This window comes from Dromiciops gliroides, chromosome 3, assembly GCF_019393635.1.
Source record: "Dromiciops gliroides isolate mDroGli1 chromosome 3, mDroGli1.pri, whole genome shotgun sequence".
Taxonomy (NCBI): Eukaryota; Metazoa; Chordata; class Mammalia; order Microbiotheria; family Microbiotheriidae; genus Dromiciops; species Dromiciops gliroides.
Window position 1 is genome coordinate 544,246,477 of NC_057863.1, and position 141,583 is coordinate 544,388,059.

The 141,583-nt window shown below is 39.3% G+C and overlaps 1 protein-coding gene and 1 pseudogene across 4 annotated transcripts; one reads left to right on the forward strand and one right to left on the reverse strand.

Moving 5' to 3' along the window:
- Positions 1-15,565: 15,565 nt before the first annotated feature.
- On the reverse strand, positions 15,566-97,791 carry RAB6A (RAB6A, member RAS oncogene family). Of its 4 annotated transcripts, none has more exons than XM_043992094.1 (8): positions 97,714-97,791; positions 52,402-52,460; positions 44,538-44,591; positions 43,080-43,185; positions 40,707-40,818; positions 38,426-38,519; positions 19,122-19,188; positions 15,566-17,731 (listed from the first exon to the last, which is right to left on the reverse strand). In XM_043992094.1, exons 2-8 carry the CDS (start codon positions 52,429-52,431, stop codon positions 17,667-17,669), a joined length of 528 nt encoding a protein of 175 aa, XP_043848029.1. In that variant the 5' UTR covers positions 52,432-52,460; positions 97,714-97,791; the 3' UTR covers positions 15,566-17,666. The 4 variants fall into 4 exon arrangements, with proteins under 4 accessions (XP_043848029.1, XP_043848028.1, XP_043848027.1 ...); XM_043992093.1 differs by lacking the exon at positions 43,080-43,185 and adding an exon at positions 42,908-43,013 and having other exon boundaries at positions 97,714-97,772; XM_043992092.1 differs by lacking the exon at positions 97,714-97,791 and adding an exon at positions 97,126-97,677.
- LOC122746184 lies at positions 80,587-90,565 on the forward strand (annotated as a pseudogene).
- Positions 97,792-141,583: the final 43,792 nt, after the last annotated feature.

The following is a 141,583-nucleotide window of genomic DNA, read 5'->3' on the forward strand; positions in this document are numbered from 1 at the left end:
TGAACCCAGGTCCTGAGGCCACTCTTTTCATGGTAATACCATGCCTCCCCTTGGCTCTTCTGAGCTAAAGTTGGACAGCACCCTGGTTACCACCCATCAGCAGATCTAAGGAGGGCCCCAAGCACGTCTTTTCCCTCTCCATAGACAAATCAATACTCCTTTCCCTATGCCTCAGTTTGCCCACCCAGTCTGTCCAGATAGAAAATATAACTGATATTTCTATACTGTGTTTTTCTAGATTTATATATACACATTTCTTTATTTAAAATGTTAACTTTTTTTTAAAAAATCTTGAATTCCAAATTTTCTCTCTTCCTCCAGGCCCTCTCCCACCTATTGAGTAGGTGAGCAATATGATACCCATTATACATATGGTCATACAAGAATCATGTTGGAAAAAAACAAGAAAAATTAGAAAATGAAAAGCAATATGCTTCAATCTGCACTCAAGAGTTAATTAGTGGGGCAGCTAGGTGGTGCAGTGGATAAAGCACTGGTCCTAGATTCAGGAGGATCTGAGTTCAAATCTGGCCTCAGACAGTTGACACTTACTAGTTGTGTGACCCTGGGCAAGTCACTTAACCCTCATTGCCCCACAAAAAAAAAAAAAAGTTAATTAGTTTTCCCTCTGGTGGTAGATAACATTTTTCATCATGAGTCCTTTAGAATTGTTTTAGATCATTCTATTGATCAGAATAGCTAAGTCTTTCACTGTTGATCACACATGTCACATAATTGCTACAATATTGTTACTATGTAAGATGTTCTTCTGGTTTTGTTCATTTCGCATCAGTTCATAGAAATCTACCCAAGTTTTTCTTGTCATTTCTTTTCTTTCTTTTTTTTTTTTTAGTGAGGCAATTGGGGTTAAGTGACTTGCCCAGGGTCACACAGCTAGTAAGTGTTGTGTCTGAGACCAGGTTTGAACTCAGGTACTCCTGACTCCAGGGCCGGTGCTCTATCCACTGCACCACCTAGCTGCCCCATCCACTGCGCCACCTAGCTGCCCCTCCTTCTTTCTTTCTTTTTTTTTTTTTTTTTTGGCAGGGCAATGAGGGTTAAGTGACTTGCCCAGGGTCACACAGCTAGTTAAGTGTCAAGTATCTGAGGCTGGATTTGAACTCAGGTCCTCCTGAATCCAAGGCCAGTGCTTTATCCACTGTGCCACCTAGCTGCCCCCCTCCTCATTTCTTATAACACAACAGTATTCCATCACAATCATTCTGTAGTACCCTAAGACTTACTGAGTGTTTTTCTCATGACAGCCCTGTGAGTAATGTACTGAAAGGATTACAGGTGAGATAACTGAGGTTCAGAGATTGTGATTTATTCCAGGTTACATGGCTAGCAAGAGTTAGCAGGATAATTTGAACCCAAGTCTCTCATAACCTCAAGCCTAGCATTCTTCCCATTATACCCATCGTTTATCTGTTTATTCAACAAGAACTTATGCTGTATATGTCAGGCTCTGTGCAGTTGCTGGGGATATGAAGGCAAAACCAAACTAACTCCCACCCTCAAGTTATTATATTTTATGTACAGTTAGTGATAATACATTTTAATTGTTTCCATAGAAACAGTGTGCTATAAACATGTGTATTTACAACAAAATTTCACTTTGCCTGGGCTTTTCTCCTTTTTTCCTCTATAGACTCATATTTCCTACTCCTTCCAGAATTTCTACATCTGTATGCAAATTTTAAAAAGGATTACATAAGCAAACGTTGAACCTCTGTGACATACAATTTTTCTGAGTGTCTATTAAATGTAACAAGGTAGTAACAGAATCACCCAGTTTGTGTCCTCTTCCAAGCTTCTTTGTGGATCTGTAGTTACAGGAAGGCTCTGAATGTAATCACAAGGTGTTAATGAGGTGTTGAGCCAACTTGTCAAGGCTACATCTAGCAGCCTTTAGGAGGAACAAGTGTCCCCTCTCAGAGGGTCAAGATTGGCTCAGAAAAGTAACTCATGCCTCAGGCTGATGGATTGAAATAGCTAAACCCTGAAGAGGTCAGGGGTGCCTGGTAACTTTGAAAGGGAGTCACTAGACCAATAGGAGACACCACATCCAGCAAGGAGCAGAGAGTCACACAGTGCAGGCACATACACACACAGAGATTTTAGGGAGGGAGAGACAACCATGATAGGCAGGAAGCCGCTACAAGGAGCAGGATCTCCAGCAATCTAGAGTCAAGATGAGGAAACAAGCAGACCCTGGGAACCCAGAGTGAGAATGCTGCAAGTAGAAAAAAGACATCAGGGTTCTGATGTCAATCAATTAGTCAATCAACAAGTTTTCATTAAGCACTTATGTGCCAGGCATTGTGCCAAACAGGGAAGCTGTTGTTTTGTCATCCTTGTTGTTTGTCCTTCCTTCTCAAAGAGGACCATAACATCAGAGAGGTGAGGGAAGGCTGTACAAAGTCATCAGCCTCACTCTTTCCTCCAGAGCCATCTGGGTCCAGTGGCAAGATATATATCAGGATGACTGGAGATGGCCTCGGATGTTTGAAGCAATTGGGGTCAAGTGACTTGCCCAAGGTCACACAGCTAGTAAGTGTCTGAGGATGGATCTGAACTCACCAGGGTCAGTGCTCCATCCCCTGTGCCACCTAGCTGCCCCCAAACTGGAGAAGCAAAGAAAAGCCAAATAAAGTTGATTCTTAAGAAGTTCATAATCTGAAGGGAGAAACAGCATGAAAACAACATGTACAAACAAAATTTATACAGACTAAATTGAAGATAATCAAGAAAAGGAATACACTACCACGTTGAGGGAGGGGAGGGGTAGCGGGGGTGTCAGGAAAAGCTTCTCGTGGAAGACTTGAAGAAAGTCAGAGAAGTTAGGAGGGGAGGATGAAGGAGAGTACTCCCCATCATGCAGGCTTATTTGCTGTTCTTCGCACATGCTGCTCTCTCTTGTCTCTTTGCCTTTGCACAGTCTGTTCTCAATGCCCTCTCTCTTCTCTCTGATTCTTAGAACCCTTGGCTTCCTTTCAGATTGCCATCCTTTGCCTGATCTCCACTTCTAGTGCCTTCTCCACTAACATTATTGGGGAACAGTCAGTCAGTCAATCGGTCAATAAATATTTTTTAAGCTGCCTACTATGTGCTAGCCACTGTGCTAAGTGCTGGCGATACAAATACAAAAAAAGAAAATATTCCCTGACCCCAAGGACGTTACAATCTAATGGGAGAAGAAAACACACAAAAGAAAGCTAAAAAATGGAGGGGGAAGAAGGTACCTGGTAACAAGGGCTTGATGATGAAGCTCCCTCAGAGCTAAGAGTATGAGCCCAGGACTGGGGACCATTTAGTGGCAGAGGGAGATTGCCCCCCCACTCCCCACCCCTGATGCAGAGGAAGGATGTTATTGAATCAATGAAAAAAAGCAAAAGAAAATTCAGAAAAGCTAACACATCAACCAAGACTAATAGTATATAATACAATGTTCCATACCCATAGTCCCCCACTTCTGTAGGACCATAACATTCCTTTTTCTTTTGTGGCTGTTCTTTTGATGTAGTCATTGTGTACGTTGCTTTTCTGGTTCTTCTTTAACTTTCAACAGCTCATATGTCTTTTCATGGTTCTTAGTATTCTTCATATCCACCATTTCTTATGCACAGTAACATTTCACAATATCCATGAAACTTATCTAGTTATTCCCCCAGTGATGGGAATCTTATTTTGAATTCTTTGCTGTTCAGTGTTCTTTTCATTTTAACTGGGATATCTCTCAAAACAGAATAGTCTTCTTCATTTGTTCCACACAAAATCACTAAGCACCTACTGTATGCAGAGTTCAGGATTGAGGAAGGTGCACAATTTAAAAGGTTCTTGCCCTCATGGAGCTCATAATCTAGTACGGAGAATGAGTTGAATTAACATAAAACAATGTAATTATATGTAATTATCAGCAGTCCTTTTCATCTCTGCACATCTGGGAAATCTACCAGCATTTAAGTTTTGGGTTTTTTTGGAAGGGCAATGAGGGTTAAGTGACTTGCCCAGGGTCACACAGCTAGTAAGTGTCAAGTGTCTGAGTCCTTCTGAAGGCCATTGCTCTATCCACTGTGCCACCTAGCTGCCCCCTAGCATTTAAGTTTTTACTGTGTGCCAGGCACTAGGTCAAGTGCTGAGGATACAAAAAGATAAAGTAAAAATAGCCCTTGCTCTCAAGGAGCTTACATTTGAATGGGGGAGACAACACAGACATTTATAGGCACAAGATACGTACACCATCAACAGTGTTAGAGGAGAAGGCACTAGGGAAGGGAAGATCAGGAACAGTGTCCTGTGAAAGATGGCATTGAAGCCAAGTTTTAAAGGAAGCCAAGGATTCTAAGAGTCAGAGATGAGAAGTGAGGGCATTCAGAGCATGGGGAACAGACAGATGGTGCAATGGCAAAGAGAGAGAAGATGGAGCAGCATGTGTGAAGAACTGCAAATATGCCAGCATGACTGGCCTGTAGAGCTGGGAATAGAGAATTGGGCAAGAACACCAGAAAAATAACAAGCAGCCAAGTTATAAAGCACTTTATGTGACCAACAGGACTTTAGATTTGATCTAGAAGCAGTAGGAAGCCACTGGAGTATGTGGAGTGGGAGGTAACATGGTCAGAACTACACTTTAGCAAAATCATTTTGACAGCCAAGTGAAAGATGAAGAGATGAAAGATGAAGAGACAAGGCCGAGAGATCACGACTGCAGTAGTTCTGATGTGGGGTGCTAAGACCAGGTAGCTGAGTGAATAGAGATAAGGGAATATGTACTGGGGATAAGATTTGGCAAATGACTGGATGTGTTGGGTAACAAAGTTAGGAGTAAAGGATAATGTTGATGTTACCTTGGGTGAATTGAAGGATAGTGGTGCCAATGACAGTAAGAGGAAGAGGGATGGGTTTTGGGGAAAAGATAATGAGGGGCAGCTAGGTGGTGCAGTGGATAGAGCACCGGCCCTGAAGTCAGGAGTACCTGAGTTCAAATCTGGCCTCAGACACTTAACACTTACTAGCTGTGTGACCCTGGGCAAGTCACTTAACCCCAATTGCCTCGCTTAAAAAAAAAAAAAAGATAATGAGCTCTGTTTTGGGTAAGTTGGATTTTAAATGCTTACAGGACATCCAGTTTCATAGGGAGCTGATGATGTAAGGCTGGAGTTCAGAAGACAGATTAGTATTAGATAACTAGCTCTGGGAATCATTTGTAAATAGAGAGGATGATTGAAGCCATAGGCGGTTATGAGAACACCAAGTAAGAGATTATAGAGAGAAAAGAGAAGAGGGTCTAAGACACCCACAGTTGGCAGATGGGACCTGGAAGAAGATCCCATGAAGGAGATGGAGAAGTCAGATGAGACAAGTCAAAAGAGAGCAGTGTCATGAAAATCCAGAGAGGAGACCACTGAGGAGGTGGCTTACTGTATCAAATGACTGAGGAAAGAGAAAAGACCATGACATTATATTTGGCACTTAAGATCATTGGTAACATTGGAGAGAGCAGTTTCAACTGGATGATGAGGCTAAAGCTGTCTGTCTCGCTCCTGAAAAGGACCAGAGATCTAACTGAGCTCTTCTTGAGCCCTCTCTTCTCATATCTATGCCTACTACTCCTGACTTACTGCTTGCCAGGCCTCAACACATCCTGTCTGCTTAGGCACTATATTTCAGGGCTCCTCCATTGTTCTTGCTCTCTTAGGATCAGAGAGCTGTTGCCCACACTCTCTTCTTGGCTTTCCCATCTCTAAATCAGAGGCCCCAGGTCCTGTCTAAAATCTTTAGGGGAGGAGAAAATACTCCCAGTTATTCTTAGCATCTTGCCCACCTCTTCATCCTCCATTAATTGGCCAGACCTGTTCAGACACAACAGAACCCAATGAGGTTTGGAGCAAGGCACATGGCCTCTGTGTACATAAGCTTCAAGCCATTCTGCTTTTTCAGCACCAGGGGCTCCCATCCATCTCACACACACATCGACCCTTTAGGAATTGCTCTGTGTATTAAAAGCAAAGGAAGATGATCTAAGCCCTGCTCAAGTCATTAAAACCCAGGGTGAAGCAACAGAAAGTGAGCTAAGGTATTGAAATGGAAAATAAATAGGTCAGTGGTTTCCCCTCCCCCTAAGAAGGCTGCTAATGGCCATGCTCAGACAGTAGAAGGCCACTGGGCTACCAGACAGGTATTTATTGGATTTGACTCTTATGACATATAAGGATGACCTCTCAAACCAAAGTCTTTCAGAATAGGGTCTGCATTTGGACCTGCTGCCTCTGTATCCTCAGCTTCCCAGTACAAGGCCCTGCATACTCAATCAGCCTAATGGAATTATAGGGTATTGGCCACTGGGTGGAAGCAATTGATGGACAATGAACTGGCGATTGTCTGGGTGAAGTATTAAAATCAAGAATTCACTCTGCACTCTTCACCTTTTCTCTTGCCCCTATTTGAGAGTGAATCAAGTGGGAGAATTTCCTTTACCTCCCATTACTGAGTCTGTACTGGCAATGTAGCAGAAGCACATGGCTACAGAACTTCCATGAAGGAAGAGGAATTCAGGGACATTACTTCCTGAACCCAAACCTTCAGACTGAAGGCATGGGAGCTCTGAATTCCATCTCTAAACCTAACCCTCTGGGAAGGAAGAGAGATTTCTGCAACACTGGAGCAGTATTCATTGAAGCAACATCCAGAAGCAACCAATGAAGCTGCTTTTGGTGGACACCATGAGTCCAAGGTAAACTGTCAACTGGAGAAACATAAAGTCATCTTCTGCAAGTGTCAAGAGAATTGCCCCTTTGTTCCTACATGCGCTTCTCCATTTCTAACTTCTCTGTATGGCCTTTTTCCATTGATGTTGGGTATATTTATGGGACAGTAAGTCCCACGTTTAAGAAAAAAGATGTTTTGTTGCTACTTTTATTTTTTACTATACCATTTCAGTAAATGCTTTTTGCGTTGAATTGTGTTCTCCAGATTACTAGTGAACAATAAGTAAGTTGAGGTTTGTGAGCTACAGTTTTAGGATTGTGGACCAACAGAGCACCTTGAACTGGGGTCAGTTGTCTTAAGCATAGGTAAGAAGAGAGGAAAGCAGAGAAAAGCCAGAGAAGCAACAGCCCTGGGAGAAAATTAAATTCAATTTTGGACAGATTGATTTTGAGGTACCAATAGGATATAAAAGGTGGAAATGTTCTGAAAGTGGTTGGAGATATGAATGTGGATATCACAAAGAAGTCCAAGACTAGGGCTAAGATTTGGAAACCATATGGATAAAGTCAGTAATTGAAGTTTTGAGGGAATGAGATTGGTAAGGAAGAAAAGGGAGGGGGGGGGAAGCCAAAAACCAAAACAAAAATCCCCACATTAAACAGTCGGGAGGGCAGCAAAGTAGACAAAGACTCAGCAGTTATAGAGGTAAGGGAAACACCATCTCTGAAGACAAGGAAGAAAGTAGTATCCAAAAATGGTCAGAAGCATATCAAGTCAAAGAGAGGAGAAAAAAAAAACCCTCCCTCCCTCCAAAAAAAGGCATTGAATTTGGCAATTAGAACATCACTATTGATGTGAGATAGCCGTAACATTAGAGTGTTGGGGAGTTGGATACTTTTTTGCAAGGCAGTTGAGAAATGGAGGCATTACATGACTTCCATGTATAATAAAAATCATATTGCTGGGGCAGCTAGGTGGTGCAGTAGATAAAGCACCAGTCCTGGATTCAGGAGGACCTGAGTTCAAATTTGGCCTCAGACATTTGACACTTACTATGTGACCCTGGGCAAGTCACTTAACCCTTATTGCCTGCCCCACCCCCAAAATCATATTCCTTGCTTTCCCAAAGGGTGGGGGAGGGGCAGGATAGAGGGAATTTAGAACTCAAAAAATTTTTAAATTAAGTTTTACATGCAATTGGGAAATATTTAATGGAATAAAACTATTTTTTACAGTGGAGACATTTAGCATAGACAACTTTTTTTTTTTTTAAGTGAGGCAATTTGGGTTAAGTGACTTGCCCAGGGTCACACAGCTAGTAAGTGTCAAGTGTCTGAGGCCCGATTTGAACTCAGGTACTCCTGACTCCAGGGCCAGTGCTCTATCCACTGCGCCACCTAGCTGCCCCTCATAGACAACTTTTACAAGAAATTTAGTACCAGAGGGGAGGAGAGGAGACAGGTGGAAGGTCAATAGAAATATTTTTATTATTAGTGAGACCTATGCGTGTTTGGAGGTAAAGAGTGGTGAAGGAAGGAAATAAGAATTTTTAAGCACCTACATTTTCATTTGATCCTCACAACAACCCTGGGTAGCAGGTGCTATTATTATCCCCATCATTTTTTCTTGAAAAAACAGAGGTAGACAGAGGTTAAGTGACTGTGATTTGCCTAGGATCACCCAGCTAGCAAGTATCTGAGGCAGTTATCTGAACTCAGGGTTTCTTGATTCCAGACTGAGAAGGGCTCTATCAACTGTGCCACCAAGCTGCAGAAAAATGTGGAATTTACCAAATAGGAGAGATAGTGGATAGAGCGTTAGGCAACAAGACCACCTGAGTTCAAATCCAGCAGCTGGGTGACCCCGGACAATTCAAAGTCACTTAACCTGTCTACCTCAGTTTTCTCATCTGTAAAGTGAGCTGGAGAACGAAATGGCAAACCACTCCAGTATCTTTGCTAAGAAAACCCCAAATGGGAGTCATAGATGAATGGTGTAACTAGATCCTGGAGGTGGGAGGGAATGAGATGAAGGGTCTAAGTGAGGAGGTGAATAGTAGAGATAGGCATCTTTTTTTTTTTTTTAAGTGAGGCAATTGGGGTTAAGTGACTTGCCCAGGGTCACACAGCTGGTAAGTGTTAAGTGTCTGAGGCCAGATTTGAACTCAGGTACTCCTGATTCCAGGGCCAGTGCTCTATCCACTGTGCCACCTAGCTGCCCTGATAGGCATCTCTTTAATGAATGGAGGGAAAGAGATGTGTTGTGCTGAGGGCTGTGGAAGATTGTAATGGCTTCAATCTCAGCAAGGGGGCAGGCTGGGTTTATATGGTGTGTGTGTGTGTGTGTGTGTGTGTGTGTGTGTGTGTGTGTGTGTGTGTGTGTGTGTGTGTGGGCGCGCATGCATGCACTTGTGCACTGGGTGGGGGGAGACTCAGGAGAGGAAAAAATATTTGAAATAGTCTTTGTAGGAAATGAAAAAATTAGTTGATAACTAAGTCAGATTATTGAGCAGTGACAAAGATCCAGTTGAACTAATATATTACAAGTTTGTAACAGGTGAAATCAGCTCAATTTTGTGATTTTTCTCTGCTGACGAGTGGCAGGAGCAGAAACATCAGATAATGAGGATTATCCAAGGATAACAATTCCAATGGTCAAGAGAGGCAAGAGGGGAAGAGGTAGAAAAGGAAGGAACTCAAGGAGAGTGAGACATTAATGTGGCATTGGATCACAGCTGGATATGATGGCAAGCTATGGCTAAAGTGTGTGTGTGAGGTTGACTGAGAGAATATGGAAGCCAAATAAGGGTAACCAGCAGGTTTTGTATGAGCGAAATAGGTTAAGATAGAAAGTTGTAATCAGAATGGAGTTCTAAATTTCTAGATCTTGGAGGTAGCTCAACTCCAAAAGCAGGTAACTGTAAGTGGAAATGGGTGATAAATTGAGAAAAGTATAAAATGTGCAGAACCAGAAGAACAATTTAACACTGTAAACACAACTTTAAGAACTGTAAGAACTATGATCAATATATTTGTAATGATCATTCATGAATCCAAAGAGTCAATGATGAAACATGCTATTATAGAGACACCAGAGTTAGGTAACAGAATGAGACCTATACAGTTTTGTTTACAGTCACTGAGGGAATTTTGTTTTGCTTGACTATGAAAATTTGTTAAAAGATATTTTTTTTAGTGGAATGGCTGCAAGAGGGAGAGAGAAAATAGATTTGTTTAAAAAAAAAAAGTGGGGAGTGCTACAGCCAGGAAGTGTTGCAAGCATGTATTGTGATTTACTTAATCTGTAAATGAATGTAATATGAAAACAAAACATCAATAAAACCTAAAAAGAAAATGGGTGATAATATTAGATTTGAGGAATGGAAGTCAGATTTCGATAGGGAGTCACCAAAGAATAATGAAGGATGATGGCCAGGTGATTCGGTGATCTCCCTCTTCAATTAGTCTCAAGAGCATATTGGATCTCACCATCCTTTCCCTTTAATTTGGATCCTCCTTCCCTCCCCCAAAGAAAAGTAATCTCTGGGAAGACAAAGATAATTTTGTTATAGTTTTATCCTAAGGGCCTAACACTGTGCCTCCAGAGGGCAAGCCCTTAAATGGTAGCTTAAATGAGAATAAGACCATGAGTTAGGTGTTAAATTCAATTAAAAAGGTTCTATAAATTAAAGCTTCTTAAACTGTGGGCCACAACCCAATATGGGGTTGCATAACTTAATGTGGGGGTCATGAAAAATTTGGCAACAGTAAAAGGTTATGTATACCTATTTTATATACTTATATACCTGGGATCACGTAAAAATTTCTCAGGAGAAAAGGAGTCTAGAGTGGAGAAAGTTTAAGAAGCCCTGCTGTAGCTAACTGCAACAGGGTTGGGAAAGTGGAGTTAATGAAACATGTGGTATAAACTATTAACAGTCTTTAAAAGAAGAAATAATTGATGGATGGTGGCAGAGAGATGATTTAGAAGCATTGTGAGAGCATGCCTTGTCTTCTGGCCCTGAGAGTCAAGGGAAGAAGAGCCTTCTGGAGAGTAGGTTGTAAGGAATGCTGTAACCCCAAGTTTCTTTCTGTTAAAAGAGTTGATGGAAAGAAAATCGGTTGAATTCAAGGATATATTAATTGGTAAATGAATGGGGAAAAAAGCATTAAGTACTTAAACACAAAAAACAAAAACAAAACCAAAACCCCAAATACAAACTATAGAACACACACCCACACACCCACATACACACACATCCCTCCCCTCAAGGTGTTTATATTCTTACCTAGGAGAGACAAAACATATAAGGAAATAGTGACCAAAGGAAGGAAATTTTGGTTTGGGAAGTGAGAGGGATGGTGAGTGGAGGGATAGGGGAGTGGACTGACACATGCTTTCCTGGAATAATTTTTTTTTATTCTGAATAGAATTTTATTTTCCAAAATATATGTAAAAACAAAATTTTAACATCAATTTTTAAAAAACTTTGTGTTCCAACTTCTCTTCCCCCCTCCATTCCCACCCCCCACCTACAAGAACTCAATCAATTCAAAATAAGTTATGAGTAGTCATGAAAAAATTCCCATATTAGCTAGTTGTGAGAGAAAACAGTCAAAAAACCCAAAACTTCAGATCAAGGAATTGTCAAAGAGGAAATGAAAAAAAAAATTTAAAACGTGTTTCCATCTGTTTTCAGATACTATCAGTTCTTTCTCTGCAGATGGGCTGCAATCTTCCTAAGTTCCTCAGGGTTACATTGGATCATTGCCTTGCTGAAAACAACCACATGCTTCCCAGCAGATCATCCCCCACTATTGCTGTTATTTTGTATACAGTACATTTCACTCTGCTTGAACTCATGTAGGTCTCTCCAGGTTTTCCCGACAGCATCCTGTTCATCACAACCTCTATATAGTACCTTAAGCTTGACAGAGAATCTTCTTCACAAAAGCCCAGCAAAGTAGGTACCATACATTTTGCCATTATAATCAATCATCATAACTATTTCCCTCCATCCCACTCCCTTCCCATGACATTTACTCTATCTTCTTTTTACCTATTCCTCCTCAGAGGTGCCTTACTTCTAACTATCCTCTCCCTCTCTCTGCACTCCCTTTTTTCACCCTTCCTTCCTTCTCCTCTTCCCCTCCTATTTTCCTGCAGGGTTAAATAGATTGCTCCTCCCAATTGGATATGAAAGCTATTCCCTCCATGAGCCCACTCCAATGAGATCAGGGTCCCTGAGCTAATTCTGTGTTCTAAATTTTTCTTCCTCCCTCCCTCCTCAACCCTCCCTATGAGATCAAGCAATTCAATATGTCATACTGGTGCAGTAATGCAGAACATCTTCATCTTCCTTGAAAGTGTTTTGCTTTTTACTGCTCTCTCCCCCAATCTGCCCTTTCCTCCTTCCCTTCTCCCCCCCCCTCATTTTCTCCCTCCCCCTCCCAGGGCAAAAGTATATTACTATACCTACTTGAGTATGTATGTTAGTCCTTCTTTGAGCAAATTCTGATATCAAGGTTCACTCACTCCCCAAATCCTTCCCCCTCTTCTACTCTCCTCCATAAGCTTTCTTCGTTTCCTTCATGTGAAATACCTCTCCCCAGACCATCTCTCCCCTTCTCCCTCCCCCAGTTTTTTCCTCCTACACCTCAACTCTATTTTAATGATGTCATCATGGATGAGCTAGGTGGCACAGTGGACAAAGCACCAGCCCTGGACCCAGGAGGCCCCCCAAGCCCAAATCCAGCCCCAGACATAAGACACCCCTCCCCGTCTGCCCTACAAAGAACAAAACATAAATGCTTTACAGATATCATCCCTTCATATTCAGTTCAGCCCCGTCTTCGGTGAATTTCTTGTGAAGAATTTTTGTTTTGTTTTGTTTTTTGGTGAGGCAACCAGGGCCAAGCGACTTACCCAGGGACACACAGCCATCAATTGTCAAGTGTCCGAGGTCACACCTGAACCCAGGTTCTCCTGAGTCCAGGACTGGTGCTCCATCCACTCCACCCAGCTGCCCCTGAATCTCTTACTGAGATAATTCTTATGATTTCAAAGTATTATCTTCTCATGTAGGAATGTAAACAGTTTGATCTTTTAATATCCCTCATGAAGTCTTTTTCCTGTTTACCTTTTTATGCTTCTCTCGGGTCTTCTATTTGAAAGTCAAATTTTCTATTCAGTTCAGGTCTTTTCATCACAAATGCTTGAAAGACCTCTTTCTCATTGAAATCCCATTTTTGCCTCTGAAAAATTATACCCCCCCAAAACCAACCAAACAAAAAACTCCTCAGAATGTTTGGAAATGCATAAAATGAAATAAAGGGTTATAAAAGAAACAAATACTTAAAGTTATCCAGTTGAAGTTCGCAGACCCCAGCTTAAGCTCCCCTTAGAACCTTGGCGATGTGACTTGTCTCCCGATACCTTGGCTGTGCTGACTACCTGATCCGGGGATTGTGAAACCTGGGCAGGGGAGGTATGAAGGCTTGTCGAATAGATGCCAGACCCTCTCCCTCAAGGTTCCTTCAGATGGATCTCAAATGACGGTGGTGTCTTTCCAGCTTTATTCAGAAGGTTATCACGAATCTTTCTGCTTCTGAGGTACTGGAGGACTGGGTGTTCCTATGATCCCCCAGGGCTTTCCCACATGCAAAGCCTAGGACAGAAAGTTTTCTGTCCAAGGCACTTTGAGCCAAAAGTGTTTTTTGAACCATAATATACCTATCATCTTCCATAATGGGACAGTTAAGACAACTGAACACCTTTTAAGGTTGTCTTCGGCTGAAGGCTGAGAATGAAAGATGGAAGACAGTGACAGGAACCAGCAAATGCAGATACCTGCTGAGAATGGTTAGAACTGCCAAAATAGTAATTGTCACATAAGAGCTTTATTCTTTGGTTTGGTCATATCTGACTCTGTGACCCCATCTAGGGTTTTCTTGGCAAAGATGCTGGAGTGGTTGCCATTTCCCTCTAGCTCATTTTACAGATGAGGAAACTGAGGCAAACAGGGTTCAGTGACTTGCCCAGGGTCACAGAGCAAATGTGTGTCTCAGGCCAGATTTGAACTCAGGTCTTCCTGACTCCAGGCCAGAGTTCTTTATCTACTGTTTCACCTAGCTGCAAAAAATAAAGATAAGGAGGGTTGTTTCCTGGTGGGAATTGTTATTTTCTATTAGCTCAAAAATGAGCCCCAATCCCATGACTTGTAAATGAAACTGCTCACAAGGACTGAAATGTGAAGTACTACTTTTACAAGGTAATGGAAATGGCAAGTTCATGCTTCCCATAGACTTCCTAGTCTATTTGGCAAGCAATTTTGTTTTGTTTTGGTTTTTGTTGTTGTTGTTTTGTGGGGCAATGAGGGTTAAGTGACTTGCCCAGGGTCACAGAGCTAGTGTCAAGTGTCCACAGCTGAATTTGAACTCAGGTCCTCCAGAATCCAGGGCCAGTGCTTTATCCACTGCACCACCTAGCTGCCCTGAAACTTGGTTCTTTGAGTTGAAATCTTGAAACTACCTCACAGGTAAAATAACAGTCAAACATTCTGCCCTAGGCGATGTTTTGTCCTTTGACATCAAAACTTGGGGGGGAGGGAACACAGCTAGGTGGCATACTGGATAAAGCACCGGCCCTGGATTCAGGAGTACCTGAGTTCAAATCCAGCCTCAGACACTTGACACTTACTAGCTGTGTAACCCTGGGTAAGTCACTTAAACCCCCATTGCCCCGCAAAAAAATAAAAAAACAAAAACAAAACAAAAAAAAACTTGGGGGCCGGGGGGGGAATAGCCCCTCACCAGGAACATGATGGATACATCTGTTCTTTATGTTCAATACTTACTGATGGTGATGAATAAGAAACAAAAAGTAGGAAGCCTAGTGTAGTGGAAAACAAGATTCTCTAAAAACCAGGCCTTGGGTCTAGTCCAAACTCTGGCACAAAGAACTTGTGGGCTTCAGCAAGTTTTACTCTGGACTTCAATGACCTGACTTGTAAAATGAAGGCATTAGGCCAGATAATCCCAGAAGCCTATTCCATTAAAAAAAATTTTTTTTAAAAAAGGAAAAAGCCTATATATATTTTTAAAAGTTGTGAGTTCACTGTGTTTCACCTAGGAAAGCTAGATCTGATGGGAAAGAATACTACATTTGTATGGCTACTCACTGCACTCATGAGATGGCAGGCAACTCTCCCACCTCAGAAGACTGTTTCCGGAGTTGCTACCCAATCTCATCACCTACCTGTTTAAGGGCCTTCTACAAGGCTGAGTCTTGGAAGGTAAACATAAGCACATCACTGAGCCTACATCTATAGTCTTGCCAAAGCTCATGCTTTATTGGGAGCTTTAGTGCAAGTATGATGATGATCGTATGATCACCAAGTTACATTTATATAATACTGTATAATGCTCAAAACGCTTTTCTCATAAAGTACCAGAATGAATCTCTCTGTCTTATAGATGAGGCAGCTAAGTCAGTCTCAAGTGAACTGTCAGTATTCTGCTACTCTAAAGAATCAGGATCTCTAGGTGGGAGCAGGGGTGGAAATGAGAAAAAGGGGGTGAGGGAGAGAGAATATTTGTAAAGTTTTTCTTCTGTGTTATACTCGTATTTTATTGGTAGAAAATAATGTTGTTTAAAAAAACTTGCAACATGAATATACATCTCTACTTCAGTTTAAAATCCCTAAGGCATCCCTCTACCCATGCTTAGATCTATATAAAAAGCTGTAAACTAGTTATCTTCCTTAAGAAATATATAAAGAATCCAATGTTTCCATGAAAGCAAAGAAAGTCCCATTCCCTGTCCCGCCAGAACCCTAAAAAAAGAGTAATTCATGTCATATTTAATTGATATTTATTTCAGGACATGCCATGTCAAAAAACCTTGCCTTTAACAACAATATTGCATTATAAAAGCACTTTCCATCCCAATTTGCCTTTTTTTTTTTTTAAACATAAGTTATTGGTATGAATCCTAATGCTAGTCCTGAAACCCAGGTTGATAGATTCTTCCATTTAGTTCCACAATCCAAGTGCTTGGGGCATACTTCTTGGTGACAAAGAGGGTCTGGGGGAGGAAAGGAAGTGGGTGGGGATTTTCCCAGTTTGTTAGTTCTGAAGGGCAAAGGACAGAGGGGGGCTGATGTTCCATTGAAATTTCATCTTTATTATATTACGTTAGTAATGTTTACAACAGATTCTGGAATGGCCATCTTGCACTATAACTCGCAATTCTCTTTCTGCAAACAATGTATTTACAAATGTGTTTACTGACTTACACAGCAACCTCACAATAACTAGTAAAGGAGAAAAGGGTGCACTCCTAGTGTATTGTTTGCAGTGTTGTTTTTTTTTCCAGGGGGGTGGGGGGTGGGCAGGGGTAAATGGTGGTTTGAGGGTTGGGGGAAGGAGCTACATATCGCCACACTGACCAAGCTCTAGACAGATTCCTTGACACAACAGCCAAAAAGATAGGAAGTAATTTTTTTTTAAAGGAACAAAGGCAAGGAAATAAATATCACCGAAGGAAAAATTGTTAATTGTATAATTGTTGTAGCTTAGTTAAATATAAAACTAAATTCCTGGTTAATTAACCAAACTATACAGATCTAATGGAAAAAACCAAACCGACTTGGAAGACCCAACCTAAAAAGGCCAGAAATTAATGGCATAAGCCTGCATAATCTTGCATTTCACTTCTTCTCCCTCCTTGTCCACAAAGGCTTTGAGGGCTTACAAGTAAACTGCTACCCTCTCCAACTTGACCTCAAATGTCCTGAGCAAAGTATGTGCTATTCTTCTGAGGATTTTTGTCTTTTTGTCCACAACCTTTTCTGCCAGTTACACCAGCGCCAAACCTGAAATCCTTCCACTCTTTCTTTGGGGAGTTATATTTACACAGTGCCTTGTCTGTACTGCATTAAAGACAGAGAAAGAGGGGGAAAAGATCTGTTGCTTTAAAAAAGTTTCTCAGTAACGTAATCACTCCCACTTCACAATCTTAAAACCTTGATGGGGGAGTGTCCATAAGGTCTTTCCAATTTTACCACGAGGAGTGGGTACAGTTATTTTTAAAAATGCAACATGGAAGGAAATACCTGGTTGTTTGCTGCTTGCAGTGTTTGGGTAAGCACATATGAAGGGAGTCATTTCTCTTTGTCAGAGAGACTGTCAGTCACTATCAGCTGGCTCCCTTCAGTGTGTTCAAGATGACTCATTAAAAAGAATCATTCCCTAAGCCTATCCCCCATCAGAACACTGTCCTTCCATAATGCCAGTTGGCTTTGTCTCAAGGGAATTCCATGAGTGAGCTAGAAGAAGGTTCACGGTATCAATCTTTGCCCAAGGACAGGGGCTTGGGTTATCCCTAATGTTGAAGGCTGACTCCAAATCTGCCTTCCTTGACTGCTAATGGGCTACTTCTAATTTGTTTTGTGAGGCAGGGGTAAAGGTATCATGGGCAGGCTGGTTTGGGGGATAGTGGAGGAGAGAGAGGGAAAGATCAGGTAGAGAGGTGAGTGCTATTCTGAACATATTGCTCCTTAACCAAGTCAAACTCAGACCTTTGAGATTTCCATAATTTCAAAGTGCACTATCATAACATATTTTAAAAAAGGAACAAATGTTAAGAAAATGTACCTAAGTTTTTAAAGTTATCACTGGAATATGCTGAATATTTTGGCTTTTTAATATAAATAATGAAGACACTGACATATTTTGTGTGTGTGTGTGTGTGTGTGTGTGTGTGTGTGTGTGTGTGTGTGTATGTGTGTGAGAAAAGCTAATAGATCATCTCCACGAGACAGCCAGCAATGATGAATCGCAATACGTTATTACTGAAGGGGGAAGGTTCAAGCCAATATTCACACTGCAGTCAATGAAGAGTAAGGGGGCAAAAGCAGTGAGGTTCTGGGGAAGGATTCAAGGAACCACATGGTATTAGCAGGAACAGCCTCCTTCGTTAACTGGTGGCTCCTGAGGCTTTTCCAGTTTTATGTCAATCACTGAAGGAAAATCAAGTTAAGGAAGAATGAATGGGAAGATAGCATTCTTTTTTTTTTTTTTTAAGTGAGGCAATTGGGGTTAAGTGACTTGCCCAGGGTCACACAGCTAGTAAGTGTTAAGTGTCTGAGGCCGGATTTGAACTCAGGTACTCCTGATTCCAGGGCCGGTGCTCTATCCACTGCGCCACCTAGCTGCCCGGAAGATAGCATTCTATACTCAGGTCCCTCAGACTCCTGCAGTGATGAAGCCACCACCTAACTGCACACCCTCACACCTGCCCTCTTCAATAAAGTCAATACATGACACCTGGGATGGAATAGGGAGAACAAAAACAAAACCCTTTATTGGGATCTAAAAGCACTCAAACTCTCCCCTTGTCCGGCACCTGTTCAAACGTCTTTAAGCATGGACCCCATGTAAGAGTCCCTGGCAGCAGTGATGGTGGGTGTACAGTTTACAAGGCACACTCCTCATAGACATGTAGGATAAGGTGGTGCATAGATGTAGAAGCTAAGGCTCTGAGATGAACGGATATGCTCAAGGCCAAAGAACAAGAAGGCTGGGAGCTCGGACTGGCTCTCCTAGTCCAGCCTTCTTTTCACTACTCTAGGTTACTTTTACAAGAAGAAGACACTATTCTTTGCCCTCAAAGGGCATTTTGCTGGGGGATTTATTAAACGTACACAGGCAAACACAAATACCTAATGGGAGTAGAAAGTGACACAAGAACAAGTTAAGAAGGGGACACTAAGGGTAGCAAGAAGTGGAAGTCTAGCTGCCAGGCAATGCCCTGAGAGAGCCCTTTCCCTTGAGAGGTAAACATGTGTGGTTCAGAACCCGTCACATCTCCAGCAACACCCAACATAGCTTTGTCTATCCAGCTGGCATCTCTATAAAACTGTTTGTCCTTTTAAAAACATGTCTATAAGCATGGGCTGGTTGGTGTCAACTTAAGAGCCCGTGCGCGCACACACGCACACACACCATTCTTAAACTAATCAAACTTATACCAACATGGAATAAATGGCATTAAAATCTTGTCCTGTGTGATAACAGAGAATACAAAGGCAGCCTGTTCCACTATTCCATACCAGCATGACACAGGAAACTGAAAGGAAAGAAGGAGTAAAGAAATGACTATGGCAGCACTGCTGGAAAGGGCCCCAAGTCACTAGGCTATACCAGGCAGGAAAGAAGACTTGGGAACTCAACAACTTCCTGCCCATTGATTCATGGGCACCAGCAGTATACTGCGGTAATGTGTCTTGATTAAGCAGAGCTCTGGACCCCATATTAAAGGCAGCACCAACCTCCCCCCACCTGCCCTAACAATGTCGGTGCTAAAAATAAAACTCTCTGAAGTCCCAGTGATGGAAACATGAAGGATACTGTCTTCTCTGCTTTTGTCCTGTGTGCTCTCCATCCCAGGCAAGGCCGCTGCCACTCGTCGGAAAAGCTGGGGTGGGGGAAGAAGAGAAAAGTTTTAAATAGAGACAGGATTTAGCAAACATCATCAGTATAAATCAAGACAGAAACTTGGTATTTACCTGGAAAAATCTCTTTATACCCATTTCTAGAGCCCTCTTTTTTTAATGGACTACTGCAATAGCCACAGAAGCCTTCCTGCCTTGACTCTCTGCCTACCTCTAAATTAATCCCCAATAGGCTTCCCAACTTCAATCTTCTTTAAGCACAGAACCAGTCACATCATTTCTCTGCTCAAAACCCTTCTGTGACTATTGCCTGGTTAGTAAAGTTAGAAGGGCAGCTGGATGGCACAGTGGATAGAGTGTTGGGCTTGAAGTTAGCAGTTCAAATCTGGCCTCAAAAACTAGCTGTGTGACCCTGGGCATGTCACTTAACCCTGTTTGTCTCAGTTTTCTCATCTGTAAAATGAGCTGGAGAAGGAAGTGGAAAACTATTCCAGTATCTTTGCCAAGAAAACCCCAAATGGGGTCACAGAGAGTTAGACACAACTGAAATGAGTGAACCATGGTAAAGGTAAGACAATTGAGCTTAGAACCCTGTCTTTCCTTAGATGTTTCCCTTGTCTGAAATCCATCATTCCCAGATCCCATCTGTTGGATCTGGATTTCTACTATACATCCTTTAGAGCAGTGGTGTCAAAACCAAATACAAAGGGGCCACTAAACCCTGATCCCTGAGGGTCACTTATTGGCGACCTGCCTGTGGTCATACTGCACTAGATGGACTCTAAGGGCTCTAACAGTGAGCTCTTAGGGGAGATTATGGAAGGGATATGTTGGAGTTGCTGCCCATCGAGAATCTGGAAAAGCAGGTTAAGGGCCAAATCATGTAGGGCCTTGAATGACAAGCTGAGGAGGGTGAAATTTTTTGTGTAGCCAATGGGAAGTCATGGAAGATTCCTGAGGGATGTGATCTAAATTGGGCTTTAGGAAAATGAATCTGGCAGTACATGTGAGGAAAAAAACTCAGGTAACAAATATTTATTAAGTAAGCACCAGGAACTGTGCCAAGCCCTAAGGACACAAAGAAAGGTAAAAATAGGTCCCTGGCCTCAAGGACCCCATATTCTACTAGGGGAGACAACATGCAAACAACTATGAGAGTAGAACGATTACCTAGCAGCAGTGAGGACCTAGTCAAGGTTATGTAACATAAATTTGTTGTGGACGCAGACAGTTTTATAATTTTCTCCACCATTGTTGAGCAGCAATATCAGTATCTACTACCTAGGGCTGTTGCAAAACAGCCATGAAAATGTATGTGAAGCATTTTGTCAACTCTATACTATATACGAGTGGGGTCAAACACACCACTCTCTAGTGATCGAAGCTGGATTAAAATGTTTTTTCACTTTTTTGTGCGGCAATTGGGGTTGTGACTTGCCCAGGGTCACACAGCTAGCAAGTGTTAAGTGTCTGAGGTCTTATTTGAGCTCAGATCCTCCTGAATCCAGGGCTGGTGTTCTATCCACTGGGCCACCTAGCTGCCCCTAAAATGTAACCAAAAGAATTTAGAGGTCTTAAGGCAGAGGAAAAGATAAGATTATGATGAGCTGAAGGAATTTCAGAGTTCATGGTAGCCAAACATTTGTAAGTGATGGCAAGATAAAGTGTATGACTGTGTAGATGAGGTGAAATGAAAGAGTAGGACATGGGAAATTACTAAATTGAGAAAATGGGAAGTCAGGGTGTTTGGGAGAGTATCAATGTGTATATGCTGAAGTACACTAATGAGAGGAGTTGAGGAGGAGAGAATAAATGTGAGAACCAGGAACTAAACTCAATAATGAAGAGAGTGTCCTAGGTTGGTAGTTAACAACTACCAGATTCTTTATCACCCAGAATCTAGGTGATACAAACTGAAGGAATCTCAAAGGAGGAAAGATTATTGGGTGATGGTGGTAGAGGGAAAGTTTGGAAATGGCAACACAAAGAAGAGCAGTCTGCATTCTCACCCTGAGAGTTGGGGAAGAGGCAGCTTATGAAAGTGTAACCAAACTGAAAGGTTAGGCTGTTGTAATAGTTGAGGCCCCAAGGTGGCAAGAGAAAGAACAAGGTGGGGGCTGTGGGAGAGGAATGTAAGGGATGAAGACTTACACTTGCCCGATTGTTAATTTAAGGTTTGAATCTCTAAAATCTTTTAGCAGTGACATTTTCTGAGAACACAAGTTAATTCTGTTATCTGAGCTCTATAGGATGCTTTTTGTTATGACCCCAGGCTTGACCTTGAGGAAGGAAAACTGCCCCAGGGTCTAAGGCATTCGCCTACATACAGGTACACAGCTACAGGCAAAGTCTCTCCTTTTTTCTTAATTCATTTCCTGAAAGGGAATTTGTGAAGCTTTGCTGGGCATGAAAGCAGTGTGGTGGAAAAAGCACTGATTTGGGAGTTAGAGAAGCCACACTCACATCCCAGTTCTCCTCCTTGTACATGTTATTTCACCTCTTGTAGACTAAGTTCCCTCATCAGCAAAATAAGGATGTTGGATGAGATGATCTCTAAGTCCCTTCCAGATCTCAGTCCTATGACCTCAGATAATTACAACTCATCTACTGGGAATCCGAAGGGAACGAACTATTTATTGAATGAATTGAGGCAATAAGATTTTGCTCCAGGAAACTTGTGAGAACTTACTTCTCTGCCTTAGAAAAAGGTGACACCGATGTAATTTAACTGTTTTTTCCAATGACTCAGGGCCATAATTGTGTTGTCATAGATAATACTGCAAGAATCTTAAATCCAACATATACCCCAAAGAGAACTCATTCTCTTTCCCTCAAACCCACCAACCCCTCTATGGAACTTCTCAGTTTCTGTCAAGGGCACCAATACCTTTCCAGGTTTGTTATCTTGCAGTCAACCTCAAATCCTCACTCTTCCCCACCCCACATATCCTATCAATTGCCAAATCTTGTCAATTCCACAACATCCTCGAGTCTATCCTTTTTCTTGTCTCACATAGACCCATCTAGTTCAGGCCCTTTTTATCATTTGCAAGACTGCTGCCATATAGCCTGACTTCTCTGCTTCATGTTTCTTCCTTCTCCATGTTCCACACAGATGCTAAAGTGTAGATCTAACCATGTCACTCTCTTACTCAAACTCCAATGGCTCCCAATTGCCTTTTAGAATCAATAAAATCTTCTGTTTAGTATATAAAGCCCTTTACAATCCAGCCCCATCTTACCTTTCTATTCCTATCACTTCCATCACACAACCATTCTGGACTTCTTGCTGTCCCCCACAAGAAAGTCATATTATGAGATGAACGTTTTGGGGGCAAGGCGGGACAGGGCAATGACGGTTAAGTGACCTGCCCAGGGTCACACAGCTAGTAAGTGTCAAGTGTCTGAGGCCAGATTTGAACTCAGGTCCTCCTGAATCCAGGACCAGTGCTTTTACCACGAAACTCATATTTTGAATCTGTGCCTTTAAACTGGCTGCCTCTCATTCCTGAAATGTTCTACCACTTCACCACCTCCCTTGTTTCCTTCAAGTATCAGTTCAAAAGACCCAATTTCTATGTGATGCCTTCCTTGATTCCCCTAGCTACTAGTGTTCTCCTTCCCCACTAAATTATCTTCTTTATATTTTGTATGTATATGTTGCCTTTCCTGAAAAAAGTTAGCTCCTTCAGTTTTCTTATCTGTAAAAGAAAAAAACTGGACTAGATGGTCTCTCTCTCTCTTTTTTTTTTTTGTGAGGCAATTGGGGTTAAGTGACTTGCCCAGGGTCACACAGCTAGTAAGTGTTAAGTGCCTGAGGTCAGGTTTGAACTCAGGTCCTCCTGACTCCAGGGCCGTTGCTCTATCCACTGTGCCACCACCTAGCTGTCCCTAGATGGTCTCCTAAAGTCTTTTCTAATTTACTATGATCCTCAAGGGCAGGGAGTGCTTCATTTTTGTCATTTCATCCCTACTGCACCACACCTGGCACACTGTAGGAGCCAATAAGTGCTTGTTGATTACTTACTAGTTCAAAGTGACTTGCCTGGGAGTTACTACAAATTTTTTTCTGCCTCCTACCTCCTCTGGTGGATTTTGGTTATCTCATGAACTATAGCTGGATCCTGTACAAATTCCAGTTTACTCTCCATCTTTCTTTCCCAAAAGTGTTCTTTCCCTTGGTCTACTAATTGTCCCTAAACACCTGTACCAATCACCAAGGACAGGGTTCTGAAACTAAATTTTCTCTAAAGTTCAGTTCACTGCACACAGTAAAAACTTAATATTGATAGTGGTTAAGTGAATGAAATTCATTTCCAGAGAGATTAGCATATAACCTTAAAAAAAAAAATTAATCAGTACTAGTTTTAACAATCACCCCTCAAAGATACTTGTGACATTTAAATTTTCAGCTATTTATAGAAAGAGACAGTACTGAAGGTACTTTTTAGTGAACATTTTGGAGATTAGTGCCCCATAAATAAGAGTATATAGTATAAAAAAGGTTATCGATCAAATCTACAAGAAGTGACCTTTCGGTGGCACAGTGGATAGAGTACCGACCCTGGAGTCAGGGGTACCTGAGTTCAAATCCGGCCTCAGACACTTAACACACACTTACTAGCTGTGTGACCCTGGGCAAGTCACTTAACCCCAATTGCCTCACTAAAAAAAAAAAAAAAAAGTGACCTTTTGATAAAAAACAACTTAATTGAAGGTCTTGGTTAGAACAGAATTAAGAGGTTTAGAAGCAAGATTCAGATAAATGTTCAGTAGGGGGACATTATTAAAGAAAATATTAAGACATGATCACTGTCTTCAAATATCAAAAGAAAGAAAATTAGACTGACTTGTTCTGCCTGACCTCAGAACAGGAGCCACTGCTTCCTGAAAAAAGAAAGGATGCAGGGTATGGCTAAAGGTAAAGAAAAACGTCCTAATGGTTAGAGCTATTCAACCTGCAAGAGGATACAATGAGTTCTTTTTCACTGGGTGTCTGGGTGAAGGTGGGACTGATGATTTGTTAGGAATTCATGCTTTGTTTAGGTGACCCTGAAGGTCATTTCAAACATATAAGGAAAGTAAGTCTTAGAGAGGTTAAGTGACTTGCCCAGGGTGACAAAGCTAGTATGTGTCTGAGGCAGGATTTTTTTTTTAAGGGCAATGAGGGTTAAGTGACTTGCCCAGGGTCAAACAGCTAACGTCAAGTGTCTGAGGCTGGATTTGAACTCAGGTCCTCCTGAATCCAAGGCCAGTGCTTTATCCACTGCACCACCTAGCTGCCCCCAGGATTTTAAAAAAGTATTTAGAATTTTATTTTTCCCAAATTACAAGTATATATAAATTTTGAAATCATTTTTTTAAACTTTGTGTTCCAAATTCTCTGCCCCTCCAAGCAATTTAATATAAGCTATACATGAGCAGTCATGCAAAGCATTTCCACATTAGCCAGGTTGTGAAAGAAAACAGTCAAAAACAAAACTTCAGATAAAGTAACTAACAACAACAAAAAATAATTCAATCTGTATTCAGACACCATCAGTTCTCTCTCTGTAGATGGATTGCATTTTTCATAGGACCTTCAAAGTTGTCTTGGATCATTGCACTGCTGAAAATAACCAAGTCATTCACAGCAGATCATCTTGCAGTATTGCTGTTATTTTGTATACAGTGCATTTCACATTGCATCAGCTCATGTAGGTCTTTCTGGGTTTTTCTGATAGCATCCTGCTCTACATTTTTTTTAATAGTAAACAAGAGATTTCCTTACAATAAACCCATGAGGTTGATTCTTGCAACAGTAATAGATAACATTTATATGGTAACTTATACCTGACAAAGAATTTTCTTCACAATAGCCCAAAAAAGTTAAGTACCATACATTTTGTCATCATCATCAATCAATCCTCATCAATCCATCCATTATCATCTTACATCACTCACCTGCTTCGATTTTTTTCGGTTACTATTGTTAACTGTTTCCCTCCATCCTGTTCCCTCTTCTTTTACCCTATCCCTCCTCAGAAGTATTTTGCTTCTGACTGACCCCTCCCTGAATCTGCCCTCCCTTCTTTCACTCCTCCCTCCTTATCCCCTTTCCCTTCTACCTTCCTGCAGGTTTAGATAGATTACTCCACCCAATTGAGTGTGTGTGTGTGTGTGTTTTGTTCCCTCCTTGAGCCAACTCTGATGAAATTAAAATCTCTGAACCAATTCTGATGTGTAAGACTCATTCACTGCCCTGTTCCTCCCCCATCTCTCCCCCCCATTCCATAAGCCCTTTCCTGCTTCTTTCTTGTAGGATTTCACCCCATTCTACCTCTCCCCTTCCCCCTCCTCCTGTGCAATCGTCTCACCCCTCAATTTTACCTTAAAGATGTCATATGGGGCAGGTAGGTAACACAGTGGACAAAGCATCCACACTGGACCCAGGAGGACCCGAGCCCAAGTCCAGCTGAGTCAGGGTTTGAACTTAGATCCTCTTGATTTCAAGCCCAGCTCTCTATCCACTATGCCTCTAGGTTAAAACCAGGTACTGGCTTACCTCTTACTGCTACCTCTTACTTAGCTAAATCACGTTAGTGACAAAGGCAAACTTTCACTGGCCTACACATGACACAAATATTCCTAGATGCAGTTTCCCTGTTAATGCTGCCAGTGCTTTAATATATTGCAAAGAGATATTGGTGAATCGCTATTTTTTTCACACTAGGTGGCAAACTAGTGTTGGAGGTCATGAATTTGCAGAGCCTATTACTATGCCTCAGAAACTCCAAGATGAAAAAAACCTTATGAATTTGAGGTCATAGAATGTCTTCTGGAAGAAAATTCTGGAAGAATTTAAGTCGTTTACTTTAGTAATATAAAGGACTCATCTCTGTAGTAGTTGCCTTCCTTTGGCAGGACACATTTCCTAAACTGAATGGTAGCTTGGAGGTATAATCATCATTTTCTTTATGGCTCCTCAAAGTTGACAGAATCATTCTTAGTTACAGTTTGATAAATACATTGGATACACATGCTATTGATTTTTACTATGGCTTTGACAAGGCAGTCTGTTTTAAAATTTTTCTATACATTTTAAACTTATGACATATTCTGAGAACATCAATCCTCTTCATCTTTTGAGATGAGAAAGTTTTAAACTTTCTAAACGTGCCTAGGGATGATGAGCCAAAGGCACAATATTGTTTGGATCTATTCTAGATCCATCACTGTCTATTTTATTGTGTCATAAGTACATGTTGACTGGTCTTGTTTGTATAGGTGTTAATTGCTCTAAACATGTTCTTTCCATTAAGCTTTAACGTCAAAATGTCAGGCTCTTAACACACAAAGCTTCAGCCCTCTCCCTGATAGTCTTATAAGTCATGTACCTTGCTTAGAGATGACCAGAGTATTTCTAAGTATCATTTTATTTGACCTTATTGGACACTTAAGTGCACATTTCCTTAGGCTATATTACTATGAATTTGATCAAAGACTTGAGACTAACAGCAACTTATGACAAGATAAGCTATAACAAGAGCATAACGGAACTCAGGTATGAAAACAATTTCCATTTTCAACTAGCTTCTAGGAACAAATTAAAATCAAATGTGAATAATTCCATCAAGCCACCTCAAATATTAAGCATGAAAGGAAAAAAAAAGTATGAAAGAAATGTTAAGTATTTTTTTTCTTTTTTTTTTTAAAGTGACTTGCCCAGGGTCACACAGCTAGTAAGGGTCAAGTGTCTGAGGCTGGATTTGAACTTAGGTCCTCCTGAATCCACTGCTTTATCCACTGCACCACCTAGCTGCCCCAACTATTTATTCTTGATGATAGTCACTAGCCCTCAAATGCAAAGGGCTTCAATACTGGTTTTGCTGAAAGAAAAATAATCCAAGATGTACTAACTTTCTCTTTTGGCAGACAGGATTCTCTCTAAAGGGTCAGTGTAGGATAATTCCCCAAATAATTTGACTTCTCTGGGCTTTTACTTAGTATTGCCATTTCCTGCCACAGAGGACTGAACTAAGCTTTTTGATTCTTGCCAAAACCCCCTTTGTGACAATACAAGCTCACCTATCAAGCATAGGTCAACACCTGACCACACTTTTGCCATACATTGTTTTGTAATTCTTTCCCATGTGACTTTTGTCATCCCTTTCCCCAAAAGAACTACACAGAGGCAAGGATATATAAGAAAGAATGTTGGTATGTGAGTCAGGAGACATGGATTCTAGTCCTAATGTGTTACTGAAGTAGCTCCATGACTTGGGGACAAAAGTCTTTCTCTCTTCCTCTGTCAAATGAGGCAGTTAGGCTAGAGGACCTCTCAGTTCCCTTCCAGATCTACGAATTCCAGTTCTACAAATACTTTTTTCTTAAGCTTGGAAGTCAGAAGCATTTTTTATGCTTCTTTTGCATCTACCACAGTACTCAGTAGAGTATAAGCCACACAGTAAGTGTCTGAAAGCACATCAATACAGGATCTTCTTCCTTGACCAGAACCAGTAATCTCTCAGGGAAACAATCCAGCATCTTGAGGTTTCCATCTATTCCTACCTTTCTATGTACATTAGGTTTCCTACCTTTATGTTCTGGAAAGAATTGGGGGAAAATATATTCCCACTGCAATAGGAGAAGAACAAAGAGAAAGATATCTATCTGCCTGATAGATTAATATGACACCTACAAACTATAGATCTCTTTGTACGTGGAAAGTCTACAGGGAAACAAAAATGAGTTGAATCCCTTAGGGCCAAGAACTTTAACAGGAAAAATATTAATAGATCATTATGGTTAATTTTCAGGAATGAAATTTTAAATTCTGAATTTACCCTCTTCAAAAAACCAATGAAGTGACAGATTTTTAAAAAAAGTTTTTAATTATTAAAGTTAAAACCCACATTAACTTTTTCTTGCTTCAGATCCACTAAGTTAATTAACAGAGTGCCTTGGACAATGCTATCCTATTTATTAAGTCACTGACCTTCTCCTTTAGAATTTAAGGTATAGATACCAAAGGAGAAGCTTTACTATGTATTTCACAACTGTCACTCCAATCAGAAAAGGCAATTTTCCCCTTTGACAGAATCATATTCATGATGACCAACTGCTGCTAGTTAGGAGAGAATATATTTTAATGCCTTATTTAAATCAGACCCATTAATGCAGTTTGGGGATTTCAGTCCACCAACTGTATATCAGAGGATTTTTTTTTTCTTCTTCTATCTGAACTTTGTTTCAGGGATGGGACTTGAATCCAGATCTTCCTGGCCTTGAGACTGGCATTCAGTCTATCTACTCTACCGTGCTGCTGTGTGACCCAGGACAAGTCACAACCTCTTGGTGCTTTAGGCAACTATCTAAGACAGTGTGTTAGACTCAAAGAAAAACATCCTTGTGACCACATATTGACTCTGTTGTAATATATTTTTATTTACTTTATTAAAAATTTCCCAATTACATTTTAATCTGATTAAGGCCAATTCATGAACTCTATAGGCAGCTTGCATTACACTGGGGGTCGGATACTTCTGCTCTAACATTATAAATTACAGAGAAGATATTAAAAGGATCATTCTACTAACGAAATCACAGCGGCACTCCATATCTCTCTCTGAACGGTAAGAGCTCAGCTAGTCTAGTAGACAGAACATTAGGTCTAGAGTCAGTAGTATCTGGGTTTAAATCCTGCTTCTGACACTATTTGTGTGACCCTGGTTAATCACTTAGCCTCATGGTATTTCAGGCTACTGCCTAAATGTCTGTTGGGGGAGGGAGTGTCTTACACTGGTCCATATTTGTGTTTCTTAACCATGTATACTGATGAAACAAAACTGATGAATCATTTAAAAAAATATCCTAATATATATCTAAGTGTACATAGAGGTGAGCAAATGAGAACTTAAGATTAAAAAGAAAGCTACAGTATGCAGCTGACCCAATAGGCAAGTATGTTTCTGATGCTGGAAAAATCCAGCATGTATAACGTATATGTTTTCTATGAGGAAAAACTAAACGGATGATAATAACAGCCCCTATATTCAGGGCCAGGGTTTTAGCACAGGATTAACTCCAAAGGCTTAACTCTATATTTGATTTTTGAGAAAAGATGAATTTGGATCTATCTGGAGAACCTAAGTTCTGGCTTCAAATTCCAGTTCTGACACTTATGTGACCCTCAAAAAGTAACTTTACTTCAAATCTTAAATTTCCTCAGTTGTAAAATAAAGGTATTTGCCCTACCATCCAAAAGGAAAATTATGAGGAAAGTGCCCTGTAAGTATTCATGTTCTATGTAAAGGAGAACTTTTATTACTATTTTTGTTTCAGGTTTGTCAGTTATCTGGATTCTTCTAGCCAAATTCTTAAGTATTTTCTTGAACCCATTCACCTGATAGCCCAATTTAATCTCACTCAGTTATCTAGGTGAATAAATTACCACTAGACAGAGGAGGGAATGACAACACTCCAGCAGGAATAAGCTGCTGGTGCCTATGGTTCATTGGGAATTAAAGCAAGCTAAAACCAAGAGTAAAAAGAAAAGAAGCACCTTCACAGTAAGAAATAGAAACAAAACTTGAAAGTCTTCTCCAGGGCAATCAAGCAAAACTGGTTTGACTAACATTCCTAAGAAATTCTTACTGCCTATATGGTACCAATTATAATTATCTGCTTCCAACTTTTCCCTATTTTAGCAGGAAAACTAAATTTTAATGTACCTACTACATTTGGTATGTGATTATTGAAGTCCTGTCATAATGGTACAAATGCTGATTTAACTGACAACCAGTTATGTCCCTTGGCCTTCAATACCCACCCCTCAGGAAGTTATCCACTTCTTATGTGCTCCCAATTCTGCTGAATTACCAGCTAGTCTCACTGACTCCCATACTCATGTACCAAAACAAAACAAAACACATGCTTCTGAATCTCAGCTGGATCTCCATTGTTGCTTGCCAACTATTTTCATTGATTTTGTAGCTTTCCTATTATAATTCCCAGAGCAAATCTTTTCCATTTGCCAAGGTCTATTCTGTCCGTTGCCCAGTGTTCTCCATCTTAGCAGCTGTTTTCCTAAGAATGAAGCCAATATAACTTCTCTCCCTTTTATTCTCCACTCCAATATTTCTGCTTCTTAACTCATCTTTTCTTTCTGTCCAGTCTCAAAAGAATTAGCATGCCTCCTACTTTCAAAGGCTAAAAATTTCTACCTCTACTTTGATTATACTCTTATCACTTCCAAAAGGAATATGCTCTATCAATTATTCATGTTCTATTTTCTATTAATATCAATCTAATGGCTCTTCTACTTTAAAAAAAATCAGGTCTCTACTAATTAAAAGTACTCAACTCCAAGGATAAAGAAAAATTGAGTTTCTTTAAAGAGACAAATGAAGAGAACTGGGGGGGCAGCTAGGTGGAGCAGTGGATAATGCACTGGCCTTGGATTCAGGAGGACCCGAGTTCAAATCCAGCCTCAGACACTTGACACTTATTGGTTGTGTGACCCTGGGCAAGTCACTTAACCCTTATTGTCCTGCAAAAACAAACAAAAAACAAACAAAACCAAAAAAAAAGAGAACTGGGAAAGACTATGAAATGAAGGTTAAGTAAAAACAAAAGCTAGCCTATATAGATAGATAGATGACATCTTATGTCAAAAGGGACAGCCTAATTGTATAAGGCATCATAAATGACAGCCAGCTGCCACTGTGGGAAAGGTAAGAAATTTGGGATGTGTCTTTGTAAAAGAAAAATGTGTAACGTCTTTAAGTTCAACAACTTTTAAGCACATTGTAAGGAGCTGACTGGCAAACTGAGGTGAGCAAAATGTTTGCACAGGTAATTTTGGGGGGATAAAAAATTTTGGAGGTTCCATTTTGGTAGCATTTGCCAAATAAACATTTAATGGCCAAATATTTGCCTTTTTTTCAGTTCTTGAGTTTAGGACTTTACAAATGTTATTGTAATATACTGCGACTTATTTCAGGAATTTGGCTGGAGATGGTAAAACCAAACAGGTAAAATCATCAAAAAAAAAAAAAAAGAAAAGAAAAAGATCTGTGATCTCATCAATCTGGAAATTCCCTATACTAATCAATCAACCAACCAACCAACCAACCAACCAACCAACAAGCATTTATTAAGTGCTTGCTAAGTGTCATTCCCTGTACTACTTCCTGGGAGTATGAAGAAAAAAATGAAACAATTCCTGCCTCAAAGTATACATAAACAAACATAAACAGAATACATACAAAATAAATACAAGGTAATTTAGATAAGGAGGGTAATAGGAATAAGGAGGAATCCGTAAAGGTTTCATGTAGAAGATAGTGCTTGAGCTTAATATGGAAGGAAACAAAGGAGTCTATGGGTAAAAGGGTACAGCCATCACAAATGAATGAGATGAGAGATGAAATTTTTTGTTTAAGGAACAGTAAATAAGGCAAATCCAGCTGCACCACAGAGTGAAGGGTAGTAATATATATGATTAGAAATGCTGCTTGTGGTGCAGCTAGGTGGCACAGTGGATAAAGCACCGGCCCTAGATTCAGGAGGACCTGAGTTCAAATCTGGCCTCAGACACCTGACACATAGTAGTTGTGTGACCCTGACCAAGTCATTTAACCCTCATTGCCCCACCAAAAAAAAAAAAAAAAAGGAAGAAAGAAAGAAATGCTGCTTGCCCCAGTTGTGAAAGTCTTTATAAGCCAAAGAGGGATTTTAAGCTTTACTAGTTTGAAACTCCCCAAATTTTGTGGACATCCTGTATTTGATCTTAGAAGCATTAGAGGGAACCACTACCATATACTAAGGAAGAAATAAATTCAGACACACACACTATAAGAAATCACTTTGGCAGCTATAAAGAAGACGGAATAGAAAGGGGACAGACTCAAGGCAGGGAAACCAATTAAAAAGCTAACACAAAAATCCATGTGAGAGATTCTGAGATCCTGAATTAGGGTAGTAGCTATATATGTAGAGATAATGAGACAATTGTGAGAGTAGAAATTAAAAGACTAGGTGGTGCAGTGGATAGAGCACCAGCCCTGGAGTCAAGAGAACCTGAGTTCAAATCTGACTTCAGACAACTTACTGTGTGATACTGGGCCCTGATTGTCTCCTCCTCCTCCTCCTCCTCCACCTCCTCCTCCACCCTCCACCTCCTCCACCCTCCACCTCCACCTCCTCCACCCTCCACCACCTCCTCCTCCACCCTCCACCACCTCCTCCTCCACCCTCCACCTCCTCCTCCACCTCCTCCTCCACCTCCACCCTCCACCCTCCACCCTCCACCCTCCACCCTCCACCCTCCACCCTCCACCCTCCACCCTCCACCCTCCACCCTCCACCCTCCACCCTCCACCCTCCACCCTCCACCCTCCACCCTCCACCCTCCACCCTCCACCCTCCACCCTCTACCTCCACCTCCACCTCCACCTCCACCTCCACCCTCCACCTCCACCTCCACCTCCACCCTCTCTCCCAAAAAAGACTTGGCAACTGAATGGATATGTGGGATGAATGAGAGTGAAGAGTTAAGGATGACATCAGGACCGTTAAAACTGGGTGATGGAAGGAATACTGGCACCCTCAACAGGAATAATGAGTTTGAAAGGAAGGTGGGTTTGGAATAAAGTCAATGAGATATTTGATGCGAACTGCAACTATATCTGCCTGCTCATTCTATGAACTATGAAAAATGATGAGTCAGAGAGGTTACTCATCAGCCAATATACTGAGGTAACAGAGAAGGGTGAGTGTACACCTGGAGAAGGGGGTTTTCCCTATGTTACCTGCACAGCTATGGTGGGTTTCTGGGTCATAGTTAGATCAGAACTATCTTGAAGGGCTGACATGACACAGAAGACAAAAGGCTGGGAGATCACAAAGCAGAAAGGGTTGATAACAAGAAAGTAATACACCATAAAAATTAAAGGGCTTGAATAGGCTATGTCAGAAATAAGTATTGCCTTTGGAGAAATGTTGGAATGCAACCCACTTTCCTGCTGTAACAGTTAAAAATAAGGTAAACACACAAAAAATTCTAAGCATGATTGATTTATTGGTAAAGCATTACTCCACCAATAAAGAGGATCTGAGCTTGAGATCCCAAATGAAGGAGACAGTTTTCTTTTATGGGGTTTTGGGGAGTACAACGAACAGAGTAGTTGACATCATGGCATAACTGAGATGTCAGGGAATAATATGATTGGTTACAGATAAGTGATGGGATTGGTTATATGTTTGGTAATGGGGGATGACAATGACCAACCTCTTCCCTTCCAAGTGACTAAGAAGTGCTCACTCTTTGAGGTGAACTGCAAGTTACTGATAATTACCCAGGCTTTTAGACAACAAACCAGGCATCTTTAAAGGATAGCTTGGTGGTGCAAAGATACCAGGCCTGATTCCCTTGTGTTCACAGTCATCTCCCCAAGGTCAGTTAAGGTCAGTTAAATTTCTCAAGGCAAGAATAGATCAGTGAAGAGCAGGGAAGGGCTAAATTTTAAAATTTAACCCATTACAGGCCAACTGAATCTTTGAACTAAGTTCAGAGACAGAGAACCATGACTTAAGCAGTTACAAGACAAAAATCAATTAACTGTAAATAGGATCAATAAATGAATGATACAGAATCAACTAAATCTTCTCATTACCTTCTGACCAAATGAGTCTTGCACCCTCCCCCAATGTCAACTATGGCTTCCACATTGAAGACTACTAGATTGTTTTGCTTGTTTTTTCTAGGTTAAGGAGAATTATCTTTGCATTAGAAATAACAGACCAAAAATGGCTAAGGAGTTGATACTATGTCTGTACTTATCTTAGGTAAGGAAGCACCTAGTTGATGTTGATGAATTAAAGTCATGTGGCTCAGAAAATTTCTATGTATGTATGTATGCATGTATGTGTACATACACACATCCCCCCCATAGGTACTGAAAGAGTTAGTAGACATGACTGTTGAGCCACTTACATAGGTACCTCAAGACTGGAGAAGAGAGCCTGCAAAATAAAGGCCAGTTAGCTGACCTTTAGTTCCTGAAACAATTCAAGAAGAGATCATTAAAAAATGGTAAATGAACAACTACCAAAAGAAATGGTGATTAAAGAGTGCCATCCTGGCTCCGAGGACCAGCTGCACAAGCTAACAATCTAAGACTACTAAATTTGTGGTCAGGAGAATGCGGTAAATATAGTTTACCTATATTTGACAAAAAATCCCATACTATTCTCTTTTTTTTTTTTTTTTGCGGGGCAATGGGGGTTAAGTGACTTGCCCAGGGTCACACAGCTAGTAAGTGTCAAGTGTCTGAGGCTGGATTTGAACTCAGGTCCTCCTGAATCCAGGGCCAGTGCTCTATCCACTGCGCCACCTAGCCGCCCCCAATCCCATACTATTCTTGAAGGAAAAGATGGAAAGAGGAGTAACAGATGATGACACAATAAGATGGATTTGGAAATGGCTTCCTGGCCAGACTCAAAGATTGGCTCTTAATGGCTCAATGTCAGGATAGCAGGAGGTCTCTGATGGAACATCCTTAGGAATAGTTATAGCTGGGTTTTATAAAAACTTCTCATCATATCTAAGATGACATAAATCTGGGAGAGATAACTGACACATTAGGCAAGAGTTAGGACTAATGGGTTGCAAATAATAAGATGAAATTCAATAGGGATAAACCAAATCTTATTCTTGGTATAAAAATCAACTTTATAAGTATAGGACAAGGGGGCAGCTAGGTGGCACCAGCCCTGGATTCAGGAGTATCTGAGTTCAAATCCGGCTCCAGACACTTGACACTTGCTAGCTGTGTGACCATGGATATCACTTAACCCTCATTGCCCTACCCCACCCCCAATATATTTTATATATTGTGGTAAAAAGTGAAAGCTTTTAACTAAGATTTAAGAGTTAGTTAGCGATAACTGAAGGATGCCAGTTTTTGAAGGACTGCCCTTTCAGGGAGGAGACCGTGAGGAACAGCTGTGTGTCTGCTAAGCACTCCACCACTTCCAGGGTGCGAGCTTAAAAATGAGGAGAGAATGGAAGTGGTCTCTCTCACCCTACACACACACACACACACACACACACACACACACACACACACACACACACACATACATGCTGACTCAGGTTGGACAGCGTGGTCCTTGGTGATCGGCCTGGTCCTCCGTAATAGCACGTGCTTGACGCGGTTCTCAGCCTCAGAGGTGGCCTTGGAATTTGGTGAGTTCTATACGGAATATAGACTAAGCTTAGATCTAAGACTATTTATTTGTATTTCTACTTTCCTATTTCTCTAATCAGCATCACCTTGTTTGTTGGCTAATTAATTCCCAAACAATAAAAGCTAAGTAATCCATCTTTAACTAACGCTCAGAGGCTTCTTTCTCTTACTGGTCTGGGAGATATATAAGAGAAAGGTTAAAGGGGAGTTTAATGCTCTTATATCCTATTTTAAATCTCACTATAGATTAGATAGATAGATAGATAGATAGATAGATAGATAGATAGATAGATAGATAGATAGATAGATAGGAAAAGAAGACATGGTTAGGTAGCTATCTGAAAAATATCTGGAGGTTTTGGGGTAATGCAAGTTCAATGAGTTGGCAGCCAAAAAAGTTGATATAATCCAGGGCTGCATCGAGGGAGACTGAACTTCCAAGAAAAGTAGGTAACATTACTTATGTACTATTCCCTAGTGAGACCATACCTTAAGTATTGTGCTTAGTTTTTGAGAGCTCCAGTTGAAGTATATTTATCAGATGGAAAGCATTCAGAGTGAGGTTCAGCGCAGGGTCACTCAGTATTCATCAGAGGCTGCACTTGAACCCAGGTTGGCACTCTGTATCCTGTGGTAGACTGCCCATCCAAGAGAACATATGTCCTGATATAAGAGGACATTTGCTTTTGTAGAATATATACCAACCACTGAACATTCAACGGTCAGCCAGAATCCTGTGTTATTTTTTGGCACTATTGAGGGCTCCTAGGCTGTAACGTCTAGGTTAACTCCTAACGGCAATGTTATGTAGTGAAAAAAACACTGGACATGTAAGAATCCACAACCACCCATGCTCCCCACCACATAGATCCTTTTCAGTTTTCTTTTATGTATTGACCTCCTCCCCCATTTGATTATAAGCTCCTTGAAGATAGGGACTATCTTTTTTCACATATGTATCCCCAGTGTCTAGCACATAGTAGGTGCTTAATACTGACTCACAACCTGGTTCTGCCACTTACTGTTACCCTGGGCAAGTCAGTTCATTCATCTGAACCTTAGCTGCTTCATCTATAAAATATCATGCCATTTTGTACTGCTTTATTTCAAAGGATCACTTCCTGATGTAATGGACATACATGTCATCCTTATTATTCAACCAGACTGGTCAATCTCCTGCAAAGAGCTGGCTATAAAGAAACAGACAGCTCTCTCTGCCCCAACTCTACCCAGCTGACAGCACTAAGCTAAGGCCTCATGGCAAAGACTTTTACACCCCTCCATGAAAGTTTTGTCTTGCCTTATACTACCTGCCTGCTTGCCTCTTTGAAAAATGGTTGACAGATAACAGTATTTTACACATTTCTGGATCTGGACAAAAAAACCTGATATTTTAAGATGTTGCTAAGCAATGTGGAAATTTCTGACAATTTTACTGGAGCTGTGAAAGTAATTAAGCTTGTTCTTTCAAAAGAAACACAGTGTCATTCCTAACAAATAATGAAAGATTTTTTTCCATCCGTTCCCCCTACGAAACTTTAATCTCACCCATACACTCTAAAACACTGCAAGATCTACCTCTAACTCAGTAAATTCTTGCTGTTTTAAAAGTTTGTAAGGGGGGGGGGGCTAGATAGCACAGTGGATAAAGCACTGGCCTTGGATTCAGGAGGACCCGAGTTCAAATCCAGTCTCAGACACTTGACACTTACTAGCTGTGTGACCCTGGGCAAGTCACTTAACCCCCAACTGCCCCGCCAAAAAAAAAAAAAGAAAAAAAAGAACCTATTAAAAATTTGTAGGTTTTGGGGGGCAGCTTGGTGGTACAATGGATAGAGCACCGGCCCTGGAGTCAGGAGGACCTGAGTTCAAACCTGGCCTCAGACACTTGACACTTACTAGCTGTGTGACCCTGGGCAAGTCACTTAACTCCAATTGCTTCACAACAACAACAACAAAAGTTTGTAGGTTTTGGAATCTCTACCAGGAATTTATATTAATTTGTACACTATAGAACATGTGGTAATATCTCTTCTGCTTTTTCAGAAGTATAAGTTCAACAGCTTCCAGGAGATCTAAGTCATAAAACCACTTAGGCCTGCAATTTCTGTGTGAGGGGCCTATATGAATAAAATCAGTGATCCTTTGAAATATTGAAGTATGTATTACGCTGTAAGAAACAATGAGCAGGCAGATTTCAGAAAAACCTGGAAAGACTTACATGAATGAACTGATGCTGAGTGAAATGAGCAGAACCAGGAGAACATTGTACACAGTATCAATAACACTGCATAAGGACCAGCCGTGATAGACTTAATTCCTCTCAGTAATACAACGATCCAAGACAATACCAAAAGACTTATGGTGGAAAATGCTCTCCACATTCAGAAAAAGAACTGTGGAATCTGAATTCAGATTGAACCATACTGTTTCTACTTTTTTTTGTTTTTGTTTTTTCTTTTTTGAGGTTTTCCCCTTTTGTTCTGATTCTTCTTTTACAATATGACTAAGGCAGAAATATGCTTAATGTGACTAGATCTATAACCTATATCAGATTGCTTGCTGTCTTGGGGAGGTGGGAGGGAAGGAAGGTAGGGGGAAAAATTTGGAACTAGAAATTTTATAAAAACAAATGTTGGAAACTATCTCTACATGTGACTAGAAAATAATAAAATACTTTTATGATTAAAAAAAGAAATATTGAAGTATGAAGTGGATATACTGTAGCATGTAAGAAAGAACATTTCAGCAAAGTCCCTTCTCCCCTCCAGGCCTCAGTTTCGTTTAACTCTAGTTCTTATGAACTGCTGTACCAATTTTCCTTCCATTTTCAACAATGTGCTGAAAACAAGTAGAGACACTGAATGTAGAAAAGCAACAACAGGTGTCTAATACACTAACAATCTAAACAGGCATCTCAAGTGCCCCCTTAAAGAAAAAAAAATCTCTGCCTATTTGTGAAAGTCATAGCAACTTCATCCCCTAAGTTATCCCTACCTCCCAACCTTCACACACCTTGAACACTCACCTGTTTTACATTGTAGCCTGCTTTTGCACTTGTTTCAATAAACATAACATTAAGCTCTTTGGCTTTCCTCTCTCCCTCCTCAATAGACACTTGCCTGTAGAGAACAGGAACAGAAAAAGAAAAAGAGAGAGAATGTGAGACAGAACTATAGGAAGAGTTCATCCAGCAAGGAGATATGAGTATGAAATTTTCAAAATCCTGATAATAAATTCTCATTTCAGAAAACACCAGAAGCATTTCTAAAGTCTCACACCGAATTGGTGGGAAGATGAAGAACAGAGATGATTTAAACCCATTTTCTTGTACCCAATCTATAAAGATATCAGTTGGTATACAGACTACAGGGTCAAGGATACTCAGCAAGAATGGCTACTAGTCTTGAATATGATATACTAAATATATTTTCCATAAGGGAAATTAAGTACATGTGATTGAATGCCAGGTACCTATAAACTTGTAAAGTATTTCTGGAAATGCAAAAATAGTCTTGAGCATCTAAGAGCTCATAAATGAGATAGGTGTCAACATGTACAAAAACCTGCTTAGCGCTTCCTTTAACTTTTTTAAAGGTGAGCATTTAAAATGCAGGAATTTTTTGGTACATTACATAGTGCCTGGCACATTTTAAGTGTTGAATGCCTGCTGATTAATTGGGCATCTGAGGGCCTAAAGACTGGAAGCAATGATTAGGGGAGAAAAATCAAAAAGTGTTCAGGTATAGGTATGCTCAATACAAACTCAGTAACAACAACAGAGAAATTTCTAGCCCTCTCCTGGTTTGACTTTACTTTCAATAAATATAACATTCATCTAAGGACTGAAAACAGTCAAGTCATGGAATTTCAAGTTATTCCTCCCTTCCTGAGACTCAGTTTTCTCTGTACAATACTTACCTCAAAGGTGGTTGTAAGGAAATTGTCAAGTGCTACACAAACATTAGCTATTATCCTTATAACTCTCCAAATGACTAAGATTTAGCTTTGGGATGAATGTGTTAATAGCTTAATCCAAATCTCCATGAGACAAAGTAAAAGGCCATCTAAGGAAAACACTTAAAATCCCACCACAGCAATTCACTTTCAAGGGTTTCTTACTTATTTTTTAAAAAAAGGTCTAAAACAAATTTCAAAGCAAAAGATGTCCTTTTTATTGGATAATGAAACCAACACTTTCAACATAGTTGCTAACGGATCAAATGGCTTATACTCAGCCCATTCCCTGGCCAAGTATTTAATAAGGGCCAAAAATTCAAAACCTGAATGTTAAAACAAGCTATCATGCAATGCAACATACTGAAATAAGCAATTCTTAAAGGAGAGTGGTCAATATTTTTAACAGTCAAAAAATAACAGGCCAATTAAAGTTTTCACTGAAAACAATCATTCATTCAAATTAGGGGGATTCAAAATAATTAATACTAAAGCACTCTGCATTCTATATCCTGAAGACCATTTTGCTCATTTCATTAAGGTACCAAAACGAAGCCTTCCAGGTCAACTCAAAAGTCTTATTTATTTATAACCACAAATAATGAAGGGACACAAAACTACCAAACAAAATACCCCATTAAAATATGGTTAGTGGAATACTGCCAAGAAAAAAAAGTGATGGTGCTTTAATCCATAGATAAATAATTTTAAGATACAAATCATTTTTAAAGCATTTTTGCACAAGTTTCTTATGTGCAAAAATACTGCTTTGCTTATAAGTCTCCTGAAGTACAAGATTTTATATCCGTTTCCTTTATGAATTCTATTAAACTCACCTATTGTGAGTTTAAATAAATCAGGACTCACTTATTTTAATGACATCTTTTTTATGCCACATTTGTAAATATAAGGTAAAATGAGACCATCAAATACAGAAATGAAGGAAAACAGAATGAGTAATACCTAATAGCCAGTCCTCTACAACAAATTTGCAGAAAGACAGATGTGAATGCAAAGACATGGATGGTATGTTTTCTGTAACAATGAGGGTTAGCAAAATCAAAACAAAATAAAAAATCCACTAGCTATAACACAATATATGTGTAAGAAGCAAGCTACTTCTGTCATAAAGTGCTGGCCAAGAGAAAATACCAGCCAGTTAGCAATCTTACCAGTCCAGTACTGGGGTATCCAAAATGGAAGAAATCATAGATCCACCCAAGTTTCAAAATAAAATTTAAAATAGGTCCTAAGTTGGATGGCATTATCTCTCACAACAATATTTTCCAGGAGGCTTGGGGCAGGTAGCTCAAGGAAGAAATCAAGTGCCCTAGAAGAAAGTCACTCCATACCTCTTGTCAGCAAGATCTGTTTTATTTCCCACTAGCATAATGATGACATCACTTCCCCTTTCCGTTCTGACATCATCAATCCATTTTGTGGTTTGCTGGAATGAGTTTACATCTGGTGTGGAAGGGTGGACAAAAAGATGAGTGTTATTGTAGATACCTCCCCAGGTAATGGACAAGCATACCACCCTGGTGGGGGCTGGCACATTAAAACCCACCCTTTTAATGTGCCTGCGACATAACTCCATTTTATCTGATGACAGCTGTCACTGGTTTAACTATACAGAAGACAATTTATATGCTGGAAGATATTTTTGCATTCTGAGATTTATAAAATAAGTACAAGAGGTTAATTTATATATATATATATATATATATGCATGCAAGTAGTGACAGATGTGGCAGATAACATGGTTTTACATTGCCTCCCTGCTTTTCCATCACTTACATTTATTTCACAAAGTAAAGCATGTCAAAAAAAAAAAGTCAGCCATTAAGTCCCAACAAATCCACAGAATTGGTAAAAAGCTTTCAAGGAGCTTTTAAACATCACTGTTTGCATTGCTTAACCAGTTTGTGATCACTTTAACTAGGGAGGGGTTTAATGGTTTGGTATGCCAGAAGCACCTGTAATAAAATGTTGTTCTCCAACTGGCAAGAACTCTCCAGTATAGCATTGCAAAATACTTTTGGACAAGAAAGGAAAGCAGGTAATATGTTTAAACTCAAATATGTAGGCATTTTTCTAGGAAAATCCCCTTATCCCCACCCTGATTCCACCCATTTTAGTTAAAGTAAGCACAAAAACTTTTAAGCTGCAAAACTTGTCAATGCACAGTAACAGACATACATTTTTTTGGAAGAGTAGTATAAAAAGTGGTGAGAGAAGCTTGCATGTAGCAAAAGAATATGGATTACAGACTAATTTAAACTGTTACTATTTTACTGCCAGATAAATCCAGGAAGCCAGATACTTCCTTGCATACTTGGACTGAGTCAACGTAACAACAAACTACTTGGGCTCATAATGTAATAAATTGCGATTTTTAAAAAAGTTCAAAATAATCTGGACAATGCTTTCTCAATTTTCTGGTATGGATTTGTGATTTTTTGGGTGAAGGGAGGGAAAAACTCCAACGAAAATGAGATTTAAACTCAAGTCTTCCAGAAACAGAGGGTCCTCTATCCACTAATGGTATGCTCTCTCTATTCTAAAATTATATTAAGGTAAAAAGTGTTCTAGACTTTTTCTCTCTTTATCAAATGCTGTTTAGATAGCTTGGCTTACTGGAAAGAGTACTTAATTTAGACTCAGTTGACAGGGATTTGAATCCTGGCTCTGATGTTTCTTTGTTGTAAAAGGCAAGTCACTTAACTTCTCTCATTTCCTTCATCTGTAAAATAGGGACAGATGTCTGGAAGGGGCTTTGTAAACTTCAAAGCACTCTAGAAATCTGAGTTCTTTCACCCACTTCACACATTAATTTCATGTGGAGAATTTCAGTAATCTCTTCTTCAGGAACCAATTCTCCACAGAAAATACTAAGTAATTAAAAATGCAGTCTTTTCAAGAAGCGGTAAGAGAAGAGACCACTCATAGTTTAGTCTCTAAATTTTACATATTCTTAGTAAGAAATGACAGAGTAATTTGTTAGCACAAAAAAAAAAGTTTTAGTCATGAAACCTAGATTACATCAAATGAAAATGAATATTTAACAGAAAAATGCAATGTTGTGATTTCTCCACCTCCTCACTCTCTGCCCCTATTGGCATTATAAATTGGCTGTGAGGTGAAGGTAGAGAAAAGTCAAGCAGCAGAAACTCCCTAAGAGTCTTAAACCAAGCCTTGGAAAGCTAGAAGATTAAGTGAGATGCTTAAATTCATAACTGATTTCCAAAGAAATTTTAGAGCCAGTTAGAAGAAAGAGAGGCATTCCTCCAACCAAAGTCATGGCCAGGCCTAAAGGTGGTAGGTAGACTGCCATGATTGGGTAAGAGGAAGATCAAGTATAGTATAAGTACAAGCATGTTTATAAAAACCACCAGAGTATATGTTTCTGATCTGGCCTGTCTATTCTGAATTTTGCTATGATAAAGAAAATGTTTTACATGCCAGTATGAAAAAAATGAGCACATGGTGATAGAGCATGCAGCTAAGCTAGAGGCTGAGAGAGGATTAGAAATGCAGAATTCCCCCCACTCACTTGTGATATCATAAACAACAACTGCCACAGTGGAGTCACGAATGTAGCTAGGGATCAAGCTCCTGAACCGTTCTTGACCTGCTGTGTCCCATAATTGCAACCGTACCTGACAACAAAATCAGTCAAACAGGCAAGAAAAATAAGAAAAGTCAACCCACTGCAAAATACCTACTTGTGATATCGTAAACTACTACGGCTGCAGCGGAATCACGGATGTAACTGGGAATGAGGCTACGGAAACGTTCCTGACCCGCAGTATCCCACAGCTGCAGCCTGATCTGTGGGATGGGAGAAAATAAATAAAAAAAAAAAAAAGGCAAACTAATACCAAAAATTAAAAAAAAAAAGTAATAATGTTGTTTTAAAAGGAGGGGGGAAAAAACAAACTCATGCAGGAATTAAAAGTGATGACTGGCTACAGGAACAAAGTGCTTATTCCCTGTCCCATAAGGAAGCATCAAAGCTACTCAGGCTACTTCTATTGGAACCTAGTGGAAATGGTTACAGGACAGGAAACCTACAGCTTTCATTCTGCCAACCCTGTCCACTTTCATCCTATGAGATTCCAAACTGTTGGCCCTTCCACAAAGGTGGACTCACTTGCAGGTGTACAATTCATGATGATTGCAGGATAAAAATGGAGGCAGCAGTGAACAGGCTGCACAGATAAAAGAAGGAAGGACTTACAGTTGGCTGGGCTGCCACCAAGCTCAGATGTATCACTGTCACCCAGGGCCCAGGGGTAAAGACCACTGGGATAATTATTAATGTTTTTCCTGGTACTGCCTAACTCAACCAGAAAGAGACATTTTTTTTCATTCAACTGTAAATAAGTCAGGTAGTTCCACTTTCTCATACTCATATGGGAGAGGGAAAAGGGGAAAGGGAAGATAGGAATGGTATGTAGCAAGATATTTTCCTCCTACAATTAAAGAACTCACAAGATCTGGCTTAAAATACAAAACAATATTCATAACACTGTCTCTCTAGGCCAAGTTGATGACAACTTTTTTTGCACAATTGCTACCAATTATATGGTGCTTCTCTGATAAAGATATTAGTTTTTTTCTTTTTTCAAATTGTGGCTGCCGTCTTCATTTTCAATGCAAATATCTATCTCTGAAAGGTATCTACAAGTATATACATTATACTTACAGTGAATAAGCATTCAGAAATGAGAGGCAAGTGCTTGATAAAATAAGATTTCTCTTTTTCCTTTTACCATCTTGCAACAAGTATTATCCAGCAAAAATATTTTATCAGATCACAGACCCATTTATCCTCTAACCCAAATATCCCTCAATGCCTATACCTAGGAAAGAAGGGATAAAATATCCTTTTAATCCTTTTCCAAGCTTGTAGTTCTTTCCATTTCTCTTGCTCCTCTTGGGGTTCAAGGTAAAAAGGTTGTGTGAATGCTCATTATGTTCTAAGTGAGTCACTGGGGTGGAGAGTGGATTGGACACACCAATATCTGTGCAATAGCAAATTGACTGCATAAATTGCAAAATTTCTAAGAAAATTCCATTAAATTCTTACTCCTTTTGGTTCTAAATGCTGATCAAATTCTTGATCTTCATTTTCTAATACAGAATACTAAAGAAAATGGCACAACATAAATTCTACTTACTGTTCGATCTTCCAAATACATTGTTTTTGATAAAAAGTCAATGCCAATTGTTGCCTATAAAACAAAATACAAAAAGATGACTTTTAACATTATCCAAATAATAGCAGTTGTCCCATGGTTCAGATTGGAAGCTCTGGATTGTATAAGATATAATAACCACATGATTGTCTCAACAGGAAAAAGCCTTTGATAAAGCATATAATACTCATTTGTGCTAAAAACCCTTAAAAATATAGGGCATGGAAGAACCTTTCTTTTAATACCTTAAAAAGTATGTCTCTAAAACCAAAAGTAAGCATCATATGAAATGGGGATACACTAGAACCTTTCTCAATAAATATGGGAATAAAACAAGGACATCCACTCTCTCCACTATTATTTGATATAGCTCTGTAAATGCTATCAATAATAAGATGAGAGAAAGAAATTACAGACATAAAGACAGGTAAAGAGAAGTTAAAACTATCCCTATTTTTTTGGTTAACAGCTTACTTGGAAAATCCTAGGAATTAGCAAAGATCCTACGACAATAAGGTCAACAAAGCTGCATGCTACCACATAAACTCTCCAAAACCAACAAAAATCAGCTATGTTACTGTACAATAATTACAAAATCTAAGAGACAATAATAGAAAGGGAAATTCCATCCCAAATAACTACAAAATGCACCTGGAAATCAATCTACCAAAGCACACAAAAGATCCAGTAACAAAGGGATCTTTGAAGAAATAAAGAATAACAAATATTTGAATAGTTATGGGGATACTTTGTAGAAGTTGAGAAAATAACAAAATTCATTTGGAAAAACCAAAGATCTAGACTCTCAAAGGAAATTATGAAAAGAAGTGTTGATAAAGGGGAATAGTACTTCCAGACCCCAAACTATATTATAAAGCAGCAGTCAAAACCATCTGGTATGGGTTAAAAAATTGAGAGGCAGATCCAAGGGGAAAAAAACAGAAATAAGGCAAATCAATAACCCACTGTTCAATAAACCAGAAAGCATAAATTACATACAAAAGAATTCATTTAATAAAAAAAAACTGATGTGAAAACTGCAAAGTAGGCTGACAGAAATTTGGTTTAGCTCAATATCCTATAACATATTCTACATGTATACATACTAAATGGATACATGACCTTAATGTTAAAGATCATGCAACAACAAAAAAAATAGAAGAAAAGCAGATCATATACCTTTCATAGCTATGAGCAGATGTATCCTTAACCAAATAAGAGAAAGAAGCAATTACAAAAGATAAAAATAGATAAATTTGATTACATGTAACTGAAAAGCTTTTGCACAAAATTAATGTACCTAGGATAAGGAAATCAGTCAAGTGGAAGAAAAATCTTTTTATCAAATTTCTCAGGTATCCAAAATATGTAAAATAATTAGTATATGTATACACACATCTCAGACCAAGTCATTCTCCAATAAAGTGGTTGAAGGATATAAATAAACAGTTCTCAAAAGAGGAACTGAAAAGTATTAACAACCACATGAAAGAATTCTTCATATTATTAATAAGAGAAATGCAAATCAAAACAACCCTGAGGTTTTGCCTCATACCCTTAAAATCAGCAAAAAATGACAAAAGATGGAATAGCCACTATCAGAGGGTCATGGGAAGATAGTCTCACCAGTGCATTGTTTCCAGAGCTGTGAATCAGGACAACCATTTTGAAAAGCAATCTGGAACTATGCAAGTTAAGTCACACTAAAATGCCCAAATCCTTTGACCCAAAGATTTCATTACCAGGCTTATACCCCAAGGGTATCACTGATAAAGTCCCAAAATATATCAAATATCCCAAAAATAGCAAAGAATCAGAAAAAAAGTAGATGCCCATCAATTAGGGAATTAATTGTTAAACAAATAATGGCACATGAATGCAATGGTATAGTCCTATGTTATAAGAAATGATGAATGTGATAAAAACTAATTCAATTCATCTACATGAATTGATAGAGGGAAATAAGTAAAGCCAAGAAAACAATATACACAGTAATTACAACAATGTAAATAGAACAATCTATCCCCCACATATAAAATTGAATGTTGAAAAATTTCTAAATACAAACATGACTTAAAAGAAGGGATATGAGAGGTCCCCAAAGATATTGTACATTGTACCTATTTTCATACTTTTTAAATTTATTAATCAGTTGTGCTGATTATACTTCAGTCTTCTTTTGTCTTATGTTACTATTTTATCTTACTATATTTTCTGTTTTGGGGAAGGGACAGAGTTAATGTGGGTTTTAACTTTCATAATTAAAAACTTTTTTTAAAAATCTGTCACTTCATTGGTTTTTTGAAGAGGGTAAATTCAGAATTTAAAATTTCATTCCTGAAAATTAACCGTAATGATCTATTAATATTTTTCCTGTTAAAGTTCTTGGCCCTAAGGGGTTCAACTCATTTTTGTTTCCCTGTAGACTTTCCACGTACAAAGAGATCTATAGTTTGTAGGTGTCATATTAATCTATCAGGCAGATAGATATCTTTCTCTTTGTTCTTCTCCTATTGCAGTGGGAATATATTTTCCCCCAATTCTTTCCAGAACATAAAGGTAGGAAACCTAATGTACATAGAAAGGTAGGAATAGATGGAAACCTCAAGATGCTGGATTGTTTCCCTGAGAGATTATTTTTTAAAAGAATGATTTTTTAAAAATCCCAGCTCAAAAGGAAAGAAGAAATTAAAAGAATTATTTTAAGTTAAGAGCTGGACTTTCCCCTAGAGACCATCTAATTCAACCCACTCATTTTCACAGATGAGGAAAGTGAGGCTCCAGAAAGCTTAAGTTACTTGTTCCTGTTCACAAAAAACTGAACCAGGATTAGAATTCAAGTGTCTTCCCAGTGTATCAGAATTGATGAAATAAATGATATACTCTAATATCAACTTACTAGTATTTGGCAGGTAGTAGTGGAGATAATACACATCATAAATGAACTGTGAACAAAATTATTAGGTGACAAGCAGAAAGGACTCAGACTGATGGAAAGTCAAGGAGGCATTACTTGATCTGGGTCATAAAGGACAAATATAGGATTTTGACAAGTAGAAATGGAAGGGACATTCAAAGGAAGACAAACACCATAAGCCAAGGTGTCTAAGGAAACTATGAAAGAAGAAGAATGAAAACATGTATGTATTCATTAGTTTAATAAACATTAATTAAGCACCTACTATGTGTGAGAGCCCCTGCCAGATGCTAGAGATAAGAGGACAAAAATGCCTTCAAGGCAGAAGAAAACAGCGCATACACAGAAAACTAAACATAAGCTATAATACACAGCAGATACAAAGTAATTTCTCCTGGGAGGACACTAGCTAGCAACTGAGAGGATCAGACTAGGAAATAGACTTGAATTTAGCCTTCAAGAAAGCTAAGCAATTTTATTAGAGATGAGGAAGAAGTACTTTACAGGAATGGTGGTCTATGCAAAAGCACAGGGGTAGGAAATAAATGTAATGCATGAACAAATGGCTAGGTTGGTGCAATCAGGAAGTCCTGTGCTGAGTTCAAATCTAGCCTCAGACACTAGTTACTTGGGGAAGTCACTTAACCTGTTTCTCCAATGGTAAAAGGGAGATAACTCCACCAACCTCCCAAGATTCTTGGGAGGATAAAAGGAGATAATAGGGGCAGCTAGGTGGTGCAGTGGATAAAGCACTGGCCTTGGATTCAGGAGGACCTGAGTTCAAATCCAGCCTCAGACACTTGACACTTAACTAGCAGTGTGACCCTGGGCAAGTCACTTAACCCTCATTGCCCTGCCAAAAAAAAAAAAAAAAAAAGGAGATAATATTTGTGAAGTATTTAGAATGGTTCTTGACACCCAATAGTTGTTAAGTGCCTGCTTTCTTTCCTTCCTATTCCATCTAATCATCTACCCTGCCTGTACTGCCTCTCATTCCACTTTATCCTCAGGTATTTACCCTCCTTTAACCCACATTTCAATCAGCTACCAAATAATACCTTTTCATGCTTCCACAATATCTCTTGCATCCAAACCCTTCTCTCTACTCACACAGCTTAGTTCAAAGCCTTTATCAAATTATGACAAACTTCTAATCTGTTTCCCTACCTCAAATCTCTCCCTATTTGAATCTATCCTAAAAACTCCTGGTACAGTGGGATGGTAGAGTGGAAATAGATCACTGGTCCTGTAGTTGGAAGGACCCAAGTTCAAATCTGACCTCAGACACTTACTAGCTGTATGACCCTGGGCAAGTCATATCTTGCCACTGGACCCAGAGACTGGTGACTTTGCACAGCCCTTCCTAACTTGAGAATCCAATTCACTTCAAGTCATGACATCTGTCATGGTCCTCTTTGAGAATGAAAGACAAAAACCAATTCCTGCCAAACAGACCATTCTGTGAAGATGTCATTCTCCAACTCAATCGATTCCAGTGGGACAAAATATAAACTCTTCTATTTAATTTATAAGGGTCTTCACGATGTGACCACAGCCTATTTGAATACCCCCCCACAGCCCCACCCCCACACCTGACCACACTGGTCTCTCCTCTCTTCTTCAAAGGCTCCAGACTATGCTTTTGAATTGGCTGTCCTCCATATCTACAATGTCCTCCCCTCCTTACAAGGATCTCGCTGAAGCCCTCTCCTCTTTCAACATGCAGCTCAGTCACCACGATGAAGCTTCCAAACTGTAGTATCCTTCTTCTCAAGCCACTTTGTCACTCCTTTGTGGAGAATCATCAGTAGCTCTCTACTACCTTGTGTCAAGTTTAAACTCCTTGCCTGGCATTCAGCATCCTTGGCAACATGGCAATACATCCAGATGAAGCCTTTCCTGATGGCCCACTCACTATCACCCTTCCCCCTTTCAAATACACATAGCGCTGTGCTTTGCAGCACTCCAATGTACTCACTGTGTGTTGTCATGTGTTATAGTTAGTCGTTCTTCCTTGTGCTGTCCTCTTCCCTCTAGACAACAAGCTCCACAAGAATAAGAAAGAAGTCTGTCCTACCTAACCTTTGCACCCACCTCAACAATGAATACAGACTCTTACAAACACTAGGTGCTTAATTAATATTTGATTAAGTCCTACTTCTTTTCTAAATTCTCTTCACAAATTCCTACAGCACAACAAAGGTTATAGTCATTTGTGAGATGAAGAAAAATGTAAAACACTACCAACTACCATTTATAAGGTATGCAGGCCTGTTTTCCCCAGCCTGACCAATGCATTTTAGATCAGAAAAGAACAACAAACACCACCAACAAAGGACTCTGAATGAGGCCTCAACACTTAGAGAAGGCCTTCCAGAGCAGACACCATTTAAACCTTTGTCATACATGTTTAGTACAGGTGGCTGCCTGATTATTATGGTCTGTGTTCACTTTTACTCCCTGCTCATGGATACTGTGTGTATTTGTGGGAAGGAGTGAACCAGGTTTTGAGGAGAATCTTTTATATTAACTAGCTTTATCATGTTATCTGAGCAATTACCTTTGGTAAAAACTAACAGACTACTAGATGACCATCAATGGGGATTACTACATTTGGCACTTGGAAAGTAATAGTAGGTGCCCTCTGGGGCCCTTCCCTTCTCTCTTCTACCCCATCTTTCTCCTCCGTCTCCATGTCAGTCATCAATCGCCTCCTTTTCTTCTTCCTAATATTTCCCCTCTTCAATACTGCTCAAATCTAACAAAAGGTAAGAGACAGAAATGGGAGGTTAACTATGTCATTAGTCTTTCAATCAAATATTTATCAGGTATCTACTATGCGTGAGACATTAAACTAAGTGCAAGAAATCCAAAGACAAATAGTCCCTGCCCTCAAAGAATTTACATTCTAATGGGGGAATATAAGATGTACATATGTGTATATACACACATCCATGTATGTCTACATATAGAATATATACACACATACAAAGTAGGTATAAAGTAACCTTAGAAGGGAGTCTCCTGCTTCCTGGAAGACAAAATTTTGATACTAGAACTAGAATAAAATCATTCCTATTCTTCAATATGCTAAAGAAATAAATAATAAGTGATTGGAACTAATAGGTACAATAGTCAAAGGAAATCCAGTGGCAATATAATCACCCCTAAGGAGTTGACCTATTTTTAGAAATAAAATCACACTGAATTCCCTAGTGCTAAAAGAGAATTCACTGAATTTTTCCAGATGCACACATATACACTCATACTGTCTCTCTATCTGTCTCTGTCTCTCTCACACACACACATACTCACTCACCCTCTCTCTCTCAAAGTCAGAGGCAGGATTCCAATTCAGTGCTACTAGATCCATATCTAGAACATTACCTACATACTCTATATTTAATTCAACTTTAAAAATTTATACATATATATTTTCTTAAATTATTGCTATGTTTTGTTTCAACATCCCTCCCCTATTCAACAAGCCACCTCTTACAACCAAGTGTAAAAAAAAATGGGGGAGGGGAAGCAATTCAGTAAAACTCCAGGGAGATTCAAGAGCTGGGTTTGAAACCCACCTCTCCCACAAGTTGTAAGATGATGGGTAAGTCTCTCAGCCTCCATCCATTTCATTTTATGTAAACTAGACATAATAGGGTTTAGAGTAGCTATACTTCCTAGTGTAGTGGGAATAAAATAAGATAATCTATGTAAGGCACTTGGGAAAGTACTAGAATTTGTTATTATTCATACACATATGCATGCTAGCCAAGCTTTAAGTCTAGAGGCAGTGCGAGTAGGATAACAACTAGAAAGCTGGTCTCAAAGTCACAAAGGTCTACGTACATACAACTTCTGCCTCTGACAGATAACTGACTGTGTGATCCTGAGCACTTTTGTCTACAGAAATCTCTTAACACTAAATGTGGCATCACAGGTGCAAGCCTGCACCGGGAGAGGAAGTTTTACAGAAAGGAGAGAAGGAAAGGTTCAGGAAAGTTTCACAGAAGGGAAGGGAAAGGAGAAGGGAGCAGAGGGAAAAGGAAGGACAAAGCAGTGAAGGAGAATACAGGGCAGGGCAGAAAATTTAAGTATGCAATAAAAGAGAATGAAAGAGGAAAAAGAACAAATAAACTATCATTGTTCATTTATATTAAATTTTATCCCAAATGTAAAAATTTCTGATATTTTGGTTTTATCTGAGGCACAATTCTGTATTCTATATACATTTGTGAAGTGTTATTAGTTTCCAAGTCTACTTGGATCAATGGGAAAGAAAAATGTCTGACTAAAAATGAAATGGTAGCAGAATTATCTTCTATGGACATTGATAGTTTTCACTGTCTTTTTTTATTCTCTACTAAAAAGTAGCAAAATACCCAAAGGTACAAATAAGGATTTTATGACATTTTAGTGTAAATATGTAAAAGGTTCCACATAGTTGTATGTATTTATTTAAATAAAGGCCAGTTACTCTAGTACTAAAAGCAAGAGATACAATCAGACCATTCTAGAATGATTTGCTGTCTACTCTTTTAATATATGGTAGAATACGTGGAGGAAATTGTAGTTTTTAGTAAATGACAACCAAAACAACAGCAACAACAACTTTAAACTACACTTGTGATGTATACTAGATCTAAAGTTAAGAAATAGAGATGGAATTTTTAAAGTAAAAAAACTAAAGAGCATAAAGAAAATTTGGGAAATATTTTAGAGGGGGAAATCTAAGAGAAGAAGAAGTAGAAATATAGAGTATTTGGGATTTGAGGGGTGAACTTCACAGAAAGGAAAGCATATGCTACTGAGTGATTAATAAGGGGTAAGATATATCAAATATATTATCATATAGAGAAAACACATTACTTTTACATCCCACAAAATGTAATTATGTTTTGTTTCAATTAAAAATTAAGTAACACATACCTGGTAAGTATTATCAAAACTGTCATACATGAATCTGGTGATCAAAGATGTCTTTCCAACTGAAAGGAAAAAGGACAAGGTTACTCAATATTAACATTTCATGTGTCATAATTTAAGTCTTCCAATTCCCATTAAAAAAAATTTTAAGCAAGAGTTAAACACTATTAGGGAAAATAATCTGCAAATGAATCACCTAACATTTGTCAAAAAATAGATAACTATTAGGATGAAAGAAACCTGCAGTAGAGAGCAGGGACTGGGTTAGAATGAAATAAGGATAGAAAGGCAGAGTGGTTTGTAATTCCTTTGAAAACTTTCTTCATTTCCTTTGACCATTTATCCATTGGAGAATGGTTCTCACACTGTGTGCCTGCATGTATGTTAGTTCCCTTTATATCTTGGATATCAGGTACTTAATGAGAGATGATTTAATGCAAAGCTTTTCCTCCAACTGACTTTTTCCTTCTGCACAGATTCTGTTCATACAAAAATTTCTCTATTTCATACAGCCAAAATTATTTTATCTTTTATCATTGTATCAATTCTTTGTCTGGCTAAAAGCTCTAAGCCAGCTACAGCTATGACAGAAAGGTCTTGTGTATAAAAAAATATTCAGAACAGAGCAACACTTTATGAGATAGAAAAGAACTAGAAAAAAGTAAATGTTCACTGACTGATGAATAGCAAAACAAAATGTACAAGAATGAAAAGGACAATGAAAACACCCAATCCAGTTCCTGGTAACCACTACCTATCTACTCCTAAGACATTCTTCTTTCCTCAATGAGTTTAGTGCCCATCTGAGTCTCTCAACTTCCTCACAAAATGGAAGCTCAAAGAGGAAGCAAGCTGCCCAACTTCCACACATATATTTAAGCAAAACCTTGAAGCTAACACTAGACTAAAAAAGGATCAAGAAACTACAAGTGATTTCCCATCCCAAAGTGAACAAAAATAAGCCAGAGGCTCAATGGGAATAGGAACTCAAGAAATGAGAATTCCAGCACAACCAACCAGAGGGGACATTGGGAAGAGGGAGAAGAGCAGAGGGCTTCCCAGAAAAAGCCTCAAGGTAGGGACCTTGTAAGTCCCAAGGAACAGCTCAAGGTACCAGGGTGCTCAGATCCAGACAACCCAGGCCTAGAGGCTCTGAGGTCTTAAAACCCGGGTTCTGAGATTCCAAGGAGGGCTCAATACTATGAACCTCAATGACCTAGGAGGCTAAATTCTAGGACCCAGACAAAAACCCAAAGCAAATCCAAGTAGGGCCAACTATCCCACCCAAAACTATACAGCTAGGGTGGAGACAAGTCTTGGCACAAAGCTGCGATTCAGGAACTAAAGCTGGAAAGAGAAGTACATCAAAGAACAGAAAAGACAGGAAAAAAAAAGAACTTTAGAATCTAATTCCACAACTACAAGCAGACTCAAAGGGAAAAGCAGACTCAAAGGGAAAAAAGGTTTTTCTAACTAGATTACACGAATATCTAGATATAAATATAGCAAATTATTTTAAAACAAAACAAAATTAAAACTCTTGAGGAAAGCATAGAATAATTTAGAAGAGAAAATGTTACCTTAGCCAAGAAATTGACTCTGAAAACCAAGAGACTAAAACAGAAATCAATGACTCCTGGAGAAATATTACAGCGAAATGTCTACCACAATTCCTGACAGAATTAGGAAGCTAGTATGAGGCTGCTAGGTGGCAACATAGTTCACAGAGCACTGGGCCTAGAGTCAGGAAAACCTGACTTCAAATCTAGCCTCAGATACGTAAGTATCTTCTTCACCTCAGATGAGTCACGTAAGTGATTTTTCTCAATTTCCTCAGTTTCCTTAACTGTAAAACGGGGATAACATTTTAACAATCACCTACCTTGTGGAATTGTTGTGAGGATCAAATGAGGCAATATTTGTAAAGCATAGTGCCTGGCACAAGGTGGGCACTATATAAATGCTTACTTCTCTCTCCCCACCCCATAACTAGGGAATTTCAAGATACATATTGATACTCCTTCAACTACCCTACTTTCCAATTCTCCAAATAATCAATTCCCACGGTCTCCTTCGATACTCCACACCTCTACCCACAAAGATGGCAATACCCTTGATTCTTGCCATCATCCCCAAATATTCCAGTTCTATGAGCATGAGCTCTAAATTCAAAGAATTTTAATTCTGATTATAATCTATCTTTCTCTGTACCTTATAACTCTCAATTCTATTCTTTGTTCTCAGTGACCTTTGGAGCTCAAATTCCACCGCTCCTTTGTTTTTCTCCAGGCCATCTATCCCTACACTGGCTCTTCTGCCCTTCTCCACTATGTGGCTCTACTCTTCACAGTGGCTACATTTTTATCCCTCTTCAATCTTCCCATGACACCCCTTCCCAACAACTTCTCAGCTGGAGACCTGAGATCATTTGCTGAGCTTCTTTTCTCCCACCTCTTCATCACACAACTCAGACATCTCACCCTACTACTTTAACCCCCATCTCTCCCGAAGGTGGCCCTCCTCCTTGTGCAGGCAAACAAAAGGGTTTAGATGTACCCTTAAGAATATTCCCCTCCTCTCTTCTCTAGCAGATTGTTCCCATTATCATCCCAACTCTCTCATTACTCTCTACTTATTTTTTTTTCTCTCATTACTCTCAACTTCTCCCTATTTATTGGGCCCTTCTCTGCTATCCAAAGATGCTCACGTCTCCTCGCAATTTAAAATAAAACAGTCACTCAGCAATCTATCTCCACTATCATTTTATCCTTCCCTTCCCCTTCATGGCTATGTCCTTGAAAAGTCATCTACAATTGGTATCTACACTTCTCTCACTTCTAAACTCTGCCATCTGGCTTCTGACCTCATCATTCAGCTGAAACTGTTGTGACCAATGATTTCTTAACTGCTAAATCTAATGACATCTCAATTACTCCTATTTCCTGAACTCTTTTCAGCCTTTGGGTCATCACCCTCTCTTCCTGGACAACCTCTCCTTATTTTAGGTTTCTGTGACACTATTCTCTTCTGGTTTGTTTTTTTTTCCTGTCTGTTTCTTCACAGTCTCCTTTGCTGGATCATAACTCAAGTCATGCCAATTATCCATAAATCCCACACCTTCTCCTCCAAAAGTATGTCTAGACTTTTCTTCTTCCTCTGTACAATCTCAATTAATTTCATCAGCTGCCAAAGGTTTCAACTATTATCTGTTTATATGATTCCCAGAAAAAATATGGAACACAAGAAATAGAAGAAATTTTAAGAAAAAAGTTAAGTAGAAGGAATTTTAAATAAAACCTGAATTCTATTCAAGCCAAAGCAAATGACCTTGAAGACATAAAGCAAAGAGATAACTTAAACTTGTTGGTTTCTACAAAAATATGACAAATCAAAAAACCCTATCATACTGCAGAATTTATATAACATAACTGCCCAGAATTTCTGAATACAGCAAATGAAACAGAGCAAGCACACAAAACAAGAGAACTGTACTGCATGTATTCATTAAATTTTATAATTACAATAACAATTTTTCTCATGCAGTCAGGAAAAAGTTCTTCAAATACAAAGGAATGACATTTGAACAAGCCAGTATTAACCCACAATAACAAGAAATCAAAGTGAATGGAACAATATATTCCAATAAGAAAAGGTGCTCAAGTTATAACACAAAATAGCATTGCTGAAAAGCTTATCCTTATTATCAACTAAAAAGGATGGGTTCCTAAACTGTGGGACATGGCACCTTGGGAGAAAGAGGTGACAAAGCAATGACCGAAATTATTAGATATTTTCAAGTATGATTACTATGTAAATACACCCAGTTTCTCAAAGAAAGTTCAAATTAAAGTCAAGAAAAATTAAACTAGAATGGCAACCAAACCAAACCAAACCTCTGATGGTGACTACACCAACCACAGAGATGAAAATAGTGGAAATGAGATTGAACTGAAGTTGGCATTTAGCTAGTCATCATCAGAAACTACAGACTCAGGACACTGATGAGTTCTATCTTTGCAATGCTCCTTGCATTTGAACATGAATTCTGTGAGGAAAAATAATGTTTACATTCAAATTTTTTAAAACCATACTCAGGGCAGCTAGGTGGCGCAGTGGAGAGAGCACTGGCCCTGGATTCAGGAGGACCTGAGTTCAAATCCAGCCTCAGACACTTGACACTTACTAGCTGTGTGACCCTGGGCAAGTCACTTAACTCCAATTGCCTCGCCAAAAAAACAAACAAACAAAAAAAACCCATACTCACAATCATTCATTTTGGTAAGTACATAATGATAAGCTGGTTTCTGAAAACTGAAACCTCTTTAAAACTGAAATAATTTGATTGTTTTAAATTTCTATCCACTCAATTTTTATGATAAATAGCTTGAAGAGAACTATTGTACTGAAAGTACAAGCTAAAATAATAGAAATAGCTTAAATAGAAACACAAGTAAAAAGTCCATATTCATAAAATACAATTCACTATATTTCTCACTGGAATACATATGTGCTATTACTAATGAAAAGGAAAGACTAATGTTTCTTTTATATGAATGCTTTAGCTGCAAAAGCCTGAAATCTAATAAATTGAAAAGATAAGTTGCAAATACACGAGCAGAATATAGTAGCAAGACAAAGGAATTTTTCAAAAGAAAATGTTATTCTTGATAAACAAAAATGAATTTTTTCCAAAACCATTTCTATGACATCATAAGGTAACTTTCAGAATTAAATGGAAAAGAGCTTATTTAATAGAAATGTTGGCACTACCTTCAGCTATATGTCTGCTTTAAATAATATTTAGCAGGGGCAGCTAGGTGGCCCAGTGGATAAAGCGCCAGCCCTGGATTCAGGAGTACCTGAGTTCAAATCCGGCCTCAGACACTAGACACTTGACACTTACTAGCTGTGTGACCCTGGGCAAGTCACTTAACCCCCATTGCCCCGCAAAACAAAACAAAACTAACTAACTAACTAAATAAATAATATTTAGCAGATCATATGCAAAGTAGCTTCAAATTGCTCTACTTGTAGCTAATACAGCAAGAAAAATTATTCCTATTCCTGAAGACTTTGGTGATTAATTACCTGAGGAAAATAAAATGTTTCTATCTTGTCAACTGGATGAAGCAACAGCTTAAATAGTATAGGTACTGTGCCAATTACTATGCCACTACCTCTTTCTATACATTTACACATTCCTATACACACATATAATCATCTCTTAGAATCTAAGCTCACATACTTAAATAGAGAAATGTAAATTGCCTATGAGTTGTCCAAATCAATAGGATAAAAGTAAATACCATTTAAATACTTGTTTATTCTAGAAAAAAAAATTAACAAAATTCATCTGAAGGAGAATGGGAATGAATGGGAAAGAAAGGTAACTAGCAATACCAGATATCAAGCTGTACAATCAAGCATTAATCATCAAACATTTTGGCACAGGTTAAGAAACAAAAAGGTTGATCAGTGGAACACATTAGGTCCATAACATATAGATGCGAAAGAATAGATTATCAGATATGTAGATACCACTCCAATGGCACAAAATGAAAATGATTTAAGAAGCCTCTTGATGAAAGAAGAGTGTAAGAGCTGGCTTGAAGCTTAACATCCAAAAAACTTAGATGTTGGTAAATGGTCCCATCACTTCCTGGCAAACAGAGAGAGAAGACATGGAAGCAATCATACTCTTGGGCTCAGAGATCACAGCAGATGTTAACTGCAGCCATGAAATTAAAAGATGCTTGCTCCTCAGAAGTTAAGTTATGGCAAATCTGGACAGCATACCAAAAAGGAGAAATATCACCTTGCCAACAAAGATTCATATAGTCAAGGCTATGTTTTCTTCCAGTAGTAATTTATGGCTGTAAGAGTGGGACTATATGGGGGCAGCTAGGTGGCACAGTGGATAAAGCACCAGCCCCAGATTCAGGAGGACCTGAGTTCAAATCCGGTCTCAGATACTTGACACTTATTGGCTGTGTGACTTGGGGCAAGTCACTTAACCCCAAATGCCTTAAAAAAAAAAAGTTTAAGCAGAAACTAAATGGCTACTTGGTTAAGCATGCTACAGGCTAGATTAATGTCTTATTAGATTACCTGATGTTCCTTCCAATTCCATGCATTTATGACTATATGACCTGGGCAAATTATTTCATCTCTCAAACTCAACTTTTTCATCTGTTAAATGAGTTTATTATACAAGTCCCTTTCTACACTACCTAGGCATCCAAAATAATTAACCTTCAAAACTGAAATAGCAAGCAAAAGATGAATTTCCTACTTCTTCGCTGTGGGATGCCAGTAAGACATTTTATATGGAAACAATTCTTTCTGAATCTCTGAAATTGATGCCCACCTACACTAGAAAGCACAACATCTAGAAATCTATTATATAAGCCTGACAACAGACTGTATGTCTGTTACCCAAGAACCAGCCAAGCTAATTTAGGAGAAGTCCATTACCTGGTAGGCTGAAGGGTGACCAATTTTTCTTTAAGGACCATCAAACTAAGTGGTGGAGAAGCTGGTATTTGTATGAATGGATTCAAAGACCATGAAATAATGTATTCTTTTTATTTTTTTTTTAAGTGAGGCAATTGGGGTTAAGTGACTTGCCCAGGGTCACACAGCTAATAAGTGTCAAGTGTCTGAAGCTGGATTTGAATTCAGGTCCTCCTGAATCTAGGGCCGATGCTTTATCCACCGGGCCACCTAGCTGCACCCAAATCTAATCTTTAAAGAGCCCTGACTAATTTTTTTACATGCAGTTTTTCCTATCTCAATTGCCTAAAGTTCCTTTCTTTCCTTCTCCACCTTGACTCCTACAAAAGATGAAAATTTTTTTTTAAGCTGAAACAAAATGAGTCTGGTGATCTGGCAAGTATTTATGGCATAATATATGCAAAAACATGCATATAAACATTCCTGAGTGAATGAAAACATTAGAAAAGCTATGTTAATTTTTCTATGCTATCATTCTATACAATAGTTCAACAATAAAAGAGTTTTCAACTGCCCTTTATCATAGTCATTGCTTTCTGTCAGATACTTAAAAATTGCATAGTATAAATGAAAACTACCAACATGCTCTGCTATTCACAATTAGGTCTTCATTCAATATAAAGCTAATCTTTGTAACATTCAGATAAATAAGATACATGATTTTAAAAAAATCAGTCTAATCAAAACTGTTTATGTCAATAATGCAATTTTGTTTTTGTTGACATACTTTAAAGATCTAACTGTCTAACTTATAGATTGGTATTCCATTCACAAAGTGGGTTTCAGTGTGTATCCAGGAAACCATCTGTTTCAGCTAAATCCTTCTAGCCTATGGTTTACAATCCTTCCTTCTAACAAGTGGTTTAAAAAAGTTAACAGTCAGCATTTTTACTCAGTTCAAAATGAGCAATGAACTAGAAAAGGTGGTCTTAAATAACAAACCTCTAAAGAAATTTGTTTAAAATAACTAGTAATATTAACAATCAAGTCTTGGTGCCCGATGTTGAAGCAATCCTATTATGGCAAGAGCTAATATACAAAGGGTGTTATGCAAATTATTTTTAAAATTCTATTTGGGGGGGCAGCTAGGTGGCACAGTGGATAAAGCACCAGCCCTGGATTCAGGAGGACCTGAGTTCAAATCTGGCCTCAGACACTTGACACTTACTAGCTGTGTGACCCTGGGCAAGTCACTTAACCCCCATTGCCCCGCTTAAAAAAAAAAAAACATTTTTTAAAATTCTGTTTTGTTGATCAAATTATACAGCATATAAACTACCTTAAAACACAACATCTATCTACACTGTATAATAAACCTTTATGATAAGTCAAATATAAAACTTTTAAGGATTACTCAGCATTATTCCCATAATAACTCTTTGAAATATGAAGTGCAAGTAAGATTATCCTCATTTTAGAGGCTGGGGTACAGGGATATCAAGTAACTTAACAACAATTGCACAAACTCATAAGTATCCAACACAGGACTTAAATCCAACATGTCTTCTGAATTTAACACTAGTTCCACCTTCTCAGGCAAGTCATGCTTAGCTGTAGCTAGGATGAAATAGGTACATCAGGGAAGACTATTACATCAATTTAGGACTCAGGAGAATGTAAAGGTAATTATTAGTGTAAAGAAGAGAAACCCTAGATATTATAAGATTTTGTAATTAACAAGCAACATAATCACTAACACTACTACCATATTTACATACTGCTTTAGGGTTTGCCTGGACACAAACCAGAGTTTAGAACTTGGAAAGCCCCTTGATCTGACAATGCTCTAGATGTGACCTGTCCCTACTGAAGGTCTGCGGCTCTTCAACTCAAGCTGTCCCCATGATCCTTAAAGAATGCAGCACTCAAAAAATAGAGTACCCAAAGAATAGTGGGTAGGATTCGTTAAACGAAAGGCCAGGATCATACAAACCCAGTCCTACAAGTAGGGAGAGCCTAGTTCTAATACAAAGTTCCAATATGGGAAGTAAGGCTGGAAGAATAGGCTTACAAAAAATTATCAAGATCTATCATGATACCAGGGATGACCAAGTACAAATACAGGGGAAGAGAATTAACTACAAAATACCTATAAACAGTCTCAAAGAAAAACTTGGCTTGGACAAAAAAAAGCAATTAGAACTTCCAGAAGATATAAAACCATAGATTTAAAAAATAACTTATAATGAGATTATAAATAAAATCAGATTGATAGTTAAAAACTATTAAATAAATGAGAACTATGAAGAAAAATGTATTATTTGGTAAAAAAAATTATTGGGAAAACTAGAAAAGAGTCTGGCAGAACTAGGTATAGAACAAAATTTTATACCATTTATCAAGATATGGTCAAAAATGTATTCATGGCCTAGATATAAAGGAAGGTATCATAAGTATATTTGAAGAACATGGTGCATATTACCTATCAGATTTATAGATAGGAGAATTTATGAATAAATAAGGGGTAGAGAACATTGTGAGATGCAAAATGGATAACTAATTACATTAAAAAGTTTGTGTACAAATAAAATCAATGTAGCCAAGATTAGAAGGAAAGAAGAAAACTAGGGGGAAATTTTATTGAGTTTCTTCAATATAGGCCTCTTATCTCAACTAAAGAGAACTTGTAAAATTTATAAGAATATGAATCATTTCCCAATTGATGAATGGTCAAAGGTATGAAGATATGGAAGAAATCAAAGCTATATATAGTCATTTGACAAAATGTTCTAAATCATTGAGGTACTATCTCAGAGTTAACAATGACTGACTAAAATGACAGAAAGAGAAAATGACAAATGTTGGAAGTGATGTGGAAAAACTGGGCCACTAATACATTGTGTATGGAACTGCGAACTGATCCAGTCATTTTGGAGAGCAATCTGTGTATACCCTTTGACCTAGCAATACCACTATTAGGTCTGTTTCCCAAAGTGATCAGAGAAAAAGGAAAGGAAGCTAAATGTTCTACAAAATTTATAGCAACTCTTTGTGGTGACAAAGAACTGGAAATTGAGGGAATGACTATCAATTGAAGAATGACTAAATAAATTGTGGTTTAAAATCATGATGAAATAATAATGTGCTATAAGAAATGATGAGCAGGTTGATTTTAGAAAAACATGGAAAGACTTGCATGAAACAAGCAGAACATTGTACAGTGTGGTAAAATAATGGCATTTGGCAGACGTCCAGGTGTCCAACTTGATTGATTTAGTAGTGTTTGAATTGGGTGTGAATGAGAAACTACTAAGTACCCACTTGAGGGAGGGCAGGAGGGAGGGAGAAAATTTTGAAATTGGAAATCTTATGTAAACAAATGCTGAAAGCTATCTCTACATGTAACTGGAAAATAATAAAATACTTTTATTTTTTAAAAAAAAGATGATTCGATCTTGAGCCACACCTGCCCCACTCTGTTAAACCTAGTCTAACTTGGCCAACTTTAAGAAGGAGTGTCCTCAGAGGCTGTGGACTGCGTCATCAACAGAGGACCAGTCTCAGCCACACAGCTTGAAGGACCTCCCCTTTGGGGGAGGGAGAAAAAGTAGAAAAAGAGACCCCAACAGGTAAGTAGCAGTCTCTCTGGCCTTGGAGGAGCTGTTGGAGTGGACTGGAGACTGGTTGCATAGAAATTATGGACCCCTGGTGGTGAGTTAATAAAATCCAGCTCTTTGAATTAGCTGAGCTGAAAGCGAGTTTGGGTTTTGAGCTGGCCTTTGCTAGAGCCAGGGAGAGTATCCATTTTCCTCTTTCCCTATTCCCTTGTCCTTAACTTTTAATAAAACCTGATTCATTTGTGGAAGAGGCTGTTGATCCCCCTTCTTATTGGCCTGGGAGAAATAACTAAAAAAGGCAGTTCAGAGGGGAGGAAACACTGGACCTAGAGGTCCCTCATTATTTTCTGAATCCCAGTATTATGGTGAACTACCCAGTTAACTCTCCCCATATTAAATTTGGCCCCCACAACAGTAATGGCACTATTTTTGGAAGAGTAACTGTGAATGACTAAGCTATTCTGAGTAATGGGAATATTAAAATCAACTTCAAAAGACCTATGAAGGAAGACACTGTTCACCTCCAGAGAAAAAACAGATATATAGAAGTATGTGTTGTGTGCTTTCACATATATACCTGTGTCAAATATTGGCCTTATCTAGTGAGGGATTATGAAGGAGACAGCTTGGAACTCAAAATGCAATAAATAAATAAAACTTCTGAAGAAGAGAGATAAATAAGAAAATACACCTCCCTCCACAGAAGTGAGGAATTACGGGTATGTAACACTGACTACACTACCAAATCAGCTGACATGTTGGTTAGTTTTGCTAAACTGCATTTCTCCCCTCTTTTTTATTCTTTGTTAAGAGGTATGGCTATTGGGGAAAGAAGAAATATATTTAGAAATCAAGTTGATATTTAAAATCTATCAGTAACAAAACAAAAATAAAGATAAAATTAAAGATGCTATACTTTGTAAAACTTAAAATACTCTATAAATCTCAGTTACTAATACCTACATTAAGAAACTACATCACTGGGGGCAGCTAGGTGGCACAGTGGATAAAGCACTGGCCCTGAGTACCTGAGTTCAAATCCAGCCTCAGACACTCACTAACTGTGTGACCCTGGGCAAGTCACTTAACCCTCATTGCCCAACAAAAAACCCCAAAAAACAAAAAAACCACATCACTCATTTGAACCACCTGCACCTGAATTTGTGCTCAGAAAACAAAGATGGCAAGTATTTAGAAAAGTTCTGCAAGTATACTATTATTCAGACTTGCCAAAACTGAAGAGAAATAACAGGCCTAATTGATGTTCCTTAAACTCTGCATTCCATAGCTGATCTTTGTACCTTTGCCTGTACTCACTCCTCACCTCTGCCACTTAGTGCCCTCTCCATTTTCAAATTATCATGTATATACTTATTTTTTAAAAATATTTATTTTCCTAGTACAGTGGATCTTAATCTTTTTAACACAGACCCTTTTGGCAGTCTAGGGAAGCTTATGGACACCTTTCTTAAAATATATAAATATATAACATACTTAAAATGCATAAATTACTGTAAAAATTATTTAAATAAAATTAAATACATAACATAAAATACACAGGATTGCAAAGGGAACCAATCATACATAAATAATTAGAAAAGTATTTTTTTTTTTAGTTTATAGACCCCAGGTTAAGAACTTCTGCCCAAGTTTAAAAAAAAAAAGTCGTTGGGGACAGGGACTGTTTTTATTCCTGTTTTCCTATCCTCAGTGTTTTCTATGCATTAGACAAAGACTTGCTAGAATGAATTACAATTTAATACCTACAAACATACTGAAGTCATTAGTTAAAACCAAGAGGTTTTATGTAAGAACATACATACTTAAATCTGAAACAAATCTCTAGGAAAAAAATGAATTGATATTCAAAGTGCATTCTTAATACCACCTCCAGAAATAAAATTGAAATTCTATCCTAAACCAAACATTTGCCAGAGAATTCTTGAAATCAGGCCATCTGCAAAATCCTATTTATATTCTTTCTGCATTTCTGTATAGACCAATCATGGCAATCATCCCTGTCTGATTCCTATTCAGCTTTCCCATGAGCATTAACATTCATTTGGCAAGCAAGCTTAGACTGAATGTATTACAAACTATAGAACTGCATGATTGAAACATTTGCATGCCCTGGCAAATAAGAGACAAAGAACTTCAGGCATACCTCTAATTCTTAAGAATCAAAAGTGAACCTGAGGGGCAGCTAGGTGGCGCAATGGATAAAGCACCAGCCCTGGATTCAGGAGGACCTGAGTTCAAATCTGGCCTCAGACATTTGACAAATTACTAGCTGTGTGACCTTGGGAAAGTCACTTAACCCTCATTGCCCCGAAAAAACAAAACAAAAACAAAAAAAGTGAACCTGAGACTGCACTGCTCACTTTCTCAATATTTGTTAATTCCTATATATTAAGATTTACTATAGGCAACACAGCTAGAAAGAAAAGAACTCCACATGTGATAAACCCAATTTTTTCTAGAATTTCTCATGAACAAATCCATAAATGTTCTATTAAATATTTATATTTAATTGATACAAGGTTAGAGAACAGAAAAAGCATTTGTTGCTCAGCATTATTTTTTCTCATATTCCTTATTTAAAAACATAGCTTTATGTTTTTTGTATGGCCATATACAAGAAAGAGACATTAAGTGATTCCTGAGTCTGGCACTGTGCTAAACTCTGGAGATACAGAGAAAGATCAAATACAGTCCCTGCCCTTGAAAGAAGTGATTATTAATAACCAATGATTTGGAGACATCAAGAGTTTCCCACTTTTTCTAAAGTGCTCATTTCAAAAGTTTGGTCTCTGGAAGATATTACTGATAATGAGACTGGATTAACTATTCGCTCTCTCATTAGTTGTTAACAAATCAGAGGCAATTTCCGCCCCCCCCCCCCCAAGACTCTTCTTCCATGGGCATATAAACTGTGAGCTTGCACCATGATTGTCTTTGCATCTGAGTGGCACTGACCTCTTTTTATGAAAATGATAACATTATTAATAAGATGACTAATTACCTAGAAATTATGTCTCCAAAACTTTTTAAACACCACACTAACAACTATGTACAAACAAGATAAATTGGGGGGGGGGGTCAGAAATCAACAGATTAACACTAAGGGGTATCAGGAAGGTCTTTCTAAGAGAATAGAATTTTAGCTAGAGCCAGAGATGAGGAAAAGGAGCATTCTGGGTATGGGGGGGCCAAATGGCCAAAGCCAAGAGATGGGCCAGGAAGTAAGAGTTACTGGATTGCAGACTATGAGGTGAAGTGTTAAGGTATAAAAGACTGGAGAAGAAAAAGGGGCTTGGTTATGAAGGGTTGTGAATGCCAAAAAGTGGAAGTTATATTTCATTCTAGAAGTGATAGGAAGCCACTGAATCTACTGAGTAGGAAATTAGGGATGAAATGAGAGCTGATCTTTAGGGAAACCACTTTGACAAGTGAGTGAAGAATGCCCTAGAGAGGAAAGAAACCAGAGGCCAGTAAACCAATCAGGGGACTGACTATTTAACAGTCCAAGAGCAAGATGATATGGGTCTTCAAACCAGGATGGAGACTCAAGATCAGAGAAAAACAGGGGCTTATATAAAGATGCCATTGATGTGAATTGAAAGGCCTTGATCACTGATAAGAGGTATCAGAGAGTAAGGAGCTGAGGATGACAACTAGGTTGGGTATAACCAGGAGGATGGTGTTGTGCTTGATAGTGTGATGAAATAATGAGATTTAGCAGATACTCCAAGACCCACCTGGAGATTAATCTAGACGATTGAATCAAGTGAGAGTGATTAACTGCTGATTAGCCTACTTCAAGTTAACTGGATTGTAACCACGCCTTGAGAACACCTTCAGAACCAATGGATTTGGATGATGCCTTTTGTTCTGATTCTTCTTTCACAACATGACTAATGCAGAAATATGTTTAATGGGATTATACATATACAACCTATATCAAACTGCTTGCTGTCTTGGAGAGGGAGGAAGGGAGGGAGAGAGAAAAATTTAGAACTGTAAATCATATAAAAACAAATGTTGAGAACTTTCTCTACATGTATCTAGAAAATAATATACTTTTATGACTTAAGAAATGTTGAAAACTATCTCTATGCGTAACTAGAAAATAATAAAATACTTTTATGATTAAAAAAAATACTCCTGCCAATATGGGGAAAATAAGGCAGATCACCTAGCTACCACATAGGTACAAACACTCCAACAAAACTCAGAAGCTCAGACCAGAATGAATAGTGATCAAGAAATCCAGTGAGCTGACACCTATCAGATTGGCTAAAATGACAAAAAAGGAAAATTGGAACACTAATCCATTGTTGGTGGAGCTGTGAGCTGATCCAGCCATTCTGGAGAGCAATTTGGAATTATGCCCAAAGGGCGATAAAGCTGTGCATACCCTTTGACCCAGCAATACCACTTTTGGGTCTTTTTCCCAAAGAAATCATGGAAGGGGGAAAGGGGACCCACATGTACAAAAATATTTATAGCTGCTCTTTACGTGGTGGCAAGGAATTGGAAGTTGAGGGGGTGCCCATCAACTGGGGAATGGCTGGACAAGTTGTGGTATATGAATACAATGGAATACTATTGTGCTGTAAGAAATGATGAGCAGGAGGAGTTCAGAGAAACCTGGAGGGTCTTGCCTGAGCTGATGATGAGTGGGATGAGCAGAACCAGAAGAATATTGTACACAGTATCATCAACATTGAGTGTCGATCTACTGTGATGGACTATATTCTTCTCACCAATGCAATGGCACAGAAGAGTTCCAGGGAACTTGTGATGGAAGAGGATCTCCAAATCCAAGAAAAAAAAAAAAAGAACTGTGGAGTATAGATGCTGAATGAACCATACTATTTCTTTTGGTTTTGGTGCTGTTGTTTTTTTTCTATTTTGAGGTTTTTCATCATTGCTCTGATTTTTTCTCTTATAACATGACTAATGCAGAAATATGTTTAATGTTATTATGTATATATATATATGTTATATATATATATGTATATATATATATAACCTATATATATATATATATATATAACCTATATCAGATTACCTGCTGTCTTGGGGAGGGGGAGGGAGGGGAGGGAGGGAGAAAAATCTGAAATTGTAAAGCTTGTATAAACAAAAGTTGAGAACTATCTTTACATGTAACAGAAAAAAATAAAATACTTTATTAATTAAAAAATGTAATTAGGACATATTTATCAAGATAAATAAAAATATAATAAAACAAACAAAAAAAAAGAAATCCAGTGAGAAACGACTATACAAAAAAATCAGCCAAAAGCTCACAGGCAACAAGGGACCCTAGCACTCTATCAAACTGGGCTCCCAGAAGATATACAACTCGGGGCAGCTAGATGGTGCAGTGGTTAAAGCACCGGCCCTGGATTCAGGAGTACCTGAGTTCAAATCTGGCCTCAGACACTTGACACTTACTAGTTGTGTGACCCTGGGCAAGTCACTTAACCCCATTGCCTGCAACAAAACAAACAAACAAACAAAAAAAAGAAGATATACAACTCAATGTGAAAAGATCTAACCATTCTGGAGAGCAATTTGGAACTACGTCCAAAGAGCTATAGAACTGTGCATACACTCTGATCCAGCAATACCACTGCTAGGTTTATATCCCAAAGACATCCCCAAAAAGAGAGAAAGACCTATTTGTACAAAAATATTTATAGCAGCTCTTTGTGTGGTGGCTAAGAATTGGAAATCAAAGGAATGCCCATCAATTGGGGAATGGCTAAACAAGCTATGGTATATGATGGTGATGGAATATTATTGTCCTCTAAGAAATGACCGGCAGGATGATTTCAGAAAGGCCTGGAAAGACTTATATGAACTGAGCTGTAGTGAAGTGAGCAGAACCAAAAGAACATTGTGCTCAGAGACTACAATACTGTTTGATGAAGAACTATGAATGACTCGACTATTCTCAACAATACAAGGATCCAAGACAATCCCAGAGGACTACTGACGAAATAATGTACTATCCACCTCCAAAGTGTAACGATTGGATTGACACCACCTGCTGGAGAGTTACTGTAGGAAAGCTTCCCCAAGAGGAGAAGGCACCTAAGGGCAAGCTAGGCCCGGAAGTGACCTTTGCTCGTGGGTACTATCTATCAAAGCTACCAGCCAATTAGCTTGGAGCTGTGTGTGCATGTGGATGGGATGTTCCCAGTTTCACAGGAGGCTTGTGTGAGGGAGAAGGGGCAAGGCTGGCTCTCTTTTTCATCAGGACTCTTGTAAAGAGTGGAGCAGAAATTCGGGCTTCCTGAGATAGATAGCTGAATCTAAGCCTCTTTCTCTGTCTCTTCACCAAATTCTTATTCTCCTTAATAAATGCTTAAAAGGGGCAGCTAGATGGCTCAGTGGATAGAGCACTGGCCCTGGATTCAGGAGTACCTGAGTTCAAATCCAGCCTCAGACACTTAACACTTACTAGTTGTGTGACCCTGGGCAAGTCACTTAACCCCAATTGCCTTACTAAAAAAAAAAAAAAGCTTAAAAGTCTAATTCTTGCTAAAGCTTATAATTTATTGGTGACCACTCATTAGATATTTTAGACAAACTAGCTAGAATTTTAGCCCCTTACAAAAGAACTGATACTGATAGAACACAAACTGAAGTATGCTATTTTTCACTTTTCTTTCATTTTCTTTTATTCAAGTTTTCTTATACAAAATGACAAATATGGTAATGTTTTACATAATCATACATTTATAACCCATATCTAATTGCTTACCACCTCAGGGAGGAGAGAGAGGAGGGAGGGACAAAAATTGGAACCCAACACTATAAATAAAAATTGTTTATTACTTTAAAAAAAAAAGATACACAACTCAACCTTGGAAATCTCAGTAGGTCTAATCCCAGGAGGTAGAGTCAAAAGAGCAAGAATATAGGAGATGGCAGGCAGGACTAGGTACAGCCAACCACCCCTCCAAAAGCTCAAAAGGAGTCAAGACTGGTCCTGACATAAAACCCCAATATTTAAGATGAGCAAATCAAAGAGAAAACTGACCAATTAATAATTACTAAAAATCTAAATATCTCCCCAAAAGAACAAGTATAGGACTACAAGCACAGATTCAAAAGAAAAAATAAAATTTTCTCAAGGACTACATAAATACAAGAAGGCAATTTTAAAAATAGCTAAAATAGTTAACTCTTTTTCACTTAAGCTTTCTAGTCAACATTTTTTTTTGCTTAAACTAATCCTCATCTTGAATTATACCATAACCTTCCAGTTTTGAAAAAGTCAATTCCCATTCACATGGCAATTATTTCCTTCCAATTATGGCCTTTGGGGAAAGTATATCATAAAGGATGGACAGCAAAAGTATAATCTTATTTTCAACTTATTTTCCACTAACACAGACATGGGCAGACTGCCCATCTAGCACTAGGAAATTAAAAAGAGAAGATGTAAAAGTTTTCTACCCACTCTCAGGTTCACCTACCAATCCAGACCTTCTGAATCAAAACAATTCTGTCCTAGGGGCAGCTAGATGGCACAGTGGATAGAGCACCAGCCCTGGATTCAGGAGGACCTGAGTTCAAATCCAGCCTCAGACACTTAACACTTACTAGCTGTGTGACCCTGGGCAAGTCACTTAACCCCAAATCCCTCACAAAAGAAATTAAGAAATCAAGGAAGGAAGGAAGGAACTCTGTCCTTTACCAAGATTTAATCACCTAAGTTCCACAAGAAGTTCTGACATGTGACAGCTGACTAGTACTACCTTATTCAGGTTCTAGTTTTTAAAGTGCTGATTTATCAATGTAATGTCTGCAATCTCAAGAGTTACTGTTTTAGAGATATTTATTTCTCCAAATGACAGCAATGTCTGATTTTTAAACTTCTCCCAAATGACGGAGATGATGAGTGGGGTTAAAAAAAAAAACTAACTAAATTTCCCTCCAAAGTTCAAGAGTAAAAAAGTAACCTGAGGGCACCTAGAAGGCGCAGTGGATAAAGCACTGGCCTTGGATTCAGGAGGACCTGAGTTCAAATCCAGCCTCAGACACTTGACATTTAACTAGCTGTGTGACCCTGGGCAAGTCACTTAACCCTCATTGCCCTGGGGGAAAAAAAGAAGAAAAAAAAAAGAAGCAGTAACCCGAGCAGCATTTAGAGCTAAGTTTGGGGTTTTTTAAATGTGAACAAACAAAAACAACTTATTTGCTAAAATACCAAGTCTTTAAAAGTGAAGGTTTTATATTTCTCTAGCATAAACAAAGAGATATATAATGTAGAAAGGTTGTTATATGAAAGAGAACATAAAGATTTTGGAATATAATATAGAAAAATAAGCTAAACCTTCTGGGAAATTAACAGCTTATCCATTAAAAAGAAAACAGGGGAAACATGTTCTCCTTAAAATAAGAAAATGGGCCTCTAGGAAGGGGAAAAATAAGTATGTTTAGTCATTAAATTTTTTCTTTACATAATTTCTTTGGGTACTATGAAGGGCTGGAAATGGAATTTACTTTTTAAATGATGATCAAATTAAACTCATAATTAGAAAAGAACAGAATTTCATATTTATTATCAAAATCATCTTCCTGAGCGTTTCCCAGAGAGGTCAACCAGTAACTGGATTGTACCTTCCCATTTCAACTCAATAAACATTTATTATTTATTATACACACACACAATGTGTATATATACACATGCGATATGCATACTATGCTAGGATCTAGAGCATAAAGACCAAAAAATAACCCCTCCCCTGGAGAAGCTGGGGTTTAGAGGGTGAGAGGAGGACCCAGGGACAGTAAGAAATACAGCAGTGAATGAGGCAGCTAGGTGGTGCAGTGGATAAAGCACCAGCCCTGGATTCGGGAGGACCTGAGTTCAAATATGGCCTCAGACACTTGATACTTACTAGCTGTTCAACCCTGGACAAGTCACTTAAGCCTCATTGCCCCACCAAAAAAAAAAAAAATTAAACAAACAAAAAGAAATACAACTGTGAAAAAATGAGATGAGATATTTTAAAAGTAATTCAGAAAGGAAGAGAACAGCTAATAACTAGGGTGGATCAAGTAAAGCTTTACAAAAGGGGTAGTACCTGAGCTTAGCCTTGAAAAAATTCAGGTATTAAAAAAAAAGCAATTAAATAATTAACTAAAATATAATAAAGCAATAAAGACAAAGTAGTAAATCAGTCAAAAAGTACTGATCAGTAGCTTACTATGTGCCAAGTACTATGCTAAGACCTAGAGACACAAATATTTTTTTAAAAAGTGAGTCAATTCCTACTCTCAAGGGTTTTTATGTTTTAATAGGGAAAGACAACACACATAAAGAAGTGAAGCCATAGAAGTTGACATTATTAAGAGAATTATTTTGGCATGAAAACTTATGGGGATATTAAGTGGAGATAATTGATTCACCTGCCCTGCCCATAGCAATGGCAATATATATCTTACTATGGTTCCCTAAAGGGGAGGAAAGTGGCTTGGCATGACAAGTAGCAAATAGATGATGGGCTAGTAGGCCACATGACCCACTTACCAATCAGTACAGATTGAGGTTCAGAGCTGAGATAGTTAAATCTCCCAGGGCATGGTCTCTGGAGGTCCAGGGGTCCATACCATGTAACAGTAAGGAAAACGGCAGGATGTTAGAGGTATAATGAAAAACATGGCTCCAGCTGGTTAGACACAGTAGGCAACATAATGCAGTCAGAAGGTCAACCAGTATATATTAAGCACATACTATATGTCAGGTACTCTTAACCCTAAGCACTGGGGATAGTTAAAAAGAAAGGCAAAGGGGGCAGCTAGGTGGCACAGTGGATAAAGCACTAGCTCTGGATTCAGGAGGACGTGAGTTCAAATCCAGCCTCAGACACTTGACACTTACTAGCTATGTGACCCTGGGCAAGTCACTTAACCCTCACTGCCCTGCAAATAAAACAAACAAAAAGAAAGGCAAAAACAGCCCTTGCCCCACGGAGTTCACAGTCTAATGGAGAAGACAGAATGCAAACTATGTACAAATAGGATATATACAGGGTAACTTGGAGGTAATTTCATTGGGTAAACAGTAGAATTAAGGGAGGTCAACAAAGGCTTCTTGCATTGGAAATTGAGGGGGTACCCATCAATTGGGAAATGGCTAAACAAGTTGTGGTATATGAATGTAAGAAACTATAAGCAGGCAGATTTCAAAAAACCTGGAAAGATTTACATGAACTGATGCTGAGTGAAATGAGCAGAACCAAGAGAACATTGTGCACAGTATCAACAACATTGTGTGACGATCTGTGACAGACTTAACTCTTCTCAGCAATTCAATAATCCAAGATAATTCGAAAGGACTCATGATGGAAAATGCTCTCCACATCCAGAAAAAAGAAATGTGAAATCAGGATGCAGATTGAACCATACTGTTTCTACTTTTTTGGGGTTTTTTTCCCATTATTGAGGTTTTCCCCTTTTGTTCTGATTCTTTCACACCATGATTAATGTAGAAATATGTTTAATGTGATTGTACATATATAACCTATATCAGATTGCTTGCTGTCTTGGGGAGGGAAGGAAAAAAATTTGAAATGAGAAATCTTTTTATAAAAACAAATGTTGAAAACTATCTCTACATGTAACTAGAAAATAATAAAAAAACTGTTAAGACGAAGAAAAAAAAAATGAGGATAATTCTCTGCCTACTTTACAAGGTTGTTCCAGTGTTCAAATAAGCTAATAATCTAAGGAGTTTGGAACCACAAATCACTATATAGATGAAACTGAGGTCCAGAGACCTTAAGAGAGTTGCTCGAGGGTATGTATTAGCAGAGTAAGAATGGGACCCCAAGACCTCTGAGATTCCAGCCAGTCCTCTTTTTATTGTACCAGGCTGCCTCAGACTTAATATTCAGTCTAGTAACAATTCTGTGGTTTTCCTCAAAGACTTCATACGGTGGTATAGCTTAGTCTAAGGATTGTCATCTTCATTTTATAGAGGAAATTACAAAAGGTAATATAGATAACTTTGATTAACATACATTAAACTGAAAATCTTATGCACAAAAAAGCCTTTGTATTAAATTTCTCTGATAAGAGAACTTTAACTTGGAATGTAATGGAATACTATTGTGCTTTAAGAAATGATGAGCAGGGGCAGCTAGGTGGCTCAGTGGATAAAGCACCGGCCCTGGAGTCAGGAGTACCTGAGTTCAAATCAGGCCTCAGACACTTAACACTTACTAGCTGTGTGACTGTGGGCAAGTCACTTAACCCCAATTGCCTCACTAAAAAAAAAAAAAAAAAAAAAAATGATGAGCAGGTAGATTTCTGAAAAACCTAGAAAGACTTACATGAACTGATAGAAAGTGAAGTGAGCAGAACCAAGAGAACATTATACACAGAAATAGCAACATTGTGAGATGATCGACTGTGACAGACTTAACTCTTATCAGCAATATAAAGATCCAAGACAATTCCAAATGGCTCATAATGGTAAATGTTATAAAAGACATCCAAAGAACTATGGAGTTTGAATGCAATTCACTTTTTTCCTTTCTCGTGGTTTTCCCCTTTTGTTCCAATTTTTCTTTGACAACATAACTAACGTGGAAATATATTTAACATGATTGTACTGTATAATCCATATCAGATTGCTTGCTGTCTTGGAGAGAGGAGAGAGAAGGAGAAAAACGTGAAACTCAAAATCTTACAAAAATGAATGTTAAAATCTTTACAGGTACTTGAGAAAAAATAAAATACTATATTGTTACCCGACTAATGTGGAAATATTTTGCATGACTATACATGTATAACTTATATTGAATTGCTTAAATTCTTTTTTTTTAAACTTTTTTTTTGGGGGGGGGCAGGACAATGGGGGTTAAGTGACTTGCCTAGGGTCACACAGCTAGTAAGTGTCTGAGGCTGGGTTTGAACTCAGGTCCTCCTGAATCCAAGGCTGGTGCCCTATCCACTGCACCACCTAGCTACCCCGGAATTGCTTAAATTCTTTTGTTTTTATTTTTGGTAGGTTTTTTTGGTGAGGCAATTGGGGTTAAATGACTTGCCTAGGGTCACAAAGCTAGTAAGTGTTAAGTGTCTGAGGCTGGATTTGAACTCAGGTCCTCCTGACTCCAGGACCAGTGCTCTATCCACTGCACCACCTAGCTGCCCCTGCTTAAATTCTTAAGGAGGGGTGGGGAGGGAGGAAGAGAATTTGGTACACAAAGTTTTAAAAAATTTATGTTAAAATTTGTTTTTACATGTAATTTGTGAAAAAATAAAATTCTAAATATTATCAGCAAAAAGATACTGTATTAAGTTTTTTTAACAAACAAATCTATTTGGGGGAAGCTAGGTGGCATAGTGGATGAAGCACCAGCCCTGGATTCAGGAGAACCTGAGTTCAAATATGACCTCATACACTTGACATTTACTAGCTGTGACCCTGGGCAAGTCACTTAACCCTCATTGCCCCGTAAAAACAAAAACAAAAAAACTGACCTTCATGTGAGTGCTTGCCTTGGTCAAGTTCTCCATAAAACAGTCTTTTAGGCAAACATATGTTTGCATTTGAACAAAGTGGCCCACCCATCAGAGTTGCACTCTCTGCAGTAAAGTGAATGCCTGTCAGTTTAGTTCAAGAAAGGATGTCAGTGTCTGGTGTCTTATCCTGCCAGGTGATCTTCAGGATCTTCCTAAAACAATTCAAATGGAAGTTATTCAGTTTTCTGGCTTGGCACTGATATACTATCCAGGTCTTACAGACATACAACAGTGAGGTCAGTCTAATGGCTCTGTAGAACTTCAGGGCTGGTAGGCAGTCTAATATCTCTTCGGGAGTTTAATGAATGAGGAAGAAGGAATATGGTATATATACCTGCACTTAAGGAAGATTACTATTATTATAATAGTTGATATCTATACAACACTTTATGGTTTACCAATAAGGAAAGACTATAGCATTGTAGAATCATAGATTTAGAGCCGGGAGAGATCTTAGACTATAAAATCGAATCCTCTAATTTTACAGAGAAGGAAACTGAGGCCCAGAGACCTTACAAGAATTGCTCTTGGGTATGTATTAACAGATTAAGAATGTGACCACAGGTCCTATGAGATTCTAGCCAGTCCTCTTTTTATTGTACCATGCTGCCGCAGACTGGTAACAATTCTGTGGTTTTCCTCACAAAGACTTCATAATGTGGCATAGCTAGTCTAAGGATTGTCATCTCCATTTTATAGAGTGGAAAAAAAGGAGAGTCAAAAATGCCTGTTGGGGGCAGCTAGGTGGCGCAGTGGATAGAGCACCGGCCCTGGAGTCAGGAGTACCTGAGTTCAAATCCGGCCTCAGACACTTAACACTTACTAGCTGGGTGACCCTGGGCAAGTCACTTAACCCCAATTGCCTCACTAAAAAAAAAAAAATGCCTGTTGACTTGCTCAATGTCACATAACTAGGGTCAGCAAAAGAATTTGAACCAGAATCTTCTGATGCCACATGTAACCTTCTTTCCATTTAAACACACAAGCACATGCAAACATACACATGAGCTCATACACACTAATAATTACCATCAACAGGCTAGTATTTTTTTGTTTAATGACCAATGTAACAAATGTGGATAAAGATTCAGCAGCAAATTAGTCACAGGAAGATTAATATTTTTGGCCATGGGAACTCTCAAAGACTCTCAATGGAAGAGTTGTGATCTACATCAAAATAAAAATGACAACAATAATAATAGGTAGCATTTGTAGAGTGCTTTAAGGTTTGCAAAGTGATTGATGTTATCCTACAGATAAACTGACATTGAGAAAGATTAAATGACTTGCCCAAGGTCACACAGCTAGTAAGTATTTGAAGCAATATTCAAACTCAGGCCAGCTTTCCTGATTCCAAGTTCAGGAGCACTCTATCTATGATGCCACCTAACTACTTCTTTTGGGGGGGGGGGGGTTGGGGGACCACAGGGGAATGAGGGTTAAGTGACTTGCCCAAGGTCACACAGCTAGTTAGTGTCAAGTGTCTGAGGCTGGATTTGAACTCAGGTCCTCCTGAATTCTGGGCCAGTGCTTTATCTACTGCACCACCTAGCTGCCCCCCACCTAAACTACTTCTTAAATAAAGTTCCCACAATGAAGTAACAAATCCTTGAAATATTCAAGTAATGGTTTTCCAAATACTTCCTTCCCTGAAAGTAATCATACCTAAATTCAATTCAACTCAACTAGTATTATTAAGTATGTATATACATGCCCTGTACTAACTATTGGGAATACAAAGACAAGAAGGAAATGGTCAATCTCTTCAAGACCTTTACACTCAACTAGGGCAAATATGTATATATAAATGAGTAAATACAAACTATATAAAAAAGCATTTCAAGAGAGAAAGCAAACACTAATAACAGGACTAATAATAACAGTAATCCCCTTATAGAGTAAGTGGCACCCATGCTTTCAAGGAACATATAGGGATTATAGAAGATGGCAATGAGAAGGGAATATATTCTATACATACAGGACCACTTGTACAAATCATGAAAGCAAGAAATAAAAGAAACAAGTAGCAGGATGATGACCAAAATAGAGTAAATCAAGGGTTCTTAACCTTTTTGGTTTTGTGGATTCCTTTTCAGAATAGTGTTTAATGCATAAAATAAGATTATAAGGAAATCAATTATACTGAAATACAATTATCAAAATATTATTTTTTTAAAAAGTTCATGGACCCCAAATATAAGACAGGAGAGTAATATGAAATAATAGAAAGGTAGATAGAAGCCACATTGTGGAGTGCTTTAAATGAAAAGATGAAGAATTTATATTTTATCATAAAGGTAATTGAGGGGGTCCACTTAAAACTTTTCATTAGGAAGGAGACATGGTCAGATCTATGTTATCATTCTGCAACTCTGTGAAGGACAGATTAATAAGGGGAAACGTTGGAAGCAGGGAGAGAGTTTAGGAAACTATAACTATAACTGAATTATGAAGTGATTAAGGCCTGAACTAAGGGTAGAGGTTATGTGGGTAAATAAAATACACTAATGCTGTTTTAGATGTTGAGGAAGCAGGAGCTAGAAAACTTGGCATATGAATGGATGAGGTTGAGGGAGAGGGTTAAGTTAAAGATGACTCCAAAGTTGAGCATGAGGGTAAGTAGAATTGCGATTACACGTGGGAATTACTTGGAGAAGTGATAGGTCTGAGGAAAGATAAAATTATTTCTATTCTGGACATCTTGAATGTTTGAGATGTCTACACAACAAGATTATCTAAGTGGAGCTGTCCAGCTGGCGGTGGTAATTTGGGAATGGGGTTAAAGAAAGAGACTAGGGCTAGAGATATAGATTTGGAAGTCATTCACAGAGAGGTAATTAAAGCTATGGGAGTTGATGAGATCAAAGGATAAAATATATCAAGAGAAGAGGGACTAAGATAGAGCTTTGGGTTAAAAGGGCCCAAATGGACTAGAAAGAAAGGGCCTAGTTAGTGGGCAAGAAGTAAATGATCCAGCAAAGGAGACTGAGAAGAAGTAAAAGAAGAAGAGAACTAAAAGAAAATCATGGAATCCACAAAAGGACTAAGTATCTAGGAAAAGGGGATGGTCAACATCAGAAACTGCAGAAAGCTTAAAGAGAAGGAAGACTAAAAAGGCTGTAAGATCTAGCAGTTCAGAGATTATTGGTAACATTGAATAGTAGGGTTTCAACTGTGTGGTAGTATCTCCTGAAAAATAGTGCAGCTCCCATAGAACACACTAGTAAAAGCTTAGGGAAGGCGTGCAGACTACAACAAACAGTACCACTGTCCATTAAAGTGCTTAAGGTTTATAAACACGTTCATCTTCAAAATCACCCTGTGAGATTTTACAGATGAGGAAACTGAGGCTATAAAGATCAGATCTGGGATTCTACCTCAGGTCTTCTGATTTCAAGAAGTGCTCTTTCCATTACACTATGCTTTTGTCTTCAAAAATCTGAATTTGTGGCAGCTAGGTGGCTCAGTAGATAAGGCACTAGCCCTGGATTCAGGAGGACATGAGTTCAGATCCAGCCTCAGAGACTTGACACTAGCTGTTTGACCCTGGGCAAGTGTCACATGACCCTCACTGCCCAGCAAAATAAAATAAAAAATCTTAATTTAAGATGATCAACTATATGAAATTTATAACACCATTTATTTTCTTTTTTTTAGTGGGGCAATGAGGGTTAAGTGATTTGCCCAGGGTCACACAGCTACTAAGTGTCAAGTGTCTGAGGCCAGATTTGAACTCAGGTACTCCTGAATCCAGGGCCGGTGCTTTATCCACTGTGCCACCTAGCTGCCCCACCATTTATTTTCAAAGTCAAACTTTACCAAGTCTTTTGGTTAGGGTCTGTCTTTAACAGAAGCAATGTTACTACCCATAAGGTCACATTATAGCATATATCCAGAATTAGTAATTAGAGAATTAGAACTAAGGGACAAATTAAAGTTTGACAAATTTCAACATATGATGAAAAAAATTGTCTTCAATCTTCCCTTTCTTTGTTCTCCCAAGGAGATTTTCAACCCATGTAACCATCAGTGTAGTAAGTATGTGAAGCATCTAAGTGTCACAGTGTATAGAGTACTGGATTTGGGGGTGAGGAAAACCTAAGTTCAAAACTTGCCTCAGATACGGTATGATGCTGAAAAAGTCACTTAACTTGCCTCAGTTTCCTCATGTGTAAAATGAGAATAAGAGCAGGTATCTTATAGGGTTGTTGGGAGTATTAAAAGAGATAACAAAATGCTCTCTAAATCCAGGAAAAAAAGAACTGTGGAATCTAGATGTAATTGAACCATACTATTTCAACTTTTTTTTGTTTTTCTTTTTTGAGGTTTTTCCCTTTTGCTCTCATTCTTCTTTCACAGCATGACTAATGCAGAAATGTTTAATGTGATTGTACATATGTAACCCATATCAGATTGCTTGTTGTCTTGGGGAGGGGGGGTGGGAAGAAAGGGAGGGAGAAAAAGTTGAAACTAGAAATCTTAAGAAAACAAATGTGGAAAACTATCTCTACATGTAACTAGACAGCAAGTAATCTGATATAAATGCTAATACCACTAACAGCACCCAATACCACTGGTTCTGACAACCAGGGTCCCATCTAGTCCAAGCAATTAACCAAGATATAGGCAAATTACAATTGTGGGTGTAGGTAAGATGGTTAACAGGTAAAGTTTGAAAGGCAGTTTGGTGTAGTGGAAGGAGTGCTGGACTTGGAATAAGAAATACCTGGGTTCAAATCCCACCTCAGGCACTTAGTAGTTATGTGACCCCTAGGTGAATCATTTAACCTCTTTGTTTCTGTTTCCATTATCTATAAAAATGGGATGGGACTCAATGACCTCTCAGGTCCCACACAATTTTAAATCTATGATCCAATGATCTGTTCTGGATAGAATTCGAACCAGACAATGAATGTAGTGAATGGACTCAAAGCTGTGTTACTGAACAGACAAGTAAAGGAATCCAACCAAGTTGTCTAACCTGAAGTAAGCACTCAGGAAACATAAGTACAGTCTTCAAATATTTGGAGTGCTATCCGGAAGAAGGATTAGACTTAATCTGCTTTGCTCCAAAAAAAAAAAAAAAAAGAAAAAAGAAAAGAGGTAGGGTGGGGAGACTAGAACCAATGAATGGAAACCAGAAAACAGAAGGAGGCAAATTTCAGAATATACTATACACTATGTAAGGGGCTAAAATTCTAGCTAGTCTGTCTAAAATATCTAATGAGTGGTCACCAATAAATTATAAGCTTTAGCAAGAGTTAGACTTTTAAGCATTTATTAAGGAGAATAAGAATTTGGTGAAGAGAGAAAGAGGCCTAGATTCAGCTATTTATCTCGAGGAGCTACAGTTCTGCTCCGCTCTCCATCAGAGTCCTGGAGAAAGAGAGTAAGAGCGCCAGCCTCACCCCCTCTTCCTCCCACAAGCAAACATCGTTGATGCCAAAAAAAAAAAAAAAAAAAAGCGACATCTTGCCCTCAGGCACCTTCTCCTCATGGAGAAGCTTTCCTATAGTAAGTCTCCAGCAGGTGGCGTCATTCCAATCGTTACAACTAAAAGACAACGATGATAGCTGTCCATAAATGGAATGAATGTCCCAAAACCTTGAAACAGTGAGTTCCTCCAGAAAAATGCAATTACAAGGGGAGAAAAAAAAAACAACCAAGTTGAATTTGGGCTCAATTTCCTTATCTGCCAACCATTCTAGAGAGCAATTTAGAACTATGCCCAAAAGGCTATAGAACTGTGCATACACTCTGATCCAGCAATATCACTGCTAGGCTTATATCCCAAAGACATTACCAAAAAGAGAAAAAGACTTATTTGTACAAAAATATTTATAGCAGCTCTTTGTGTGGTGGCTAAGAACTGGAAATCAAAGGAATGGCCATCAATTGGGGAATGGTTAAACAAGCTGTGGTATATGATGGTGATGGAATATTATTGCGCTATAAGAAATGACAAGCAGGATGATTTCAGAAAAGCCTGGAAAGACTTATATAAACTGAGCTCTAGTGAAGTGAGCAGAACCAAGAGACCATTGTGCTCAAAGACTACGATACTGTTTGATGAAGAACTGTGAATAATTTGACTATTCTCAACAATACAATGATCCCAGACAATCCCCAAGGACTAATGATGTAACATATTATCTACCTCCAAAGAAAGAACTGATATTGAGGGAACAGACTAAAGCATGCTATTTTTCACTTTCTCTCATTTTTGCTTCTTTTAATCAAGTTTTCTTGTACAAAATTACAAATATGGTAATGTTTTTATATAATCATACCACCTCAGGGAGGGAGAGGGGGGAGGGAAGGGACAAAAATTAGAACCCAAAACTATAAAAATGTTTATAACATTAAAATTAATAAATAAAAGCAAGCTGCTAAAAATTTAATATACAATGCAAATATTGCCTATTTTAGCTAAAACTGGTGGCTTTCAATTGACCACAATCACATGCAGTTAAATAAGAATACCAGTAATGTTCAGTGCTTTAACGTCATAACAAAAACAGCTGGAAAGAATGCCCTGGGATTAGCTGCTATACAACTTTCTTCATTACAAGACCCAGTGCTGCTTTTTATATAGGTGATGCAATTCCACAGCAAAAAAGGAAAATCAATTAAACCAAAATAATGTTACTGCAAAATATCCAAGTAAGTTCATAAACAGAAAATTCAATACAATAGCATTTCTATGAAGAGTAAAATGAAATTAAACAGTAATTTTCCCACAATTTTACTTTTTAAAAGCTCTACGATTAGAATCACAGGGTAGAAGAGCCAAAAAATCATTTAGTTCAAACCTTGACCTAGGGACTCCATTCCTGGGCATATAGTTTATGGGGGCCAATGTATTCCAAAGGTCCTGCATATTTATATATGTGTGTGTGTGATTAATATATACATATATATGAATGCATATATACATGTATACACACATATATATACATATATGTACCAAAATATTCATAACAGCATCTTTTGTAGTAACAAAGAACTAGAAATCAAGTAGGTACCTATCAATTGGGGGAATGTACAAACTGGCATATGAATTTAATAGAATATTATTGGGCAGGAACAGTACAGATAAAGAATTCAAAGATATATAGGAAGGTTTGTATGAACTGATGCTGAATGAAAGAAGCAGCAAACAAAGAACAATAACTACAACTTACACTTAAGATCACTAAAAAGAAGCTGACAACCAATTCCAGAAAATATAAAATGAAATACATCATTATCCTTTTGCCAGAGGCTGAGAAAACCAATACAAAAATATGTGTGTATATGTATGTATATATACGTACATATATACACATACACACACATGCTACGTAGGATATGAAGGTGTTTTACCTTAACTGCTTCCATTCAAACTAAGGATTCAATTTTGATAGAGCTATTTTCCAGAAATGTCTGGTGTTTTTAAAAAGGATCACTAGGGGTCAGCTAGGTGGCATAGTGGATAAAGCACCAGCCCTGAATTCAGGAGGACCTGCGTTCAAATCCAGTCTCAGACACTTGACACTATTTGTGTGACCCTGAGCAAGTCACTTAACCCTCATTGCCCCACAAAAAAACAACAAAGGATGACTAAAATTTAATTTTTTTTAAATCATATACTTCAACTTGAACTTGAATAGTAAACTCCTCTACAACATCATCCAACCTCTGCTTGAAGATCTCCAATAAGGAGGAACTGATCACTTTCCAGGGCAAGAAGCCAATTCTATTTTTGAAGAGCATTCAGAAAATGTTCCCACCAAGTCTAAATTTCACCCACTACTCCTAGGTGGGCTCCAACTAACCAGAACAACTCTAATTCCTCACCCACAGGATACCCTTTCAACTATTTGGAGATAGAACTCATACCTTCAAAAGGGTCTTCTCCAATTCCTTCAACTGACCCTTTAAAATATGTCATGATCGGGGGCAGCTAGATGGAGCAGTGGATAGAGCACCAGCCCTGGAGCCAGGGGTACCTGAGTTCAAATCAGGCCTCAGACACTTAACACTTACTAGCTGTGTGACCCTGGGCAAGTCACTTAACCCCAATTGCCTCACTAAAAAGAAAAAAAAAATGTCATGATCTCTGGACCCTTAACCACAATTCAACTGACATTGTCCAAATGCTCTCTACCATAAACATGTGGTACCTAAACCTGAACCCAATATTCCATCCAGAATAGGGTACAATCAGGACAGCAACAAGGAGAACTATTACTTTCTTTATTCTATACATAAGGCCTCTATATTGATGCAGTCTCCAATCAAGTTGCCTTCCTTGGCCTATCATACCACACTGCTCATTAGAAAAAGAGCCTTTGGCCCAGTGGTACCACTGCTAGGTCTGTATCCCAAAGAGACCATAGAAAAGGGAAAAGGACCCACATGTACAAATATATTTATAGCAGCTCTCTTTGTGGTGGCAAAGAATTAGAAATCGAGGTAATGTCCATCAATAGGGGAATGGCTAAACAAGTTGTAGTCTATGAATGTAATGGAATACTATTGTGCTTAAGAAATGAGCAGGAGGAGTTCAGAGAAACCTGGAAGGACTTACATGAACTGATGCTGACTGAGAGGAGTAGAACCAGGAGAACATTGTACGCAATAACAGCAACATTGTGTGATGAACAATGGGGATAGACTTGGCTCTTCTCAGCAGTGCAATGATCCAAAACAATTTCAAAAAACTCATGATAGAAAATGTTCTCAACGTCCAGAAAAAAAGAACTGTGACTTATGAATTCTGATTGAACCATACTATCCTTATATGTAACTGGAAAATAAAATATTTTTTTAAAAAAAGAAAAAGAAGAGCCTCAAAATGATCAAACTCTAGATTATTATCTAGAGAAAAAAAAAATTCCTTGGAGAAGTTTTTTCTTAATTGAGATTCTGCCTTTCTTTAGTCCTACAACATCTTTTGTAACAATTTTTCCAAAGAGAATCAACAGTAGTTTATCGATCATACTCATCCATCAATTCTTTCACTGGTCTAAAATAAAATCTTGGTTTGGTCTAAAGTTTGATATTTATTTGTTTTTCTATTATTCAATCATCCATTCATCTAGTTATTTATTTGTTTGTTTATTTTTTGGTGAGGCAATTGGGGTTAAGTGACTTGCCTAGAGTCACAAAGCCAGTAAGTGTCAAGTGTCTGAGCCTGAATTTGAACTGAGGTCCACCTGAATCCAGGGCCAATACTTTATCCACTGTGCCACCTAGCTGTCTCTGGTTTGGTATTTAAGAACAGTGTGGCACTCTCTTACCACTGTATCACTTACCCTGGGTTTCAAAATCCCTTTTAAATATTTGTGTCCTAACTTTTCTAATCTGATGATCATTCTCTTTAATCAATCAACTCTTAGGTCTAATCCCATTACAACAAGCAACTGTTTATATTTCTACTGTACAGTAATATGGTTAAAGTAAAGGAATAATCTATTTGCCAGATCCTGGTGGTTTTTCAAATTAGTGTTTTTGACATTGGCATTTGTGGCAATTGAATTTGACTTGAAGAAAGGAAAGCTAATTTAGAAATAATCTGATAACTAATATAAGAAACAGGCAAGTAAAGGAGTTAACTACAACAAAACCAAGAACAAAATGTGAGCAGCCACCAAATATTCAACTAAATTAAAATAGTACCCTACCCTAAAAAGCTTCTTATAAAATGCCAAATGAATTACTATTATTGTTTGAATAAGAAATGTAACTTTACATCCCTGGAAATTCCAGCTTAACTTAAACACTGCCAAAAAAGTAGATTTTACCTTGTATTAAAAAGAGGACACTGTGGGTAGAACTATAAATTGGTTGAGTCACTCTAGAAAACAATTTGGAACATAAAATGTTATTAAACTATGAATATTCTTTGACTCAGTTTTACCACTATTAGGTCTACACCCCAAGAGAAAAAAAAATAGGAAAAAGATACCCATATGTACAAAAATATTTATATCAGCTCTTTTTATGGTAGCAAAAAATGGGAAACTGAAGAATGCCCATCATTTGGGGAATGGCTGAATAAGTTATAATATATTAAAATTGAATATAGGGGCAGCTAGGTGGCGCAGTGGATAAAGCACAGGCCCTGGATTCAGGAGTACCTGAGTTCAAATGTGGCCTCAGACACTTGACACTTACTAGCTGTGTGACCCTGGGCAAGTCACTTAACCCCCACTGCCCCACCAAAAAAAACAAAAAACCCACCCACCCCACCCACCCCCACAAAACAAAAACAAATTAATATAATACTATTGTCACTTAAAAAAATTATACAGGGGGCCCCTTGGGGAGCTAAGGTCAGCCTTGGGGGGGGGGGGGTAAAGGAGAAGGTTATGCCCAGGGACCAGTTTCTTCTGTTCCAGGTTCATCCCAATGTTTTAGCCTACAGTATTCCAGTGATGCAGTCAAAATGTGGGTGCTTATCTACTGAATATCAATACCAAAGTTACTGTTCTTCAGATTATAGTCTTGCAGTGAAAACACATCTTCCAGTGGAAAGAATACTAAGCACACAAACCCTCTACTGAGAATAAATCAACTGGGTGCCTTAGAACTAAACAAATCCCAGTTTACTCGTTGTTTTCACAAATGTTAGACAGGGCTGTTATTCCAGTATGAAACAGAGGTAAAAGCATTTGTGGCTTTTTAAAAATGGAGATTCAAGGGCAGCTAGGTGGTACAGTGGATAGAGCACCAGCCCTGGAGTCAGGAAGACATGAGTTCAAATCCGACCTCAGACACTGGACACTTACTAGCTGTGTGACCCTGGGCAAGTCACTTAACCCCAATTGCCTCACCAAAAACAAACAAAAACAAAAACAAAAACAAAAAAATGGAGATTCACCATTTATTCCAAGACTGCTACTGTGGGACAGTCAATTATGAATATCCAGTACAAGAATGATTTTTCTCAAACTTAGAAATATCAGCCACTAAGTAAAAATCAAAAGTTATGATATGCTATTAGCACAGTTGGAAGGTATTAGAAGAAAGATGCTAGAATTTATTCTATAACCACCATTTAGCATCATTCTATAAAATCAAATAGTGTACTAATTTTACTGTTAGACTTCTGAAATTAAGTTAGTTTGGTTAATTTCCTGATTTTCCTTGGAAAAGCTAAGTTTGCTACACTGATGTCTCTTAGGTATTCAATCCATATTTTGCAAACCCAAAATATTTGGGAAGTTGGCTTTGAGTACAGAACAGGGAAATTTTGTCCCATGGTTTTACAGAATTTCTTATTGTTCTCTTACCCTTTATTAATAACCAAAAGTTGAAAGCCAAGTTGTTATTTTGGTGTATTCCTATCACAGGTGTTCCTAACAGTGATGATACATTAGCCACCCATGGCAAAGAATGGCAAAGAATGCTCCCTTTGTTGTGTACATGTGTTTTGTTATTATTGTGTTAAAAGCAGCTACTTTTTCTGTTGTTGCTGGGTTTTGGGGTGGGGGGGGGAGACAACGAGGGTTAAGTGACTTGCCCAGGGTCACACAGTTAGTCAAATGTCTGAGACTAAATTAGAATTCAGTTCCTCCTCCAGGGCCGGTGCTTTCTCCACTGCGTCACCTAGCTGCCCCCAACTACTTCTTTGACATGTACTTCACTCTTGATAAGTGTAACACAGAGATGCAGAGCTGGATCAAATTGTTGAAGTGAATGCTCCTTAGAAACTGAATCCACTTTCTTTAAGCAAAATAGGCAATACCTAACCATACATGTCAGAATCACTATTTCAAGTCTCTCTAAAGACATGATTAAGCCACTAACCCCTATAAACTACATTACATCAGATTTATAATATAAATTCTACTACTTAATAAAAACAGCATCAGTTTGAACTTTAAAAAAAAAAAGAAATTATGTAAATTATGGAAGACTTGCACAAACTAATGGAGAGTGAAATAAACAAAATAAGGATAACTTATACAATCACAATATTATAAAAACAAAACAACTTTGAAAGACTTAAGAACTTTGATAAATCCAATGACCAAGAAATGATTCCAGAGGACTCATGATAAAATATGCTCCCTATCTCTTGACAAGAGAGGTGATGCATCTAGAGTGCAGACTGAGACATGTACATATGCACTTGTACACATATGCATATACAAACACACGTGTATATATGTATGTATGTATAATTTTTTTTTTTTAGAGAGGCAACTGGGGTTAAGTGACTTGCCCAGAGTCACACAGCTAGTAAGTGTTAAGTGTCTTGAGACCGGATTTGAACTCAGGTACTACTGACTCCAGGGCCGGTGCTCTATCCACTGCGCCATCTAGCTGCCCCGTATGTATAATTTTTTAAAACATGGACAGAATTTTTTTAAGCCACTAAGTGATCATTTAAAAACTTTCCCTACTCAAAATTCACTTCCATAGCTGTTTTTCAAGTTATACTACATTTTAGGATTAGATATTCTGCCTGAAGGCAACTAAGTAACCTCTCTTGGTTCTACTCTGGAAAGATAATCTTTGTAACAAAATATTGTTAGCAAGTGTTATCTTTAGCCTTCCTTCTGTTAAAAGTACGTAACTGGGCACAGTGGATAAAGCACCAGCCCTGGATTCAGGAGGACCTGAGTTCAAATCCAACCTCAGACACTTGACACTTACTAGCTGTGTGACCCTGGGCAAGTCATTTAACCCTCATTGCCCTGCAAAAACAAAACAAACAAAACACCCCCAAAAGAGTACATAACTGGGGCAGCTAGGTGGCATAGTGGATAAAACACTGGCCCTGGATTCAGGAGAACCTGAGTTCAAATCTGGCCTCAGACACTTGACACTTACTAGCTGTGTGACCCTGGGCAAGTCACTTAACCCTCATTGCTCTGCAAAAAAAAGAAAAAAGGAAAGGAAAGGAAAAGTACATAACTCAAAAACAAAACTTCAGATAAAGGAACTAACAAAAATGAATGAATGAGGGGAATAGCTAGGTGGTGCAGTGGATAGAACACCAACCCTGGATTCAGAAGGACCTGAGTTCAAATCCAGCCTCAGACACTTGACACTTACTAGCTCTGTGACCCTGGGCAAGTCACTTAACCCTCATTGCCCCACCAAAAAAAAAATATTAAAGTAGCAGCCAAAATATTTAAGTAATCTGCCAATCTTAGTAAAAACACAAGTTATATACCCATAAACACCCAAAACTGCAAGTCAGTAAAGATTTCCAACTGACCAAGAAACTATTATTATTTTGTCTAATACCAGGCATACAGTAATTAGTATCCAATAAATACTACTTGTTGGCACACCCCCCCCCTTCACTTTTGTACAATGAATAAGGATTCCATTTTATCTATTCTTATGTTAAAGGTTTTTGGGTTTTTTGCAGATCAATGAGGGTTAAGTGACTTGCTCAGGGTCACACAGTAAGTGTCAAGTGTCTGAGGCTGGATTTGAACTTTCGTCCTCCTGAATCCAGGGCCAGTGCTTTATCCATTATGCCACCTAGCTGCTCTGGCAAGTTAAAGGCTTTTTAAAGACCTTACTTAGTAAAAATAAGATTTAGTAGTAATGTCTAGTTTTTACATAATAATTTCCCTATTTTTACCCTTCTCAACTCTTTCTTGAAACAATAAAAAAATCATCAAGCATATATTTTGGAAAATAAAATTCTATTCAAAACAAAAAAAAAAAATCATCAAGCAAAACCAAACAGGCCAAAACAGCAACTGAATCTACTGGTATATTAAGCTTTCCTAAACATCTGACCTCTGTATTGAATATTTATCATTGAATTTATTGAGTTCAGTTGGACTTTTTGGTTTTTTTAAATTTACATCATGTTAGTGAATGTGTTACCATATTCTCCTAGTTCTTAACTTTGTTTTCTATCAATTCATATAAGTCTTTCCATGTTTCTCTGAATTCCTCATGGTAACTGACCAACCAATAACCATATACTAGTTATTATGTGCCAAGCACAGTGCTAAGAACAAGGGATTTCTATCGTTTCTTATGGTATAATAATATTCTATTATATTCAAATACCAAATTTGGCTATATAATTCCCCCAGGCAAGATGTACCCCACTGTTTCCAGTTTTTGCAACCACAAAAAGTACAGGAATTAATATCTGGTGAAAATGGAACCTTTCAAATCTTATTTGTACAAGGCTTGCTAAGGTTTCCAGGGAGGAGAGCAGTGCAACTGACAGTATCCTGCTTCCCTAGTCAGCTCAAGGAATTTACTACTCAGCAAACCCCTTTTTCCTCAGCAATTCATGCCCAATCATCTCAAAGCTTTGAGAAAATGAAAAAGTTCATATCCATTCAACAATTTTCTATTAATTTTCTATTTTCTTCCCTTTTACAAAGCTTAAGCACTAGGGTAGTGGGGCAGCAGATAGGAAGACAGATAACAAAACAGATATGAAACAAGAGTCTGACCTCAAAGAGCTTACAATACAATATGGATTATAAAAAATACATGCATACAAATAATTATGATCCAAAGGTGAGTGAAATAAATGCAAAACGGCAAAGTTAAGTGCTATGAGATATTTTAGAAGTTTCTTATAGAAGTTGTAAACTCACAGCTGTGATAGACTTGGCTCTTCTCAGCAGAGCAATTATCCAAAACAATTTCCAAGAACTCAGGATAGAAAATGTTCTCAACATCCAGAAAAAAGAAATGCAGATTAAGAAATTGGAAACTCCTCAGCTGATATGGGGCACAAACACATATATCACTTTGGGGTTAAAATTCCTGAACTAATTTTATTACCTAACTTTTGTATACTGAATTTAAAATTTTCTTCTAGTAAAGGAATTTGACCTATAGTAATCATAGCTACTCAAACTGCAACCCGTGAAAAGCAACCATGACCCCAACCCTGATCAACTTTATTTGTCTTTCCTGAACAAGTGACTATAAAAAGGAGAATTATTAAATGCTGTTCATTACTTCCATATTCACGTTTCACATCCGTGTGCAACCAACCATAATGCAAAACTACATTATATTGGCCCCTAAGTGAGCTCCCATCTACATACATCCACTTCTAGATTAAGTCCACTTAGATACTATGGTACAAATAAAATAAGCTTTCCACAAGGTCTAATAAAGATTATCTTGAGGTTAATAAGCAATATTTCTACTGAAGCTATTAAGGAATACAACCTCACTGTCAATTATTTAATTCTATAGAGCACAAATGAAAATAGTCAAACTAATGTCACCTTAGGCTTTATTAATAAAGGCATACTGTGTAGTATTAGAAAAGTAATAGTCCTGTAGTACTGTCCCATTTTTACCAAAATATTCATAGTAAAGTGGGGTTACAACTTGCCTGGGGGAATTGTTAAGCAAAATTTGGTATCTGAGCTGAAGTACTATGTTCAATTATTGGCATCACATTTTAGGAAGAACAAAGTGTGCTGGACAGCTACAAAAGGAGGGTTACCTTGGACAACGAAGGGCCTCCAGACCATGCCATTCAAGGTTCAACGGAAGGAACTGGGGATGCTAAGCCTCAAAGAGACTTGGGGCACAATCATTTCTAATGCTGTCATGAGGTGGACTGAAAGGGTTAAACTTATGCTTGGCCCAAAGGACAGAACAGAAAACGGGTAGACTTGACAAAGAAGCAAACCTAAGTTTGACATAAGGAAAAACTTGCTAACAATTAGAGGCATCAGAAACACAACCCCCCACCCCAAAGGGCTGCCTCTCACTAAAGGTTTTCACACCAAAGCTGGACTTGTCAGAGGGAAGTCTTGCTCAGACATGGGATGGACTAGATGGCTTGTGATGTTCCTTCCAATTCTATGATTCTGTGACACTGTAGGGATACTCACTCGTACTTCCATCTGTACTCCTGAGACTAATCTTGGAATTCATCTTTCTTCGTAATGAAAAATGTTCTCCACCTGATTTAGTTAACACTTCTCACACTTTAAAAAAATTACCTATTATTCTACACAGTAACATCAACATTGAGTGTTGATCTACTGTGATGGACTATATTCTTCTCACCAATGCAATGGCACAGAAGAGTTGCAGGGAACTCGTGATGGAAGAGGATCTCCAAATCCAGGGAAAAAAAAAAACAAAACTGCGGAGTATAGATGCTAAATGAACCATACTATTTCTTTTGTTTTTGATGCTGTTGTTTTTTTTCTATTGCTCTGATTTTTTTCTCTTATAACATGACTAATGCAGAAATAGGATTAATGTTATTATGTGTGTGTGTGTGTGTGTGTGTGTATATATATATAAAACCTATATCAGATTACCTGCTGTCTAGGGGAGGGGGGAGGGAAGGGAGAAAAATCTGAAATTGTAAAGCTTGTATAAACAAAGGTTGAGAACTATCTTTACATGTAATGGAAAAAAAATAAAATTCTTTATTAATTAAAAAAAATAAATGGTAAATATTATTATAATAGAAAAAAATTACCTATTCTTTCATATGCAATAAGACTTTTGATTATCTGGCTTATATATAGAGATTCATTAGTCTTAGTATATCTGTACTTGAAACAAATTCTATTTTACCAGAAACTTACTATGAGGTCTGCAACAGAAGACCACCTTACATGTAAAGAGAATTTTAGAGAAAGATCTTTTAATAAATTCAAGTTCCTTGGGTGAAGTACAAAAGCTAATACTGAATCTATTCTAGTATTACTAAATAAGTACATGTCTTGGTGAGTATGCATAGGCTGCAATATATTACAAATACTTTTGAGAAGATGTAAAAGATATCTGGAAGGAACCAATTGATAAGGAAAGGTTCAAGGTGTTGGTGTGAGGTAAGGAATCAGTGAAGTTGCAATCTACTTGATAAAATGGGGGGCAGGAGGGTGTGCTGGGATCAATGGCACATGGAAAAGGGAAGGCTGACCTTTGGAAGGAGAAAAACTACCTCTTTATCAGAGACTGGGGGAAAGCTGGAGGAAGTGGAGGATGATGTCAAAGGGTTTTGAGATGAAGAGAATGGGAGAAGAGGGAGTTTATAACAAACTGCCTCAACTTTTCAGTGAAATGAGAGCTGAAGTCCTCCCTGAGAAAAGAGGCAGAAGTTGGAGGTAATGGCTTAAAGGAGTTGGAAGATCTGGCATAGCTTCTGAATGAAGTAAGATAAGTAATAAATTAGGGAGAAAGAAATAAAAAGGTTATTTTGCTACAGGAAGGACCCAGTTTTAACCGAATAAGATGAATTAATGATTTATCCAGTCAATAAGGTTCTGTGACTTCCTCTAGCTCTATTCAGCAATATATGAGTAGGAGCAGATGAGGCAGATGGTAGGAAGAATCCAAGGCTGAGGTTTAGCAAGACACAACTGGTGAAGGGGACAATGACAGTAGAGGACAGAGTAGAGTTTAATTGGCTAACTTTAGGGTCCAGATTTATGAAAGAGTGTGATGTGAAGTCAAAGCAGGAGTAATGGCCTGAGAAGGTATTGCAGTCATCATGAGAGCAAATAATAGATTTAGGATGGATGAGGTCTAGGAAAAGATTATGGTCAGAAAAAGAAATGTCCATTTTTAATTAAGGAAGAGGAACTCTTACAGGTAATGATGAGACCCAGTGTGTGACCATCCCTATAATGTAGCTGATCTAAAGAGACTGAGGAACTGGGAGATTAGAGTTGGGCTTATTATTTCCTTCCTATTTTCATTAAAGCTCCAAAAGCAAATTTGGAAAACATTTCTGTAAAGTCCTAAGTTCCTTCAGCATTTATTGCAAGTACTTTCCATTATCAATCTAACATGGGACTAATCAACACTTTTCCCTAACCTATCATGTTGTAATATAAAAGAGTTAAGGATGGATAAACTGCAAAAGCAAACAACTGGAAAAATGAGGAGATACTTGGTCAAGTGAGAGTACATGATAAATCATTCTCTCTCTGCTTCAGCTTCAACACATACTGCAGCAAAAGTACTGATTCACAAGTCATGATATTTGTATGCAGCAGAACCTGTCTAATCATAATCAAAGCACTTCTAACTTTCAACAGTACAGAAATAAAAAGAGTAAACTACTCACTCAACAACATGAATTTGGAATCAACAGTATACATTACTACAGCTTCATTAAATCCCATCAACTATCATTTAAAAAAATTTAAACCAAGTTTCTTTAAATATTACTTTGTCTAATATATGCAAAAATTAGCCATAACTTGAATGTTATGAATGTAATGGAATATTAATACACCATAAGAATTTTTGAAGAGGAATAAATCAGGGAAACATAAGATTGCTATGAGCTGATACAAAATGAAATTAGGAATAACAAAAATAAACATATACAATAACTACAACCATGTAGATGAAAATAACAAAATGCAGACAAACCATGATTAAATGTAATGAATTATCTTAGTTCCAGAGAATATTGCTAACAGATGATGAAACCCACACTTCCTTCTCTAGGAAAAGTTTGGGGACTACAGATTAATCTTGAATGTGCTTTCAGATGAAGTTTACTGGGTTGTAGTTTTTTGCTCCCCTTTTCTATGTAGAAGCAAGATACTGAGAAAGGATAAAGAGGAAGAGGAGGACAGCTAGCATTTATATAGCATCTATAATGTGTTGGGCACTATGCTAAGCACTTTATAAATATTGCCTCATTTGATTGTCACAACCACCCTTTGAGGCAAATACTATTATTATCCCCATTTTACAGAACAAGAAACTGAGGCAAATGGGGTTGTAAAAAAGGGTGTTGTAAGTGACTTGCCCAAAGTCAAAGACCTACAAAGTATTGAGGCCACAACTGAATTCAGGTTTTTCTGACTCTAGGTCCAGCGTGCCACCTAACTGACCATGATGTAAAAATAAAATGCATCGAAAAAAACCTTAAAATAAAAGTTAACTATACCTACAAATTCATATACAAGCCATTGAAATTTAGTACCTGTGATTGCTTTAAAAAGTACAAATAAAGGGAGCAGCTAGGTGGCACAGTGGATAAAGCACTAGCTCTGGATTCAGGAGAACCTGAGTTCAAAGCCAGCCTCAGACACTTGACACTTACTAGCTGTGTGACCCTGGACAAGTCACTTAACCCTCATTGCTCCGCAAAAAAAAAAAAAAAAAAACAAATAAAATGTAGAGTCTACTAAATATCCCATCAATTCTATAAAATTTGTAATATCACTTAACATACTATAGTATCCTGAAGGGGAAAAAATGTAGCACTCTCTCTTATCAATGACAGAATCACTTTAACAAATCTCAAATTATTTTTTCTAAATTTAATGAAAAGCAAAAATCCCAATGAAACAAACACCTGCACTTTTTCTTCCCAAGTTAAGTGCTACATAAATTACAAACTATTATTATCACCATCACTTACCTATTTTATGTCCTTTGTAAACAGTAACAACCAAAAGCCACAAGGTGTCACAGTCTTAGACTTAACACTCACAATTTATACAGGCAACATCTTCACTATAAAAGGCTACTAGTATGTTTACTGAGCTACTATATGATATGAAAAATAGCACACTACTACAGTATATCAACAGGATAACTAGAAACTGAATTCTGGAATTCTAAGACTTAAAAGTAATTCATCATCACAAAAGAATAAGTAGCATGAATGCATAAAGCCTTTAAGAGGGAGAGGAAAGCAAATATACCTTGAAAACCTAAATATTCATGTTAAATTGAAAACAGTTATATTTTCACCTCCAAATAATACCTAACTTAAAATTTCATAACAAAAGCATGAGCCTACAAAGAAAAATATGATCAATTTAGACTAAGTCTAAGAATTTTGAGACCCTAAAATATACAGTGTGAATCAAAACAGTATCATCCCCAAAATTCAGATGAAACCCGCTCCTATTTTAATAGTAAAAATGACCTACAATTGAGGGTAAAATTTTCCTTGGAGAGACATAAATTAATGTTTTTTTCATACAAACTAAATAGCTTTGCATCACACCAAGAGGCAGGCAATGACATCCCCAGAGTGCACAAGAGGCACTTTACAATCTACACATCAATATTTACTTGAGTAGGTTATTTTATACTCATACCAGTCCTAAAACTGCTTTAAATTGACGGGACCAGTAACTACATACATAATAATACCAGGTAACACCTACAAACAAGCTTAAACTTGCTTCCTTATGAGCCAAACATTTTTTCTGTTCACTACATAAGGAAAAACTATCTGCTCATAAAGAAACAAATTCTTGATTAGGTTCATAGAATGAGATAGAAAAATTTGACGGATACTTTTCAATTGATGCTAATCCATTGTGGGGCAACAGAAGTTCCAAATGTATGGTTCCAGACGCAAATTATATTTCTGAATTTGATATTAGCACCTGTCTTCCAGTCTTTTCTATGGCAGACACCCATTTTCCCAACATCCTGACTCAAAGATAAAAATGGAAGAAATTGGCTAATGGAGTTTGGTGATATATAATCCTTTTTAGTCTCTAAATTAAATAATTAGGATCAAGTTCATGCTATAAAACTGAATTGTAGATAAAACTGAAACTGCTATAAAAAGTAATCTTCTAAAAATTAAAAAAAAATTTAATCAAAAACTAAAGTAATCTTCCAGACAACCATTATAAAATTAAAATCTTGTAGGCTAATTCAGAGAACTAACCTAGGCAAAGACCAAAAGGAAATCTTGTTTGTGTAATTATTAATACTTAAGACTTAAGCATTAAGCCACTTAAAATTTCAGCTAAGTATCACTTCTTAAATAACAAGATCACTGACACTGCTTCATCCCTTCCTATCCCCTCAAAAACGTATTGGTTAGCAGTCGATTTTTTCCCCAACAGAACTTGTCTCAAACCATCTCTCACAAGAATCCTTGTAACTGGACAGTACTCTAATAGAAATTAATAATTAATGATTACCCATAGATCCCTATGGGCAGGGGTATCAGACACTGGTTGATGTTGGAAGGGAAAAAAAAGGGGGGGGGGAAAGAAGGTGAGAAATTCCAAGTAAATGGATCATGACACGGCATCGGGCAGTGATGGGAGGAAGGGGGGGAAAGCATTAAAGCTACCAAAAAAATCCTAAGTGAGGAAACAAAATCAAAAGAACGTGAGATTTTTAGTATGTCACTGCCTAACCCTTCTGTCTCTAAGGGCAGTGCCACCTACGAAAACCCCCAACATCACAGCCCAATTATCAGATTTCTGCTCCAACCCTCCCAACCCCACCCCACCCCCAGGAGATAGCAATCCAAAGACATTCCAGCCCCGGCCCCAACCACCCCGCACATACAACGCGATCCTCATTTTCAAAGGCCAAATGGGGGGAGGGGGAAGGGGCAACGCCCAGATCCCACCCAGATTCCTATAAAGCCTCTACCTTAGGTGGGTCAGATAAAGGCGCTGGGCCATAGGCCCAACAGGGAGAGCCAAGAAGCAGATAAGAGACATGTAGACTATGGAACCCCGATAAAAGAGGAAGGAAAGGACAGGTGAAGAAATTGAGAAGTGGAGAAGAAAAGCAGGGAAAGATAGGGTAGGGGTCCAAATAGGAGCCGATCTTCGGGAGCAATATTGGCCCAAGCAGAAGAGAGACTGAGGGAAGCACGCAGCCGGGAAGCTTGAGAGCTAGGTCCACTACATCCCCAAGGTCTGGCCGTCCCCCGCACACAGTAGGAGCTTAGAGTCTGTTTCTGCTTTTACGGAACGGAGCTGGGGAAAACGTGGATTCCTCAACAGCGAAAACGGACAGGCCGGGCTGAAAAGGGGGTGAGGGGGAGCAAAGGAACCGGGGAGCGGAGGGGCCGGATGGAGCAGCAGGCCCTGGAGAAGACGGGAAGGGAGGAGGGAGCGGCGAGCGGGTGGGAAGGGAAAGAAGAGGCAGAGGGAAGGGAAGAGGGAGGGCGGGGGAGAGGCAGAGGCAGAGGGAAGGAGACGCAGGGAGAGAGAGGCAGTGAATGAGAGAGGCAGAGGCGGGGAGGCGGAGAGGGAGGAGACAGGCTTGGAAGACGGAGGGAGAGAGGCCCAGGGAGCCGCGGCGAAAGGGAGCGGGGAGAGGCCGGCCAGGCCCCGCCGCGCAGGGCAGGGCAAGGGGCGGCAGTCGGGGAAGGGCGGGGGGGCGCCAGACGTCGCTTACTCACCGCTCTGCTCCCCCAGGAACACCAGCTTGAATTTCCTCAGGGGGTTCCCGAAGTCCCCACCAGCAGACATGATGGAGCCGGAGCCGGAGCCGGAGCCGCCGCCTCAGCCTAGCGATCTCCTCAGGCCCCGCGGGCTCCCCGCAGCCCCAGACACAGAGGGCGGAGGAGCGGCAGGAAGCAGTGGGGTGGCGGGGTGGGGGGATCCTGCAAAGATGCGGGAGGAGACGGACTGACAGACAAGGGGATAGGGGTTGAGGGGGACGGGCGGTAGCAACAAGCGTGGAGGGGGGGGGGTCGCAGTCGGCCTCGCACGACTCTAAGGGAGGCGGCAGGCGGCGCCGCCCTTCCGCACGACTAGCTACCAGAGGGAAATGAGCGGAGGGAACCGACGGCGCCACAGAAGCTCCTCGCTGCCTTTTCCCAGAGAGTCCTGAGATCCGCCGCCGCAGCCGAACCTGCTCAAGTGCGCGAGCCTCTCCGCCGAGGCGCGCGAGCGTGACAGCGTGACGTGCCGCGTGCGTGCGCGAGCGCGGGCGGGGCTGCTGCTCGGGAACGCGCTCGCGGCCCACTAGCCGACTCCCCACTTACCCAGGCTCACTAGTCTCTCCGGGGCCAGGCACTTTGCCCGACCCGAAGAGGAAAAGGAGGGTGGGACCGTAGAGGAGAAAAAGAGGAGGAGTTGACGAACGAGGGAAAGGGGCGTGACGGAGGGCGGAGGGAAAGGAGGAGGAGGAGGAGGAGGAGGAGGGAAGAAGCTGATACCTCACCTAACGGGCCAATAGAAGGTAACCAAGGTGAAATTGCCCAATGACAGGGCGAAGGGAGAGGGAGGAGGACACGCGCAGGGCCCGGGGCTCAGGGTGGGCCGGGGAAGAGGCGGTGGCGCGCGCTAGGGCAGCCATGAAGAGTGTGGCGGGAGGGGCGGGGCAAAGGGGAGCGGGCGGGGCCTCACAAAGCCCGGCGGGAGGTCCGAACGAGCTATCCCAGACCCGAACGGTTCCAACGGCGGAGGTAGCGTGGAACCTGTGTTCCCTCCCCAACCCACACACTCCCCACCTCCTGCCGAGCAGTATGTGATTCGGGTCTTGAGCTCCTGGCTCGCCTCCTCGGCCCCCTTACGGATCCGCCCATCGTCTACGCCCATCCCTCGGAAATAACGATAATCATCATAATGCTTCATAGAGCGCTTTAAAACGTGGATTATCTCAGTTGGACCTCCCAACCCCACTGGGAGGTAGGGGCTACACCGTCCCTTCTCTCTGCAGACTCAGAAGGCCAACAACCAGAGGCCTAAACCGGGGCGTGCCAGGATCCAGATGCGCCAGAATCGCCCAACTAATGCCCCTCCCCCTCCCTTCACCTGGCCCCTCCCTCCACCTTCCCCTTCATTTCGTCTCTACACTCTTGTTTTGCAAAACGTTCGTGTTCTATTTATATTCGTTAGTATTACTCTGCCATTTCTACGGTCCTATACTCCCATCCACATCCTTTCCTTCTCCTCACGCCAACTTCTCCCTATTGCTTGGAATAAATCAATCCCCGACCCCATCGCCTTTTTTACTTTAGGCTACTCTAGCTCATTGTGACTGGAAATACCTGACTCCATCCTCTCTTATGGACTGCTCTTCCCCAAGCCGCTCTAAAGGTTCTTTCTCCTGCCAACAAAATCAGTGCCTTAGCCCATCCCCTCACCCTTGCCTCCCTCTCTCCACCTGGAATTCCCCACCTTCACTTTCTCTCAATCCTCCTGCCTCTCCATCTCTCATACATACTCTTCACCCACAGTGACTATTTCAGGTGGCAGTCACCTCTTTCCAGCTCTTGGTACACCTCAACTGATCTCTCTGCCACCAGTCTTCTCCTTCTCCAAGCCATGCTCCATACAACTGTCCAAATAATTTTCTGGACTCTTGGTACACCTCGGGTGAAAAAGGATAGCAAGTGAAAAAAGTTTAAGAAACTCTGTTCTAAAGCAGAGCTGTCAAACACATAGGTCCTGGGCCACAAACAGCCCCTCACAGTCCCATTAAAATGTAATTGGGAGGGCAGCTAAGTGTCGCAGTGGATAAAGCACGGGCCCTTGATTCAGGAGGACCTGAGTTCAAATCCAGCCTCAGACACTTGACGCGTACTAGCTGTGTGACCCTGGGCAAGTCACTTAACCCCCATTGCCCCACCACAAAAAATGTAATTGGGAAATATTTAACAAAATAGAACATTACATTTTAAAACAGTAAATATGGGACACACAGAGATCCTTACATATGTAATAGTGCCCCATTTCTATTTGAGTTTGACACCACTGGAATAGAGGACCTCCTACCTCTAACATTCCGATCCCAGTTCTGACATTCTATGTTCTAAGGCACCTTCTAGCTCTGACATTTTTTTGTTGTAAGGTCCCCAACAGCTCTCATTCTCAGTGTTCTAAGGTCCCTCCCAGCTCTGTCATTTTGTGTTCTAAGGGCCCTTCCAGCTCTGACATTCTGTGTTCTTAAGTGTAGGACCAGCCATTGATGGCTAGGTTCCTTACATATCTAACAATCTATGTTCCCATGTGCATTGCAGCTTTAAATCCTATGGTCCAGCTGATATCTGTTGTCTCAGTGATCCAACAGTGCAGGAGCCATTCCTATGAACCTCATTTCCTGGCAAGGTTTCCTCCTTCAGTTCAGCTCTATAGTGGTGAGGCCTTGATGAGTTTGTCTCAAATAAAGTGAAGAAAAGCCTGAGTCATGATTTAAACATTTCACTTCATCAGGGCTTGGCTTGGCAGCCCTGATGAGCCCTTCCCACCAGAAACTGAAAATCTGCAATGGACACATACACACAAACCCACCAATCTTTTCCCCCTTCTGATAGGTCCTAGTTTTTCATTGCCTTTCCTAAAATATCTGTGGAGGCAAAGCCTAACTTTAAAATTACATGTCGTTTGGATCCTCTTTTGAATTTTATGAACCCCTCAGTCCTAAATGCTTTGGTCTGTGGTTCTTCCAGACAGATGACAATTTTCTGTAAGCTCCTTTGAACCAAGGTGTGGCCTGACCCTGTAGCTACTTGAATTTGTTTTGATCTGAGGCTTTTAAAAATTGTTTTTAGCTGCCCAGTAGTTTGCTTTGAAATAGTCATAGGCTCAACTTGGTATAAAGCTGCATATTGTGCTGAAGTTTATACATGATGCTTGAGTAATGCTGGAGGGGCTTTCATGGGCCTTTGAAAGGATAAAACTAGGTGAGAGGTACCCATCCAAACAGGCTGAGACAACCTGACTCAATCGTCAAGGGCCACCCAGACCACCCTAATTTGAAGGTCAAAGCTATGTCTCTAATTCAATTGTATAGCAAATTCAATATTTTAAGGATCTAAATCTCCTGCCACTGATGCAAAGAGCAAGTAGCCCCTCTGCATCTTGGTCAATAACCTTCATTACTTACCAAGACAGCAACAACAAAAACCAAAAGCCAACCTTCTTGTGATTAGCCTCTTTGGACTAGCTCGTTTGTTTTCCTTGCATGAAAGACATGCAGTCAGTCTCCAACCTGATCTCAGAAGCTTCCTAAAGTGGTAGCACTTGCCAGAAGTATCTCTCCAACACATTATGTACACATATACATATGTAAGTATAGACAATTCAGTTCAATAAATATGTATTAAGCACCAACTATGCCCATGGTCCTCTGCTCAGGGAAGGCAGGTTATCATATGCATTCTCTCTATATAAAATACATATAAAGAGAATACAGAGTGCATATGCTGCTGGACTTAGAATCAGTCCCTGATCCTAACTGCTTGACCTTGGGCAAGTCACCAAACCTCCCTGGACCTTAGTTTCCTCCTCTGTAGAATGGGGATAGTAGTAATACATATATACTTCCCTCACAGAGCAGTTGTGAGGTTTCAGTGAGATAATGTACGTAAGGTGATTTGTAAACCTTAAAATGATAAACATGGTCCCTGCCCTCAGTGAGGTAACAGGTGGTAGGTACCTTTACACAAATAAGTCTTACACAAGGTAGAATGCACTATCATTTCTTCTTACCTATTCCTATACCCAACTGTGTGTATGTTATCCCCTCTGAGCCAAATCAGATGAGAATAAGGTTGAAACAATGCTCACCCCTCCCTTCTTTCCCTCTATTGTAATAGGTCTTTTGTGCCTCTTCAAGTAATGTGATTTACCCCATTCTGCCTTCCCTTTCCTCTTCTCCCAGTATAATCCTTTTTATCACCCCTTAAATTTTTGGGTTTTTTTAAGTGAGGCAATTGGGATTAAGTGACTTGCCCAGGGTCACACAGCTAATAAGTGTTAAGTGTCTGAGGCCAGATTTGAACTCAGGTCCTCCTGACTCCAGGGCCACTGCTCTATCCACTGTGCCACCTAGCTGCCCCAAGTTTTTTTTTTTAATATCACATCAAAATCAACTTATACCCACACCCTCTATGTGTACTCCTCTTATCTGTCCCAATAAAGATACAGTTCTTAAGAGTTACAAGTATTGGGGCAGCTAGGTGGCACACTGGATAAAGCACAGGCCCTGGATTCAGGAGAACCTTAGTTTAAATCCAGCCTCAGACACTTGACACTTACTAGTTGTGTGACCCTGGGCAAGTCACTTAACCCTTATTGCCCCACAAAGAAAAAGAAAGAAAGAAAGAAAGAAAGAGTTACAAGTATCTTCTTCCCTTGTAGGGATGTAAATATTTACCTTTTTATGCTTCTCTTGAGTCTTCTATTTATAGATTGAATTTTCTCTTCAGTTCTGAGCTTTTCATTAGGAAAATTTTTAAGTTTCCTATTTCATTGAATTTCCATCTTTTCCCCTAAAAGATTAAGCTTAATTTTGATGGGTAGTATATTCTTGGTTGTAATCCAAGTTCCTTTGCCTTTCAGAACATCATATTCTAAGCCCTTTGATCCTTTAATGTTGAAGCTGACAGGTCCTGTGTAATCCTGATTGTTGCTCCTTGATATTTAAATTGTTTCTTTCTGGCTGCTTTCAGTATTTTTTCCTTTATGGGATAATTCTGTAATTTGGCTCCAATATTTCTTGGAGTTTTTCTTTTGGGGTCTCTTTCAGGAGGCGATTGATGGATTCTTTCAATTACTATTTTTTTCCTCTGGTTCTAAGACATTGGGGTGGTTCTCTTTGATGATGTCATGAAATATGCTTGTCCAGTCTCTTTTTTTGATCATGGTCCTCAAGAAGTCCAATTATTCTTAAATAGTCTCTCCTGAATCTATTTTCCAGGTCTGTTGTTTTCCTGAAGAGGTATTTTATGTTTTCTTCCACTTCTTTATTCTTTTGATTTTACTTTACTTCTTCCTGTTATCTCAATGAGTCATTAGTTTCCATCTGCCCAGTTCTGATTCTTAAGGAATTATTTTCCCCAACTGGCTTTTGTACCTCCTTTTCCATTTGTCCAATTGTATTTTTAAGGCATTATTTTCATTTTTTTAAGCTATTGACTTTCTCTTGCATAACTCTTCCAAATTTTTCTTCTACCTCTCTTACTTTGTTTATAAAATAATTTTTGAGCTCTTCCAAAAGGACTTTTTGGTATTGAGACCAATTCCTCTTCCCCTTTAAGGCTTCTTGTATAGGTATTTTGACATCGTTGTCCTCTCAGTTTTGATCCTCCCTATCATCATAGTAATTTTCTATAGTGAGGGTTTTTTCTGTTTCTTATTCATATTTTAGCCTCTTTTATGCATTTTAAAGTTGAGTTCTGCTTCTGGAGTACAGTATGCACTGTCCCAAGCTTCTTTTGCTAGGGACCAGGGGCCCAGTCACTGGCTTTCTGCTCTGAGGCTTCAGCAGCTTGCACCTTGTTCACTGCACTGGAGTGGCTCAGCCTAGTTGGGCCTGTTGGGTAGCAGATACCCCAGCTGACAGATTGCTTTCTGCATTGGGACTGGGAACCTCACAACAGGTCTGCTGTGCCACTAGCTTGCTGAGCCAGGACCTCAGGTCTTCAGCTGGTGATCTGTGCTGTGGCTAAGAGCCTTTTGCTGGCTTGCCCAGATACCCCCTGCACTGAGTTGTGCTCTCCTTTTACCCAGGTGAGACAGACCTTTCCTGAAAACCTTCTAGGTTATCTTAAGCCAGGAAATTGTTTCAGTGAATCTTTTTGTAGGTTTTGCAGCTCCAGAATCCATTAAGAGGCTTAATTTAATGTTGTTTCTGAGGGAAATTTGGGAGAGCTCAGGCAGCTTCCTGGTTTCACTCTGCCATCGTTACCTATTCCTTAAAACCCAGCTTGCTCATTCATTCATATGTCATCTCCTCCATGAAGCCTCAACTGGATAGTATTTCTCCTATACTCCTATAGAAGAGATGGTATCTCTCCTATATTCCTATAACAACTTGCTTATTTCCTGTGGTGTTTGCCATACTCTTCTTTGTACAATAGTTATTCATGTAGTCTGAATGCTGTGTGATGAGAGAAGAGCTACTTCAGTGAGTCTCAGTTTGGAGCTCCTATGGGTGGAACATGCAGCCCTCTAGTTTAGTTCTTCACTGATTCCTCTATAGACCACTGTAATAGTTTCTAAATGAGAGACTTGAGCCTGGATTTTTCCTCTCTGTTAATCCTTCACATCAATACGTGAATCATCTTCTTAGCACAATAGCCTGATCACATCCCCATCTACTCAAAGTCTACCTTATAAAAATTAAACTCCTTAGCCTGTTTTTTCAAAGATCAATCATCTCTTTCCCCTCCCCTACCACAATTCGACTAACCCATCTTTTCACCTTTTTCTCATATATTCCCCTTCACATATTTCATGTTCTAGACAGCTGGATTATCCTCTGCCTGTCTTTCCTTCTTGCTATGCTGTTAGGAAACACTGTTGGGACTAATGGACTTTTGTGGAAGAATTATAATGAACTAGCCAGTGGTGGAAGCAATAGGTCATTTTATTTGGTGTATCTAAGGAAAGGCCATTTGGCTTAACAAAAAACACCCAAAGGATCATGGGGAAGACAACAAGGAAAGGCTACTAAGGCAGCCTTATGAGCCCCACACCCAAGCATCAACTGACACTACCAAATTAGGGCAGTTCCCAAACCCTTCTGCATTGAGGCTGTGACTGAGACCTCAAAAGCAAGACTGGGAAGAACAGGGAAAGGGCAACCAGACCTGGCACCAAGGAGTCTTTGACACAATGGTCTTTAGGCCATGGCAAGTAAGGTAGTTCATAAAGGTTTGTCAAGAGGAAACTCCAAGATCATTATAACAGTCTCTCACTAGAGCTACTGGGTCCATTTTCTTTTCTTTTTAATCTCTCATTTATTTTTTTATTCATTAAATATTTTATAAACAGCAAAAAAATATTTCCATACATACTGCAGAACACAAAAAAGGATTCTATATGAAACCATTAATCTCCATTTCATACCATTTGCTTTTTCAAAAGATATTATATAGGGGCAGCTAGGTGGCACAGTGGATAGAGCACCGGCCCTGGAATCAGGAGAATCTGAGTTCAAATCCGGCCTCAGACACTTAACACTTACTAGCTGTGTGACCCTAGGCAAGTCACTTAACCCCAATTGCCTCACAAAAAAAAAAAAAGATATTATATAAAACTTATCCTGCTTATCTGTGCTTTCTTCTGTTTTTTTCTGTGTATTAAAAAAATGTTTCAATGGCCCGGGAGGGGGGCCATTGTTCCCCTCCCCCGACCACCCAATTAATTCAAAGAAAGGCAAAAATAACCCATACCATGGCCATATACAAAAACAATGTCTCTAGGTACCTTCCCTCTAAGGAGTTTTGTTTTGGTTTATGTTTTTAATTTGTTTTAATTTGTTATTATAAATGTAACTATCATCAACAAACACATCAACAAACACAAACATTTCAACATACAAAGAACAAGAGGTTTGATAAAAAAATGTGAACCTGTTTTGTACAATTACAGATATATAACATATATAGAAACATATGTATATAATATATACATAGAAACATGCATATATATTATATGTGTATATACAAATTTAATAAGACAGTCCTAAAACTGCTCTGTTCATGTCCCCTTCTATATCTTTTGTTTTCTTCTGTGTGTTAAAAAAAATATTTTATCAATGATCTTTTTGTGGGTATCTATCACTACCCATTTACCCCATCTTCCTCTGCACCAAGAAGTCATTTCTTGTAACAAATGTAAGTAGCCTAGCAAAACAAATCAGCACGTTGCCTGTATCTGACGATGCGTATCTCCATCTACATCTCTAGTCCATCACCTCTCAGTTAGAAGGTGGTAGGTATGTTTCAAAAGACCAATGATGAAATAAAACCAGTGGCTTTTCTGACCTACAACAACTGTCCTCTCATCTCTGTGCCTTTAGGTTTAAAATGGACTCCCCTCCCGCCAAGACTTTTGTATCATAATAATTTTCATAACTGTCCATTCCCCTAAGAATATTGAAATAGCTTTGAGATCAGGGTCTATATCATGCCTTATATGTGGCAAATGCTTAATAAAGGTTTTTTAAATTTGTTGAATGCTACCTCCCCTCCACCCCCACCAATCTCCACCCAATCTTGTTCTTTACATAGCCACTCCAAGCCTCAGCTCAGAAATATCTCGGCTTCTAACAAGTATTTATTGAGTAAATACTTATATGTGAAGTACCATGCTAGCACATCCTACCAGGGATACAGAAATAAATAGCATGGTTCCTAACCTCATGCAGTTGACAGAGCACAGAATATTGTCCCTGTGTCTTTACTGTCCTGTGTATAGTATCTGATCCCTTGCTTTCACAAAATCACAGAACATAGAGTTGGAAGGAACCTCAGGACCCAGCTAATCTAACCCATAGCTGAGCAAGATCTTCCCTACAACCTTCTGCTTAAGACCCTCCAGTGAGGGGGACTTTACTTCTCAAGGCTTCTGGTTCTGTCATCCAGGGCCAAAAAGAATTAATCTGCTCCTTCTTTCCCTTGACAGTACTTCAAAGACCCAAAGTCCCTATTTCTTGAAATAGCTTTTAGAGATTTAGGGCTCATGCACACCTAAGTCTTCTCCTTTACAAAATAAATAAGCCTAGTTCTTCTAATACATTCTCACACAGCATGGTCCCTAGTTCCTTACCATCCTTCTCACCTACTCTGAACCCCTTCCATTCTGTCCATGTCATTCCTGAGGTCCAGCTGCCAAACAGAACTAAGTATTCCAGATGTGTCCGACCAGTTTAGAGGAGAGAAGGACCATCACCTTCCCTGACACTGCTTATCAGAATGGATACCTATGTGCCATCAAAATCAAAGCTGTTGGGGGCAGCTAGGTGGCACAGTGGATAGAGCACCGGCCCTGGATTCAGGAGGACCTGAGTTCAAATCCAGCCTCAGACACTTAACACTTACTAGCTGTGTGACCCTGGGCAAGTCACTTAACCCCAAATGCCTCACCAAAAAAAAACAAAAAACCAAGATCAAAGCTGTTCTGACATTAAGAAATGCATTTATGGGCAAATTGTACATATCTGCATTGTTGGAGAAAGTACCCACATCAAGATCACATATCCACTGAACTATAAAAGAATTTTTGGGGGCAGCTAGGTGGCGCAGTGGATAGAGCACCGGCCCTGGAGTCAGGAGTACCTGAGTTCAAATGTGGCCTCAGACACTTAACACTTACTAGCTGTGTGACCCTGGGAAAGTCACTTAACCCCAATTACCTCACTAAAAAAAAAACGTATTTTTTTTATCTGAAAAGATATTCCTATTGCTTTTCTTGATTGTTGCACTATAACCAGCTTCCTAATTAACCTATCTCTAGTTCCACCTCTGCTTACAGTCTGCCAGTAAGATATGCACAAATAACTATAATAGGAGATAGAATACCAAAGTGCAAACCTCAGATGTAGGATATTACTTTTAGCTCAGAGTACTGGGTAGAGATAGGAGGACAGGGAAGGTTTCCTGAAGGTGAAATATGATCCATCCAAATTATATATTGTTACATACCTATTTGCCTCACTAGAATGAATTCATTATTTCAGAGGCAGGAAATCGATACCGGGGTGGGGGCAAGAAAAACCATCCATTTAGAAATGGAATATACTGCCTTCAAATTTAAGACAAATAGATTTGGCAGTAATTCAAATTCCATAACATGAAGCATACTTCTAACCCACTATTCTGCACAATTATTGTTAAGGACAGGCTACTAAAAATAATGGTTAAGTCAATATGCAAAATATTAAAATGACAAATGCTCAATGATAGAGTGACCCACTAATAGAGACCAAGTAACAAGTACCTTTATCAAGATGATATAATTAGAATTGGAAGGAACTTTAGAGATCAGTTAACCAAAACCATTTTACAGAGAAAGAAACTGAGGCCCAGAGAGGCAAGGCAACTTGCCCAAGGTCCCATAAGTTTATAGGTTCTGACTTTAGAGACCATCTGGTTCAACCCCTTTGTTTTACAGATAAGAAAACTGAAACCCTGGGAGGTTAAAGGTCACCCAGGTAGCAGTGGGCAGAGACAGGATTAGCCAGGTTTTCTGGTTCCATATCTGGTACCACCACATATTAACTGAGTGATGGACAAGGTAGTCAAATTCAGGTGACACTACTACTAATAAGATCACATTTCTAAGTGCTTCAAGGCTTACAAATCCATCAATGAAGCATTTATTAAGTTCTTTTATGTGCCAGAAACTATGCTGGGCACCAGAACACAATGTGAGAAATGGAGCAGAATGCTTTCAAGGAGCTATGTTCTATCAGGGGATGTAACATGTATATGTGTGTATGTATATATGTGTACATGTATGTGTAGTGAGGGTACTTTGGCCTCTCTTGCAAAGCTAGTAGGGCTATAACTTGCTTCTTAGGGTTTTAGGACACCCTAAGAGGTTGAGGTCTCTTCTGCTATTAGCTAAGTGTTCCTTCCATTGTTAGAGTCCTGTGACTAGAATCTCAGTTCCATTTCGCTCCTTAATATCATTAGATTTTTTAAAGGGATATTGGCTTTGAAGCTATAACAGAAACAAAGTATAAGCGTTTCCCCCCACACATACACACACACACACCAAACACCTCAATTTGGAGGCAGGGAGGTAATCTCCCTTACACCACCTCTGTCTCAAGGGCTCCAAACTTAGTTCCTACATAATATTGATACCACTAAGTTGATGTCCATCTATGCCATGACTGCTGGATGTGCTCTTTCAGCTTCTACTGGCCTGGGTCCAGAAGTTCTGTTAGTCAAATGAAATGTGCCAGGCGTTATGCTAGTTACTCCTTGATCCTACAGGTGTGGAGCTGAAATCTGGCCCTCTGAAACCTCTACCCTTTACTTATAACTTTGCCCTCTGGGAACAAACTGGAAAATTCACTAAGATTCTAACTAATTATCCCAGAGCGGCAAAGCTCGAAGCTAGGAAGTGTCAGCATCAAGATTCAAGCCCAGCACTCTTTCTACTTAAGGCTGCTATCCCCATGCTTGCATGACTCTCCAAGTATCCAGACTCTCCCCTGTTCCCTCTCAATCTTTCATCTTCTTGCTAGGTCTGGCTTAACTGGTGGCACCAGATTCAAAAATGTTTCAGCCAAAGGCAGAGAGCCAAGGAGAAAGTTGGTGAAACTTCACTAGAGAAAGTTTGCCATGCATGATGACAGCCATCAGTTCACAAGCTGCAAGGGTATATATTTTGAAAATAGAATGATCCACATCTTCTATTTTTGATCATTCTATTTTGTTCCATTCATGTTAATCATGGTCCTTATTATAAATAATATAGCATCTCAGCATGTTCAAGGCAGGGGATTCTTTGTAATTTTTTTTCAGGCTTTGAAATTGTCCTTGGGGAAGATCTAAATTCTTCTTAAGCTGGTCTAGAATAGAGATGAACACATACCTCACCCATTTGTGTAGCTCTCTTCCCAACAGAATAATGATGTGTCCTCTAAGTTGTACAGAGGGATGAGTCACCACCACCTCATCCAGGTAGAAGGCAAGAATATCTGCTTCAAGTAACTTTTATTCATTAAACAAGCTTATTAAACACCTATTATGTAAAAGTCACTGTGTTAGGAATGCAAACATAAAATGAAAAACAATTCCTGCCCGCAAGGAGCTTACATTCCATGGGGTAAATGGGGGTAGAATATAATTTATACAGTGATAAGTAAATATGAAATATATGCAAAGTAGATACAAAGTAATATGGAGGGGGTAGAAAAATTGGGAGGCAAGAGAGCACACTGACTCTTTTTTCCCCCCACCTTGACTAAGTCTTAAAGGGAACTAGCAATTTCAAGAGGTGGAGGTAAGGAAGAAGAACATTTCAAGCATGGGGGAAAGCCAGTGCAAAGGCAGAGGGATCAGTGATGGAATATATATGGGGATTAGCAAGTAAGCCATTTTAACTGGGATGTAGAGTGGGAGAGGAGAGGGGCAGTGAGGGATCACAGTGGATAAAGCGCTGGGCCTGGAGTCAGGAAGATTCCTCTTCTAGAGTTCAAATCTAGCCTCAGACACTTATTAGCTGTGTGACCCTGGGCAAATCACTTAACCCTGTTTGCCTCAGTTCCTCCTCTGTGAAATTAAAGTGGGCTGGAGAAGGAAGTGGCAAACTGGTTGTAAAGAGGCTGACACAAAGGAAAAAAACTGAACAACAGAGTGTGTAGGAGGAAATGTGAAATATGCCTGGAAAGGATGGGGCAGCTAGGCAGTGCTGCAGTGGAGAAAGCACTGGCCCTGAGTTCAAATCTCATCTCAGACACTTACTAGCAGTGTGACCCTGGGCAAGTCACTTAACCCCAATTGCCTTAAACATCTTGGGTCATCCCCAGTAGTCTTGAGATATATATAGATATATAAAATATATACACACATATAGATATACACACACATCTCTCTCTCTCTCTCTCTCTCTCTCTATATATATATATATATATATATATATATATAGAGAGAGAGAGAGAGAGAGAGAGAGAGAGAGAGATATCTTTCCACTGGACCCAAATGTCTCTGGAGAAGAGAGTAAGGTTGGCGATCTTGCACAGCCTTCCCTCACTTAAATCCAATTCAGTGCAAGTCATGACATTACCTCCTGATGTCATGGTCCTCTTCAAGAATGAAGGGCAAACAACAACAGTCTGGAAAGGCAGGCTGAGGCAAGATGGTGAAGGGGTTTTAAATGTCAACAAGATGGCAAGGAATTGGAAATTGAGGGGTTGCCTATCAATTGGGGAATGGCTGAACAAACTGTGGTATATGAATGTAATGGAATACTATTGTGCTATAAGAAATGATGAGCAGGAAGATTTCAGAGAAACCTGGAAGGACTTACATGAACTAATGCTGAGTGAGATGAGCAGAACCAGGAGAACCACAGTATCAACAACATTGTGTGTTGATCAGCTGTGATAGACTTGATTCTTCTCAGCAATACAATGATCCAAGATAGTTCCAAAGGACTCATGATGGAAAATGCTCTCCAAATCCAGAAAAAAAAAAGAAAGAACTGTTGAATCTGGATGCAGATCAAACCATACTATTTCTCTTGTTTTTGTTGTTGTTCTTTTTTGAGGTTTTGCTTTTTTGCTCTGATTCTTCTCTCATAACATGACCAATGCAGAAATATGTTTGATGTGATTGTACATATATAACCTATATCAGATTACTTGCTGTCTTGGGGAGGGGGGTAGGAGGGGAGGGGGGAGAAAAATTTGAAACTAGAAATCTTACAAAAACAAATGTTGAAAACTATCTCTAAATGTAACTGGAAAATAATAAAATATTTCTATGGAAAAATATGTCAACCAGAGGAGTTTGTATTTAACCCTAGTGACAATGGGTATCCACTGAAACTTCTTGAGCAGGGCAAGTAAGATGGCCAGACCTTGGCTTGAAGAATATCATTTTGGCATCAGTATGAAAGATGGATTGGAGAGGGGAGAAATAGGGATAGGGAGACTGATTAGGAGATTATTACAACCATTCAGGTGAGAGGTGATGAGGGCCTAAACTGGGGTAGTGATTTTTCAACTAATTTGCAAACAAAATTTTTGACTCTTCTTCACCCATGCAACCAATCATGTTACCTTACCAGTTGATAAGGCTTAGGAGTTTTAATTCCACAATGTCTAGCATTGTGAGATTCAAACCTAAGCCTCTGTCTTCTCTTTACCTCTTCCGTGACCATCATGCTAGTTTAAGCCTCATTACCTCTGGCCTATTTAGCCCAGTGCCTCTTCTGGTCCTTTTATCTCTGAATTGTTTTTCTTTCTGGGCCTTTGGAGGTGAGTCACAGAGAGAAACTATCAGTGCAGCTTCAGATGATCCTGGCAGGAGAGAAGAATCCCTCCTCCCCCTCATCTGGGGTTGAGATAAACCTCTAGCTATTTTGGATGGGGGCTGAAGTCACAAGATAGTAGAAAGAGACACTTTGTACTTTTTGAATGCTGGCTTTTTGATGCCTTCCTCTGATTCTAAACTGGATCCTTCTCTGAAATGTCAGCACCAGAGGCAGAGACCGAAGCTGTCAGGCCATGTACAGGAAGGTGATCAGGAGGGAGGCAACACACCCTGGAAATGCTTCTGAAAAGGAATACATAACACATCATTTATCAGGTTCATTCAGAGCCAATAAGGATTGTACGGACCCGTGTTTCAGTAGATGGTAAACCTGAAGAAATTCCTCCCGTGATGCTTTCCAGAAATTTAGTAGCCTGAGAAAGGGAAAGGAATGAGAATTCCTCCTCTTCTTCATCTTAATAGCTACTTATACCTATGCTCTACAGGAATTTTCCTAGTCTGCACTCAAAGATATGGGAAGAAACCAAGAGAAGCATTTGGAAAAGGAAATGGTTGTAGCACCAGAGTCCATACAGGAGTGTTTGGTCTCGCTTTTTTTTTTTTAATTCTATGACAATATAATATATTATCACAGAGTAATGAGACCTTAAATCCAGGAAATATTGTGAAGTGCTCTGAGAAAGTGTAATATTTCATGAGGTCGGGGATCAAGCAAGTTTCACATTTTAATATTTTGAATAATATTCATATTTTATCACCTTGCAACCTGGACAAGGAGGAGTTAATAGATTTCTCCCAGAGAGGGATTATAAAATCTAAGCACTGAGTAGCTATCCACCATATTGGGGAGAGCAGACTAGGGAATGACAGGTTGAGCACTTTGCAGTTCAAACTATCCAGTAAGGTCACACTATTAGAACAAGCTACCAGGGCCATAAGGTCTACCCTCCTCATCAGAGTCACTGTTAAGTGTGGTATAATGGGGAAAAGATTGACCTAGGAGTCAAGATAATTGGGTTCAAGTCCTAGCCCTGCTACAAACTAGCTCTGTGATTGTGGGCAATTCTGTTATCCTCTTGGGCCTTATAAAATAAAGGGACTGGAAGAGATGACCTCCAAGGACCCTTCAAGCTGAATGTCTATAGCCTTCCCCATGACAGCCCAAATTGATTTCTCCTCTCATGTTCCTACAGCACTCAATTATCCTCAGAAACACTCACTTGGCACTTGTATTGGTATTAATCAGTACATGTCTTGTCTCCCAAACTACATTGCTGGTTCCTTGAGTTCAGCCACAGGGTCTTAGCTCCTTTTGCATGCCCAGAGGACAGCATAGAACCTCAATCCAATTCTCCTTCAAGTGTTAAATGCTAAGAATGAAAGGATAACAATGATCATGATCATGGTTACTAAGATATATTCATGATATGGGGCTGGGAATTATAAAAAAAATTCCTTAATTATAAAATTAAGGAAATACAAGATAGTCCTTGTTCTCAAGGAGATTCCAGTCTTAACAATGATCAAATTACTGCTTCTCCTTAGGAAGGACCTTGACTCTTAAACTGAGGGATTGAATTTTATCCTCTAAGCAATTATGAACTACTGAAAGTTTATGTATACCTAGTGCTTAGCAAAGCACCTAGGATAGTGGGAACTAATTGCCTGTAGATTAATTTATTGAGCAGAGGAACAATTTGATTAAAACTGTTACAAAGCGAGGAAGCAATGGAGATGGGTGTGTAGACGTGCTACAACATAAAGATTACCAAAGATTACTTGCACACAAGAAGTGGCATAAAAGATAGCATCCAAGAGAAGAGTGACCACAAAAGGTATGCTGCTCATATCCTTATGGAGGATTGATAGCAGGATATGGAGAGCAAACAAGGTGAGCAGACATGGATGGACTGCATTTTGCATTGCTGGAGAAAGTCCCCATATCAATGAGATTACAGACTCCATGGAAATCAGAGACCAAATAAATGTGGAAGAAGTCTGTTAGTTCCAAGCCCTTAATGCAATTTTACTCATACAAAGTGTCCAACATTCAAACTGCAAGAAAATGCCCAGCAAAGTCAAGGCTCTTTGACAGCATCCTGTCTGTCACTTCCTACTTTCATGGGCCCAAGTGCCCCAAGATCATAGAGGACAGTTCAGACCCAACTTCAACGGACATAGTCATCATCGTGCTTTCCTTTTCTACCTAAGATCTCTGGCAGGTCAGAGCACAACACAGCTCAGGAGACTATAGCCACCCAAGGACACCAGAATTCAGCAAGCCATACTGCTCTATGACAACAAGGCCTTCACTCTCATTCTAGCACATACGGTTCTGTCTTTACGTGATAAACACCAAGTCCAAAGGCCTAGACTCTCCCTACTTTTATGTAAACTCTACAGGCAGTTTTAGAGTGAGAGTGAAGATAGTGCCTTCCTTAGGGTTATTTGGTGAGTTATTTCCTTCCTGCTCCCTTAGATTCATTGCCCTGCCTTCCTGACTATGGTAAAACAAGTACCTGCTTATCAACAGACAACCCCCACTAAATTTAATTTTGCTTTTGGCTTTTCCTAGTTGTTAATTAAATACATCCATAGGGAAGTGTGGATGGGAATGGATCTAGCTGTGCTATTTGTATAGTTACAGCTATGCCTATAAACTCATTCATCCCCTCTACCTTTTACTGACATTTACTGACTCCTTATTAACATCATCACCATTGCTAACCTTTATTTAGTACCTACTATGTGCCAGACATTGTACTAACCTATTATTATCATCATTTTTTTGTGTGGCGGTTTTTTTGGGGGGCTTTTTTGTTGTTCTGTTTTTGGCAGGGCAAAGAGGGTTAAGTGACTTGCCCAGGTCACACAGCTAGTAAGTGTCAAGTGTCTGAGGCCGGATATGAACTCAGGGAATACTGAATCCAGGGCCTGTGCTTTATCCACTGCGCCACCTAGCTGCCCCCTATTAATCACATTTTACAAATGAAGAAACTGAAGCCAAAACAAAGTTTAAGTGACTTGCCCACGGTTACAGGCTAGTAAATGTCCAAAGCCACATTTGAATTTAGGTCTTGTAAGCCCAGGTCCAGGGCTCTATCCACTGTACCATCTACTGATATTTCCCCTATCAGTCTAATTGAATGATGCGTGTCACTTTTGATGACCACACATGATTTTATTTCCCTCTTTACTTCTGCATACACCTCCATGTAAGTGCTTCGCCTGACACCAACTTGACCTTGTTCTTTGTAAGCCTGTATTGGATCCTGGTGATAACCAGATTCTTTCATAAAATTTTCAGAATTGGACCAGAATTTTACCAGAATTCTTCATGGTCTCAGCTTGATTTGACCATATTTTAGAAGGTTAAACTTGTATGTTGGAAATGATTGGAATAATGCCACCTACTGGAGATTTGCTGTGGGAAAGCTCCACCATGAGGAAATGCCTCAGAGACATTGTGGCTTTTCCTAGGCGTCAGGAAATGACATTTGCTCATGGGTGCTTGTCTATCAGGCTACCAGCCAATCAACTTGAGGAGCCTCCTATTTTCTGGAGGAGACAGGAAGGAGGGAAAGGGAGCCTGCGCGGAGAGCTCTCGCTCTTTTGGGTTCCTGACTTGGTAGTGGTGGCGGCAGAGGACTTCACAGGAAATATGAGGAAAGATAGGAATGCCAGGCTGTTGGAATTCTGTTCTCAATCTTTTTCTTTCTATTTCCAATAAACCCTTAAAAACCTAAACTCGTTTTATCAGTGATTTTAGTCAGTTTCCCCCAAAACTGGGGGGAACAGATTAGACATCCACATTTAGAATCTTAAATTACACAATGTACAATACCAAAATGACTCTTACCAGTTCATAGCCCTAAGCTGCAATTTCTAGAAGACCTCTCCAATATACAGGGGGGAACGCTCAACTCAATACCTACATTAAGGAAGGGACTTCCCCCCGACTCAGTGCTTGATACCACTAAGTACAGTGAGAGCTCATAGGTGTCAAAATGTCACTATGTGATGTGAGAGCTCATAGCAAAGTGTCAAATCAAGTAAGTAAAAACCTATTGCTCACTAATACAAGGGAAGTCATGTGCTATATGTCCTGAAGGGTATAAAGGAGAATAATTTTAAGAAGCTTGTAATCTAGATAGAGAGAAAAGATGTAGGTAACTGTGTGTCCTGTAGTTAGGAGGCCTGGATCTGAGTCCTGGCTCTGCTGTTGACCTTTGGCAAGTCCCTTCACTTCTCTGGATCTCAGTCTCCTCATCTGTAAAATGAGAATAATAGCACCAGTACTCCCTTTACTACAGGATGGTTGTAAGCATCAAATGAGAATGTGTACGAGCAGTGGGTGAACAGTAAAGTTCTCTAAATTACAATGGTCAATATTGCAAAAATTAGAGTTTAAAATTCCAAGGGCAGAGAACAGCCTCAGCAAGGTCACAAGGAAGTAAGCATACGAGTAACTGCCAAATTAGTTGCACGTATAATTGATATCATGTGCTTGCCTTCTCAACATGGGGGGGAGGGATGGAGGAGTGGGGAGAAATTGGAGCTCAAAATTTTAAAGCGGAATGTTAAAAACATTTTTGGGGCAGCTAGGTGGTGCAGTGGATAAAGCACTGGCCCTGGATTCAGGAGGACCAGAGTTCAAATCTGGCCTCAGACACTTGACACTTACTAGCTGTGTGACCATGGGCAAGTCACTTAACCCCCATTGCCTCGCCTCCCCCCCCAAATTTAATAAAATTGAGAAATAGTTAATAAAATAAAATTTTAAATGAACTGCACAGACAACAGTTGCTGCTGAAGTGCTGAGAGGACAGAGCACTTCAGGGAAGGAAGAAAACTTTAAGGAGGAGTTGGGATTTAGGTCTGGGTTTGATGGAGGAGTAGGATTTCAATCTTAGCAGAGAAAGAGAAAAAAAGTGTGCTAACTCTGAAGTGTCAACAGATTCAATTCAATTCAGTTTCCAGAATCATAGACTACCAGTGATGAAAGGGACCTTAGATACGATATAATCCAACCCTTACCTGAGTTGGCAGTACTGAGTAGCTACCCTTCTTCAAGCGATTTGTTCAGTTTTCATGTGAAAACCTTTATGAAGGGAGGACTCGACTTCCTTTCCAGTCAGTCCATTTTACTTTTGGATAGCTTTAATTGATGGAATGTTTTCTGCTTAAATATGACTTTTGCAACTTCAACCTATTGTGTTCTATCCTTTGGAGCAAAATACAACAAATATATCCCCATTTCTATGTGACAAGTCCTTAAAATACTTGAAAACAGGTATCATAAGCTCCCTTCCCAAGTCTTCTCTTTTCCAAGTTAAACATCAACCAATCTTCTTGAAACACCCTTTCTAAGAGTTACTCATCAACTTAAACTCATAGGTTGGGTCTCCTCTGAAGCAACTTCCCCACATATCCTTCAAACTATTCTGTGGGTTCTCACTACTAAAACTATAACTTTCTAGTCCCCACAATAAGAATTACGAAAGTATAATTTATGGTCTTTACAAGAGAAATAATTGGCAGAATAGAAAAACATGAATCCATAGTAGCAAAACCTGAATGAGAGAGAGAGGATAAATAATTGAAAATGCAAATATATAGAAGTGAAGTACAATCTGGAATATAAGAAGCAAAGGAAATAACATTAAAAGGAAAAACAAAACATGATCAGCATACAAGCAAAACACATTGATCTCTAACAGGATGCACGGAGACAACCGAAGGATCATAGGTCTCCCAGAAGAACACAATACTATAATACAAGTAATAATATAAGAAAACTATACCCAACTTCTCAACACAGAAAACAAAATGTCAGTGGAAAGAATACACTAATTACCTCAAAAAACAAAAACAAAAACAAAAACCTCTCTGCTGCAAACACCAAGACATATATTGGTTAAATTTAACATTCCAATGGAAAAGAACAAATTCTACAAGCAATAAGGAAAAAGATCTTCAAACAAAGAGGAATGGAAATTCAAATGACACAAGATTATTCTTGTGCAGCCACAAGAAACCACAAGAAGGAATGGAATAATGTGTTCCAGAGGGCAAGGGAATTCAAGATGAAATGCAAGGTGACATATTCTGAGAATCTTTTTTTTTTTCATGAAAAAATAAATGGTGTATTCAATAAGGGGGAAAAAAGTCATTCAAAGCATTCCCTAGAAGGAAAACCATACTTTGAGGGGCAGCTAGGTGGTACAGTGGGAAAAGCACCAGCCCTGGATTCAGGAGGACCTGAGTTCAAATCCGACCTCAGACACTTGACACTTACTAGCTGTTTGACCCTGGGCAAGTCATTTAACCCTTATTGCCCCACCAAAAAAACCCAAACAAATACACACACACACACACACACACACACACACACACACAAACCATACTTTGGACAAACTATTTACTTTTCAAACACACAACAGAAATAGAAGATAAACAAATACAGCAACCAAGGACAACAACAATAAAATAACAAGACACCATTAAGAGATTTCTTCCTAAAAGTCCAGAAAAAAATATGGATGAAAGCAAAAGGCAAATAGAAGCAATGGTGAAGAAACAGGCGTGAAACACCATGGACTAAATCTTACAACACCCTACCTACAGGTGAAGCAACGTTTTTGTGTTACTAAATTACAGAATCAGAAGGCTCATAAAAAAGGAAGTAAGTGGAAGAAAAAGATAGAAGCAAATATGTGATATGTCATAATCAAGTCAAAACCTAGAACAGACAGAAAAGGGAAATAAATAATAAAGAGAATTGGGGGAATGCTATTTGCAAAAGGGGATGTAAAATGAAATTTTAAATACTAATTTAAAAAAAGTTGGAGAGAAAAGGGACTTTTCTTGTATATTTAACTGAAAAGAAAAAAGAGGGGAAGAATTAAATAACTAGATAAAAAGAAAAAGAAAGTAAAAAGCAAAATTCCAAAATAAGGGTGAAAGGATAACAAATGGGAGGAGGGGGAGGATGAAATTGAAAGAAAGGGAGTCTATGGAAATATGGTTGCTTTAAAGTAAATTAAGCTAAAATAACTGAAGAGACAAAGTACTTTATTTACAGAAGAGGAAAGCAAATTCTGATTTACAAAAAAAGGCAATATAAGAAACAAAATAAACCTGACTCATAACTTTCAATGTAAATGGATTTAAAAATCCAATAAAATGAAAAAAACTGATTAGATAAGAAAAGCTCATAATTTTAGCTTACAAGAAACACACCTAAAAAATGAAGTTATATACAGAATAAAAATAAGAGACGAGAAAAAAATTTTTTACGATGCATCAGGTGAATCCAAAAAAAAGTAGCAATTGCCATCATCCTATCAGACAAAGTAAAAACAAATATTCATAACATAAAAAGGGATAAACAAGGAAGTAGGCTTTATGTTGACAGGAACAATAGAAAACAAATATCAATTTTAAGCTTATATAGGTATAGAAGCAATTATAAAAAATAAGTAGATGGGGGCAGCTAGGTGAGGACCTGAATTAAAATCCGGCCTCAGACACTTAATACTTACTAGCTGTGTGACCCTGGGCAAGTCATTTAACCCTCATTGCTTCATCAAAATAAATAAATAAATAAAGTAGATAATAGGAAACTAAAAAGCTTCTGCATAAACAAATTAATGCACCCAGGATAAGATGGGAAGCTGTCAAATGATGAAAAAATTTATATCAGATTTCTCTGATAAGGGTTTGGTAAGTAAATATATCCAAACTATTATATCTATAACTATATATCAGCCTGTATATGTGCATGTATGTACCAAAGCCTTTCCCCAATATATAAATCATCAAAGGACAATGAACAGTTTTTCAAAGAAAAATTCAAACCATTAACAACCATATGAAAGGATGCTCCAAATCACTAATAAGAAAAGAATTTGAATCAAAATAACATGAGGTTTTATATCACACCCTGAAAATTGTCAAAAATGACAAAAGATGAGAATAGTTAATATTGCAATGTTGTGGAAAGGCACACTAGTGCTGAGAAGGAAAAAAGAGGTGGAACTGTTGGTGAAGTAAATCAGTAAATCATTTTGGAAAACAATGAGGAATTACACAAATAAGGTGACTAAAATAATCTAGATTCTACTACTAAACTTATACCCTAAGGAGGCCACTGATCACTCCAAAAAGCATCCAAATAAGGTCATAGGAAAATGCCCGGAGCAGCAAAACTCACAGAAGAATGTACTGAAATCGTCTTCTAACCAAGAACGGCTTGGAAGGTCAGAAGGAGGGAGCTGCTGTGCTGATACAGGAGTCGGGCCCAACCCCACAGTCACCCTGACACAGATCCAGTCTCAGGAAGGCCTCACTAGAGAAGGAGACCCCCAGAGCCTCTGAATCAGCTGAAGCACCAGTGTCGTCTGGAACTAAGCTCACAGTCTGGTGAGTGGGCTGAGCCCTGGGCAGGGGAGAGACTACAGGGGTCTATGCTGGTGCTAAGGCAGAACTTGGATTTTACACCCCTACTGAGAACCAGGTGGTAGGCTCCAGTAGCAGTGGCCCAGGTCGGGAGGGGCAACAGCTCTTCGGAGCTAACAACCACAACACACAAAGCTGGTTGATTGGCAAGTTGGTCTGGGGTCATCTAGGACCAGGAAACAGGCCAGGCGAGGGAAGAACCTGATTCTCCTTAAATCATACCACCTGGGACTTCTTAAGCTTGGGATACTGCAGCCTGGAAACAGTGCCCCACTTTAAGAAAGGCAAGATGAGCCGACAGAGAAAGGTGAGGACCATAGAAAGTTTCTTCAGTAACAAGGAAGACCAAGGGGTACCCTCAGAGGAAGATGTCAACATCAGGGCCCCTATATCTAAAGCTTCCAAGAAAAATACGAATTCGTCTCAGGCCATAGAGGTGCTCAAAAAGGACTTTGAAGATAAAATTAGAGAGGTAGAGGAAAAAATGGAAAGAGAAATGAGGGTGATGCAGGAAAGACATGAGAAAAAAGTCAACAGCTTGAAAAATCAAATGGAAAAGCAGGTACAAAAGCTCTCTGATGAAAATAATTGCCTAAGAATTAGGATTGAACAAATGGAAGCCAGTGACTTTATGAGAAACTAAGACACAATAAAGTAAATCCAAATGAATAAAAAAACAGAGGGCAATGTGAAATATCTTCTGGGGAAAACTGCTGACCTGGAAAATAGGTCCAGGAGAGATAATTTGAAATTATGGTCTACCTGAAAACCATGATCAAGGAAAGAGCTTAGAAACCATCTTCCAAGATATTCTCAGGGAAAATTGCCCTGAAATTCTAGAAGAAGCTAAAATAGAAATTGAAAGAATCCACCGATCACATCCAGAAAGAGATCCCCAAAAGAAAACTCCTAGGAATGTTATAGCCAAATTCCAGAGCTCTCAGGTCAAGGAGAAAATATCGCAAGCTGCCAAAAAGAAAGAATTCAAGTACTGTGGAGCCCCAGTCAGGATAGCACAAGATCTAGCAGCTTCTACATTATGATATTCCAAAGGGCAAAGGAAATGGGATTACAACCAAGAACCACCTACCCAGCAAAACTCAGCATTATCTTTCAGTGGAAAAAATGGGACTTTAATGGAAAAGAAGACTTTCAGATATTTGTGATGAAAAGACCTGAACTGAATGGCAAATTTGACTTTCAAATACAAGACCCTAGAGAACCATAAAAAAAAAAATTGGAACTGGGGTCATACCTGGGGTTGTACAGTGGGCGATTGTCTTGTGTCTGAGGCCAGGTTTTGGCTGGGATCCCCCTGGGTCTTTAGGATTAAATTGAGGGGTGAAGGGAATTCATTGGGGGAGGGGAAAGGGCAGAGGTGAAATCCTACATGAAAGTAACAGGAAAAGGCTTATGGAGTGGGGGAAGAGATGGAAGAGGAGCAGGGCAGTAAATGAATTTTACACTCATCAGAAAAGGCTCAAAGATCTTAAACTCATCAGAGCTGCCTCAAGGAGGGACTAATAGACACACCCAACTGGATGGAGTAATCTATTTAATCTGGGCAGTAGGGGTGGCTAGGTGGTGAAGTGGATAAAGCACCAGCCCTGGATTCAGGAGTACCTGAGTTCAAATCCGGCCTCAGACACTTGACATGTACTAGCTGTGTGACCCTGGGCAAGTCACTTAACCCCCATTGACCCGCAAAAAAACCAAAAACAAACAAACAAAAAACCAAAACAAAATCAGGGCAGTAAATGAGCCTAAGACGCATCAAAATTGGCTCAAAGACCTCAATCTCATTAGAATTGGCTCAAGGAGGGAATTATGTACACACTCAATTGGGTGGAGTAATCTCTATAACCCTGCAGGAAAGTAGGAGGGGAAAGGGATAAAGAGAGAGGGGCAAAAGAAGGAAGGGCAGGGTGGGGGAGGGGGCCAGACAGAAGCAAATCTCTTTTGAAGAGTGATAGGATGAAAGAAGATGGATAATAGGTGGATAATATCATGGGGAAGGGAATAGGATGGAAGGGAAACAGTTAACAATAATAATCATGAAAAAGACAAAAGGGGGAAAAATTGTACACAAAAATATTTATAGCAACTCTTGGTGGAGGCTAAGAATTGAGAATCAAGGGAATGTCCATGAATTGAGGATTGATGGAAAAAGCTGTGTTATGTGATTGTAGTGGAATGGACTTGTGCTACAGGAAATGATAAACAGGATGATCCCCCCAAAACCTTGAAAGACTAATGAACATCGATGTGTAGTGAAGTGAGCAGAGCTGAGAGGACATTGTGCATAGTGACAGCAGTATTGTTCAATGAGTAATTGTGAATGACTTACTTACTCTCAGCAGTGAAATGATCCAAAATAATCCCAAGGAACTAATGAGGAAGCTTACTATGCACCCCTATAGAAAGAACTGATAAAAAACACACTTGTGGATTTTATATATACAACCTGATTAGGATCTTGTGGAGGGGGGAGGAAAGGGAGGGAGGGAGGGAGAAAAATTTAGAACTCTAAATCTTATGAAAATGAATGTTGAAAACTACCCTTACATGTAAATGGAAAATAAATATTTGTTGAAAGAAAAAAAAAAGAAGAAAATCCCCATATACACCAAATATTTATAGTATCACTTCTGTCATCTCAAGGAATTAGAAACAAAATAAATGCTCATTCATTAGGAAATGTATAAACAAATTGTGGTATATGGATATAATGGAATATTACTGTGCTACAAGAAATGATGAATGTTATGAATATAGAGAAGCTTGGAATAATCTATTTTTTTTTTATAGGGCAATGAGGGTTAAGTGACTTGCCCAAGATCACACAGGTAGTGAGTGTCAAGTGTCTGAGGTCACATTTGAACTCAGGTCCTCTTGAATCCAGGGCCAGTGCTTTATCCACTGTATCACCTAGCTGCCCCGAAGATTGGAATAATCTACATGAACTGATGCATGAAGTAATCAGAGTCAAGAAAACAATATACACAATGACTACAACAATGTAAAAAGAAAAAACAACCACAAAAAAAAATTGACTTTGCAAAAATTATAAGGAACAAACATGGCTCAAAAGAAGCAACATAAGAAGACGCCTATTCTAACCCTTTGCAGAAGTGGGAGGTCCACAAATGTTATACATGGCATACATCTTCAGACTTTTTTGATGTATTGATCAGTCACACTGATTTTTTTCTTTTTTTCTCTTTTTTAAATCTGTTTTTAAAATTGCCATTTGTTATAGAGAATGGCCCTCTGGGAAGTGTGTGTGTGTGTGTGTGTGTGTGTGTGTACTGAGGAAAATTATAATGTAAAAAAAAAAGACATCCATTTAAAAAAACCCTTTCATATGAACCTACATTGTTGTTTTCCTGTTATCTCCCCCTTTAGACTATGAGCTTCTTGAGAGCAGAGATTATCTTTTACCTTTCTTTCTTTGTATCCCCAGTGCTTAAGACAGTGCCTACCATAGAATAAATATGTATTGACTGAATGACTGACACTGTATTATTGGGGAGAATATGCATATCTAGGAAATTCCATTGAAGTGTATCAGTATCCCTTGATCTAATCTCATGAATGAAAAATGAATCACACCTTCTCAAGTCATTACTTATAGCTCTTCTCTTCCATAGCCAAGCTCCTATGAAAAGCTGTCTACACTCATTGACTTGAACTTGTAGTTTCTCACTCTTTGGTCCCTGATAGTGTGAGTTCTATCTCCACCCCTTGACAGAAAAGACTCTCTCTGAGGTCACTAATGATTTCTTTGTTGCTAAGTCCAATGGCCTTTTCTCAGTCCTCACCCAACACTTCCCCTCCTTCTCTATGTTTCAGTTTCCTTGTGTGTTTTTTGTGGCATCACTCTATTCCAGTACTTTTCCTACCTGTCTGACTATTCCTCCTCAATCTTCTCTGATGGATCTTCATCAATGTCCCACCCTTTATATGGAGATGTACCATAAGCCTGGGCCTCTTCTCTCTCTACATGTTCACTCCTGGTGAGCTCCATCAGTTCTACTATAACAATATATTCATAACATCTCAAGTTCTCATCTTTCTATTGAGCTCTTGTCTCTCTTCTTGCTTGACATCTCCACCTGGATATTCCATAGGCATCTTAAATAATATATTCAAAACAGAACTTGTTAGCTTGCTTCCAAATTCACCCCTCCTCCTGACTTCTTTATTTCTGCTAAGGGCACCAAAATTCTTTAAACCATCCAGACTGGCAACCCAGCATTCATGCCTGACTCTTCACTCTTCCTCATCCTTCATATTATATCAGTTATTAAGTCTTGTTGATTCTATCTCCACCAAATATCTTGCATTATCACTTTTACTTTTTCTCTTCATCCTGTCTTTTTCGTCTCTAATCCATTTCCCAAAGAAATGCCAAATGGATATATAGATAGATAGATAGATACATATATACATAGATGAATATGTATGTATGTATATGTATTCCTAAAGCACAGGTCTGACCATATCACTCTCTGGCTCAACAAACTTCAGTAGCTCCCATTTGCTTCTAGAATAAACTATAGAATAAATTTATTTATTTATATATTGTATATCTATTATGTGTTAATAATTAATGTATATTAATATATAGAATACATTCTCCTCTTTGGCATTTATAGCCTTTCATAGTTTGGCTCTAGCCCATCTTTCCAGGATTATTACACGTTAATCTTACAGGAAATAAAAAGCACTAGAGGAGGGAGTAATCTGTTTTAATGTTCACTGAATTTACTGCTCTTCCTAACTCTTTGTGTAGTCCTCTTTAATACAGCCCCCTTTCTCTAATGCCCCTGGGGGACTAAGAGATTGATGTATCATCCCAAAGTCTTTTAGTGCTGAGTACATGTATCCCCCAGTGATGGTCAGGGGAACTCAGTTCAACTCCATGAATGTCCAGAGCTGGAGGTGGGCAGAGAGAGATTAGGTTACTCCCATTACAAATATATCCTATATTTTCTTATTTGTGAATACATTATTTTCCCCTTTTAAAACTATAAGCACCTTGAGGGCAGAGAGTTTTGGGTGTTTGTCTTTGTATCCTCAGTCTCCAACATAGTGTCAAGTATATAAATGCTTAATAAATACTTATTGAAATAAACTGATTCCCAGATAGCAGAGATCACATTTGCTCTGTCTACTGCGTTCAGAACCCAAATGCTGAGAGAAAGGGATCAATAAAATTTGATCAATTTCCCCCACCCCAGATTTAAAAAAAAAAGGTGGAAAGAGGGGGAAGGAAAGAAAGAATAAGTTGATTGGGTCATTATTGATAAAGAAGGAACTAGGGGTGGCTAGGTGGCACAGTGGATAAAGTACCAGCCCTGGATTCAGGAGTACCTGAGTTCAAATCCGGCCTCAGACACTTGACACTTACTAGCTGTGTGACCCTGGGCAAGTCACTTAACCTCCATTGCCCCACGCAAAAAAAAAAAAAGGTAAAGAAGGAACTAGAACTAGAAGTACTCCTCTGACTCCAAAGTTCAGCATTCTTTTGACTAAACTATGGAATTTTGAGATGGCAGATAATAACAACAGTTAGTACTTTTTTGCAAAGCACTTTACAAATATTATCTCTTTTTAGCCTCATAAAAACCTTGGAAGGTAGGTGTTATTATTATCCCAGTTTTACAAATGAGAAAACTGAGGCTGAGAGATTAAATGACTTTGTGAGCTAGTAAATGTCTAGATCTGGATTTGACTCATGTCTTCTTGACTTCAGATGTAGTGATGCATTCACCATGCTACCTAGCTGACTCAGATTCCTCAAGTAGTAGAAAGAGACCTGGCTTTGGAGTCAGGAAATTTAGATTTTATTCTTTTTTTTTATTTGTTTGTTGGTTTTTTGTGATGCAATTGGGGTTAAGTGACTTGCCCAGGGTCACACAGCTAGTACGTGTTAAGTGTCTGAAGCCACATTTGAATTCAGGTCCTCCTGAATCCAGAGCCGGTGTTCTATCCACTGCGCCACCTAGCTGCCCCTTAGATTCGATTCTTATCCCAGGCACTAATTGTGGCAAACTAAGAAAGTCATTTTCAATTTCTGCAAAATAGACATCAAAAATACTTTCTCGGGGTAGCTAGGTGGTACAGTGGATAGAGCACTGGCCCTGGACTCAGGAGGACCTGAGCTCAAATCCAATGTCAGACACTTGATACTTACCAGCTGTGTGACCCTGGGCAAGTCACTTAACCCTCAGTGCCCTGCAAAAACAAAATAAAACAAACAAAAAAAAACTTTCTCTACCAACTTGTTCAGTTCTTATCAGTAGTATCCAACTGTTCTTGACCCTATTTGGAGTTTTCTTGGCAAAGATAACTGGAGTAATTTGTCATTTCCTTGTCAAGTTTATTTTATAGATGAGGAAACTGAGGCGAACAGGGTTAAGTGACTTGCCCAGGATCACAGAACTAGTAAGCATCTGAGGTTGGATTTGAACTCAGGTTTTCCTGACTCTAGGCGCAGTGCTCTATCTACTGAGCTACCTAGCTGCTCCTCTCTACCAACTTACTGAACTTCAAACTCCAAGAAATCTTTAAATTACTTTAATCCAACGCTTATTTTGCAGGCTAGCCCCAAAAGATTAAGCATTTGCCCCAAATCACCAAATTGAGGGACAAGGGTAAGATTCAAACAAAGGTCTTCTGCCTCCAGATGCTATCTGAGCTCATTCTACCACACTCTGTAGACCTGTCATGAGTAAAGTATTTTTCTTTTCTTTTTTTGGTGAGGCAATGAGGGCTAAGTGACTTGCCCAGGGTCACACAGCTAGTGTCAAGTGTCTGAGGTCGCATTTGAACTCACGTCCTCCTGTGTCCAGGGCCAGTGCTTTATCCACTGCGCCACCTAGCTGCCCCTAATGAGTAAAGTATTTTTAAGTACTATAGAAGAGGGAGTAGTAATTCATGACATTTCTAGCTCTGCAGAAGAAGCCCAAGGGTGAACTTGCTGATGGCATCTTGACCTTAGAAAGGGTTTGAATTTAATAAATTCCAAAGGCTCCCTGTTAACTCTAAGATGAAATGTAAAATGCCCTGGCATTCAAAACCCTTTATAACGGGTTCCCCTACCTGAGTTCAAATCCGGCCTCAGACACTTAACACTTACTAGCTGTGTGACCCTAGGCAAGTCACTGAACCCCAATTGCCTCACCCCCCCCAAAAAAAAGATAAAAGTATAACGGGTTCCCCTCCCCTTTCCAATCTTCCTACACGTTACCAAAACCCCTTCTCGTTGGCCTTCCCCTAGCTTTAATCCAGTGGCGCTGCCCTCCTTGCTGTTTCTCGGACAGTCCCCCATGCTGTCCCTCCTAATCTTTGCCTACAGATTTCACTGGTGTCCTTCAAGTCCCAGCTAAAATTCCACCTTCTAGAGGAAGCTTTTCCGGATTCTCCTTAACGTTAGCTTGTGTTGTGACTTGTTGCCCTCATTCGATTGTAAACTCCTTGAGGGCGAGGACTGTCTTTTGTCTCTTTTTGTATCCCCAGCACTTAGCACACAATGCCTGGCACATAGGAAGCACTTCATATTTACTGTTTGCATCTTCTCTCCCCCCTCTCCCACATCAGCCAGTCAGCTCCTCACGCGCAGGGACTGTCTTTTGCCTTTCCTTGTATCTTTAACGCTTAGCAGAGAACCTGGTGCAGAGCAGGCGTTTAACAAATGTCTTTTGACTGACCCAGGGTTACGGTTCGACTTCTCCATCCCTAAAATGAAGCTTGTAATCCTTTCACCATCTCCTTCTGGGGGTGTTAGGAGGAAGGTGTTTTGTAAATCTTAAAGCGCTGGAGAAACATATTCCACAACCACAAAAATGAGGAACGATTTCAACGACAAAATATTAGGTTCTCATTCGAGTTCTCCCATCGCCAGGGTTCCTCCAGTTCTTAGCTCAGGAGGCTGGTCGTAAGCCCTACCCCTTCGTTAGCCCCGCCTCCTCCCCATGCCACACACAACATGGCGGCCCCCCGGGACTGAGGAGGGAGGGACGGCCCCTTAAACTCACGTGAGAGGGAGACTCTTAGGGCCGGCCTGCGGACCAATCAGAAGAGATAAGGGGCGTGGCTCCGGGAAGGTTGAGGAAAAGGCGCAGCGCCGGGTTGAGCTGCGCGGTGCGGTGCCACGTCATCGTCTCCCATTCCCGGCCTGCCTGCTTGGACTCTGGCCGCAGAGTCGCCCCCGTCAGCGTTTCCGGGGCGGAGGCCAAAAGAAGCCTCCGCAGAGACACAGGGCCCCGCCCCCCCCCTCCACCGGGTCCCGGGCTCATTGTGTTGGGCACAGCTGGAGCTACTTCTGAGCACAGCTGGAGCCGGGGCGTGACTGACTGTGCGAGTCTTGCCCCAGCCTTGCACTGGGGCTGGCCAGGCCTCTGTTTCCTCGGTCAAGTGATGAGCGGCGAAATGTAGAGATTAGTGCTTTGGTCGTTTAGGTGAAGGAAGCTGTGAATGTCACACCGGCAGGGATCTCAGAACATGGAACGTAGGAAGAGGCTGGAGATGGGAGGAGACCTAGAACATGACATGGAAACACTGGAAGGGACCTCAGAACGTGCTTAGGATGCTAGAACTGGGAAGCGATCTAGAACATGACATGGATGAACTAGCATGTCACAAAAGGGACCTTAGAATACAGTGTTACAGCTGGGCAGGGCCTTAGAACACGTTGTTAGAGCTTGGAGAGACTAGAACATACTGTTACAGCTTGGAAGGGAGCTCAGAACACAGAATATTAGAGCTTTGGAGGAGCCTTAAAATATAGGCAGATAGGGGCAGCTGGGTGGCACAGTGGATGGAGCACTGGCCCTGAATTCAGGAGGACCTGAGTTCAAATCCAGCTTCAGACACTTGACACTTACTAGCTGTGTGACCCTGGGCAAGTCACTTAACCCTCATTGCCCCGCAAAAAAAAAAAATATATATATATATACACATATATATACACACACATATATATATACATATATATATATATATATATATAGGCAGATGCTGGAGTTGGGAGAAGTAGAACATGAAATCTAAGCACTGGAAGGAAACTTGGAACATAAAATGTCACAGCTGGGGCAGGGTCTTAGAAAACAAATTGTTAGAACTTGAAGGAACTGTAGAACACAGAATGTTAAAGCTGAGAGGAGCCTTACAACATAGAATTTATCAGGATGCTAGAGCTGGGAATGGATTTTTAGAGCTAGAAAGCAACTTAAAACATAGAATGTCAGAGATGGGACCTTAGAACGTAGCATATCAGAGCTGGCAGGCACCTTAGAACATGATAATAATTCACATTTTTGTTTAACAGTTGTGAAGTAGTAAGTACATATAACATATTGTTGTTCCCAGTTTAAGATTCCCAGATGAGAAGAGGGACCTTCTCTGCAATTTGTAGTCCTAAAAAGTGACCCAGATCAATGAGAGGTTACATGGTTTGTCTAGGATCACACATCCAGTGCCTGTCAGAGGTAGGGCTTCCTGGCTTTGGCACACCGCCTCTCTCTCTCCCCAGTTGTCCCCTATTTAGAGATGATGAAACTGAGGCTCTTGATTGACTAAGTGATTTGTTCCAGGCCACACAATGATAAATCTATAAATCTCTAATTGTCAGCAGGATTTGGCCTCAAGTCTCCAGACTCTAAATTCAGTGCTTTCTACTTCCCTTTGTTAGAATAGCAATAACCAAGAGTGTTAGACCTGGAAAGAGCCTTAGAAACCATCAAGTCCAACCATCTCATTTTGTGGAGGGAGAAATGGAGGCTTCAAATGTTAAATAACTTGCCCAAGGAGACACAGTAATAAAACTTGTATTACAATCCAAGGTCTCTGGACTCTAAGCCCCCTCTTCTTCCACCATTCTATTCTGTTCCTCTTTGAACCCCTAACTGTTTTTTTCTCCTTACATGAAGACCAAATACAGCTATAGCCAGAAGATAAGGCATTGCGGGAAGTTGGAGTTTTTCCAGAGGCTCTTTCCACAGGAAGAAGGCCACCTTTGGACATCTTTATCTCTGAGTCTCTTTTGGCCCCTTCTCATGTGATCTGAGGGTGATAACTGCTCTGTTGTCCTGGAATAATCAATGATTCACAACCCCTGGATTTGTGACAGCCCAGAGTGTTACTGATTAGAATTAGAACAGAGAGCTGGGATGTGGGACACAGAATATTACAAAAAGAACATACAGTGTTAGACTCCCAGAATATAGAGTATTAGATTTGAAAGGCAACTTAGAAATTATTTAGTTCTACTGCATTTAAATTGAGGCCCAGAGGGGCAACCTGTTGCTATGGGATGAACCTTCAAATAGGAGCCAGAAAAACTGGGTTTGAAGCTTGACAAAACTATCACCAGATAGTTTTGTGTCCTTGAGCAAATCACTTCTCATATTTGAACCTCAGTTTCCTACTTGGTAAAATAATGGGGTTGAAGTAGATACAGTCATTCAGGCCTGATATTTCACGAGGCAGGTAGTAGATGCTCAGTTTACTCCTGGTTCTAATCCTATTTCTGGACTTCTCTACTGACTCATCAATAGCCTTGACCCCATGGACATATCCTTACCCCTCCCTCCACAGCCCACCCCTGCACCTAGCTCCCATGTTGTATATTGTTTTTGAGGGTATGAACTATCTTTTCTGCTTATATGTATAACCCCAGCCCTTGACACAATCCTGGCACATAGTATGCTCTTAACAAATGCTCACTCTGTCTCTCTCTTTGTCTCTGTTTCTGTCTCTTTCTCTCAAAGGTCACACAGCTAGTAGAAGAGCCTGGACTAGATGCTTTAGATTTCCTATTTTCTCAACCAGGGTGCTTTTTTCTTTTTATTTTATTATGAACTTAATAATCACCAGCAAACACAAATACAGTGAATATATAATGGAAGGGAAGTATATATGAAACTGAATTTTTGTTGTGTATATTTTGGAGTTTTTTAAAGTGCATATTGAATTGAACTAGGTAGTAAAAAAAACAACTGTCCTATTTGTGTCCCTTTCTGGTTTCTATTTGTATTGTATCGTGAAATAATAATGTCATCATCATTATTATGTTTCTCAAAAGAATGACTTTGGTCTTAAAATCCTGGAGGAAAGGCAGGCCAAAACAAGCAAACTGATCATGTAGTGTTGCAACTCCCTGGAGATCCATAGTTTAGGGGCAGAGAAAAGAGCCTCATAGGACATGTTGGAGTCTCCTTTGGACCCTGTAGCAACTGTGAACTTTGTCAAAGGGTTGGTTTTCTGGGACATTTCAGAGTACAAGAAAATCACTCCATGGGGTGATTTCCCTAACCTTAATAATAGTCATTATATATGTATAGGTAGACACACGTGTCTATAGTTCTTTTAATTAAGATTGCGATAGTAGTAATGGAGAGCATGGGCAGCTGGGTGACACAGTGGATAAACTGCTGGGCCTAAAGTCAGGAACACTCATCCTCCTGAGGTCAAATTTGGCCTCAGACATTTATTAGCAGTGTGAGCCTGGGTAAGTTATTTAATCTTAAATTAAGCCTCAGTTTCCTCATCTGTAAAATGGAATGGAAAAGGAAATGGCAAAACAGTCCAGTATCTCTGCCAAGAAAAGCCCAAAGAAATCACACAGAGTTGGACATGGCTGAAAAAGACTGAACAACATCAATAAAGAGTATGGAAAGGATAGGAAAGATACTGTGCTAGAAATCAGAATCAACAGTACCTGTACTCAGGGAACAATCCAATCTAAGTAAAAGAGGAGATACAACAGGTACACCAGTAAGGGGTAGACATGTTAAGGACAAAGGAGAAATGTTCTAGGTAAAAATTTTCTAAGAAACTTCTTATCACCATTTGATAAATGAGAAAACCAAAGGGAGAAGTGACTTGCCCAAGATCATACAAAGACAATGGGCAGAGTCAGGACTTGATCCCAGGTCTTCTTGTTTCAGTCCTCTTTCAACAACACCCATATTGGTTGGATACCATCTTGCAAACATGAAAGAAGATTGTAAATCCTGATGCCTATTATGCTAAGCAGTTGGAGACAGTCTGATAAAGGTTTACAGTTAGTAATTGTCAAGTGTCTGAGGCTGGCTTTGAACTCAGGCCCTCCTGACTCCAGGGCCGGTGCTCTAACCCCTGCGCCACCTAGCTGCCCCTTAACATTCATTTTTAATTTTTGAATTCCTAATTCTCTTCCTCCTGCCCCTTCCCCACCTATCAAGAAGGAAAGAAATATGATACCCATTATACATATGAAGTCATGCAAAACATATTAAGATATTAGTCATATCACAAAAAAAAATCCAAGAAAAATAAAGAAGGTAAAAGAAAATATGCTTCAATCTGTACTCAGAGCTCATCAATTCTCTCTCCGGAGGTGGATAGCATTTTTCATTATGGAATTGTTTTGGATCATTGTATTGATCAGAGTAGCTAAGTCTTTCACAGTTGATAGTTGTTACAATATTACTATTACTTTGTACAATGCTCTCTGGGTCTATTCATTTTGCATCAGTTCTTAAGTCTTTCTAGTGTTTTCTGACACCATCCCCTTCCTCATTTCTTACAACCCAATAGTATTCCATCACAATCACATACCACAACTTGTTCAACCATTCCTCAATTGATGAGCATCCCCTCAATTTACAATTCTTTACCACCACAAAAAGAGCTGCTATAAATATTTTTTGTACGAATAAGGTCCCTTTCTTTTCATCTCTTTGGAATGTAGACTTAGTAGTGGTATTGCTGGATCTAAGGGCATGTACAGTTTTATATCCCTTTGGGCATAGATCTAAATGGTTCTCTAGAATGGTTGGACCAATCCACAACTCCACCAACAGTGAGCATTAGTGTACCTATTTTTTCACATCTTCTCCAGTATTTATCATTTTGTTTTTCTGTCATGTTAACCAATCTGATTGATGTGAGGTGGATGCTCAGAGTTGTTTTAATTTGCATATCTCTAATTGTTAGTGATTTAGAGCATTTTTTAATATGACTATTGATAGCTTTGTTTTCTTGTCTTGAAAACTGCCTGTTCCTATCCTTTGACTATTTACCAATTCGGAAATGGTTGTTATTTTTATAAATTTGGCTCAGTTTCCTATATATTTGAGAAATGAGGCCTTTATCAGAGAAACATGCTGTAAAATCCCCCCCCACTCAGTTTCCTGCTTTCCTTCTCATTTTGACTGCATCAGTTTTACTTGAATGTATTCTGTTTCTAGACTTTCTATGAAGAGAGTTAGTAGAAACGGCAACATTTCTCTTTTACAACTTGCTGCCACTTCCAAATGAAGCATGGAGTCCAACTAGGTGAGTTCGTACCTGGTCCTCTGGCTGTCTTTTCTGCTTTGTGTTTCCTTTCTTGGGTAGGTGATTGAATATCATTCCCAGGCTGGATGTGCCTAGATTGGTAGGTGAAACTTTAAGTTCAAGAGATTCATAGGTTTTGTGTCCCATCAAGTTGAAGCTAGCTGGAAGGAGGGGAAGTTTCTGCATCAGTAAGAACAACCACCAATGAGAGGATAGACCCAAGCCTGGCTGTTTTTCCAGAAGATGTGGCAAAACAGGAGTTGTTTGGCAGGGCAGAAGATAAAATGTCTAATCAGCTGCCCTGCAAACTTCTTTATGTTTTGATGATATTTAAGTATCTGTATCCCAGTAGATTTTAACAGTAGTCATAAGTTGTCACTAAATCCTGTTTTAAGTTGTTCTTTAGTGCACACTGTCTTTTATGTTTAGCATTTCTTTTGTATGTAGGAATAAATTTTCTGTCCTATCCCTGAATCATTTATGTAAACTGAGTATCTTTTTGTTTTCCCATTTTGAGGATACCCAAGCCATGAGCCATAACCCAAGTTATAAATAAATTTAACCTTGTGGTACTGGGTAAAGATTTTTTTTTTTTTAGGTGAGGCAATTGGGGTTAAGTGACTTGCCCAGGGTCACACAGCTAGTAAGTGTTAAGTGTCTGAGGCCAGATTTGAACTCAGGTACTCCTGACTCCAGGACTGGTGCTCTATCCACTATGCCACCTACCTGCTCCCTGGGTAGAGATTTAATGAGAAAAAGGAGTCTCTATTCTCCCATTAGAGGCTGGGCTTCAACACTCCTCCCCCTCTCTGCCCAACCCAATCTAAATTGCATGCCTGGGTGTATATCAGGAAGTGGCACAATATCCCAGCTCCATTTACCTAGCAGTCTTTCCTCAATGTTATAGATTGCAGTTAATAGCCAGAGCAGTAAAGGAGAAGAGAGTGCCCCCCTAGTGCATATGTGCAGCAAGTGCAATTACTGCCCAGGACCTCTGTCTCAGACATATGCCACTATATGCCACTGCTCAGTACTAAAAATGTCACTCTTATGGCATCACATAATGTCAAAGCTGGAAGATACCTTAGAACATAGATGAAAGAATTAGAAGGTATGCCCAAGACCAGGGAACAAATTCTAGCTTTAGTGTTCAATGGTCTAAAGACCTTTTCAGGTCTGACACCCTATCTTCTAGGTTCCAGACCCTCTGACCCTATGTTCCCATGCTTAAGACAATATAACAGTGGGGACAGCTAGGTGGCACAGTGGATTCAGGAGGACCTGGATTCAAATGTGGCCTCAGACACTTGACACTTACTAGCTGTGTGACCCTGGGCAAGTCACTTAACCCTCATTGCATTGCCCTCCCCCCCCCCCAAAAAGACAATATAACAGCAGTCTAGCAGCAAAATAGTCAATGTTTGAGAGTTTTCAGGTTTAGGAGTACTGTGAGGAGGCAAAGCCTTTTACTAGAGGGTAAGGGAAGACATGAATTCAGAGATAATATTGGACTCCCCAGCTAGGTAAATAGAAGTTCTGGACCTTGAGTCAGGAAGACCTAGATTCAAATCATGTCTCACTTACTAGCTATATGAACCTGGGGGGAATTCACTAAACCTCTATTGCCATATCTGTAAAATGGGGACATTCATAGATCTACCTCCCAGGATTGTTTTGTTTGTTTGTTTTGCTGGGCAATGAGTTGCCCAGGGTCACACAGCTAGTAAGTGTCAAGTGTCTAAGGCTGGAATTGAACTCAGGTCCTCCTGAATCCAGGGCCAGTGCTTTATCCACTGTGCCACCTAGCTGCCTTCCCCCCCCCCCAGGATTGTTTTAAGGATCAAATCAGATAACATTTGTAAAGCACTTAGCACAGTACCTGGCACATAGTAATCACTATATAAACGTTAATTATTTATAGTTGTTCCCTCTCCACCAAGGGAGAAACTAGACTAGTAGGAAACAACACATTTAATCTGGAGCTTGGGGGTATTTTCAGACATACCAAGAACAGGTAGCTTCAGGATTACCTGTTCAGGACAGAGAGCTTTATCTAAGGAGAACTTCATGAGGACTCCATGAAAGGAGAAGTTTTTCAATGCTGAGGTAGCAATGAGTTAAACTTTTGGCCATATGTTTGAGCCGACTCTGCCCAGTAACCTTAGGTATAGAAGCAGAGTAGTGAAAAAAGTTGTCCTTACTGTTGTTATTGTTGTTTATCCTTCATTCTCAAAGAGGACCCATGCCATCAGGAGGTAATGTCATGACTTGCAGTGAACTGGATTTAAGTGAGGGAGGGCTGTGCAAGGTTATCAACCTCACTCTCTCCTCCAAAGCCATCTGAGTCCAGTGGCAATATATCAGGATGACTGGAGATGGCCCCAGATGTTTAAGGCAATTGGGGTTAAGTGAGTTGCCCAGGGTCATACAGCTGGTAAATGTCCGAGGTGAGATTTGAACTTAGGTTTTCCCAACTCCAAGGCCAGTGTTTTACCCATTACACCACCTAGCTGCCCCTTATCCTTACTGTACCAACTTAGTAAATTCTTTTTGCTGAAAAACTAATTGATGTCAAGTGGCTGACTGATAGTGGGTAAGACAAATTGAGGCTTGTTAGATACACAGTACCAGAAACCCAACTCTTCAGAGTTACCCTTAAAACCCTGAGGGAATAATAGTCGGCTGCCCTCTGCTGGCTTAATCTGTCATTGCTAGTGGGAGTTCAGACAGTAGCTCCAGAGATGATGTTATATTAGATTTTAGCAAAGCTTTTGATAAATTACCTTGTGCTATTCTAATTACTTTTTTTTTTTTGGTGAGGCAGTTGGGGTTAAGTGACTTGCCCAGGGTCATACAGCTAGTAAGTGTCAAGTGTCTGAGTTCAGATTTGAACTCAGGTCCTCCTGACTCCAGGGCTGGTGCCCTATCCACTGCGCCACCTAGCTACCCGCCTTGTGCTATTCTTGTAAATAAGACAGAGATATTAATTATGAGACAATATCTGTAAAGCAATTAGTACAGTGCCTGGCACATAGTTGGTGCTTAATAAATGCTTATCCCATCCATCCATCCATCCATCCATCCATCCATCCATCCATCCATCCATCTATCCATCTATCTATCCATGGATTAGATGATAATACAGTCAGCTGGATTCAGAACTGGTTAGATGTCTAGACTATAAAAGTAAGTTGCCAGTGGCTCAATTTCAAAATGGCAGGAAATCTATAGTATAGTACCCTAGGGACCTATGCTTGGCCCTGGGCTGAGTTGGATGGCATAGAGGGCATGCTCATCCAATTTGCAGATGATAAAGCTGGGAAGGAAAGTTGACAGAGTGCATGAAAGAGTTAAGCATTGTTCTGAATTTAATAAGATGAAACTCAGTAGAGATAAAGGTAAAGTCTTGCTCTTCAATACAAAAAATCAACTTCACAAGTATGAAGTGGAGGAGGCATGAATAGATGGTACTTCTGGGAAAGATCTGGGGGTTTTAGTAGGCCATAGATTGAGTCAGAAAGGTGATATAGCAGCTAAAAGAGCTATTGGGATCTTGGACTGCATAAAGAGGGGAATAACTTCCAAAAATGGGGAAATGATAGTCTCCTACCTTCATCAGTCCCCATCTGAAGTATTATGTTTAATTTTGGGCCCTGTGGTTTAAGAAAGATAATAATAGGGGCAGCTAGGTGGCGCAGTGGATAAGAGCACGGGCCCTGGAATCAGGAGGATCTGAGTTCAAATCCGGCCTCAGACACTTAACACTTACTAGCTGTGTGACCCTAGGCAAGTCACTTAACCCCAATTGCCTCACTTTAAAAAAAAATTTTAAAAAAGAAAAAGAAAGAAAGATAATAATAGCAATTCCCTCCTTGGCTAAGGATAAAATGAGTAATATTTGTAAACTGCTTTGCAAACCTTAAAATCTAGCAATAAATGCTAGCTATTTCTTTAAGCTCCTTAGCACCTTTCACTTAGACCATTGTAAGGGGACCATTGTTTAAGGGGACCTAAGTGGCACAGTGGCTAGAGCCATCCTGGGCTTGGAATCAAGAAGACTTATCTTCAAGAACACAAATATGGCCTCAGACACTTACTAGCTGTGTGACCTTGGGCAAGTCACTTAACCTTGTTTGCTTCAGTTTCCTCATCTGTAAAACGAGTTGGAGAAGGAAATGGCAAACTCTTCCAGTATCTGCCAAGAAAACCCCAGATGGGGTCACAAAGTCAGATATGACTGAAATGACTGATCAACAACCAAGTGGGTCTCCCTCTTTCTAGTTTCTTTTCTTTTGTTGTTTTTTCTGAGTCTCAATTTGTTTTTCCCCCCGCAGGGCAATGAGGGTTAAGTGACTTGCCCAGGGTCACACAGCTAGTAAGTGTCAAGTGTCTGAGGCTGGATTTGAACTTAGGTTCTCCTGAATCCAAGGCCAGTGTTTTATCTGCTGTGCCACCTAGCTGCCCCCTCTAAGTCTCTTTTCTAATTTGAATTTCACACAGTAACCAAAGTGATAGTCCTAAATATAAGTCTTACTATTTCACACTCCTGATCAAGGAACTTCAATGTCTACCTATTAGACTATAGAATAAAATTCAAATTCCTCTGTTTAGCGTTTAAGGCCCTTCATCCATCTTTGGTGTCCACCTGTCACCTAATTTTGATCTGTGGCTCCAAGAAGTTGTAGAAGCATACTTTTCATACAAATAAAGTCAGATCTAAACAACTGGAAAAATATCAATTGCTCATGGGTAGGCTGAGCCAATATAATAAAAATGACAACTCTACCTAAATCAATTTACTTATTTGGGGCCATACCAGTCAAATTACCAAATTTTGTTTTGTTTTGTTTTGTTTTTTGCGGGGCAATAAGGGTTAAGTGACTTGTCCAGGGTCACACAGCTAATAAGTGTCAAGTATCTGAGACAGGATTTGAACTCAGGTCCTCCTGAATTCAGGGCCAGTCATTTATCCATTGTGCCACCTCGCTGCCCCCCAATTTTTTTAAAGCTTTAGAAAAAAATATAACAAAATTGATCTGGAAGAACAAAAGGTCAAGATTACCAAAGGAATTAATGGGAAAAATAATGTTAAGGAACGTAGCCTAGCCAGATCTCAAACTGTGTTATAAAGCAGTAACCATCAAAACAATTTGATACTGGCTAAGAAATAGAGTGGTAGATAAGTAGAATAGATTAGGGACATAATTACATAAATGACCATAGTAATCTAGTATTGGATAAACCCAAAGACCTAAGATTTTAGGACAAGAATTCACTATTTAACAAAAATTGGTGGGAAAACTAGAAAATAGTATGACAGAAACTATGTATAGACCAACATCTTACACCATATGCCAAGATAAGGTCAAAATGGAAAATGATTTAGACATAGAGGGTGATACCATAAGCAAATTAGGAGTACATGGAATAGTTTACCTCTCAGATCTATGGAGAAGGAAAGCATTTGTGACTAAATAAGAGACAGGGATCATTCTGGGATAAAAAGGAAATTTTTTATTATATTAAATTAAAAGGGTTTTGCACAAATACAACCAGGATGTGAAGGAAAGCAGAAATCTGAGAAAAAATTTGATAGCAATTCAAATGTATAAGAATACAAGTCAGTAAGGGCAGCTAGGTGGCACAGCAGATAGAGCACCGGCCCTGGATTCAGGAGGACCTGAGTTAAAATTTGGCCTCAGACACTTGACACTTACTAGCTGTGTGACCCTGGGCAAGTCATTTAACTCTCATTGCCTGCCTCCCCCAAAAAGAATACAAGTCATTAACCAATTAATAAATGGTCAAAGGGTATGAAAAGGCAGTTTTCAGAAGAAATCACAGCTATCTCTAGAAAAAAATGCTCTAAATCACTATTGATTAGAGAAATGCAAATTGAAACACCACCCATCAGATTGGCCAATATGATAGAAAAGGAATGATAAATGTTGGAGGGGATATGGAAAAATTTGGACATGATGCTATTGGTGGAGTTGTGAACTGATATAACCATTCGGCAGAGCAATTTGGAATTATGTCTGAAGGGCTAAAAAACTTCATATATCCTTTGACCCAGCAATACCACTACTAGTTCTATGTCCCAAAGGGATAAAAGGTGGCGGGGGGGGGGGGGGGGAGGCAGGACCTATTTGCACAAAAATATTTATAGCAGCTCTTTTTGTTGTAGCAAAGAATTGTAAATTGAGGGAATGCCCATCAATTGGGGAATGGCTAAACAAATTGTGGTGGAATACTATTGGGTTATAAGAAATGGGGAGGGGGGGCAGCTAGGTGGCGCAGTGGATAGAGCACCGGCCCTGGAGTCAGGAGTACCTGAGTTCAAATCTGGCCTCAGACACTTAACACTTACTAGCTGTGTGACCCTGGGAAAGTCACTTAACCCCAATTGCCTAACTTTAAAAAAAAAAAGAAAGAAAGAAAAAAGAAATGAGGAAGGGGATGGTGTCAGAAAACAGTGGAAAGACTTATATGAACTGATGCAAAGTGAAGTGAGCAGAACCAGGAGAACATTGTACATAGTAACAGCAATATTGTATGATGATCAACTGTGAATGACTTAGCTATTTTCAGTAATATAATGATCCGGGACAATTCTAAAGGACTCCTGATGAAAAATGCTATCCACTACCAGAGAAAGAACTGATAAAATCTGAATGCAAATTAAATCATACTATTTTTCACTTTCTTTATTTTTCTCATGGTGATTTTAAAAAATGTTTTCTTTCACAACATGCCTAATATGGAAGTGTTTTACATGGTTGTACATATATCATCAAATATAAAATTTCTAACTATCTCAGGTAGGGGGAAGGTGAGGAAGGGACAGAGAAAATTAGGAATTTTAAAAAATGAGTGTTAAAAACTGTTTTTACATGTAATTGGAAAAAATAATATGGTCTAAATGTAAAAAAAGAAGAAACTGTAGCATGCACAGTGGCTACACTCTGTTAAAACCTTTTTGGCAGACAAGCTAAACCAGGTTGAGGGTAACTGAAAGGCCTCAGACCTATTGGTAATTTAGGGGTATGTCTACCCCAAGCATGTGAAGACTCCTCCTGGCAGAATGGATGGATGAGAACAATTTATTCCAATGTCCATGAAAGCTGCTGAAGCAGGCACTGTGAAATGCTTAGAGTTTGGTCAGACATCAAAGACACCAAGGTCATCTACTGCATCCGAGGCCATTGCCAGTTGTCTTGACTTTTGTCTTGCCGCTGGACTTTGATGACTCTGGAAGAGAGAGTGAGGCTTACAACTTTGTGTAACTCTGTGTCACTTAAGGCCATTTCATGAGCAAGTCAAACTGTCATCCATGCCCCAACATTGTGATGTCATTGGACTGCTTTGAAAATGAAGGACAAACAACAAGACCCTTCACCATCTGGACCCTGCCTCCATGTCCAGACTTATCAAATATTACTTCTCCATATGTACTCCATTGCCTAGCCAACTAACTACTTGCTGTCCCTCAATCAAGACATTCCATCTGCCTTCTCTGTACCTATGTACAGGCTGTCTTCCCTGCCAGAAACCCATGCCTTCCTCACTTCTGCTTCCTAGACAATCAGCTAAAATACTATCTCTTTCATGAGGCCTTTCTAGTTTCCCCAGCCACTACTGGTTCCTCTGCCCTGAAATTGACTAGTATTTGCTCTGTATTTGGTATATGTGTATATGTTGTTTTCTCCAGTAGAATGTCAGCTCCTTGAGGGCTGTGATTGTTTTGTTTTTTCTTCTTATCCCTTTGTAGCACTTAGCACAGTGTCTGGCTCATAGGAGATACTTAATAAATGCTTATTGAGTCAATTTTATCCTAGAGTCAATATCACTCAGTCTCTTCAGACTGTCATTTAAAGCCCTCCACGGGCTAACCTGCTTTCCTATTCTTATTCAATAGCGCTACCCTTCATGAAGCTGACATTTCAGCCAGTGGCCAACTCATCTGCTATAGTTGGCTTTTTATCTCCAGTTTACTTGCCTTCTCACAGGCAATCCCTTGATACCTGAAATGCATTTCCTTCTCATCCTAGTCTCTTAGAATCCTTAACTTCCTTCAAAGCTTGGCCTCTACGATGAAACCTTCCCCACCCTCTGGGGTGTTAGTGATCTTCCTCAAATGACCTGTGTTTTTTGTGTATTTTTAAAAAAAATACATGTGTAGGGGCAACTAGGTGGCGCAATGGATAGAGCATTGGCCCTGGAGTCAGGAGTACCTGGGTTCAAATGTGGCCTCAGACACTTAACACTTACTAGCTGTGTGACCCTGGGCAAGTCACTTAACTCCAATGGCCTCACTAAAAAAAAAATACATGTGTAAGTTGTATAGCTCAGTAGAATGTAATATTCTTGAAGGCAGGAATGG

Coding starts and splice junctions, on each gene's coding strand:
- RAB6A (XM_043992092.1), bottom strand. CDS start 97,195: ATGTCTGCTGGTGGGGACTTCGGGAACCCCCTGAGGAAATTCAAGCTG. Junction 19,189..38,425: donor CAGGCTACAATGTAAAACAG/GTGAGTGTTCAA, acceptor CCCCCACCCCAG/CTTTTCCGACGAGTGGCAGC. Junction 17,732..19,121: donor GGACAAAAGCAGAGAAGACA/GTATCCTTCATG, acceptor ATTTTCCTTCAG/TGATTGACATAAAACTGGAA.